This window comes from Lynx rufus, unplaced genomic scaffold, assembly GCF_022079265.1.
Source record: "Lynx rufus isolate CCGP_SWC_20201006 ecotype Redwood Valley unplaced genomic scaffold, mLynRuf1.p SCAF_9, whole genome shotgun sequence".
NCBI classification, from domain to species: domain Eukaryota; kingdom Metazoa; phylum Chordata; class Mammalia; order Carnivora; family Felidae; genus Lynx; species Lynx rufus.
The window spans coordinates 105,666,480-105,804,902 of NW_025814897.1; the positions used below are offsets into that span (position 1 = coordinate 105,666,480).

At 53.9% G+C, this 138,423-nt stretch overlaps 6 protein-coding genes across 9 annotated transcripts in view; 4 read left to right on the forward strand and 2 right to left on the reverse strand.

Moving 5' to 3' along the window:
* Positions 1–265: 265 nt before the first annotated feature.
* TMEM216 (transmembrane protein 216) lies at positions 266–4,930 on the forward strand. Its single transcript, XM_047070203.1, has 5 exons — positions 266–350; positions 934–1,035; positions 1,600–1,692; positions 3,866–4,067; positions 4,359–4,930. Exons 1-5 carry the CDS (start codon positions 338–340, stop codon positions 4,372–4,374), a joined length of 426 nt encoding a protein of 141 aa, XP_046926159.1. The 5' UTR covers positions 266–337; the 3' UTR covers positions 4,375–4,930.
* Positions 4,931–7,789: 2,859 nt separating this feature from the next.
* CPSF7 (cleavage and polyadenylation specific factor 7) lies at positions 7,790–31,431 on the reverse strand. 3 transcript variants are annotated; one of them, XM_047070202.1, is made up of 10 exons: positions 31,353–31,431; positions 30,623–30,741; positions 23,374–23,592; positions 22,446–22,549; positions 21,915–22,060; positions 18,654–19,068; positions 18,030–18,148; positions 15,487–15,655; positions 14,668–14,835; positions 7,790–9,877 (listed from the first exon to the last, which is right to left on the reverse strand). In XM_047070202.1, the coding sequence occupies exons 2-9, from the start codon at positions 30,674–30,676 to the stop codon at positions 14,673–14,675; spliced, it is 1,389 nt and encodes a 462-aa protein (XP_046926158.1). In that variant the 5' UTR covers positions 30,677–30,741; positions 31,353–31,431; the 3' UTR covers positions 7,790–9,877; positions 14,668–14,672. The 3 variants fall into 3 exon arrangements, with proteins under 3 accessions (XP_046926158.1, XP_046926156.1, XP_046926157.1); XM_047070200.1 differs by having other exon boundaries at positions 21,888–22,060; XM_047070201.1 differs by having other exon boundaries at positions 21,888–22,060; positions 31,280–31,361.
* Positions 31,432–31,522: 91 nt separating this feature from the next.
* Positions 31,523–45,477, forward strand: SDHAF2 (succinate dehydrogenase complex assembly factor 2). 2 transcript variants are annotated; one of them, XM_047071569.1, is made up of 4 exons: positions 31,523–31,609; positions 35,296–35,519; positions 35,604–35,713; positions 44,769–45,477. In XM_047071569.1, the coding sequence occupies exons 1-4, from the start codon at positions 31,574–31,576 to the stop codon at positions 44,897–44,899; spliced, it is 501 nt and encodes a 166-aa protein (XP_046927525.1). In that variant the 5' UTR covers positions 31,523–31,573; the 3' UTR covers positions 44,900–45,477. The 2 variants fall into 2 exon arrangements, with proteins under 2 accessions (XP_046927525.1, XP_046927526.1); XM_047071570.1 differs by lacking the exon at positions 31,523–31,609 and adding an exon at positions 34,865–34,959.
* A 21,211-nt stretch (positions 45,478–66,688) lies between these two features.
* PPP1R32 (protein phosphatase 1 regulatory subunit 32) lies at positions 66,689–73,083 on the forward strand. The gene is made up of 12 exons (XM_047070219.1): positions 66,689–66,797; positions 67,318–67,516; positions 67,722–67,875; positions 68,580–68,708; positions 69,348–69,411; positions 69,865–69,977; positions 70,344–70,403; positions 70,540–70,626; positions 71,181–71,294; positions 71,376–71,470; positions 72,380–72,544; positions 73,014–73,083. The coding sequence occupies exons 1-12, from the start codon at positions 66,689–66,691 to the stop codon at positions 73,081–73,083; spliced, it is 1,359 nt and encodes a 452-aa protein (XP_046926175.1).
* A 14,264-nt stretch (positions 73,084–87,347) lies between these two features.
* On the forward strand, positions 87,348–88,226 carry LRRC10B (leucine rich repeat containing 10B). The gene has a single exon (XM_047070432.1). The coding sequence runs from the start codon at positions 87,348–87,350 to the stop codon at positions 88,224–88,226; it is 879 nt and encodes a 292-aa protein (XP_046926388.1).
* A 7,282-nt stretch (positions 88,227–95,508) lies between these two features.
* Positions 95,509–138,423, reverse strand: part of SYT7 (synaptotagmin 7) — a 65,680-nt gene continuing 22,765 nt past the window's right edge. Inside the window, exons 8-19 of the mRNA XM_047072088.1 lie at positions 129,670–129,800; positions 125,276–125,355; positions 121,137–121,268; positions 120,007–120,231; positions 116,260–116,631; positions 112,177–112,299; positions 107,196–107,331; positions 102,808–103,078; positions 99,288–99,457; positions 98,737–98,851; positions 98,005–98,204; positions 95,509–95,613 (exon numbers count right to left, since the gene is read on the reverse strand). Of these exons, the coding sequence (XP_046928044.1) occupies positions 95,509–95,613; positions 98,005–98,204; positions 98,737–98,851; positions 99,288–99,457; positions 102,808–103,078; positions 107,196–107,331; positions 112,177–112,299; positions 116,260–116,631; positions 120,007–120,231; positions 121,137–121,268; positions 125,276–125,355; positions 129,670–129,800 (2,060 nt within the window). The remainder of the gene's footprint in view (positions 95,614–98,004; positions 98,205–98,736; positions 98,852–99,287; positions 99,458–102,807; positions 103,079–107,195; positions 107,332–112,176; positions 112,300–116,259; positions 116,632–120,006; positions 120,232–121,136; positions 121,269–125,275; positions 125,356–129,669; positions 129,801–138,423) is intronic.

A 138,423-nucleotide genomic window follows, 5' to 3' on the forward strand; every position in this document is an offset into this window, starting at 1 on the left:
CAACTGACCACTTCTGCCAATGCACTGGCACCTGGGGTTGGGGGGGGCCGAGAACTGTCCCTGCCCCGGAGCCCTGCGGCCGACGGCTTCGCGCGCAGCCGCTGACCCCCCCCAAGCCTCAGCGAGCCGAAATCCCTGCGCAAGCCTTTTGCGCCGGCAGTCCTCCCCGCGCACGCGCAGCCTGCCCCCTGTCGGGCCCCGGCCCTGGAAACCATAGAGTGCCGGGGGTAAGCAGAGGGGCCAGAAAGCCGGGGTCGCTCCATCTCCTGCTTCCGGCTGCGCCTCGCTGCTCTGGGAGCGGCTGTAGCGGCGTACGCAGTTTCCATGGGGACTGAAGATGGCGCCGCGAGGTGAGATTCCGGAGGTGTGTGAGTCGCTGGTCCTGATGCCTTCAGTGCCCCTCTCTCCCCTGCCAGAGCTCGACCTCAGCTCTTCTTCTCGGGTGTTAGGGACATCGCTCCTCACCTGTCCAGAGTGGGGTTTCGAGCCCCACCCACGCTGAGTGCGTGAAGGTCTTGAGGTGCAGATCTCAGAAACCCCCCAATCCTGGGCTCGGCCTGTTCTAGGCAGGATCGGTTACAGATTTGCTGTGTGACCTGGAACAGGCCATTGCTGGCCTCTGCGCACCAGTTTCTTCCCCCAAATAGTGACGGGGTTAGATCTTAGAGCGGCCTTGCCTTTCACCCCGAAGCCGAGTCGAGTTGGACGGCGATTCCCGGAGAAAGGGGGGATTGAAGGAAGCCCCCTACACACACACACGCACGCACGCACACACCTTCACCATCATCAATCGGAAGTGCCCCGAATGGCCTTTCCCACTACTGCGACCTCGTGTGTTCTTCAAGTTAGATACCGAACCGTTCGAAGAACAGAGATTGAACAGAGATTGAGCTGCCCCCCGCCCATACCTCTTTTTTGTGCTTATCTTTTCAGGTAAACGACTGTCCTCCACCCCGCTGGAAATCCTGTTCTTTCTGAACGGGTGGTATTATGCCACCTACTTCCTGCTGGAACTCTTCATATTTCTGTATAAAGGTAAGGCCTGGGGCTTGACTACCATTGGCCCCAACATCCCTTCCCCACTTCAGCCCAGAGCCAACTCCCATCAAGTGCCTTCTTATTTTTCATTCTTTCCTGTAGCTCCTCTTCGCTGCAAGGTAGAAGGCTCTTCATCATATGGCTTCTTTGAGAATGATTCAGTAGGAAGCCCCGCAGCAAGAATCTCCTGAGTTTGGGAAATGTGGGCTTCTCCATCCTTACTCTCCCTCATCGCCTCTTTGCAGAACTGCACGTTAAGCTCATTGGTGACCCTCAGGATCTATTCAGCGGCCAGTGTACCCTTGTAGATCCGATCATTTTGGAGAATGGGGTCCTCACAGACTTTGGCTTAGGAGTAAAATCTCCTAATAATGCGCATGCCTCCAACAGTCGCACTATGAGTTAACATATCCTGCAGCAGGTGAACAGATCCTGCCCATACCTCGTGAACTAGTTCATGGAAAGCTGAGAAGACTCGTGCCCTCATTATCCCCAGGAGTGTGGGTGTTCTTGTGGGTGCCGGTGTATGTTGTTTGCAAACTCTGGCTTTTGTGTTGGCAGCTCTCCTCCTACCATACCCAACAGCCAATCTAGTCCTGGATGTGGTGATGCTCCTCCTTTACCTTGGAATTGAAGTGATCCGACTGTTTTTTGGTGAGTGTTGGCCAGAGAATCCTTCCATTCCCTCTGAGAAGAACTGCTACCTGTAACTTGATTAACGAGAACGAGAACAAGTACATAACCTAGTCTCACAATAAGAGATTGGATCTAGTGGGATGTCTCATTATGCCCTCTCTGAAGTTTCAAGCGGCTTCCTATTTTGGGTCAGATCTGTTTGTGTGTTGCTCTGTAGGGGCAGGAGTGGGCAGTAGCAGGAGATTTTAGATTGTTCCTCCCGAACTGCATAACTGCCAGGAGAGCCTGGTTCCTCTCCCTGGTTTGCTTGGGAGAATAGATTTACCTGGAAGGAACTCCATGTTTAAGGCAGTGCATGTCACCCGAGTCAGCACTCAGGTCCCTTCCACTTCTCTGAACAGGGGTTTCTGTAGGACAAGTTTATCCTCAGGTCTAGAGCAAACCTCCTATTAGTTAGAATAGCTCATCCCATAAAACACAAAGAAGAAACAATACTTCCAACACATGTAATAAAGGATGAAGAAGGTCCACATAAATCAATAAGGAAAAGACAACCTAATTTTAAAAACTGTTAAGGGACACGAATAGGCAGTTCCCATAAGAATAATAAGAGGATCAATAATCATGATAAAATGCCCAAACTCACTAATAAAAAGCAAATTGAAACAACAAGGTAACAGTTTCATCCAGCAGATTAAAAGGATTTCCAAATACCTAGCATTAGATTGGGCGTGAGGACCAGGTCTCTATATTCCCACACTCTTTGGGAACGTAAATTACAGCAGTCATTTTGCTAATCGTTTTGCCATGTAAAACTGTATTCTTGGACCTAACAATTACACTTCTAAAACTGGGTGAAAAAAACAAACACTTCCACAGATATGTAAACATATCGATGTGTTTTGTAACCTGAAAACATTAGAGGGGAGGGGCGCCTGGGTGGCGCAGTCGGCTAAGCGTCCGACTTCAGCCAGGTCACGATCTCGCGATCCGTGAGTTCGAGCCCCGCGTCGGGCTCTGGGCTGATGGCTCAGAGCCTGGAGCCTGTTTCCGATTCTGTGTCTCCCTCTCTCTCTGCCCCTCCCCCGTTCATGCTCTGTCTCTCTCTGTCCCAAAAATAAATAAATGTTAAAAAAAAAAATTAAAAAAAAAAAAAAAAAAAAACATTAGAGGGGTGCCTGGCTGGGTCGGTCATGGAGTGAGCGACTCTTGACTTTGGGCTTGTGAGTTCAAGCCCCAAGTTGGGTGTAGAGATTACTTAAAATAATACATTCTTAAGAAAAAAAGAAATTAGAAACAACCTAAACATCTGTCAGTACAGGATTAAATTATGGAATTGCTTCAATGAAATCGTTCATAGCGATTAAGAAAAGAATAAGGTAGTTACATGTGGCAAGCTGTCTAACTCCTGTTAAATGGGAAAAAAAATGTAAGTTGAAAACAGTATGTAGAGTATGATTCCATTTTTATAATAATAGTAATATGTAAGTATACACACATAACAAAATCTGAAACAATATACATCGTTCCATAAGAATGGCTATCTCCAGTGAGGAATCATGGGGTCTTTTTAGTTTCTAGATTTTTTTTTTTTAATTTTTTTTTTCCAACGTTTTTATTTATTTTTTTGGGGGGGGACAGAGAGAGACAGAGCATGAACGGGGGAGGGGCAGAGAGAGAGGGAGACACAGAATCGGAAACAGGCTCCAGGCTCTGAGCCATCAGCCCAGAGCCCGACGCGGGGCTCGAACTCACGGACCGCGAGATCGTGACCTGGCTGAAGTCGGACACTTAACCGACTGCGCCACCCAGGCGCCCCAGTTTCTAGATTTTCTAAAATTATTTTCTGTATTTGTATTAGTTGGAAAGTTTTCAATGATTATATAATTAAAAAAAATATTTCCCCCCAAGTAAAGAACCCATTGTCCCGGAGTGGGAGCCAGACCTGAAGCAGGACCTTTGGAGTGAATGACTCCAACCCTAATGGCTCCTCCAAAGCCTCTCATTTTGAGCACAGAGGGACCCCACATATGATCCTGCCCATCTCCATTCAGGACCAGTTTTCTCTGCCTTGCCGGTCCATCCCATCCCATCCCATCCCATCCCATCCCATCCCATCCCATCCCCCCATTTTCTCTGAGCCCAGGGAAAGCAGACCACTGGAGGTGACCCCATGGGCTGTGTCTGACAGGTACCAAGGGAAACCTCTGCCAACGAAAGATGCCACTTGGTATTAGTGTGGCCTTGACCTTCCCATCTGCCATGATGGCCTCCTATTACCTGCTGCTACAGACCTACGTGCTCCGCCTGGAAGCCATTATGAACAGCATCTTGCTTTTCTTCTGTGGTTCCGAGCTGCTGCTTGAGGTGCTCACCCTGACTGCTTTTTCCAGGTACTGCTGCTGAGGGACCATTTCCTGTCACCTGAGGGTTGGGTTCCCATCCCGTCCTAGGGAGGGATTCATTGTTCTTCTGAAGCCTGACGGGTCTCTAAAGGATTGCTAAGGGGAAAGAGGTGTCTGTGAGATTGCTTTTCCTATTTAGGGTAGACCGTTACCCAGGGAAGACATTCTCCTTGTTCTTTGGGGCCAAGAGCCTTGGAATATAGAACAGTTCAGGCCAGTCGCTTTTGTTCACTGGTCTTTTAACATTTTCTTTCTTTCTTTCTTTCTTTCTGCCATCAGTATGGACAGGATTTGAAGTGCAAAAATTTCAGCCAGCAGTCCTCAGGGGCTGAGACCACAGATACTTCTGGTGTTTAGGCACACCAGTGAGAAGTGGTGGGTCACGTTGTCCCGGGAAAGTTGCAGCTTTTCCTCAACACAGATATTTGGGCAACAAACTGAGCATCAGGCCACTGGGCATCATCTTCTAAACCAGGACCATCAGCCTGAGAGACTGTTCTACACACCAGTGTAGGGAGGGGCAAGGCTGTCCCAAGCTGGCCCTTCTCAGAACCAGTTCCCTGCTGCCCTCAAGTCCTCTGTGGTCCTTGTGGCCAGAGCCTCTTGTGTGGACCACGGAGGCTCGTTGGGCTTCCAGCAGGACTGGAGCCCCACACTCCCCGTACGTGCCGTGCCACCCCTGTCACCCGAGCACAGAGAGCCTCAGGATGTCTGCCCCTAGAGTGACGCAAAAGCCTCTCACCTCATTCCTCAGAGACTGAGCTCCGGAACTTTTTTAGTAGCTCATAGTGTTATTTTTCTACTCTCATCATGAAACAAACATTATTTTATAATAAACGTGTATTTTCTGTCATGGGGGTTGCAGCCTTTTTCTTATGGCACCTGTCCCTAGAATTTCATCCACGACAAGGGAAGGGAGCGACTGTCCCGGCAGGTTTTTCTCAGGCTGTGCTCGGCGACCCAGCGTGAACGCAAAGGCAGCGATGACTTTCTTCCCCCAGCGGTAGCCCAGATTAATCCCTAAAGGCAGCAGTTTCCGTATCTTCTTCAGGCCTGTCATCCTGTAAAAGACTCTGCTTTATATTCTTCGCCTCTGCCCCCAATCCCGCATCCCCGCGTCTTTTCCCTCCTTCCTCTTACAGACAGCTGTCAGCTGCTTTCCAGAGTGAGGCATAAATAATTGGAAGAGGTGTAGTCAAAACTTGGCAGCATTTTTGTCATCTAGTTTAAAATTTCAATTTAATGTAAAAGGAAACCCCCCCTTTTTTAATAAGCTGGGGAAATATTGTCCTATCTTAGTACATCATTCCCTTCTCCAAGCAAGAGAAATATTGTCCTGAGTACATCATTCCCTTCTCCAAGCGACCAGCTTTAAACCTGTTTCTCATCTTACTTGGTAGGGGCTTTTTTTTGTTTGTTTTTCTAAGTCCCAGGACACATGACAGAATTCACTTTAGAAACCCTTGAGCCATATGGCTCTTTGCTATCAGATGAATCCTCTGATATCTACTCTTGCTCCCAGTAGAAAGTGAATTGGTCTTTAAGTGTTTTCATGCTGGTTTTTAATTCTGCTTATTTCCTGGGATTGAGCTCATTTTCATCCTGTGAAGGTCACCGCTGTCCAAAGCACTGAGACTTTTCTCGTTTTCTACCTCTTCTGTGTCCTTGCCTCCTAGCTGCCTTTGGGGTCTATCCAAAAGCTATAGTAGACAGGTGTAATCAACCACGAGAAACAGTAACAAAAAATCCAGTGGGAACCTCCCTGATATTTGTCACAAACCCTGCTAATCCCCTGACTTTTCTGCTGCTCACACTGCTTTCTCTATCTGTGCTTTGAAGAAGTTGCTGGCATCAAACTGGACAGGAACTTTTTCCATGGCCTCCCTGTTTCTTCGAGAGGTTCAGTGGTTAAGGTCACTCTCCTGGCAACACAGATAAAGGAATGAAAGACTCTGTTGAAGTTTAGAGTTGGCTTATAATTTAAAACGGACCTTAGAAATGAATCTAATCCCCCACCTTGCAGGCTTAGCGACGAGGAACAGCCAAGCCTCACACACCTGGTTAAACAGCTGGAAATAGAAACCCTGTCTGAGGAGTCTCCGTTTAGATCAAGCGAACTCTATTTCAACAGGTACCGCTTGAGGATGAGAAGGAGTGGTTGAAAATGGGGATAGGCTACAACAGGAAGTCCCCTCATTTTTTCATGCTTATCTGGGAGCTTCGTGCCTCTCGCTTCCTGTGTATGGCTCCACCCATGTTCAATCTTCCTGGTGCTTGTTGGAGCCACCTGTGCGGGTAGTCACACCAGAATAGAAAGAACATCATTCAACAGACACCGAGGCAGCAGAGGACAGGAATGAGGACAGCTAGCCTTTCAGGGTCAGTGTGGTACAGTGGAGAGGACCTGAGTGAAGGAGCAGGCCGTGGTCACAGGTGCTGGTAGAGACCTGCTCAGATATTCACACTCATGGCTAGAACTGTCAAGTGACTGCAGTGGCCATCTCTAGAGGCTGAGTTGTGGCCCAGTTCAGGAAGCACTTTGGACCCACAGATTCAGGTTTCTGGCTCTATACCGTGACAGCAATGTGTAGGAGACTACTGTCCCATCCAGGGCCTGGCAGAGTATATTTTAATCCATGCTGCGATCCTGAGGCAGAAAATCAACTTGAATGTGAAGTCAACTTGTGTCTGAGCGCATTTAGCTTAAAAAGTAAGAGTTGGGATTTGAACCTAGAGTAACCCAAAGGTCATCCCTTTCTGTACCACCATGGTAGCTCTCCGATGAAGGATGTGTTTCCTTCTCTAAGCCACCAGTCCTCACGCCTTACTTTACATAAAAGTCATCTGGGGCATAAAAAGCAGGTTTCTAGATTTCACGTAGAAGTGGATGCAGGCAGAGAAGAGGCACTTTTAGCAAGCACAGCACGTACCTGAGACGCAGGGGACCACGTTACTGGCCTGGACTAAGCACACTTCTTCCCTCACGCTGCTTCTGGTCATAGAGCTTCTGGGGCTCTCCGTCCCCCTGGAAGTGTTTTTTTATGCCAGTCTTGCCTGTGCTCGTCCCAATACTCATTCACTATCACCTGATCTCTGGTTCATCTTTTTATACATGTGACTCTCCTCTTGCTCACCTGGCTTTCTGGAATTCCAAGGAACTGACTCACAACACTTGGCTGAACTTTCCAAATGTGTACTTCCCGACGTTTAGACAGCAATCCAGTTTCCAAAACACGTTCACGTTATCTGATTCTTAAGACACCCCTGTGTGGAAGGCAGAATAGCTGTTCTCAGCTCAGAGGAGACAGGCTATGCTGCTGTCAAGGTAAACAGACGGTGGAAGCAGGCACTGCGAGCACACTTCCTAAGTCCGGGCAGAGGAATCTTCCCTTCCTGAGCGTGAGAACATCAGAACATTCTCCTTACTCTGAGCATGAATCTTAGGGATCTTAAAGGATAAAGGACTTGGAATGTTTCTTTCCCTAGGTTAGATGGCTAAGGAAGAAGGCTAAGCCTCAAGGGGGGCACTTCCAAAGGTTTGCACTTCCAAAGGTTTGCACTAGAGGCCTCCTCGGTGCACCACAGGCGCCCGGGTGCCCGCCAGGCGATTCCAGCCGAGGGCTCAGGGTTCCGCTACCGTCCCACAGACTCTCCATCAGCCCATGCCCACGTCCCAGACACCTCAACAAATCTATTCAATGCAGAATCCATAAAACAGCTCACACCCCATTTATTATTTAAAAATATTTTGTTACAAAAGGAAAAAAATACAATGCAGTATAAAAGATTGACAGCGTCATCAAGTTTATTACACAATTTTCAACCTATCAGAAAGACAAACAAATCACCGACAACAGGGGGACGGGGCCTTGGCTTTTTTGAGGGCTGGGTTGTTTTTTTTTTTTTTTTTTCCTTTTGCTATCAGGAAATAAAACTAAAATTTGTGTCATTGAGTAAAAACAAAACAAAAGTGGGGAGAAAAAAATTCTCCGGGTAAACGGCTTTTCTGGTATTCTATGTATTTTCTTCCTTAAACTGTCACCTTACTTGGTTTTCTCTACATTTTAAAAAGACACCCGGAGCTGCTCTTGAGGATAAGCACATCACTTAACACTTGGCCAGTTGGGCGGGGGGCCGTGTTCTGAAGTGGAGGTGGGGATGGGGTTGGGGGACAGGGGGAAAAAAGCTACAAACCTGTAGCCTCTGTCCCAAGGGAATGTGCCTCTCCAACCCTGGGGGGACCCCTCACTGACTGATTGAGGGCTATGTCAGAAACGTGCAGGGAACAGAGGAAGGGTTCAGTCCCACTCAGTCTCTCCCCTCTGAGCCAGAAGGGTCTCCAGTGACCCTACGTCTCACATGCCAAGTCTCATCTCACACGCCACGTCTCTTCTCGTGTCAGATGTCACATGCCCTGTAAATGCAGGCAGAAACAGCACCCATCGCCCCATGGGTACCGCAGGACCCCGTTGCCGCTTCTTCCTTCAGCAGCAACCACATCACAACTTAGATGTTATGGGAAAAGCAATTCCATTTGCCTGTGTAGAAAACGGCCCCCAGAGTGGTGGTCCTTAGAACTCTGAGCTGAACTCATTCAAGTCAGGCTCCACTTCTTCCTTGCTCCCCATTAGAGGCAGGAAGTGCCTCCACGTAGAGCGAGGGGAGCTATTAAGTCAACAGTCAAAAGGTGGAAAGACACCACATTTGTGACTTTACCTGCCTACTAGTGCCAGGTTATCCCACGATAAGTAAAGGTATGTACCTGGAGGATGTAAGCCCCTGCTCACATCGAACCTGAAAACAGAAAAGCCTATGGAAGTAGGCTCTCTCTTGCCCAGCTTGCCTCCTCTCCCACTCCTCCTGGTACTTCACAAGGGTTCTTCGTTGCTGAGGTCCGATGTCCCCATCTCCCAGTGGCAGTATCTTCCTCTAAAACAAGGAAGCAGCCTTCTTGGGGGAGGGGCTCCACGTGTGAAATGGAAAAGCCCCAGGAAAGGGAACACCTAGTATAGCTGGTTATTGCAAGAGGCGACCAAGCACGAAGCAGCAGAGGGTGGTAAGTGGCGCTGCCGGCTCCCCGGCAGAAAGCGACCTCAGGGGCCTTCTCTGCTCAGGAGGGGCAGGTCCACTGAGGCGGCTGGGCGGCAGGGGGCCGGAAAGGTTCGGCCCTCTGGGAGGTCAGGGAAACCAACCGTCAATATGTAAGAGGGAAACGCAAGAACAGGAGAGGCTTCTCATAAGGGAATTTCTGTTCTCAGGGTCCCTCTCAAAGGGCTGGGAGGGTAAAGGAGTTAAACAAAGAAGTGGTATGTTAGTAAGGGGTTGGACCCTCTTGGCCCCATCAAACCTAGTGCTGAGGGCAGGACCCCGGGCGTATTTTGGCACACCCAGTCCCTCTCCTAGATCCTGCAGGGAGGATCCATCTTCTTTGGGAAGAGAGCCTTCCCGCCAACCTCACCACTGAACCACTCCTGGAGAATCAGAAACTCCTACGTTTCCTCGGACAGAGCACCATTCTCTATGGAGACCAGGGGCCTGGACATGTTTTCTTCCTGTCTGCCACCCCTCCCAACCACACGAAGTCTTTAGGTTCGTTCCCCTGACAAACAGGAGGTGTGGGATTGGGAGGGCCGCCAGGCAACCTTCAATCCTGTAGGGCAGAGGGTATTCCCTGGGTGTCTGAAGGGGGTTAGGGGCTTGGAGGAAGGGGGAGGGGTGGAGTGGCCTCCGTCCTTTAGTCCTGATCAAGGTGAGGAGATGCAAGTCCATTAAAAAAACACTTGCTTCCAACCAGACTCCTGCAATGAGAACATCAGAAGAAAAGAAAGAAAACGCAAGTTAGAGGTTACTTTCCGAATGATGGGCTTCTATGAATGACACTGGCATTTTTCTCAAGTTACCACATACGAAGTAGCGCATATACACGGACCGCAAGCCTGGGAGGGTGAAAGCAAGCAGGCAAGACTGTCCGGGGGCGTCCGGCACTGTGAGCAGCGAGGGAGAGGCTGCAGGAGCTACGGTGAGCAGAAAGAGAAAGCAGGGGCATCTCACTTTGAGGTTAGGGGGAAACAGACAATGAAAAGAGCTCTCAAAGCAATTTGATTGGAAAGTAGGCTTTGGCTGGAAAAGTACGGAAACTCCAACATTTCAAGAAAAGCTGCTCTAAGGGAATACGGGGAGTTTAAAGCCTGTTTCAGAAAATCTATTTTGAGCAAGTCCTAGCTTACCTTAAGGGGAGGGGTAAACATCTGGAAACGGGAGGCACAAGGGTTAAGAAAACAAGCAGGTACACGACCAAATCTACTGACTCCAAACACCCAGGAGGCCCTGTCAGGGAGCTTGTACTTACACAGGAGACTCCTATACTTTTCTTTTAAAGAAGCCCTGTTTAAAACAGACTCCAGTGTCTACGAGAACACTTGTGGAGGCACACGTGCAAAGAGCCGGGGATGTTCTAAGCTGTACTAAAGGGATTTTAAGTCTTTACCCAGATGACAACTCTGAGTGCGAGACCAAGAAGCATCCTAATACCAAGTAAGAGTGATCTGGCCAGGCCCCAACAGAAAGCAAGGAATGGAAGTAAAAGAATCGGCAGTTACCATCCAAGAAACCCAAAAGCACAAGTAAGAACTTCTGCCCAACAGTAAGGTACTGCTAAGCTACTTGCCACATCGCTACCAAACTTATAAGGTCCCTAGTACGTTCAACTCTGTTCCAATGCTGCAGTACCAGTAAGCGGGGGGTGGGGGGGGGGGTGAGAGGTAGCTGGATCAATCTGACCATATAAGACAAAATTAATCACTAACAGGAAAAAGGGAGATTAAATTTGGGCTTAGGATGTCTACTAATGGCCAAACCAGCAACACAGCCTCCACACAAATGCTCACTCTTTATGTATGCACTTCTATGACCTAGAGGGGCTATCCGAGAAAAACACATCCACAAGCTACCTGATCCTTCTACGTTCTGAAATGGCACTATTTCGGCTTGGGATCTTCAGAATCTGTTACAGAAGCCTGTTTTCCGGTTTCTCTAAATACCTGTGCTGGCAGATGTCTGTCTCATTTTCTATATGGGAAAACTGAAGCCCTCACTGCCTTCTCCATTTCTCACCATTGGGGTTTCTGAATCTCTGCATCGGACCAAAACTGAACACAATGTTTAGTTTTCACTGGACCAGGAGGATGGGAACGAGGTGAGAATGACCATCTTAAATAGGATAATATCCCCAAATAATGAGCCAATAGCCAAGAACTACAGGAAGTTGAAGCCAAAGCCACAGATTACCTAAGAATATCCTCAAATTCCAAAGCATACACCTGTATACCCCAAAAGAGATGTAATTTGGGAACTGTCCCTACAAAGCAAAACATGAAGGATAACTAGTACATCAGGAGACGTAAACTGTAGCACCCAATTCTTAGAGGTTACGGTTACATCTGCTGGTAATGTTTGGATGCAGGCAGAAGCCAAAGTGGGCCAATCAGACTTCGTGCCCCAGTGCTGGTGTCCATCCTGAGGAAGGATGGAGAAAAAAGGTTGCTGTTCAATTGCTGCCTCTAGACAGAAGACACCTTTTGCTCTCAGGAAACACCTGTCTATACGATATAAACACTATTCTTTTCTAACTAAAAGGTGTTGTACATAGAACCTGCGAGGTTCTCCAGATATATGGGCCCATGTACATCTCCCCAGCATGAGATCTCCTACGTCACAACTTGGCGACTGCAGATAGAATGAAGAGTCCTTAGGATGAGGATGTGAGAAACTGACATTTTTGGGGTGTCTCAATCAGTTCTTTGGACTAGTTATTCGGAGGGAATAACCAACGTTATCTAAGGGGTAAAAAAATGGGGAACTGGAAAACCCGTCGCAGAGTTCCTTTTCCTTGTCTTGTCATAGGCCTGCACAGGCCAAATGACTTTTCTGGGTACTGGGTTAAGGGATTCTTCAGTTATCCAAATGGAATCACCCTCCTAATGGAAGAAACAGTCCCATTTTACAGGTGGGAGAAATGAAGCAAAAGTACAGCTAAAGTCTCAGGTTCAGATGTTCAGTCCCCAAAGTACTAATTATCAGTGGATCTCACAAGTTCTCTATCAAAAGGCTGTGAAAAGCAAAGCCACCAGGAATGGTGACATGCAGGGACATGTTCTAACTGCTGAACTGAATGTAGCCCCAGAGACTACAATCCGTGCTCTGCACTGACAAGTGCCTCCCTGGTCACTATTCTCCTAGTCCCCACTCTGAAGGACCTACACTGTGAGCAGCGGGATTGGGGAAGGGGGGACACTGGACCCACAGCAACACTAGCAACTGTGCTAGCTCAAACAAGAGAAGGGAGATGCTGCCGCTGCCACCGAAGGGTGAGACAGGGACAAAGGTCTACCCCAATGCCTAGCTCTCCTGCCCACTCTGAGGCCAAATTAGCCAAGGGCTATTAGCAGCTCCACCTTCCCTCAAGTCTGTTTTTCTGGAAGATATATGGGCACCTTCTCAAACTCAACCTGTTGCAAAATCCAGAAAGAAGTATCTGGAACCCACAGCCTAACTGTTGATTTTATGTGGACTACCTTAGATTTCAGTGATCTCAAGCACTCTAAAATTTTGTGGAATAAATAAGTGGTTTAAGAACAGAGAAGGAGGGGCGCCTGGGTGGCTCAGTAGGTTAACTGCCTGACTTTGGCTCAGGTCCTGATCTCATCGTTCATGAGTTCAAGCCCCACATCGGGCTCTCTGCTGTCAGTGCAGAGCCTGCTTCAGATCCTCTCTCTGCCCCTCTCCCACCTCTCAAAAATAAAACTAAAAAAGAAGGGAAGCAGTTAAAAAGTTTCACTTTTCATTTTCCCACTTATTCGCCTCCTACAAAAGACGACAGAAAAGAATTTCCAGCTCTAACTGCTTAAATTAATGGCAGATAATGCCAAACAACAAAGTAGAAGGCGGCACCACATAACAGAACTTTCTTGTTAGCAGGTTGTCAGCAGGCCTAACACCACAGTTTCTGTCTACAGTCCCACCATTGCGAGTGAAGCACAGGCACTCTCAGGTAGCGGGAGGCTTTCTTTCCCCTTCTTCATCCAGTCATCCATCCAGCCACCCCTCAGACACGACAGAACCATTCCTAAGCCTCACCCCTCCTCACCCTGTTACTTCAGACCAACCAAACTGGCAAAAAAAACCCGGGACACCTTCGTAACACACTTGACGTGAAACCACAATGTTGAAAAGAGCCCCCCCCCCCCGCCCGGTCACCTGGGTCACTCAGTAGCCTCCGGGAACCATGAACAGACCACCATCCCAGCCAGAGTCTAGACTACCGCTAAAGGTCTCCACGGAAACAGCATCAACAATCACTCCTGCTTGCTTATAGACTAGAAACAATCTTCACTGGAAGTATTCGTTCAGTTGGGATTACTAAGCTGGTAGGACATAACTGGGAACTATGGGGCCCCTGCCCCCATCCCCCAAGGTCTGTCTGAGAATGAAGACCGAGAAAAAGCAGGGTTGAGACATGCGGAGGGATTAAGTCCTGAGGGCACAGCTGGAACCCCTGGATCCAGCCTACCCTTACTCAACTTCTCCATTACCTGAGTTAAAAAGTCCCCCCCAACAACTCTTCTGCTTTTGCTTTGGAAAAAAAACAAAAAACAAAAAAAAACCACATAGGACTGTCAATGAGATTTTTTCCCCCCAAAACAAATGCATCCTTCCATTGAAGTATCCTCCACACTATTACATTAAATATGATTTTTTTTAGATCAGCCTTCTCCTCTGACTAAAGTATCCTGAGTTTCAAAATCTTTTTAATAGATATTAATTCTTAAAATCATTAATGCTATGCCTTTTGAAAACTAACAAGAAGGCAATGGTCTTACTTTTTGTCTTGGTCAGTTCTCCTGATTTCTTACTTGCAAGTTTGGTGGGGTGAAAACAGAAGTGGCTATCGTCTATTGAGAACTTGGTATGTGACAAGTCCTATGAGCGCTAAATGCTCTACATGGACTGTCTCACTGAATTCAACAATTCGGGGAGACAGCTGTTTTTATTATCTTCATTCCCAAATGAGGAAACTGAAGAACAAAGTAATAAGGCCCACAGGGGTGCCTAGGTGGCTCAATTGGTTAAGTGTCCTGTAAAACGTCCGACTCTTGGTTTCGGCTCGGGTCATGATCTCACAGTTCGGGAGATCTCAAGCCCCATGCGTGGCTCTCCACCAAGTGTGTAGCCTGTTTGGGATTCTCTCTCTCCCTCTCTCTCTCAAAATAAATAAATAAACTTAAAAACAACAACAACAAAGTAATACGGCCTGCAGACACTGTGCTCTCAGCCCAGACGCCATGCTGTCTCTCAGGTACGAGCCTAAGGCAGACAAGACACAGACAAAACCAGCACAATCTCAGGTCCATTTCAGGGTGAGTCTTCTCCAAACGAGCCCCAAATCTGCCCTCCTCAACTTCCGGTTACCTAAGTCAAAAGTCCTCCCTTCCCCTTTATTTGCTTTAAAGAGAGAGAGCAAAATCTTTGCCGTAAGTATTTTTCCTTTCACACAAGGTGTCCCGCAGCCAGGAACAGGGCCTCGTCCCACCTTTCTCAGTGGTGCCGGTCCCGCTCTCTATCCCGGTGCCGCTCATGCTCCCGGTTCCTTTCTTGGAAATAATCATCATGTCGATCTTCGTTATGAAGCAGGTCCCGATGCCTCCTGCTGCTCTCCCGGGACCGGCTAGGTGACCTCTCTCGGGATCGATGTCTTTTCCTATTAGAAAGATCCTTCAGCCTCACTCGGAGGACCTACCACACGCCTTCCAACAGTGTTGTGTTTCGGTGTCTTCTGGTATTTGTCTGAACCACTTTTCTAGTTTGGGCCCAATGTCTGAGGATTTAGCTCTTTGAGGACTCGTCTTTTTTTGGGGAAACAGTAACAGTCAAGTTTGTTGAGATCTTACTAATGTATCAGGCACAGTGCTAAGAGCTTTACGTGCTTCCCTCACCTCATCTTTACGACAGGTCGGTACGATAAGTACTACTGTTGTCCCCTTTTTAAAAATGAGAAACATGAGGTTTGGAAAGCCAAGTGACTTCCATACTCAAAGTCACACAGGTACTTAGAAGCAGAACTGAGATTCAAATCCAAGCACGTATGGCTTCAAAGCCCACGTTCTTAACTATGCCAGTCTATCTTTATTCCTAAATAGCCCACTGCCTCACCCAACACAGGTTCCAGACATCACGTCATTTGTCAACACAGGTGTTTGACTAACTCCTTCCCCTTAAAGACGTTACAGGGCTAGATCTGCTCTTTCAGCCAGGGCCTTTCCAGACCCCCTGGGCTCTTTTCCTCCCCCTGCCAATCCCTGGAAGAGTGCTACTCAGGGCTGGGAGGCCGCGGAAGCAACCAACAACTCACCTGGACGAGCTCCCGCTGGCACCCACACTGTAGGACTTGGCTTCAATGCCATGAAGACAGTCCTTAAGAGAGGAGATGAGGACACGGCAACGCTCATCATTGGCGACCCGGGACTGTTTGATAACAGCAATGGCTGTGAGCAGCGTCTCAATCGCGTCACTGTAATCCCCTGACAGGGGACGGATGGGAAAGGCCAACGATGAGCAGAGGCAGTAGACTATCGGGACCAAAAGGAGAACTCAGGAGGACACAAATCAAGAGTAACTAGCTGTCCCACAGAACCATGGTAAAATGGACGAGGCAGAAGTGGCAGGTATAAAGCTGGATGGCACCTATATTCCAATGGTCTGGAATCAGACTGACGTTCTCAGATGTTGCTAGTGGATGTACAAACTGGTGCGTGGTTGTCTGAGGGCGACTGGACGATATCCGTTAAGATAAACAACGTGCATACTTTTCGACCCAGCAATTCTAAAAATGTTCTACTTCTCTTCACAAGTATGTATGCTTAACAACGTATGTTTCGGCATTATTTTGTCAAAGAACTAGACATGACTTCAGTAGGGTCTGGCTATATGAATTATGGGACATTGGTTTTATAGAACACTACATAACCGTTAAAAAGCATAAGATAAATCTGTAGGTAAACAGAGTAATCCACATAAAGCGCTTAGCACAGTGCCAGGCACACAGTAAGGGCTCAATAAATGTTAGGTATTAGTACATATTGATAGATGTCCAGGATGTATTAATTTTTAAAAAGTTGCAAAACAGTATTCCATTTTTGTAAAAATAAAAATTACATGTATGCTGTCCTATACGCACAGAAAAAAAATCTGACACTAAATTGTAGATGGTCTTGGTGGTAGTCCTTGTATAGAGGACTTTCATTTATTAACAATGCACATTTCTAAGTCTGAATTATTTTAAATCTATAATCAGATGTGTGTACACATGCGTGTAACGTGTACCTAACACTTCTACACGTAGTGTGTGTGCGTATACATTTTTAAGTTACGCTGCCATCAAGAACCAGCCCCTTCATTCCCCAAATATGAGCAATGCCTGGCTCAGGGATAGTGGTCACGGGCTGGGTACTTGCACGATGCTTTCCCAAGCTAAGTCAAGTGCATTACAGACCGAAGACAATGCAAGGGAAGCATGAAACCAGACAGGGGTCCAATGAGGAGGACTGGTAGCTTCCTCTGTGCAAGGCAGTAAGAACAAAGCGGAAGCTGAGGAGGAACTGTGATTCTGTAGAGGTCCAGGCACACCAGGCTGTCCGCTCTACCGGGGTGGGGAATTTTTGCTTATTTTGTAGGCATTCAATAAGTATTTGTGGTTTGAATGACTGGAATGAGAACAACAAAAAGGGAGGGAGATAGAGATTCAGTTATTGATCATCTCAAAGTGAAGGAGTTGGTAAGGAAGAACAATGATTATATTTCCCTTATACTCCTCTGTATATATCTGACTTTAGTTACAATGAGCACTGATTACTTTCTAATTTAAAAATCATTCAGATGTCAATGAATGTTTTGGGGAGGAAAAAAAAAGGGAAATAAGAAATATAATATATAATATATAATATATATATATAACATATATAAGAAATAAGAAATATAATATATAATATATATATAATATATAATATATATATATATTTCCTGTCTTTAACCTACTCTGTGGATTATATATATAATATATATATAATGTATACAATATATAATATATATATATATTATATTATATTTCCTGTGTTTAACCTACTCTGTGGATTCAAATTTGGCAGCCAGAGATGAGAAATTACGGAAAACAGACAATATTTACTGTTAACCTATTTCTTAGGAGACCTGACGGCCTACATTTACGTCAACATGGGAAACTCACAAGAAGGAAGTGCATATGACTAATATCATAACGTGAAACTCAGACCAGAACTCTATAAAGAACCGAAGATTCCATGCCCGGGGCTCTCAGACTCACAGCTTCTGGTTCTGCCCACCGATTGCTGACAGCAGGGCCAAAGTCAGCCATTAGGGCATATCATGTCTTACGATGACACCCAACAGACCTCCTTATTTCTAGGATAGGCTACGTGGAGGCCACCAGTTCTGCCAACACCCCTGGATATAATGAGATTCCATAACAAACCACATCTAGTTGGGGCATCAGTCCTAAAAACCCAGGGTCTACACTTGGCACTGCAGACACTAGATCCCCTGATCAACCGCTGAGATCTCCACGAGGCCAGGAATTTCATTCTACAACAAATACTATGATGAGGTATTATTAGTCATTTATGACCTAGGCACGAAGTTTGTTTTCATGGGGCAGGTTTAGGTACAGGTTCAATAAATAACACCAGTGGAGCTTCTGCAAAGCCACAAAATCAGGTTATATATACTGCTTCTCAAAATGTGCCACTCTTGAGACTCTAACAGTGCTCCAACTTTATCTTATGGAACTTCCTGCCAATGGAAATGACAAAACCTGGGAAAACCAAAGGTAAGGAGAAGACAGCAAAGGTAAGGGTGAGTTACCTGCACTGGCTCCAGATACCGCTTTGGAAATGGCACTGCTGGAAATCGCTCTATTTCGCTTCATGATCTCTTCAAATTCTGCTTCGCTCACTGTGGAGGGCGGAGGGCCCGAATCTCGGCTGCACAGAAAGAACATTTCTGATTGCCCACACCCCTTATTATCTTTACCATACCCTACAGTACGATGTCACTTAATCATGCTCTCCTATATAACGTCTTAAGTGGTTCTCACCCTGTTCATATTTTATGTGTTCACATTCTCTTCAAGGACAGGACTGACATCGTGTTCTTTTGTAATTTTGGCATGACCCAATAGCACTAGGCATTCCCAGCATCCCTAATAGCCACTTATGGTGCTCAGTTTAATCAAGCTCCTTACAAAGGGATGTGAAAGGCATGGTTTGGGTCAAGAGACTAAGATGCAACCAAAACACCAAATAAAAAACGTTACCTAACAGACGGTTAACTACTTCCCAGGACTCAACACTGTGGCAACAGAGTTTCCACAAGGGAAAACACAAGAATTCACGCTCACTTACTTCCTCAGGGGAGAACAAAATGCTTAACACATGGTCTACCCTACTATACCTGGCTCAGATCAGAAAGGAACAAGATAGGCCTTACCTGCCATGGTGGTTATAGGGTGCTGAGGCCTTCATGTAAGTATCTGGTGGAGGCCCCACTGTAGCATTTGGTGGGGGGAAGAAGGCTGGATTGAGGTGAAGGGCAGGTGGGATGGCCCCAGGGGGAGGTACAGCCAGATGAGGAGGTAATCGAGGAGGAGGGGGCATGAGATGCTGGTAGTGGATGCCAGGAGGAGGAGGAGGGACCCCAAAGCTTGAGGAGAGAGGGGGTGGGGGTGGAATTGGGGGTGGGGGCAGACCCATCAGGGGGAGGGCTGAAGGAGGGCGATTGAAGTAGGGCAGCACACTGGGGGGCTTATCCACACGGGCAGATGAGGGTACAAGGTTCTCAGAGGGTGTGGCCCGTCCATCAGCAGAATCACTAGAATCCCGGGAATGGGCCCGTGGAGGTATTCCTATGAAGCAAAACAGAACTAACATTACTGCCCAGGCTTTACACGTACCCACGGGACCAGCTCATCCTTCAGCAAGAGTCCTCTGACACCACACTGAGGAAGGCGACAGGTAGCTGAGAAAGAAGATGAAATCATCGGCTCCCTTTTCTTTGGCCTCAGAAAAAAAGGCAAGCGAGTTAAGTCATAAACCCAGACAGCACTATCACTCTAATTCTGTTTGTCAGAGAATGCTCTTTATCCAGAACTCTCAGTGCTTTACACTTAATTTATCCTCAGATTTGCTTTCAATTTCTAAATGCAGGATCCTAATTAACCCCCAAGAAAATGACCTGTTCAAGTATGTTCATTACTGTTCAGCTGGATTCAAGCAGACGTGAAACCCCAGGGCCCTTCTCCTTCGACCAGTACTAGTTGATCTTAGACTAATATGCTAACATACACTTGAAATTCTCTTTGCCGTGGCACTATGGCCAGGGAATGTGGGAAAAGAGAAGGGAGGGCAGGGGACATATTTCTTCCAACCATATACTAAAACTAGTCACTGGGACGGGGAACAGACATATACCACAGAAGCCTTGGAGGTCAAGTTGAGAGGTAGGGAGAAAATGGGAGGTAAGCCAAGGTAAGATGTGCCCACAGAACGAGCAGAAGGCACACAGCCGAGAGCAGGGACTCCTAGTAAAAGCTTAGTGAAAAACAAGCCTCACACCTGGGGAACGCCCACTATATTTCAGTGGCCCAAACACTGTACCCCACAGGGCAGCCTACCAGGGAACATCACCATAGCACCTTGGTATGGTGTTGTGCACAACAGGGACTCAAACATGCTTGTATGCAGCTGGGAATGGGGTTGTAAACTGTCAAGTCACCCAGTTAAACTTGTTCACTCTCCCAATTTAACAGTCGACTCCAAGCCTGGTTAGTGTGGAATTGAACAGAAGAACACGATCACACGGCCTTAAAGGTCTTGCTGGGAGGCAGAGATGCCATTAGCAGTCAAATGTGGACAGAAAGGAGAGCGCTCCGTAAACTAACACTTGCTGGTAGACACAACTCCAGGTTCAAACACAGGGGGAGGGGGTCCATCACCCAGCAACCACCGAGCTTTCTTCACTGTAGTGTATCACCAGTGCCTGTCACGGCACACTTGTGCTTTTCGTGCCTCAAACACATGGCAACTTGTCTCTTCCCTGAGTTCTCTCAAATCCAAGAAAGAGGTATTAGCACGTGTGATCCTCTGAAAGTTCGCCATCTTCTCGGTTACTGTTCCCACTTCTGCACGGGTTCTGTTTTGTATCTATGGCTACAATCCCAAGAGCAGCAACCATTTTTATGCGGAGGAAGTCCACCAGCTGTACTCAGTGACTTAACAGAGCCCAAGTCTGTCAACATGACAGAGCAGACCACCACCACTCAGTCACTACCATTATTTCAGCAAAGAACAGGAACACTGAGTAAGCAGCCAGGTGGAGGTAGGAATGTTATCCCTAACGCGACTGTCAATTTATGCATCTTAGGAAAGTCAGAAGAGGGTTGAATTACATAAAGGCTCTGAAACAGAAACTTGAAAATTCAAGTTGTCAAGGAAGAAAAGTGTGTGCCTTTTAACCCAGAGCAATGGGAGCTCACACTACACCCATCTAGGCTCTCAAACTAGTTAAAAGAACAGTTTTTCCTGTGCAAGAGACAAGTGGCCAGATTTTCACCTTCAATCAGTCAATACAAGGCGCTATCTTGAGAGCAGGACCTAAGAAATGACAGAACGTAGGCGGTGAGTCTGTCCCCCTCCCCCGCCACCCCCGCTGTCAGAAAAGAAAAGTAAAGCCAGTTGGCGGCTTCAGGCAGGGCCTTGCAGGGTGGCTGCACCTTGTGAGGTCAGGACAATCCAAGGTCTGGTCCTCAGGTTTCGCAGGTTCAGAAACTCGATTTTAACAGTACATCCAGGGGTGATTGTACCCTAGGAAACTGATTCACGCTAACCAAACTCACAAGAGACTGATTCATAAACCAGAATGCCAATTTATTAATTTACAATGAGAAATATAACTGCCAAGCAGACCGGAATACTTGTGTCGGCTGGTCAGCGCATTCTCTTCCCAGTAGGAGAGCCTAGTTGGGAAACCAAATTAGTATCAGAAGATGGCTTGGTGAGTACAGAATCAGAACAAAGGGAGCAAGGTGAACTTAAGTGATACCATCATCAAGCTAAGGTAGTAAATATGATGCAGCTTTATTAGTGGGAAGGATCTGCCAAGCAGACTAAAATACCTGGTCACCGAAAGGGCACCCTCTCCCCCAGACAATGCTAGAAAAACACTGTGAAATTCTTATTTTCCAGCCCTCCTTTTGGTTGATTCCTTACAGAGCACCCTTCCAATATAGGTTTATGACAAGATATAGCCATCTTTTACACCTATTACCAACACATTAGGGTGGCTGCTGCTTGTTAATTAATAGAGGACACAGGTTACAATTAAGCGCATACACTGATTTTTTAGATAGAAACACGTAATTTAGAGTTGACAGGAACTTTAAACATCACGTATCTACTTCAGAGAAGGGAAGAGGTCCTAAGCAGTAAAGTGACTTGCCCAAGGTCACACAATGAGTTAGTGGCAGAACCAAACTATAACTTGAACCTACCTCTCAGCACAGTGTTCTTTCTTGTACACAGCCTCAAGTTTGGGTCTACTAACTGACCACGCCACCACCCATAACCCCCACCACCCACCCCCGCGCCCCACACTGTAGGCAGAGCCCACAACACAGCAAACAACCCCACAAACTTGCCCCCCTTCAGACAGATGGTCTCCACGTACCCCCTCTTGGGACTCGGACGCACTCACGTTTCCGAGCCTGTGCCTCAAACTGTGACAGGTTCTGCCGGGTGGCCGGCCTCACGTCCACTTTTTCTCCATTAAGAACTTTTCCTGGCAGGAGTTCCAACAATTTGTGGACAGAGTTTTCAGAGGCTACCACCACCTCAGCATACCTTGGGGAAGAAAAATTGAAAACGAGTGAGATCCACTAGCCGAACGAGAGAGGGACAAAGAAACACTCTTCCGCTTTTAGTGAAAATTGGTAAAGCAAAAGAAAGATTTCTTGCTAATATAACATATACAAAACCACCCTTGATAAAAAGGTGTCACCCTTTAATCTTCCTATTTATCTGGAATTAGAAATCAGCTTTCTTCGTCCCTCGATGGATGGACATTGTTACACTGCAGCTAGGTCCCCATTCTACAGCAGTGTGCCAAAACCAAGGAAATAATCCTGGCCAGGGGTAGGAGGGATTAAAATCCAGGGTCAAAATACAGTGTAGATCTGTTATCCTAACGGTGACAAGCTAAAAGGGGCTTCTCAAATCCAGACCTCACCCTTTGGACTGGCCATTTGCTCGATTCTCTGCAAATTTCAACTCCACCACATCATAGACTCCTATAGAGCGAATAACCTGGATCAGCTGCTGGTCTGTAGTCCACTGGGGCCGGCAAGATGGAAAAGGAAGAAATGTCAACAGCTACACCCCCGCCCCACCTAGAATGTCCCAAACCCCTTCACCAAACCTAGGATTCTAGTCACAACCACGACCTCCCAGAGAAACCCTAAAGTCCATCAACATTTCAATTAGTGCAGGCTTTTCTTATTATCCTCATCCATACAGAATCCCAAAACTTCCCACCCCCTCCCCAATCCCCGTCTTTTGAGATTAAGAAGATTAAAACCTATTTTAACTTTGACTGCCATTTGGGCTGGCTGGTCATCGGTTCAAACACTGATTATTAGCAGCTTTAATTACAGAGCTGACAGGCTACAGTTTGACCACTGTCAGGAGTATGTTCATTTTCTAATTTGGGCTCTCCCTCTACCAGTCCCAAAACATGTTATACAAGAACTTTTGCAGAACAACAATCAGCACCTACCCCAAGTATACTAGAACTATCAAGGTCTTTGATCCCTGTCACCCATCGTTATCAAAGGACCGTCTAATGACCACCAAGAGTTCAAGGTGCTCATTCTGAAATCTCATCCCACAGATGACCCTACTGGACATAAAGCCCCAGGGTCAGGGGCATTAACAAGATGGCAGAAAAAGCAACTACCCACTTAATCATTGCTTTCTTCGGCACCAGTACGTCCTCAGGATAGTTCTCTTTCAGAGATCAATCCAACCTGATCCCAGGAAAAAGAAATCCAACCCCATCAGAGCACAAAACAGTGCAACAGTGGTTTTTGAAAATGCCATCACCTCCCAGAGCTCTCCCTCCAGCCTACCCATGGGCCTTTTTGGTTCCCCATGCTCACCCAGGAGAAGCTGCCCACATAGACAGCAGCTCGCCTATTACGCAGGCCACTGTACGTGTACAGGATTGCAGGGCTCTTGTTATTGGGCTTGGGAGATGGCTCCTGGCGAACAGGAGGAGGTGGCTCAGTGCTGCTGCTTCTGTCATCTGAGGGCTGTGAGGTGGCTGTCAACACGTCATCATACAGGTCAATCTGATCTGTATTGTTGAACTCCGGGTCCTAAGAGATGAGGGGTTGACAAAGGTGGGTTTGCAGACCTTCCACTGGGTTCATTCTATTTCATTCTAGTTCACTTAGAATCCATGGTCAAATACTTCATAAAACAACGTGTAAAACTTCTTTGTCCTACTCCAGGAAACTAGGTAAGAATAATTTCCTTTTAAGAATAATATTTCACTTAAAACCATTTCATTGAATTATGCTTCTGTAGGTTTTTCTTCTAAGACCCTGTTAGTAGTCTCCGACGTTTCCAGCTTCAGCCAGCTGTGAGAATCAAAAAGTCATGGTGATTAAACAAGCAAACTAAGAATGCATAAAGATGCACCTGCTACCGCTACCAAAGAGGTCAGCTTCTAAAGGCCACATCTAAGACACAGCAATGAAAACTTACTTTCACCATCTCACGCTGCTTCCACAATCAAGAGTTACACAAAACTTACTACTCTAATCAGAAAGACAGTATATTCATTTAGAAGGAAAAAGCATATGAAAGTGGAAACTAGAATGCAAAAAAGAATTGGGAGTTACTGGTTTAAACTTTTACATTTACACAAATGATTTAGAGAGGCTCTGAAACTCAGTCAGTCCATAATCCCGTCTTTCTACTAACCACCAAAGAAACTTTAAAAAAAAAAGGGGTGGGGGGAGGAATAACTCTGGGAGATTTTCCCTTACTATTTCTCAAATGACAACGCAGGTCCAATACATTACTATGACACTTATATGAGAGACTTTTGGGAGGAACACCAAAGACATTCAATGATACACAAAAACAGTGAAGTTCTCTAAAATAGAAGGGCAGAGGGGCGCCTGGGTGGCTCAGTCGGTTAAGCGGCCGACTTCGGCTCAGGTCATGATCTCGCAGTCGGTGAGTTCGAGCCCCACGTCGGGCTCTGTGCTGACAGCTCAGAGCCTGGAGCCTGTTTCAGATTCTGTGTCTCCCTCTCTCTGACCCTTCCCCGTTCATGCTCTGTCTCTCTCTGTCTCAAAAATAAAATAAATGTTAAAAAAAAAAATTTTTTTTTAAAAAATAAAATAGAAGGGCAGAAAACAGGCCAAGCCCCCATGGCCCAAACTGTGTCACGGTTAGCATTTACAATGTGGACACGTACTCTGAAAGACACGTGAAATATACTTTGTGTGTATGTGATATATTGCTGTTATGGACTGAATGCCTGTGGCCCCTCCAAAGTGCGTATGCTGAAACCCTCTTCCCCGGTGTGATGGTATTAGAAGGAGGGACCTTTGGGAGATAACCGAAATTAAATGAGGTTTTGAGGGGGAACCCTCATGAAAAGGATTAGTACCCATATAAAAGCCCAGAAAAAGCATGCCTGCTTTGTATCTCTGCTCAGCCTGCTGGCATTCTGCACCCAGAAGAGGGCCCTCACCAGAACCCAAACCTGATTTTAGTCTTCCAGTTTCCAGAACAGGGAGATACATTTCTGTTGTTTTAAAGCACTGTTTGGTATTTTGTTACAGCAGCCTAAGTTAACACTATATACCCCCAATCCTAAAACCACAAGAACTACTGCCAAGTGACCTCAACGTTTCAGATTTTGCAATGTTATCTCAGAGAGCTCTTTTTAAGGATCAGTGTTTTCTCAGATAACGTTCTAAAACATCCCGACCATGCTAAAGATGCTGCTGCCAACGTTGACAGATAGAAGTTCAACGTGTTTTAGGGGAACTACAGCTCATCATGTCATTGCTGTGTTTTTAAAAAGGAAACAAAGAAGAACCTACGTTAGGTAACTTGTCTACTTCTCTGAAGGAGAGCACTTCCTATGATGTAACTCAGGATAGGAAGTTCCAGTAACTTTCTCTGTTCAATTCCATCACAACAACTGCAGATTCTAAAATGAGACTAGAGAGGAGACTCACTACAAGATTCCTTCCTAGACCTATATACCATCACAAAGTTCTGGAAACAATTTTCTAGTTCCCCAGTTCATCTGAAGAACAATGGAAGAACGTGCACACAAAAATAGCATTACTGGACTGTTCTGGTAGTGAAGGGGGAAAGGGTTCTACTCCCTGAGGCATGTAAATAATTCCAAATATTACAAATACCCTAAAAACCCCTGTAAGAGGAGCGTATACACTTGCTAAAACATCAGAAATAGGATGGCAAAAGAGAATAACCTTTTTATATTTTTTTTAAGTTTATTTATTCAGGGGCGCCTGGATGGCTCAGTCGGTTGAGCATCCGGCTTCGGCTCAGGTCATGATCTCACGGTTCGTGAGTTCGGGCCCCGCATCAGGCTCTGTGCTGACAGCTCAGAGCCTGGAGCCTGCTTCCGATTCTGTCTCTCCCTCTCTCTCTGCCCCTCCCCCACATGCGCTCTCTCTCTCTCTGCCTCTCAAAAATAAAGAATACTGAAAAAAAATTAGTTTATTCATTTTGAGAGAGAGAGAGCACACGCGAGCGGGAGAGGGGTAGAGAGAAAGAGAAAGAGAAAGAGAAAGAGAAAGAGAAAGAGAAAGAGAGAGAGAGAGAGAGAGAATTAAGCAGGCTCTGCACTGACAGAGCTGGGCTCTGGGCTTGATCTCATGAACTGTGAGATCATGACCTGAGCTGAAACCAAGAGTTGGATGCTTAACTGAGGCACCCCAAGACAGACCTTTTTGGAGGTGACTTGTAAGTAAGAAAAGGAATTAATGAGATAAATAAGCACAAAAAGACTGTTCTAGATAGTCAATTTATAAATAAGTAAGGATCTTCCATAAAGAGTATGTAAAGAACAGGAAGAGAAGCTAACACTGGAGAGCACGGGGGGGATAATAAGGGGAGTACAGCGAAGGGCTAAAAACTTGACAAACACAATGTGCGTAAAATACTTCACAGCTATTACGTCTCAGGAATTGCAACTCTAGACAAAATCATTTATGTCCTTATTCCTGTACTAAGTATGGTGATACGCCCTTGCGGTTCAAAGGAAGAAGATGGAAACCGCTTGAGCCTCTTCAACGTTCTAATCCTTAAAGAGCAATAGTCCACACCAGAAATAAAAAAATTCATTTCTTTATTTACTGAGTGTTTCTTTATTTTTGAGAAGGAGAGAGAGAGTGTGTGCAGGGGAGGGGCAGAGGATTCGAAGCGGGCTCCACTCTCACGGCAGACAGCCTGACGTGGGACCCCAACTCACGAACCGTGAGATCATGACCTGAGTCAAAGTTGGGAGCTTAACAGACTGAGCCACCCAAGCACCCCACTTCTTAAATTTAAATCGAGGATTTTGAAATGGAACTTAAAGGGAATAAAGAAACACACCATCTTGGATACTCAGTGGAACCAAATTAGGATTCCTTCCGGCACTATCTGTGATTCAGAGATGCGAATCTAAAAGTTGTAATACAAAAATCACCACTGATACTTGGGTAGTGAACTAGCGTGCAGATTTGGGCCAGCTCAGAGATCACATACGTGACCAGGAAACCTCCCATACCGCAAGCCTAGGCAAACAATCTACTCTTTTAGGGACCCTTAGAGAACACGTAAGACTCAAATCCTGAAAAACCTTGTACATGATTACCTTACCACTTTAAGAAGCACAAAAGGATTCAATGAATCCAAAACTGTCACAAGATTCAAATGGTTTCTCTGGGCCATAGAACCTGGGAACTGTTCTGATGCATAGAGCAGGCCTGTGGAGGAGTCTGTTGAAGAAACAACGTATCAAGTTGTGTCTGAATTTAAGTCTACTGGCAACACCAATTCATTTTAAGTTCCTGAGCTGGTAAGAGAAAAACAGATAAGGCCTTGAAGTTTTTCTGATTACCAAATGAGCTGGCGATTTACTCAGTGTTGAATTAGGTTACAGCAAAATCTAATTCTACAAATTAAGGGAAAAATACAATGTTTTATGTGCACTGATGCCAAAGGTTTAGTTCCAGGGAGATTAAAAAGTATGTATTCATATTTAAAACTGATTATATGAGGAAGAATTTTGTGTTTAATCGTATAGGAAGAACTGTGACGGTCTCAAGAAGCTCTTTAGATAAAAAACAACTTGCACGATTCTGAATTTAAGGAAGAACCTCTCCACCTATATGTTCAATGTTTCTACCCTCCAACCCCCTTTTCCTGATATCTGAGAGAAGAAAGGTTAGCATTTATTTTTCTCAAAGCAACCTACTCAATGTTCCTTTTAATTGTAACTAAAGCTCAAAGTTTTTGGCTTTATGACGACTGTCTCCCGTCCTCACCTCATGCCTGCCTTCCTTGCCACTATCCACTGCCCTCAACCGCCAGGAATGGAACGTCTTTTGAACACAGGGATCCATTTGTTCCCCATTCCCTCACTGGTCTTGACACAGTGCCTAGCAAACAGAAATTGCTCAATAAATACTTGATGGAAATAGCAAAGAGAACTGGGTAGTGTGCAAAGCACCTTGCTTAGCACAAGGAACAGAGAGAAACACTCAGCAAAGCGGCAGCTCTCACTCACTTTTCCAGAGTACCTCCCAGCACAAGAGAGCAGCTGTGAATTTCAAGACTCCCGATGTGACAGGAGTAAAGCAGTTCGGCAAAAAGAGGCTTTTATAGCACGTTACAGGGGATCAGGGAGTCAGCACCACAGGGTTCCATCTAGAAACTGTTCATTTTGCCTGGGGACCAGAGTACCATGTGACAAGGTTCTTGAGCATGGGTTCTTGAGCTTGGGATGAATCCTTAATATTCTTAAAACATTCTAAAACACAATCTGTACTGGCTGCCTTCAGTCTAACCTTGCTTTTTACAATGCTTGCCAAACAAAACCTTAATCATTTCTTTAGCAGTCTCCCAATTACACTAAAACCGGCTTTACCAAAAATTTACTCATGAGAGGAGCACTCCTCCCTGGACCTTCCATAAATGGACATGCTATTCAAAATCTGTACTTCTTCCAACTTGCCAAGCATTAATTATTGTCTATTTGATACAAACGTCTACTAGATTCCACACACCATCTTTGGCCTTACACCCATAAACAAGTCTTTTTTTTTTTTTTAAACGTTTATTTATTTTTGAGACAGAGACAGAGCATGAACGGGGGAGGGTCAGAGAGAGAGAGGGAGACACAGAATCGGAAACAGGCTCCAGGCTCTGAGCTGTCAGCACAGAGCCCGACGCGGGGCTTGAACTCACGAACCGCGAGATCATGACCTGATCTGAAGTCGGACGCTCAACCGACGGAGCCACCCAGGCACCCCAGGTCTTTTTTAACTAAAGACACAGGAGAACAAATTGTTGAGGCCAAAGACACGGCAGCGACCACTGGATAAGGTCTGTGCCTTGACTATACCCTATAAGTTATACTGCTTAACAAATTCTGAAATTCCATTTTCTAAGACCAAATGTGACTAGACCTATCCTGTTCTGCTCATTTCTCAAACTGATTCAGCAGCATGGTTATCTACCTATAGAGAAGAAAATTAAGGGGGGGAAAAAGGGTTTTCATTAATAACTATCCTTCCTATCATGTACTAAAAAACAAAACAAAAAAATGAAAACCACCCATAACTTGTAAAGAATAGTAAAGGTCTGATTCAGAGTAATATGGAAAACTCAGGAAAACAATGGCTGTAACTAAACTGATATACTGAACCTTTCTATTCATCCATAATTATTTGACTTGTTTGAGCTTAAAAATTTTTTTCATTGTATTTAGGTCAACATGTAGATGACTCCAGTATACCTGAGGAGACGTGGGAAAATGACTATTAAAGAGTATAACTGATGAAGCTGTATGATGGGTACAAGATCATTATACTATTCTCTCTACTTCTGTATTTTAACGTCTCCATGTTAAGATGGCATAACGTGTTAATTTTTTTTTTTTTTAACGCAAACTTTTGCCAAGTGTACAGAACCTCTTCTGTTGCCTTGTATAAAAGTCAGGGTCCAACCAGGGCACTCTCCTTCCCTAGTCTCTTCTTTTTACCCTCTTTCCAAGTTCTTGTGTGTATGCATTGAAAGACACCAGTGAAAGAACAAGTTTACTCAAGTAAAATGGTGCTGAAAACAATCCAGGCAAGATACTACTAAGTTTTAAAAAGAGACTTTGAGAGGTGCCTGGGTGGCTCAGTTGGTTGAGTGACTGACTCCTGATTTTGGCTCAGGTCATGATCCCACGGTCATGGGATCAAGCCCCACTTCAGGCTCTGCGTTGAATGGGGAGCCTGCTTAAGATTCTCTCTCTCTCTCACACTCTCTCCCTCCCTCTGCCCCTCTCCCCCACTAGCACGCCCTCTAAATAAATAAATGAATGAATGTTTGGTAAAATTTATCAAAAAAATAGAATAAAAAGAGACTTCAGAACGTTCTTGAGCTTGACCTCAATATATTACTGTTTCAAGGGAAATCACTATGTAATGTTCCTTGACGTAACATAAAGAGATCAACAAATCCACAGGTCTATACATGCTTTTTAACTGGTTTTCCCTCAAAACAATGAGATTCATCAATAAAATAAAATTTATTACACCAAAATGCCTACGCACCGCTGAAGACTGGAGCCAAACTACTTACAGGAAGAAGTAAAGCCCAGAACAGTCAGAATGGAGCTTCAACTAATTGTTCAAGTATCTTTTATAGTGTGCTTTTGCACGGCCTCATGGAGGAGGAGACTACGTTTCTCCAGCTGCCGTTTGAAAGAGTCACAAAGGAACGGGTATGAACACTGTCTTCACGAATACTACAGCAAACATAATTCTGGTTTTTAAGTGTGCTCAGTCTCTGAGCAGACTGGCACCCAACTCTGGCCTCCTGGGGGAGCAAGTTCCACAGGTTGATCCCCATTCTATTAAACCTGATTTTTATTTGCTCTTAAATCAAAGCTTGTAAAATTAAGCCTGGAGGCTTAAAATTAACATAAAGCGGACCGGTCAGAAGTCTCGAAAGTCTCTGATAGAGGAAACATTTTAGACCCTACAGACGGATGTTCAGGCCTAGCAAAGACTGCCATAGCCTGGAACCACCGCAAGTTTGGGGAAAGTGATTCCTCAGCTGATCCAGGAAAATCCAATGCTCCCGATGACCCCTCACCTGATTGAACTCCTCGTCAGCATATATATCAATCAAGTCCACTCCTTCTGACATGGCTCCGGAAGGAAGATCGCGAGCCCGGAGAACCGACCAAGTAAGAAAGATGCCACTGCGGTATCCTGGAAGAGGCAAGAGTTAGAAGGCGTGAGGGTCCCGGGCTGGGAGGAGAGCAATGGTTGCCAACCTCCCGTCTCCAGAGACGCAGCATCCCGGCAGCCCAAGCTCGGTCCCACCCGCTCCGCCCCGCCCCCGGCCTCGCGCCGCCCCTCGCTCTCCCAGGCCGCCGGGGCTCGCGGGGCTCGCTGCCCATCACCCTCGGGCCCGACCCGAGTTGCGCCGCAGCTGCCCGCGGCGCGACGGGAAAGTCCAGGCCTCTGCTCCTAGGGGCCCTGGGACGGCGCTGCGAAGAACGACCGCGGCGAAGCCCGCTGCCCCAGCCCGCCGCACCTGCCTAGGCCCCAGAGCGGCCCCAGCTTGCGTCCCTGCGGGTCGCGGAGCTCCAGCCGCCTTCGCTCCCCACCCAGGCCCAGTCCTCGCCCCCGGCTAGGCCCGCCCCGCTCCCTCCCCACAGACTCGGCCCGGCGCCCTCGGCCTCCTCCCTCAAAGGCCCGCGCCTCCCTCCGCCCGCCGACTCCGGCTGCCCCAAACTCAACCGACCCCCTCCCAGTTTCAGCGCTGGCCCCGAGCCCTCTTCCGGCCCAGCCGGCCCCCGGCCGCGCGCCCCCGTTACCGGGAATATGGCGGCGGCGGCGGCGAGTCCGGACTAGGCCCGAAGCGCGCGAACCGCTCTCGGTCCCAGGTCCCGCCCCCCCCCGCCGCTGGCGTCACACGCACAGCCACTTCCGCCACACGCAGGGACTCATCTTCCGGCTTAGGTCCTCAGAGCAGAAGTACACAGTCCAGGCGTCCGGAAGTGCCTGGGCCACAGGCTTCCGGTGAGGGTCGGGAAGGATGGCGGTGGCCACCATGTTCCCGGGTCTGGCACGGGTGAGGAGAGTGGAGGTTTTAGGGTCCTGGGCAGGCCGTAGTGGGGACTGAGTCTCGTCTTCCAACGCAGTCATGGAGACTGCGAGGAGCGTCCAGCTGCCTGATAGCCCAGGGCAAGGGCAGACCCAAGGAGAGATCCGTCTTGAAACATGGGAGATTCAGGTCACATCCACTCTTTTCTGAGCCCGCTGTGTGCCTGACTCGTGCGAGACCCAATTCAGATTTCACCTGTTCCCCAGGTGGAGCTGGCTGCACCGCCTCTGTGCGCCGCTTCTCTCTGTTCTTGAGTCTCTGTTCTTATGTGTCTAATACATGTTAGGATTTCACATCGTAGATTTTTTTTTCTTTTTTAATGCAGGCATTTCAGACTGTAAACTTCTCTCTACTTTTTTATTGCACCTCATAAGTTTTTGTATGTTGTGTTTTCGCTTGTCTCAGGATGTTTTGGAATTCCCCTTTTGATTCCTTCTTTGACCCGTTAGAACTATTGGTTTATTCATGACCTAGAGTGTGTTCATTTTCACATGTTTGTGAATTTTCCAGTTTTCCTTCTGCCGTGGATCTCTAGTTTTAGTTCATTGTGGTCAGAAAAGATACTTTGTGTGATGTTAACCTTTTTTAATTTGGTAAGACTTGTTTTGCAACCTAAGGTGATCTGTCTTGGAGAATATTCCCAGGGTGCTTGCAAAGAATGTGTTCTGCTGGAATGTTCTAGATGTGTCCGTTTTGGTCCACTTGATCTATAGTGTTGTTAAGGTCTTCTGTTTACTTATTGATCTTCTGTCCAGATGTTCTGTCCATTGATAGATATCCATTGATATCTATCCAATGATAGATATCCATTGAATGTGGAGTACTGAAATCTACTTTTATTGTTTTGCTGTTTCTTTCTTTCTTCAGTTCTGTCAATGTTTGCTTCGCGTGTTTGGGTGCTCTGATGTTGGCTGCATGTATGTTTATGATTGCATGTATGTTTATGATTGTTACGTATTCCTGGTGCATTGATCCTTTTATCATTCTATAATAATGTTACTTATCTCTTGTGACAGCTTTTGACCCAAAGCCTATTTTGGCTGACATAAGTAGTGCCATCTTTGCTCTTTGGTTACCATTTACACGGGTTATCTTTTTTTTTTCATCCTTTCGCTTTTCAGCCTGTGTAGTCTTACATCTAAAAGGAGTCTTTTGTAACAGCTTATAGTTGGATCCTGTTTTGTTTTGTGTTTTTAATTTTTTTTAATGTTTATTTTTGACAGAGACAGAGCATGAGTGGGGGAGGGGCAGAGAGCGAGGGAGACATAGAATCCAAAGCAGGCTCCAGGCCCCGAGCTGTCAGCACAGAGCCCAACGAGGGGCTCAGATGAGCCGGGAGATCATGACCTGAGCGGAAGTCGGACACTTGACCGACTGAGCCACCCAGGCGCCCCTGGATCCTGTTTTTTAATCCATCTAGCCACTCTAGTGTTTTGTTTGGAGAGTTTAGTTCATTTATGTGTAATTACTGATCGAGAAGAACTTACTATTGCCATTTTGTTTTCTATCCATCTTGTAGCTTTTGTGTCCCTTTTTTCCTCTCTTGTTATTATCCTTTGTGTTTCATTGTTTTGTTTCGTTTGTAGAGACCGGCTTTAATCCTTTTCTCATTTTCTGTATGTATCTTCTATGGGTATTTTCTTTTTGGTTACCATTGGGCTTACATAAAGTATAATCTATTTTAAGATGATAGCAATTTAACTCTACTGTCATTGCAAAAAAACTACTCTTTTACTCCTCCCGCTTTATGTTTTTGATGTCGCGACTGCATATTTTTATATTGCGTACCTATTAGTATATTTTGTTTTTTTTTGATGTTTTTCTCTTTTAACTTCTGCACTAGCATTAAAAGTGATTTACCTATCACTTGCAATATTACAGTATTCTGTATTTGTCATATATTTATCTTTACCAGTGATCTTTATGCTTTCATATGCTTTTGTATTGTTTTCTATTGTCCTTTGGGTCCTTTGGGCTTCTTGAATTTGGATGTCCAAACTTCCCCAAATTTGGCAAGTTTCTGGCCCTTTCTTTCTTTCTTTCTTTCTTTCTTTCTTTCTTTCTTTCTTTCTTTTTAATGTTTTATTTATTTTTAAGACAGAGAGAGACAGAGCACGAGTGGGGATGGGGCAGAGAGAGAGGGAGACACAGAATCTGAAGCAGGCTCCAGGCTCTCTGAGCTGTCGGCACAGAGCCTGACGTGGGGCTCGAACTCACAAACCGTGAGATCGTGACCTGAACTGAAGTCGGACGCTCAACCGACTGAGCCACCCAGGCGCCCCTCTGGTCATCTCTTTGTATTAATTTCTTTTTTTTTGGTAAGCTGTACGCCCGATGTGGGGCTCAAACTCACAATCCCAAGATCAATAGTCACCTGCTCCCACCGACCGAGCCAGCCAGCCACCCCTGGCCATTTCTTTAAATAAGCTTTCTGTCTCTTTTCTCCTTCTGGGACCCCCATAATATTTGTGTTGGCTTGCTTGTTGATGTCCCATAAGTCCCTTAGGCATATTTCACTCTTTTTCATTCTTTTTTTTTTTTCTTTCTCTGATTGGGAAATTTCAAATCAGCTGCCTTTAAGTTTACTGATTCTTTCTTCTGCTTGATCAAGTCTGCTAGTTAACCCCCATAGTGAATTTGTTTTCATTTGGTTATTGTATTCTTTAGCTCCAAAATTTCTGTTTGGTTCTTTTTAATATTTGTCTCTGTTTAAATTGTCATTCCGTTCATTCACTGTCTTCCAGAGCAAACTGAACATCTTGATGACAGTTGTTTTGAATTCTTTGTCAGGTAATTCATACGCCTCTGTTTCTTAAGGGTTGGCTTCTAGAGATTTATTTTGTTTCTTTGATTGGGCCATGTTTTTTCCTGTTTCTTCGTGTCCCTTGCAAATTTATGTTGAATCCAGGCTTTCAAAGAAACAGTCTGCTCTCCCAGTCTTTTTAGATTGGCTTTGTGCAAGGAAAGACCTTCAGCGGCCAGCCTGGCTAAAGATTCTGGGAGCCTCTCAAACATTTTTGTGTGGATATATCTTCTCTAGGCTGGTGCATATAAATTCTCTATTGGAAGGATTTGCTGACTTCTTATTTCAGGAGCTTCTTACCTGGTTTCTGGATTTCTCATAAAGGGATTCGGTCCATGTATTGTTGTAGAGTTGCTGTCTCCGTGGGAGGAGGGGAGTGGGGCTTCCTGTTCCACCATCTTGCTGGCATCACTGCCTTCTCGTTGCATCTTGATAGGTTTTACCCTTCTCTAGATTGGGAGTCTTCTGGGGATTAGGAACCATGCCGTCACTGTATACTCAGACTCTAACACAGGCAAGTAACTAAAATATATACAACACCATAAGAACTTTAAGGGAATGCAAAGGAAGGAGAAGATACTTCTGCTGGAGAATTTCTGGAAAGGTAGCAGTTAAGAACACATGTGCAGTTAGGGCCATGTTCTAGTCCTAACTGCAGTCACTATGTGGGTGACCTTGGTAATTGTTTAACCTCTTCTAGCCTCAGCTTCCTAAGCTATAAAGTGGGAACAGTATCAACATAACTTCTTAAGGACTAAAGGAGATTGAATGAGCTTAGTACTTAGGAAGTGTTGAGGGAATGACAGTGACGGTAGTTATTATAAAGATGTTTGTGCTTTGTTTATTTCAGATGCTTGCTCTGCCAAGGCGCCACCTAGTGTCACCCTCGCTCAGCACGACATCATTCAGCCGTTTCTACAGAGGTGACAGCCCAACAGATTCCCAAAAAGACATGATTGAAATCCCTTTGCCTCCGTGGCAGGAGCGAACTGATGAGTCCATAGAAACCAAAAGAGCCCGGCTGCTCTATGAGAGCAGAAAGAGGGGAATGTTGGAAAACTGTATTCTGCTTAGGTAGGGAAATACGAGTCTCGGCATCGCTTGTCTTGTACTGGAGACCGCCTTTTCAGCTTCCTTCTCTCTCTTTCTCGTTTTTAGCCTCTTTGCTAAAGAATATCTGCACCACATGACAGAGAAACAGCTGAACCTGTATGATCGTCTGATTAATGAGCCCAGTAACGACTGGGATATTTACTACTGGGCCACAGGTACTGGGCATGATAAACAAGCAGCATGATATGAGAAATAGGATGGCTTGCGGTGATTTGCGTCTGGAATTGTAGCCTAGGCAATTTTTTTGCCGTTCATTCACGTAATGGACACTCAACCCAAACACTCTTCACATTCTTCAGAGTGAAGAAACGGTTTTGCAAAACAAGTGCAAAATGGTTTTGTTACTTAGAGTTCGCTGAGGATCTGCCTGTCCCGTCCATGTTCCAGCCAGGAGTTGACGTATAGAAGCACACACCCGATTCTTTATGGATCCTTCTTGGGAAATTCCGCACTGCGCTTCTGCTTACTTTCCATTAGCCACAGTTTAGTCACATGACTACACCTCATCATAATGAGAAAATACTATAGTCTATGTGTCTAGGTAACTTGGGGGTTCCTTTATTATCAAGGAAAAATGAGAGAACAGGTATTAGGGGACATCGTGTCGTTTCTGTCACACTCTGGGTCTTCGGTTATTATGTTTCCACTCAATATCTGAGTCGTAAAATAGACACCATTCTGTAGGTTCCATGTGTAGGGTGTGATGGTACAGAGTCTAGAGGTTTATATAGCCATTAGAAAACCCACAAGGTGTAAACTCTTTACGCTCTGGGCTTTTAGTATTGTTGAGTAAAGCTGTATTGTGTGGGCCTACCACAGTTTGTCTATCCATTGACCAGTAGGGGGATATCATGGTATTTCCAGTTTTAGGTGATTATGAATAAAGCCACTATAAATGCATATAGCTTTTTGTGGAAGTAGGTTTTAGTTTTTCTTGGGTAGATACCCAGGAGAAGGGTTAATGAGTCCTGTTGTAAGTGTATGTTTATGGCAAACTTTTTCTATAATGGGACAGGTAGTAAGTATTTTAGGCTTTGCCGACCATATAGTCCCTGGCGTGATATTCACCTCCTGCCCTTAGAGCATGCAAACTGTCACGGACGATAGGTAAACAATTGAGTGTGACTGTGATATAATAAAATTATTGACAGGCACTGAACCTTGGATTTCATATAATTTTCACGTGTCATGAAATAACTTTTTTCCTCAACCATTTAAAAGTCATCCTTAGCTCACAGGCCATAGTTTGCCGACTCCTGTGCAAGTGAAAGGGGCCAGGATCAAAGACTGGCCATACAAACTGTATGATTCCATTTGTATGATATTCTGGGAAAGGCAAAAGTGTAGGGGCATAAAACAGACCAGTGATTGCCAGGGACTGGGTGTGAAGTTCCACATCCTTACCAGCACTTGCTATTATCAGGGTTTTGTTCTTGTTTTTAGCCACTCTAAGTAAGGAGTATGCAGTGGTATTTCACTGTAGTGAATTGGCATGGCTCTGATAATTAAGGATATTGAGGCTCTTTTTTCAGTGTTTATTTGCCATTCCTATATCTTTGCTGATATGTCTCTTCAAATCTTACCCCACCTTTGTTTTTTTTCTTAATTGGGCTTGTTTTCTAATTGAGTTTTGAGTGTTCTGTATGTTGGATTCAAGTCCTTTATCAGATGATGTGTCTTACAGATTTCTTTTTACTTGTCCATGGCTTATTTTTTCATTTTCTTAACATTATTTTTCAAAGAGCAGGTTTTTTTTTTTAATGTTTATTTATGTTTGATAAAGAGAGAGAGAGAGAGACAGTGTGAGTGGGGGAAGGACAGAGAGAGAGAGTCACAGAATCTGAAGCAGGCTCCAGGCTCTGAGCTGTCAGCACAGAGACCAACTTGGGGCTCAAACTCGTGACCCGTGAGATCACGACCCAAGCTGAAGTTGGAGGCTTAACCCACTGAGCCAACCAGGAGCCCCGCAAAGAGCAGTTTTTAATTTTGGTGATGTACCATGTTTTATTGGGTGATTTAGTGGATTGTGCGTTTGATACTGTATCTCAGAACTCTGCCTGATTAAAAGTCACGAAGATTTTTGCCGTTTTCTTCTAGAAATTGTATAGGTTTAGAATCACCTGTTCAGTTTCTCTAAAAAAACAAAAAAATCCTACTTGGATTTTGATTGGAGTTGTGTTAAATCAACAGATCAATTTGGAAAAAATTTTTTTAGCAATTTAGAATTGTCTGATCTATGAACATGCTGTATTTCCATTTATTTAGGCCTTTGATTTCTTTAGTCAGCAAGTTCTCTATCGTTGCATAACAGAGTACCCCAAAACTTACTGACTTAAAACAAACCCACCTTTATTATCTCATCGTTGCTGTGGGTCTGGAATCCAGGCATGGCTTAGCTGGGTCCTGTGCATTATTCTGTCACGAGGTTACAGTCAAGGTGTCAGCCTGGGTTCGGGAGTCTCATATGCAGGCTCAGCTAGGGAAGGAGCTGCTTCAAGTTCTCTCTGCTGTTGGCAGAATGAAGTGCCTCACAGGTTCCCCACCTGCAGGCCTGAGTTCCTTGCTGGCTGTTGCCTGGAGGCTGCCTTCTGTTCGTTGTCACCAGCGCCTCTCCCACTTGGCAGCTTGCTTCTTTGGAGCCTGCCAGCTGAGAAGGCGACAAGAGGAGTCCGCTAGTATGACGGAAGTCTCAGTGTTTTGTAACATAATCCCAGAAATGACATTCTGTTATCCTCACCACGTTCTGTTGGTTAGAATTAAAGAGTTCGGTCCAGCGCAGGGTGGGGATGGGGATCACACAAGGGCTTGATACCAAGAGGGGGACCTCAGTGGGGGCCATCCTAGAAGTCTGACTGCTACAATCCGTGTGGTGGAGTTTTCAGCGTTATTTTGGACATCTTTTGCTGGATTTATACCTAGGTAGTTCATGTATTTTGGCGCTGTTATAAATGGTACTTTAAGAAAAGCTTCCAATCTCCCATTGTTGGTGGAATGTCAGAGTATAATTGATTTTTGTATCCTGTGACCTTGCTAAGCTCACTCAGTTCTAGAAGCTATTTTGTAGATTCTTCGGGATTTTCCATGCAGACAGTTGTGTCATTTGTGAAGAGAGATGTTTTTTTTTCTTCTTTTCCAGTCTGTATTGTACCCCCTTTATATCTTTAATTTGCTTTATTGAACTATCTGGGATGTCTCGTATGCTGAATAGCAGCAGTGAGAGCAGGCATCCTTGCTTTGTTCCCACTGTTGGGGGGAAGTATTCAGTCTTTCACCGTTAAATATAACGTTAGCTGGGCGCCTGGGTGGCTCAGTCGGTGAAGTGTCCGACTTCGGCTCAGGTCGTGATCTCATTGCTCGTGAGTTTGAGCCCCGCATCAGGCTCTCTGCTGTTAGCACAGAGCCCGCTTCACATCCTCTGTCCTCCTCTTTCTCTGCCCTCCCCCCGCTTGTGTGTGCATGCGTGTGTGCGTGCTCTCAAAAATGAACATTTAAAAAAATAAATAAATAAGTTAGCTGTAGGTTAGTTGTAAATTCCTTTTATCAGATTATTTCCTTCTGGTTCTAGTATATTGAGTGTTTTTCCATAGATACTGAATTTTGTCAGGTGCTTTCTAGGCATTTCTGTAGAAATGATCCTTTTTTGGTCATATGATTTTTTTCCCTTTAGTTTATTGATATGATGAATTTTTGACTGATTGGTTTTCAAATATTGAACCAACCTTGCATTACCGTGCTAAACCCCACCTGGGCTTGATAGGTATTTGATTTGCTAATATTTTGAAGATCTTTGTATCTGTCTTCATGAGGGTTTTGGCGGGTAGTTATCTTGTAACGTCATCTGGTTTTGATGGGGGTCGTGCTGTCTTCATAAAATGAGTTGTGAAGTGGTCTCCTTTGTCGTTTCCTGGAAAAGTATATAGAATTGGTATTATTTCTTCCTTAAATGTTTGGTAGAATGTGCTAGGGAAGCCATCTGGATCTGAGCTTTTCCCCGTTGGAAGTTTTTAACTGTGAAGTCTGATGTTTTATTTTTTACTAGCTGTGGAACAATTCCTGTTACCTGTTTCTTCTTGGACAAGATTTGTTAGTTTGTGTGTCTTTAATAAGTGCCCATTATCATAAGCTGTTAAATCTAAGTTGTGGTAGTATTCCCTTTCTCTTTGAATGTCTGAAGAGCCGTAGTGAGGTCCCTCCTTTATTTTTGATGATTTATGGGTTTTTCTTTTTTTCTTGATCAGTCTGGCTAAAAGTTTATCAATTTTATTTATTTTTTCAGAGAACCAGCGTTTGATTTCATTGATTTTTCTCTATTTTTCTTTTTCTAATTCCATTGATTGCTGCTCATTATTTCCTTTTTTCTGCTTGTGTTTGGCTTAATTTGCTCTTATTTTTTTAGTTTTTTAAGGGGGAGGTTGAGCTCAATGATTTGAGACCACCTTTTCTACTATACACATTTAATGCTGTGAATTTCCCTCTAAGCACTGCTTTAGCTGCATGTTGCCACTTTGGATATGTTAATGTTTTCATTTGCATTCAGTTCAGATTATTTTCTAATTTCCTTTCTGACTTCCTCTTTGATCTGTGAGTTATTTAGAAGTTTCCAGATATTTCTCTGTTATTGATTCCATTGTGACCACAGAACGTATGTTGTATAGTTTGGGTTAAGTTTCTTGAAATTTGTTTTATGGCCTGAACTGTGGTCATGATACTTGATAAATGTTTCACGTGCACTTATTTGAACACAACAGGTCTTTTGCACCTGCGGGTGAAGTGTGTTGTAAATGTCAACTAGGTCAGCTTGGTTGATACTATTCTTCATGTCCTCCTATTCTGACTGGAGAAAACCATATCCTGTACATATCCTGTCAGCTAATCAGAGAAGAGTGTCAGAATCTCCAGTTGTCATTGTGGATTTGTCTGTTACTCCTTTCAATTCTCTCAGTTTTTCCTTCATGTATCTTGTAGCTCTGTGGTGTGTGAAAACATATTTAGGATTATTGTATTGATGAATTGATTCTTTTACCATTATATAATGGCTCTTTCTGTCTTTTTTTTTTTTTTTTAAGTTTATTCATTTTCAAGAGAGAGCACGAAAAAAACCACACGTGCTTATGTTAGAACCACCTAGATAATTTTCCTGTCCTGAGGTTAGCCGTGCCGTGTATACAGCCTGATCACGATAGTGAAGACCATTGTGCCCACAATCCTGAAGATCATGCAGGCCCTGTACACCAGGGGAGTGGGAAATACTGAGGGCCAACTTAGAAATCTGCCTCCCACACCATTCTTTTCCTTTGAACCTGTATTTGTCTTTATATGTATTTTTTAAATTAATTTATTTAAGTAGTCTCTACACCCAGAGTGGGGCTCAGACTCACAAACCTGAGATCCAAGAGTCGCATGCTCTGCCAACCGAGTCAGCCGGGTGGCCCATATCTTTGTCTTTATGTTTAGTTTGAGCTTCTTATCGATAGCATACGTAGTCTCTTTTTCATTCAATCTTACGGTCTCTCTCTTTCCACTGGTGTGTTACATATCATTAAGGAGCAATGTGGTTGAACTAAAATCTCCCATCTTTGTTTCCTGTTTTTTCCATCTGTTCTTTTTCCTTTCCCCCTCTATTTCCATGTTTGTTTGGTTTTTAGCATTTTAAATTTCATACGACCTCTGTTGTTGGTTTATTATTTATACCTCTCGTTATATTTTTTCTAGTGATTGCCGTAGGGTTTACAACCTACATCCTTAATCACAGTGTCTCCTCAAGTGATCTTATACTGAATTGTGTATGATGTAAGAACTTCACAGTAATATACTCCCAAATCCTCCCTCCCATCTTTTGTGACGCTCTTGACATACTTTTTACCTCTACTTACGCTGTAAGTCTACACTACATTTCTCCTGCTTCACTTTAGACAGTTATCTTTAGAGCAGTTTAAAATAAGGAAAAGAGTACATTATATTTTACATTTGTGTATAGATAATTATAACTCTTATATGTGTTGTGTATATGACAACAATATGTAACACAATGTGTCACATATATTTTATGTTTACCTTTGTGTTATCTCTGGAGATCTTCATTTCTTTGCGTAGATCCATGTTTCTATCTGATATCATATTCCTTCTGCCTAAAGAACTTCCTTTAATATTTCTTGCAGTGCAGGTCTACTATTATGAATTTTCTCTGCTTTTGTCATTTTTAAGGGATACTTTCTTTCACTGGGTATAGAATTATAGGTTCACGGTATTTTCTTTCAGCACTTTGCAGGGGCACATTTCATTTGCCAGGCTGTTAGTGTGCAGGGTTGAGTCGGTCTGGTCAGGAGTTGAGCTGGGTTTGGGTTTGTTTTGATTACCTTCATCACAGCATTAACTTCAAATTCTGGGTACTGTTTTCTGGTTTGCATGGTTTCTGACAAGAGGTCTGCTGTGTCTTTCTTTATTCCTTTGTATGCAGTGTGTCATTTGTTTCTGAATGTTTTCAGCGTTTCATCTTTGGTTGTTAGCTGCTTGGACATGATGTGTCTTGATGTCTGTTTTTGGGATTTTTCTGCTTGGGTTCTCTGGGAATGTTGGATCCCATTACTCCATTTAATATTACCCCACAGCTTTTGGATTCTGTTTTGTGTCTTTAACTCTTTTTTTCTTTGTTTTCTTTTTTTTTTCTTTTTAAAATATTTATTTATTTAAGTAATCCCTACACCGACATGGGGCTTGAACTCACACCACAGAGATCGAGTCGCTTGTTCTTCCCACTGAGCCAGCCAGGCACCCCAACTCTTTTCTTTTTATGTATCAGTTTGAGGAATTTTTATTGGGTAATATTGATTGATCTGTCTTCCAGTTCCCCAAATGTTGAATCTCTTGATGAGCCTGTTGAGGTCAATCTGCTTTTTTGCTACTGTATTTTTATTTTTAACATTAACGTTTAACTTTTATAGTTTCTAACTCTCTGCTGAAGTTGCTTATCTCTTCCTACATTTTTGTCTACTTTTTCTACTAGAGCCTTTAACATATTAGTTACTTGAAATTCCCTAATAGTTCTAAAATCTGGGTCATCCATGAGTGTTTTTCTGTTGATTGCTTTGTCCCTTCACAGTGTGTTGTGTTTTTCCTCTTTTGTGTGCATGTGTATCATAATTTTCGATAGAATGTTGGACATTATGCGGAAAACACTAAAGACTAAAGTAGATAGTATTTATATATGCCTAGAAATGGGCACACTTCTACTAGGCTATTAGATGGGGATCAAATCAGTCTAGTTAGGAGTAAAGCTCCCTTAGATTCTGTTTTGGTTTTGGTTTTTTAAATAGGCTCCATGTCAAGCGTGGAGCCCAGTGCAGGGCTTGAACTCACAACCCTGAGATCAAGACCTGAGCTGAAATCAAGAGTCCGACACTTAACCGACTGAACCATGCAGGTACCCCTAAATTCTGTTACTACTTTGGTTCCCTTCACTGCACCACAAGCCTCTGTTGCTACCATGTCCTTAGAGTAGGGGCTGAGTTTCCAGAGGCATATCTCAGTGTTCCCCTTCTATGCTCAGCATTGTGCCTTCCTTGTATTTCTGTGCCTCAAAAGGGATCTCTTCATGCTCTGTCCTTCCCCAGCCGTAGATTCCTGTCGCGCCCACTTGGTGCTTCCCTCCCTTGGGGCAAGGAAAGTTGGGAGGGCATTCTCTGTTATCCTGGTTCACATGCAGTCCCTGTGGCCCTGGGCTCCCAGGGGTGGACTTCTCTGGCTCTGCCTGTCCCACAGGAATAGAATTTTTTTCCTTTTCCCTTTTTACCCCTGTAGGAGACTGGATTTGGAGACCTAGTCTCATTCTCTTAAGGCTTTTATTCTTGAGAGGAGAAGGGTTGGGCTGGGCTTTATGCTTTTTTTTTTTGCACTGTTGGCCGCTCCCCTCCTCCTGGCCTGCCTCACTGAGGCAGGCATTCTCCAGTTTCCTGCTCTGAACCTAGTCTTTGTCAGGAGCGCATTCTGGAGGTCTGTTGACAACAGCCTGTAGGGTGTGAACTCCCCTGGTGTCTGTGGCCCACACTTGGCTCGGAGCAGTTTGTTCAAAATTGTAGCCAAACTCTTCTTACCTGTTCATGGGGTATCCAATGTCTCTTCTTCCCACACCTGTCTCGGGCGAGCAGGTGCCCATGTGCAGTTTCTCCTTTGAGGGGCTTCTCTTCCCTTACATTTTATTCTACTTGGTTGCCCCGCGACCTCCGTTCTCTGACGACTTCACAGAAAGTCGTGCTCTTTGTATTTTATCTGGCTTTTGTTGTCAGGATGAGTGCAGTGTTCTCTTGAACTTTCACTGTCTTTGGGGGAAGCCTGAATCTCCTGGACTTTATTTTCATCGCCATAGAAAACAGATGCCAGGTCCATTGGACGCCGGGCTCTGTGCTGAGTGAGGGGGAATCAGGCATTGTTTTGAGGAATTCCTTCTCCCAGCATTGTGGTCTTGATAGGAGGGTCATTCTCCAGCACGATATTACCCAAGCTTTCCCAGCGGGAGGCTTTGCTTGTAATTTGAACCTTAGGTGAGTGTCTCAAGTTGGAGAGAGAGGTTGGAGGTAAAGGTGCTTACTGGGATTCCCTCGTGTGCTCCCAAGATGACGCTCTTTTGTTTCTGCCTTCGATGCTGTTCCGTTGTCTGTCCATTCAAGTCTGGTTCTCCGGGTTTATGTCCATTTTGCGTGCATAGCCTTGCAATGCATTCCTTTTTGCTTAAGTCAGTAGAGCTACTAGTTTGTCATGTACAACTGAGGATTTTTGCCTCGGGAAGTCCATAGGCTGGAAGGGGAAACACAACACCCAGAAAACCAGAGAATACCAAGTGCAGAGCAAAACAGTGCAGCTGAGCTGGGACAGTCCAGGGGTCGGCAAACTTGTCCCTAAAAGACCAGACGGTGAATACTTTTTGTCTTGTGGCCATACGGTCTCTGTTGCGGCTACTCAACCCTGCCGTGGTAGTGCCACAACAGCCACAGACAGTGTGTCAACAGATGGGAGCGGCTGTTCCGATAGGACTGGTTACAAATACGGGCTGCCGTAGTTTGCCGACTCCCGGTGGAGGCTGCCATGTATACTTAGAGGGAGGATGGAGACAGTCTATGTATCTACTGGTTCTTTGCCAAGGCTAGAGTTTCAGGTTTCAAGGTCCTTGTGCCTGAGTATTGACTGACATTCTTTCTGTCTATCCTTCTCTTGCAGAAGCAAAACCAGCCCCAGAAATCTTTGAAAACGAAGTCATGACGATGCTCAGAGACTTCGCTAAAAACAAAAACAAAGAGCAGAGACTGCGTGCCCCGGATCTTGAATACCTCTTTGAAAAGCCTTGTTGAGCTGTGCACCGCTGCCTGCCACGGGGGCTCAGTCCACAGGCCCTAACATGATAGGCAATGGCCTTGACTTCCTGCCTCTCCTTAGACAGCCCACCCAGACCATTCGGCTTGCCTCCAATGATGGACCCATCTCTCAGGCCGTGTAAATGTTCAGTTTGACTCATTCTGGCAATTTTGTGCAGTTTTTACGCCTCAGAAGTGGTTGTCAGGGTTGCTGGCACTCAGGTCCGTTTCTGTGGCTGCTGTCTCCGGAGGCAGGCCTCTGCCACAGGAGGGCACTGTAGGTTAGCGATGGGCCTGGCTCACTGCTTCAGCCACGAGGGGTGTGTGCTCAGTGGAAAGAGGCAGCCAGCGGCCGGTCCCTGAGCAGCCCAGGGCCTTATTCAAGTGAAATTCCCCCTTCCCGCCCCCAGTGTGGTCCTTTCTACCAAGGGAAGTGGATCCAAGCCCCCTGAGCTGAATCGTTCAAAGGCACCGCAGGCAGAATGAGGGCAGCAAGCAGGAATGTGTGGGCCGAAAGGTAATTAAACCGAAACGTAATTAAATATTAAAGAATATTTCACAAAGGAAAATCACAATGCCCCAGCCCTCGCACCATGGTTTTAATGTTGTCTATTCTCACATCATCCGTAGTCCTTTGTCTCTAGAGCGTTACAGAGTCCCAACCACAGGTTTTATTTCCATGTAGCACGGTGGCAAACTTTTTCTGCATTTCTACGGTCTTGCCAATTACTTTGGCAAGTAATTTGTCAATTTGTAGTTGACAAAGTAACAACACATGAGAAATAGCATCTTCGAGTGAATTAGTGGGAAGTGTTGAGCCCTGGAGCCCGGGAGACTCCTGTGTGGCCAGCAGTGGTGTCGCTGGAGGGGTTTTGCCCTCAGAACTGTAATCCAGTCAGAGCAGTAGTGACCCAGACTGCGCCGGGACCTTCTGAAGGTGTGGACCTCACGAAGGCAGGCCAGGATTGACGAGCACGCGTTGGGTGATCACAGGAGATGCCTGCAGAGAGGAAGTGTGGGCTTCCAGTTTTGGGGAGCCGTAGGGTTCCCGTAGAGCCTCCTCATGGTCCCTCCTGCCCTTCAGTGCCTCCAGCTGAGGAGAGAAGAGAACCAGTCTTTACTTATAGGACTTCGTGAAAGCCTCACAGCCTCACAGCGCCCCTATGGAAAAGTGGTGTCATGCTAATTTTGTAGATGAGAAAGTGGGCTCAGAGTCATTTGTCCAAGGTCAAGTAGCTATTCATTCATAATTCACGGTCTCCTTTAGGGGCACCTAAAGTTAAGCATCCAGTTTCAGCTCAGGGAATGATCTCACGGTTCATGAGTCCAAGCCCCACGTCGGGCTCTTTGCTGACAGTGCAGAGCCTGCTTGGGATCCTGTCTGTCTGTCTGTCTCTCCCTCTCTCTCTGCCCCTCCCCCACTCACACTTTCTGTCTCAAAAATAAAAAAGCAAGAGAAAAAGCTCGTAAAGCCCTTATATGCCCCCCCCCCCCCAGCACACTAGTTCTCAGTAGATATTAGGTGTCAGTGCTTGGTCATGGGCCCCTGAGGCCTGAGAGTTCAAGCTGTCTCCTAACACAGATTGCCTGGCATGTCCGTGAGGTCGCCGGAGCTCGTGCAGGGCTGTCTCCTGCGCAGGTGGTAGGAAAGCGCAACCTGTTAAAGACCCGCACGCTATCTTCCCAGCCAGTGAAGACAGAAACCCCCCTGGGGGTGAGAAGCACTCTCCCCGAAGCAAGGAGTAGGAGTGACCGTTGGGAGGCAGCAGCAGGGCCAATGAGAAGGCGTCCCCTGGCCACCCTTGGGCCTCCTGGTGAACCGTGGGGAGGGCGTTAGATGGAGGTTTGTATAGAGATCAAAGTGGATGTAAGAAGCACACACGAACCGGGCAGTGACTGACTCGTCTGTTCTGGGCGCTTGTGCAACCCACCCCACCAGCCTGGTGTGCAGCGTGAGCTCATTTCCCCTGGGGTCTGATCTCTCCTCACCCTGGTTGTGTCTCATTTAATGTAATGTTAAGCTCAGGCCGCCTCCACCTGGGAATGGCATGCTTCTAAAAGGGATTGTTTTCCTCCCAGGCTGCTGGCTTGTGTCATCTCTGAGAGCGAAGGATCTTGCTCACTTCAGCTGCCCAGTGTCAGACTCAGGGGTGCTATGTCAACAGTTTTTCCCTTTATTAGGCATTAACTGAAACTAGGCCGGCACAGTGCACTTTTTAAAAATTAATAAACGTCTAGCAAGGGCCTGCAGCCCCCCAAGGATCTGTGGTGAACAGGAGCTTGACCCATAGCTCTCAGTCTGACCCCTCAGTGCTCAGTGGCCTCATTGCGGGCCAGAGCCGGGCAGATGAGCGTCTGGCCCGTGAGTCCTGACATTGCAGGCTGCCAGGTGACGCATCACGTTGGGTCATAAAGGCTTTTCTCTTCCATTCGTTCTCTCCATCATCTTAAGCCTTCAGAAGGCACAAGCCAAACACCTTTGCCCCAGCTCTGTTGCCTTGGGGTACATCTGTTGGGGTCACTGTGGACGTGCCTCTCGCTGGCTTTGAGCCACATCTGTAGATGATCTGGTCCGACTCGTAGCTCTAGCCAGGGTGGCACAGACAGGCACCTGCTTCATACTTTGAAACGTCCCCAGGGGAAGAGATTGCACCGGCAGAATTAAGAGTCCCGTCTGCCCATCTGCCGCCACTGCTATGGCGAGATGGAGAGGAAGGGTCCACGGGATGGAAGCTGGGCAGCCTTACGTGGCGAGCAGGTCTGGGAGACTTCTGAGCTGTCAGGTCCCCGTCGGCAGAGCCTAGTGTGTCTGACGGGGTGGCTCGCCATCCTGCAGCCGTCGGGGGGCGATGCCTATCAGCTTCCAAACAGCTTCCAGGTAAGCCACCTGTCGGCAGGCACTTCCGTTTGCCGGGGAGCCCTCTGGGAGGGAGGTCGCGTGCGGAATCTTCCCCAGTCGGTCGGGTAGAACGGCGCCGGTGGGACAGGTGGCCTGACGCGAGGGCTGCTCTTTCAGTTTCGAGAACCACATGTCTGTGAGCGGTCTGACATTTTTTAAGGTGGCTTATAGAAAAGTGGAAGCTTTCCGAGATAACAGGCTCAAAGCGGAAGAGCTGCAGCGAAGAAATGTACCACCTGGTAACCTGTAACCACAGAAGCGTCCAGGTCTTTTGCTGGGTCCCAGGTCTTGCCTGAATCCAGATACCCCTGCCGAGCGGAGAACGTTCTCTCTAAAAAGGGCACTGTGAACACATCTTACGTAACTACACATCACAGCAGGTAGTTTTAAAGCACATGGTGACATTAAGGTGTGTGGGGTTTTTTTGCCAGTGGATTTTCGGGTTGGTGGGTATTGAATGGAATGTTCACATTTGGCGATGCCCTGGAACGCATGTTTAGGGCAAATAGAGCAGGGCAGATGTTTGGGAGTCAGACCTAAGTAAACATCCTGGATCCCATTGGCGAGCCAAGTGGGCACAGCATTTAACCTGTGTGTGTGTGTGTGTGTGTGTGTGTGTGTGTGTGTGTGAAACGGAAAGGAAAGGAACCTCCCCGCACGTGTGGGGGGAAGGACCAAAAGGGTCACGCACGTCAGGCGCTCAGCGCAGTACCCCGCGCGTTGGCGGCACTCAGTAGTCATGGCAACAGCGCCGTGTGCCAACGGCGGCCCCAGTGCTGCTAAGAGGACCACGTGGGCTCTATCACGGGATGCTCCCAATGGTAACGTGAGACGGGTACAGTTAGCATTCCCCTTCCACGGATGAGGAGAGTGAGGCGTGCTGAGACGAAGCTACGTGCAGGAGGTCACAGATGGGAAGGGGCGGAACAAGCATCTGAAGGCCGGCCTTGGTCACCATATGCTCCAGTGCCTCGAAACAGGAACGCCATCACCAGTACCCCTCTGCTACTGACTTCTCGTCCTGGGCCTCGTCTTGGTCCGTGGAGGACTGACTGCTGGGCACACTTGGCAGAGATCCTCCCTTGGTTCCCGGGCCCCGGCTCTTGCAGAAATGACGTCATGGCCTCAGCAGCTCCAGCCTCAACCACCCGAGCCTTGCAAGCATGACAGGCGCAGTCTCCAGAGGATGGTTTGGAGAGACCCTTCTTTTGGACTTGGGGGACGGCCAGAGAGCGAGGCTCCAACTCTGCCCTGGTTTCGAGGGTTTTGCCCTTACCTCAAGCAGCGGGGAAGAGGTCTGAAGCTTTCCGGAGCTTCCTGTCACTGTCTGTCCTCTTCCTCCAAGTTGGAGGCTGGCTCTGAGAGCAGGATGTGGCTGGTGGGGAAGGCCACGAGAATCCCGTTCTAGGGGCCGAGACGAGCTGCCCACCCACACTGGCTCCAGGGCTTTTGCTAGGAAGACAGTGCTGGCTCCTAGTCAGGGGCTCGGACGCCAGGCCCCTGGTGAGCGGGACCCTCACCCTGTTCCCCTTGCCTCCCACCCCCCTCAGCAGGGGCCCGCAGAGGTGAGAAGTTCTTGTAGATGCTGCACTAGATGATGTGTCTCCGGCTCAAGTAGAAAGAAGCAGCTGGTTTGGTCCAAAAAGGAAGCGATGCCCAGAAATTAATTTGAAAGATACACTGTAATGGTCTTCAGCACGGTGTGCATTAGCAAAACGTTCGGTAAAGCTACTGCCTGCTCTAACTTTAGAGGAAGCCCGCGTGCTTTCCAAGCTGACGACCCACGGAAAAGAGGTTGCAGAGCCAAAAACTAGTCATCTCTGTTGGCCGCTTTTGTGTGCGTTTGGTGAGGATTTACAAAGAAGAGATGAGCTCAGGAAAGAATTACCTTGTGTTCAAGAAGTAAGGAACAGAAGTGGAATCCGGAGATCCAGGGCCTTCCAGGGCTGATACATCTTCTATACTCTAAGTAGAAAAAGATGAGATGTAAGAAAAATCGGGGGCAACAAAAGCCCAGTAAAACTTCTCCCTTGGATAAAGTGACTCAGGACAGGACCGGACAAGGCCATGCCTCCTGTTATTATTCTGAAGAGCTTCAAGATAGCCATTGAGGGGAGAAGGAATAGTAGGGAGAGTGAACCAGCAAAACAAGTTAGGTTCTAGAATTGTCTAGGAAAGGAGGAGCCAAGATAGCGGAACAGCATGGAAGTATTTTGTGTGTCTCACGTCCGTGAAATAGAATTGTCTAGGAAAAGACTTTGGGGAGTGTGGCTACTGGCACACAGAACTGACTAGAAGCAAATGGGGTGGAAGCCAGCTAAGTCTGTGAGGGATTGTATTGCCCTTGGAACCATGAGCCGGGGCTCCCCTCCCCTCAAAAAATAAAAGTCCTTGAGACGCCTCAGTGGCTCAGTCAGTTAAGTGTCTGACTTCAGCTCGGGTCATGGTCTCACAGTTCATGAGTTTAAGCCCCGCATCGGGCTCTGCGCTACCCTGCTGACCTGCCTGCTTGGGATTCTCTCTCTCTCCCTCTCTCTCCGCCCCTCCCCCCTGCTCTCTCTCTCTCTCTCTTTGAAAATAAATAAACATTTAAAAAAATGTTCTTTAAAAAAGTCCTTGGGTCGCCTGGGTGGCTCAGTTGGTTACGCATCCAGCTTCGGCTCAGGTCATGATCTCGTGGTTCGTGGGTTCGAGCCCCCCAGTCGGGCTCTGGGCCAACAGCTCAGAGCCTGGGGCCCGTTTCGGATTCCGTGTCTCCTCTCTCTGCCCTTCCCCCACTCGCCCGCTATCTCTCTCTCAAAAATAGATAAACATTAAAAACAGATTTTTTTTTTTAATAATTAAAAAAAAGTCCTTGACAGTTTTCAGCTGGACGTCCAACCATCCATGGGCAGGAGGAAGAATGTGCAGCCCCCAAGGAGGACAGGCCTATGTCAGAGGTGGCCAGGGAGGATGGTGGCCAAGGAGGAAGTTCCCAGTGGAAGGAGCTGGGCCAATGTGAGCAGTGGGTGGAGAGCCAGTCCGGGAAGGAGTTTCCCTGCAGTGCCGTCTCTGCCCCACTGCTGTGCAGGGCAGGGCAAGGGGACAGCGGACCTGGCTTTTCAGTGCCAGGGGTCGTTGGCCCAGGAAGAGAAGAGGTTGCTGCACTGACGTCACCAGGGACGCTGGGCTTCGAGCCAGATGCAGGGACTGGGCGAGGCTCTGGGTGGTGTCCCTCGAGGAGAGCGTGCGTGGGGGCCACGTGGGAGCAGACACACCTTGCTGGTTTGGCGAACGGAAGGGCGGCTGGGGCAGGGACTACAGGATCTGCCCATCGCCCCGTTTCTTCCTCCTGAGCGCCTAGAAGACCGCCAGCTCCCGGCCTCCCTTACGTAAGGGCGGTGCTGGGTGATCCGCACGGGCAGGTGGGACGTGGGCAAACATAACGAAGGCCACCTTCAGGCCTGGGCCCTTACGAACACCCCGAGTGACCTCAGGCCGCCGCCACCCCGGCTGCAGACGTCCAAGACGCACGTTCGCGATGGGTTGCCCACGCCAAGGGGGAAGGCCACCGAAACGCTCCCATACTGCACGGATGAGATACGAGCCTTTACGGTGTCGAGTCAGGGCGGTTTTGTGCTTTATTGATTTCCTTGTCGCAGCCTTTTCTACTCTGACCAGCACGTCTTGTTGTATCAGATACACAGCACAGCAGACCCCTGAACCACACGGGGGTGGAGATCCACGCACAGCTTTGACTCCCCGAAAACTCAGCTACGAATGGCCTACTGTGGACTGGAAGCCTTACCGATAACATGAACAGTCAATCAACACATCTTTTGGGTTGTGTATTATAGACTATGTTCTTACACAAAAGTAAGCTAGAAAGAATATGTTATTTTTTTAAAATGTTTATTTTTGAAGGAGAGAGAGACAGAGCCTGAGCAGGGGAGGGGCAGAGGGAGTGGGAGACAAGAATCCGAAGCAGGCTCCAGGCTCCGAGCTGCCAACACAGAGCCTGACGCGGGGCTCGAACTGACAGACCGCGAGATCGTGACCTGAGCCGGAAGTCAGACGCTTAACCCGCTTAACCAACCGACTGAGCCACCCAGGCGCCCCAGCATGTGACTTTTTAACTGTTTATTTATTTTGAGAGAGAGAGCATGAGTGGGGAGGGGGACAGAAAGAGAGAGAGAGGGAGAGAAAGAATCCCAAGCAGGCTCTGCACTGTCAGTGCAGGGCCCGACTTGGGGTTTGAACTCACGAACTGTGAGACCATGACCTGAGCCAAAATCAAGAGTCGGATGCTTAATTGACTGAGCCACCCATGTGCCCCAGGAGCATGTGACTCTTAATCTCGGGGTCGTGAGTTGGAGCGCCACGTTGGGTGTAGAAGTTATTTTTTAAAAAAGAATACCATAAGGAAGAGAGAATACATTTACAGTACTGCAGTGTATTTATGGGGGAAAAACCCACGTATAAGTAGACCCACGTGGTTCAAACCTGTGCTGTTCAAGGATCCACTGTATATCACTGCCATTTCTTGTATATCAGACCTCATCTTGGCCAGGCCCTCTCTGTTTTGGTGCTCCAGGCTTTAAGATGCTCCTTTAGCCTGTGCTCTCCACAGTCCCTCCCACCACAGGGCCTTTGCACATGCTATGTACGTTTGGCCAATCGGCCGTCTCACTCTCCACAATGACTGCGTCAAACCTACCCATCCTCAAACCTGTGACCTTTCACGTCCCTCCGTTCTCAGGAGACAACCTCACCGACTTCCTTCAGGGAAAACTGGAACCATCAGACGGGTACCCCCATACCTTTCCATAGCTGCACACGCTGTTCTCCTGTTATAACACAAGAGCTGTCCCTCCTCCCACGTGCAGGTTCAGAGCCCATCCCAACCGTGTTCCATATCATCCAGCAGCAGCCCTTATACGCTCACATCTCTCTCTCTGCTGCATCCATCTCGCAAGCCGGATCCTTTCCCTTTCCTCCCTTTGACGGCCCACCTTCCCCGAAGGGTTGACTGCACTCGTCTCCATTCCGTTCCTTATCTTCACCCGACTAGCTCTCCACTTTGCTGTGCTATGAGAGCGTCTCTCACCGGGGTCCCCTAGGACCTCCATGCTGCAGTGGACATTATGCACCCATGCCCAACAAGGGAAACCTCTTTGTCCCGTTTTCATGACCCAACGTTTCCTTGAGCCTCTCTAGCCACACCCCTGCCTCCGTAGAGGCGCATTTACCCTCTCTCCGGTCATCAGATTGGAAGGTCCTCATCGTGTTGTCCTGGGAGCACTCCTCTTTTCTCTTGATATGTCCTCTAGTGATCTCACCCACGCTGGGCTGTCCGGTACCAACTGCGTGCGGGCAGTTGGCAAATCTGTGTCTCACACCTGTGCTTTCCTTTGAGCTCCAGCCTGAATATCTAACTGCCAGCTTGACTCCTCCAGTGAGTCTCAAAGGTCCTTCAAACGCAGCACGTCCAAAAGGGAACCAGGCTATTCCCCATCCCTGGTCCACCCCCCTGCCAACCTCCCTAGCTTTCCTCTGTAGTCTCTCAGTGAATGGAGTCAGCATCCGTCCAGTTGCTCGAGCTAGAAATTGTCCCAATACCCCCCCCACCCCCCATGACATCATCAAGGCCTATTGACTTACTTCCGAAATAGCTCTTGAATCCATCCACTTCTTTCCATCTCCAGAGCCATCACCAGGGTCAAAGCTGCTCACACCCTGCAGCTGGACGACTAGTATGGCCGCTTGACACCCCCTTGAATCTGTTCTCCACCTGCGGCCCTGTATTCCGATACACTGTTCTGATCATGACTTCCACCTCCTTAAAACTCTTCCATGGCTGCCCACTGCTCTTCAAAAAAAGGGAGACCCTTAACAGGGTCCTCTACGACAACCCCTCCCACCACAGGGCCTTTGCACATGTAGTTCCTTCTGCCTAGAATGCTCTGGCCTCCGTTTCCTTCTTCACCCCTATCCTCTTTCAGATCTCAGCTCAGGTGCCACTTTCTCAGAGAAGCTTCCCTAGCCTCTCCATTTTAAATCTGTCTGGTGATTTCTCTGATCAAGGACTGTCTCCTCACCAGATTGTAAGTTCCATGAGGACAAGGATTAGATCCATTTGTGCTCATCTTCTTATCCCTAGCGCCTGGCATATCGCTTGGCACATACAAGGCATTTCTAATTATTTTTTTAAATGTTTATTTATTTTTGAGAGAGACAGACTGCGAGTAGGGGAGGGGCAGAGAGAGGGGGAAACACAGAATTCGAAGCAGGCTCCAGGCTCTGAGCTGTCGGCACAGAACCGGACGCGGGGCTCGAACTCCTGAACCGTGAGATCATGACCGGAGCCGAAGTTAGATGCTTAACCAACTGAGCCACCCGGGTGCCCCAAGATGTTTCTAATTATTTAAGAAATAAAAAAAAAAAATCTATGCGTCAATCACATTGCAGAGCTCAAAACAAACCTTCCCAGCAGGGAGAGCTGGAGTCCCGCAGGGATCGCAGCCCTCTTGGGTGCACTGCAGTGATGACGTATTTTTTCCTCTCTCTAGTTCCAGTGGTTTTGTGTGCTTGAAGGATGGGTCCCCAGCTTCCTAGGTGGCTGGATGCCCTTGGACTGAGGAGAAGGGTTTCCATGAGTTAGATGGGTCTGTCTCCCGGTGGAAAGCAGAAAGTTCTTGGTTCTCTGCCCAGGTCTCTGGAAGGAAGCACACTCCCAAACCCAGACGTGCTTCAGGAAGTAGATGCTGCACGGAGGGGTGCTGAAACCTGGGGCGCAGTGTGTGTGTGTGTGTGGGGGAGGGGGTCCGTCCACCACCCGCTGAGGTGTGGGCGTTATTCCCGATACTTTTGCCAGATGGCGATGTTCTTTGCCTTTCTCGGCAGCAGGGAGGTCACTCAGCTGGGAAGCAGCAAGACAAGAGTTAAAGCCAGGTTTCCCTAGATCTTGGTGTGAACTTGTCCCGGACTTGCCCTGTTCACTCCTTGCCTTCACGAGCCTTGCCAAACCCATGCACCATCTACACTAATACTTACGGTCTTCCTTAAGTCAAATACCTTCTTTATTTAAACAAATTAATTTTCGGGGGTGCCTGGGCGGCTCAGTCGGTTAAGCGTCTGACTTCGGCTCAGGACATGATCTCACGGTTCGTGGGTTCAAACCCTGCGTCAGGCTCTGTGCTGACAGCTCAGAGCCTGGAGCCTGCTTCGGATTCTGTGTCTCCGTCTCTCTCTGCCCCTCCCCCCCAAAAAAAACTAAACGTTAAAAAAATTAAAAAAAAACAAATGAACTTTTAAAAGGAAACTTTACATCATAACCGTGAATGGGAAAAACCGTATCAATGGCGACACTGGCCAAAACGAACAAGGTACCTATAAAAAATGCATACAAGTTACGGATTTTTTCTAACATTTTATTCTAAAAAATTTCATATACACAGCAATGTTGAAAGAAGTCTTTTTTTTTTAAATGTTTATTTTTGAGGCAGTGGGGCGGGGGGTGGCACAGAGAAGGGCACAGGGAGAGGGAGACAGAGGATCCCAAGCAGGTTCTGCGCCGACAGCCGATGCGGGGCTCGAACTCATGAAAGTGAGATCATGACCTGAGCCAAAGTCGGACGCTTAGCCGACTGAGCCACCCAGGTGCCCCGCGATGTCGAGAGAGTTTTACAGCGAACGCCTGTATATCCGCCACTTAGATTCTAGCATTAACTTTTTACGTACTCGGTTCATTGCCTATCTGCCCATTTTCCCATCCCTCTCTGTCCGTTAATCCATCTACGTTCTGATTCACTTCAAAGAAAGTCACAGCTATCAGAATGCTGCCCCTAAATACTGCAGGACGCACATCATGAACTAGACATATATTTACTTGAAGTTGTTTCCTTTTGTTGTAGAATTTGCATCCAACGGAATGCCCTCCCCTTAGGCGTCCACGCGCTGCATTTTGGCGGGTGCTTATGCCAAACTCCTACCAAGAGACAGGAATCACCATCACCCTAGAAAGTTCCCTCATGCTCTACCCCGGTCAGTCCCCAGGACACACCTCCCCACACCCCAGGCCACCATATCTGTTTTTTTTTTTTTTTTATTGTTGAGCCGAATGTGTCCCATGGGACAACTCGACCGCACTCGATCTGTCCGTTGAGTTCTTTCCAGGATTGGGCTACAGACAATTCCTTTTGTCAACAAATGCTTTTATTTCGCTTGGTGAGTATCTAGAGGTAGAATTGCTGGGCCAGAGGTGGGCGAATGTCTAGCTGAAAAGCAAGTGCCAGAACGTTCTCCAGAGCAGAAGTGCCATTCTACACTCTCACGAACAGCGTACGAGAGATCCAGCTGCCCCGTGTAAACTTGCCAGGATTTGGTGTCAGTCCTTCAAGATTTAGCCATTCTTCTGGCTAAGTACTGGTGCCTCACTGTGGGGTTTTATTATTATTATTGTTATTTTAAAAATATTTATTTTTGTTTCTTCCTGGGAGGGCAAAAACTGGGGAAAGGCAGAGAGAGAGGGGGGCAGAGGATCCGAAACGGGCTCCGCACTGACAGGCTGACAGCAGCGAGCCTGACGTGGGGCTCGAACCCATGAACCGTGAGATCCTGACCTGAGCCAAAGTCAGACGTTCAGCCCACTGAGCTACCCAGGTGCTCCTCACTGTGGGGTTTTTTAAAATTTCTTTTTAATGTTTATTTGTTTTTGAGAGAGAGCATGCAACAGGGGAGGGGCAGAGAGAGAGGGAGACACAGAATCTGAAGTGGGCTTCACGCTCCGAGCTGTCAGCACAGAGCCGGATGCATTTTTTTGGTTTTATAAACTGTGGGGTTTTAATTTGCATTTCCCTGATGATTAATGGTGTTGAATTTTTTTTTCACGTGCTCCTTGGCCCTCCATATATCTTCTTTTGTGGGGGGCCAGTTCAAGTCTTTCGCCCACATTTAAATTTGGCTGTTGTCAATTTGTTATCGACTTGTAGGTATTCGTGATGCCTGCTCACCAGTCCTTTGTCGATATATGTTTGCAAATATTTTTTACCCAGTCTGTGAGTTGCCTGTTCATTTCCTTAAGTGTCTTTTGAAGAACCAAAGTTTTAAATTGTGATGGAGTCCAATTTGTCAGCTTCTCCTTTCATGGTTATTGCTTTTTGTGACCTGTTTCAGAAGCTTGCTTATCCCCGAGCCATGAAGGTGTATCTGTGTATCTTGAATGAATTTTTACGTGTGGTGTGAGGTAAGGTTTGAGGTCCTTTTTTTTTTACATATTGATACCCAGTTATTCCAACATCGTTTATTAAAAAGGCTTCTTGGGGCGCCTGGGTGGCGCAGTCGGTTAAGCGTCCGACTTCAGCCAGGTCACGATCTCGCGGTCCGTGAGTTCGAGCCCCGCGTCAGGCTCTGGGCTGATGGCTCGGAGCCTGGAGCCTGTTTCCGATTCTGTGTCTCCCTCTCTCTCTGCCCCTCCCCCGTTCATGCTGTGTCTCTCTCTGTCCCAAAAATAAATAAACGTTGAAAAAAAAAATTTTAAAAAGGCTTCTTTTTTCAGCCTTTTTAAGCCTTTTTAAAAGGCTTTTTGTCGTATCTTTGTCCAAAACCACATCTGTAACTGTGAAAACAAACAAAACTATTTGTACATTATTTTAAACATTTTTTTTAATGTTTTTATTTATTTTTGGGACAGAGAGAGACACAACACAAGCAGGGGAAGGTCAGAGAGAGAGGGAGACACAGAATCCGAAGCAGGTTCCAGGATCTGAGCTGTTAGCACAGAGCCCGATGCGGGGCTCGAACTCACGGAGCACGAGATCGTGACCTGAGCTGAAGTCGGACGCTTAACTGACTGAGCCACCCAGGTGCCCCTGTACATTATTGAATGTACACACTTAAAAAAATTTTTTTAATGTTTATTGACTTTTGAGAGAGAGACAGAATGCAAGGGGGGAGGGGCAGAGAGAGAGAGAAACAGAATTCGAAGCAGGGTCCAGGCTCTGAGCTGTCAGCACAGAGCCCGACGCGGGGCTCGAACTCACAGACCGTGAGATCATGACCTGAGCCGAAGTCGGACGCTTAACCAGCTGAGCCACCCAGGTGCCCCTGAATATACACACTTTTTAAAAAAATTTTTTTTTTTAAAGTTTTTTTTTTCAACGTTTTTATTTATTTTTGGGACAGAGAGAGACAGAGCATGAACGGGGGAAGGGCAGAGAGAGAGGGAGACACAGAATCCGAAACAGGCTCCAGGCTCCGAGCCATCAGCCCAGAGCCTGACGCGGGGCTCAAACTCACGGACCGCGAGATCGTGACCTGGCTGAAGTCGGACGCTTAACCGACTGCGCCACCCAGGCGCCCCTAAAAATTTTTTTTTAACGTTTATTTATTTTTGAGACACAGAGAGACAGAGCATGAACGGGGGAGGGGCAGAGAGAGAGGGAGACACAGAATTGGAAGCAGGCTCCAGGCTCTGAGCCATCAGCCCAGAGCCCGACGCGGGGCTCGAACTCACGGACCGCGAGATCGTGACCTGAGCTGAAGTCGGACGCCCAACTGACTGAGCCACCCAGGCGCCCCCACACTTTTTAAATAAAATGTTTACATGAAAAATAAATGTAGCTAAAAGTAGTCTCATTGAGTTACAAAAATTCATATTTGAAAATAAGCTCCTCACTGAGAAAAATGGGACCTGGTGAGGACTGGTCTATCGTAAAAGATTGCTTGGTTTAGTAGTATCATTTATATCTAAAATGAAAATAAAGTTCTCCATCAAAAGCAATTCTCCTTTCAAATCTTTTTATTTATTTTTGAGTGAGAGAGGGAGACAGAATCTGAAGGAGGCTCCGGACCGTCAGCCCAGAGCCTAATGCACGGCTCGAACTCACGGACCGTGAGATCATGACCTGAGCCAAAGTTGGACGCTCAACCGACCGAGCCACCCAGGCGCCTCAGTAATTCTCCTTTTAAACCATGATATTAACCAGCTTCGAGAATGCCAACAGCCCATATGTATGTAGGTGGAGAGAGCAGAAGCTTTTAACTGTCTTTTGTGATACACTTGTTTCTTGGTTTGTCGCATAAAAAATGGCTGTCCACGTCCAGGAGCGTTTGCTGTGGTGACACGTGTGTAAATCCAGCACCGGAAAGCCCACACCGGTGATTGCCATCGCCTACGAGGCCCGTTGACCACGTGGCAGGAGGGGCACGTGGCTGCGTGGTCGGTGTCCCGGCCAGTGTCACGGGGACAGCCAAGACCACACGTCTTGTAGCTTTCTCCTGAGACTAATGACAGCGAGATGTAACCGTGTGAGGCGCGCCTCTGGGGCAGCTCACTTCTAGAGAGAGGTGGAGGCTCTCGGGCCATCCCGCTCTACCTGGGGATCAGAGGTGCAGAAAAGCCGAGCCGCTTGGCCAGGGCGGCTCCGCCGGGGACCGGGAGATGTGGCGCGTAAAGCCGGGCAGCCCGGTTCCACGCCGGCCCTCCTCACCCCTCTGCGGTTTTGCCCTCTCGTAAGAACAGGGCTTGGCGTGCTGCCTGTATTGGCCGTTCCTGTCCCTCGGTCACTTCGGTTTATAAATTGTTAAAACCCTGTGTGCGCCATCGGGGAGTGTCCCCTCTGGGAACTCTGCACTGTCCCTTGGGTGCCCGCCGCCTGGATCTTGCTAAGCACCTCCCGGAAGCCGCTGTGGGGGGCGCAGCGGCCACAGCACCCCGGTGTCTCTGCCGCCAGGCGACAGCCCCCGCCTGTACCACCCTAGCCTCGCTCTCCAGTTGTGACACCCGACACCGCTTAGTGAGATGGCCTTCCTCGCTGCCAGCAAAGCCCTCTCGTTTAGCTTGAGGATGACCTCCCTGAAAGGTCTCCGAGAGCTATCTGAGAGATATAAACAGAGAAGGGACCTGTTCAGATCTGTGCTTTAGGTAGAGCACTGTGGCAGGGAAAAGCATTCCAGGCAGAGGGAACTGCATGGGCGAAGGAAGGAGCTGGCAGAGGGCGGGGCATGTTTGGAGAGTCTGGAAACGGCTCTTGTTTGAGGCTGGAAGCACGGGGCACCCGGGCGGTTAGAGTATGATAATAAATAAACCTCCAAATCGCAGCAGCTTTAACAAAGCGAGGTTTATTTCTCACTTGGGCCAAGTCCAGCGTGAATGGGGCAGTGTCTTCAGGGGGTGACTGGGTGATCCAGGCTCTGCCCTGTGGTCTCCACACATTGCTGGGGTTACTGATGAGGCCTGGAAAGGAGGAAGGCAGATTTAAAAAAAAATATATATATATATATTTATTTATGAGAGAGAGAGAGAGAGCGGGGGAGGAGCAGAGAGAGAGAGAGAATCCCAAGCAGGGACATGGGGCTCTATCTCACGAACCAGGAGATCATGACCTGAGCCAAAACCAAGTATTGGACCCTTTTTATTGTTTTAATTTTTTAAACATTTATTTACTTTTGAGAGACAGAGAGAGACAGAACGTGAGCGGGGGAGGGGCAGAGAGAGAGAGGGAGACACAGAATCCGAAGCAGGCTCCAGGCTCCGAGCTGTCAGCACAGAGCTCCTCGTGGGGCTCGAACTCACGAACACGAGATCATGACCTGAGCCGAAGTCAGACGCTTAATGGACTGAGCCACCCAGGCGCCCCAACTGTGGTCTCTTCTGAATCCTCAGCCTCGCTGTATGACTTCTGCTGTGTGACCTCACCACCATGACCTCATCACTCCAGCTAAGGAAACTTCCGCCCTTCGAGAAGTTAAGGGCATCTGACAGCACAGCCCTCGTAAAGACAGGGCTGCAGATTTGAAGCCGGATCTCCGTGTATCCAGACCCCCTGCCCTCGACCCCTGCCCCGAGTCTCTTGCTGATCTCGCTGCCGAGAATATCTTCATCTCATTGGACGACTGGGACTGGGTTCTTATTTTCTGCTCCGTCTCATTTCATCTTTCCCGGGAGTCATGAATTTTTAAATTTTGTGCAAGATCAACCAGTGCACCCAGAGGAGACAGTAAAAGAACAGAACAGGCAGAACCAGAACAGCCATCAAATGAGCACGAGCTGGAGAGAGAATGCTCAGGTCGCCAAGGGAATTGTTGCCTTTTAGGAAAGACAGAGACAGAGAGAGAGAGAGAGAGAGCAGACTTAGGCCATCAGACTCTGGCCATTTCAGTTCCTGGTGGTGACTGCGTAGTGAGCAGAATACTCTAGAGCACTTCTTTTTTTTTTTTTTTTTTTTTTTTTAAACGTTTATTTATTTTTGGGATAGAGAGAGAGCATGAACGGGGGAGGGGCAGAGAGAGAGGGAGACACAGAATCGGAAACAGGCTCCAGGCTCTGAGCCATCAGCCCAGAGCCCGACGCGGGGCTCGAACTCACGGACCGCGAGATCGTGACCTGGCTGAAGTCGGACGCTTAACCGACTGCGCCACCCAGGCGCCCCTACTCTAGAGCACTTCTTAAAGGGGAGGGTTTCAGGACCCCATCCCCGGCAGCCCTCCCGTGTCCCCAGGGCAGTTCTCCTTCCTCGAGGCCCCAGTCACAGCGCAGAGAAGCTGGAAACGGGCAAATAGTGGAAACTGGGGCCCCCTGGCCTGCCCGCTGGCTCTCTGCCTGAACCCAGTCTTTGTACCCACGATCATCACAGCCCCATCTCTCGCTGTGCCCACTGTGTGGGTGCCACGCTGTGCCCCCTTCTTACTGCCCTCGGGTCATTCTCAAAATGGCCCAGGGAACAGCTAGCATCCTGCTGTCACAGAGGGGAAAGTGAGGCCCAAGGACACTGACCTTGACTGAGCTAGGATCTGAGTGCAGGTGGGTGAGGCCCCAAAGTCAGACCTAGTAGCCTCTGACCCCCAGCCTGGGCCATCCTCGGGGCTGCGGAGCCCTTGAGCGGGACGGCCCCCACCAGCCACCCTGCTACCCCCATCCTGTGGACAAGCGGGCCCTGTGGGCTTGGCCATTGCCCCCATCAGCCCTTCCTGCCATGATCCTCTTTATGCTGTGTCTCCAGCTTCAAATTACTCTACCCCAGGTCACTGAGATCCCAGTGATCCCACAGTGGGGGACACCTGGCCTGGGTGGGGTGTGTCAGGTGGGCTCAGAAGCATCCTGACTCAGAAGCAGCGTTCCTGTCAGCAGAATGAGGGCTTTGGGGAGCTCGGTGCCAAAGGCCCATGGCCTCTGTGACCACATCTCAGGGTCTGGGCCAGGAGAGATGGCCAGTAGGGGGTCCAGCTGGTCCCAAAGCGGGAGTGTGGGCGGAGCCGAGGCGGAGCCCCCACCGCCCTCCCCTGGAACAAGCGGAAGGACCTTGAAAGAGAATGGGCTGGGGGGCTGCTATCACACAGGGGAGGGCCTGGAGGAGGAGGTGCGGAGGTAGCTGTCATTTCCACGTCTGTTTGAAGAACGAGTTCTGAGGCCCTGAGGCCAAAGAAACAACACACCTCAAACTTAAGCGAATCTGTTTTGGCCCAGCACCCTTCGATTCACAGGCAAGACCAGAGAGGGTGATGAACTAAGGAAAGTCACACAGCACTATTTGTGCCACAGCTGGGCATCAAACCCAAGTTCTGGCAGAGGCTCAGAAAGGAGCAGGGATACGACCTGGTCTCACCCAAGACATCAGCCTTCCTGCCCCGTCCTCTCCCACCTGAAGGGCTCAGCCCAGGCCTTCCCCGGGGGCAACACTGATCCAATCCCTCCTCCCCCACCACCCCCTGGTTTTAGTGCCAGCCCGAAGCCAGGCAACATTCCCTTTGGGGCCGCCCCAGCCTCTAGCACATTGGGAGATCACAGAGCTCAGCCAAATGGTGTGAGAGCCCACTGCTATAGTCCCAGCACCTGACAGAGAATTTCCAGCACATTCTAGCCGGCTTGGTGCGGATTCTGGGATCAAAGCTGGCTCTACCCCTTCCTGCCTATACAGTGGGGATAATAATAACAGTTCCTGTCTTCTGGGGCCGGACTGAAGAGTGAAGAGACAACCCAGCTCTGCACCTGCACAGAAAATGCTCGATAAATGGGAACAGCATTGGAAAGATGGGCTGAGGCGGGCCCTGGATTTTTCCCACTTTAAATCTGGAAGGATCCTTTAGTCCGTTGCTTCCTCTTACAGATAGGAAGATGAAGGCGCGGGGTGCCTGAGTGCCTCAGTTACTTAAGCGGTGAACACTCGATTTCGGCTGTGGTCGTGATCTCGTGGTTGGTGGGATCGAGCGCTGCGTGGGGCTCTGCGCTGAAAGAGGGGAGCCTCCTTGGGACGCTCTCTCTCTTTCTCTCTCTGCCCCTCCCCTGCGCATGCTCTCTCTCTGTCTCTCAAAATAAATAAATAAACTTAAAAAAGAAAAGAAAAGAAATACGGAGGACGCCCGCTGAGAGGTCCAAAAGTCGCACAGCAATTCGGTTACCACTGGGCAGCAGCACCTGGTAAACTGCCCGGAGGTTCCTGCTCCTTCTAGCCTCCGGCCCTTGCCCTCCCCGAGCGCTCCTTGCCAGGTCGGCCCCGTCTGTTCTGGAGGGCAGGGGAGGCAGGGTGGTGTTGTGGCCGGGGCGATGGGGGCCCTGCACCCTCCTCAGGGCGCTCCAGGAGCCCCCCCAGCCCTATGAGGGCGGCACCTGCTGCACATCTTGCAGTTCCCTCTGGAGGCCGCTGGGTGTCGCCACACAGCAAAGAAACAAAAACAAAAACAAAAAAACAGGTCGCGGGCGCCCAGACCTAAGGGGAGTTGAGTCTGGGAGCAGACACCTCCCTGAATTCCTCCGCATCCTCTGTGGGCTCCAGCCCGGGCTGTCTCCGGCAGCTCTAGAGTTTCCCTCGCAGCGCTCCCGACTATTTCAAACCTCTCGCCACCTCCTCTGCCCCCGCCAGCTGCTAAAAGGAAAACCTGGCACAGCCTCTCCCGGCCGAGCGCTTCCTCCCCACACAGTGCTCCGGCCACCAGGGACCCATCGCGGCTCCGAACATGCCAGTGCTACCCACCCTCGCCCTCGCGGGGCCATCCGGGTGGCGAGCCCTCCCTCCCCTCCACCTATGGCCTGCTAGACACTGCGCCTCGAGTATCTCAAGTGCTTCACAATGTACCACAACCCCATAGGCAGGTACCATTTTCCAGAAGGGGAAACTGAGGCACAAGTAACACGCACGGAATCTTAGTTATTATGTGGTAGAGCCAAGGGCTTATGCCATCAGGCTTCAGGGTCCGAGCTCTTCCTTGTAACCACTTTTCTTTCTTTCTTTTTTTTTTTTTTCAACGTTTATTTATTTTTGGGACAGAGAGAGAGACAGAGCATGAACGGGGGAGGGCCAGAGAGAGAGGGAGACACAGAATCGGAAACAGGCTCCAGGCTCTGAGCCATTAGCCCAGAGCCCGACGCGGGGCTCGAACTCACGGACCGCGAGATCGTGACCTGGCTGAAGTCGGACGCTTAACCGACTGCGCCACCCAGGCGCCCCTGTAACCACTTTTCTATGCACACTTTGGGGAGGGCCACTGCATCCCTCCGTCCTGACGACGCATGGTGGTCTTACTCTCCTCTGTGGTTCATGGGTGGAGCTCACCCGAGCCTCCGTCATCAGACTGGGAGAGCAGGGCTGTGCGCTTTTGCTTCTGGCCTCGCAGCTTCTGATCCCTGAACAGAGTTGTTCCTCTGGTGGGTCTCCCCTTGGCCCCGGGGCACCTCTGGGTCCAGGGCCTCTCTGTGGGGGTCAGGTGTGGTCACAAGCAGGCAGGTCCAGTCACTTGAGGCTGAGGGCAGCCAGGGCACCTCCCGGGTGGGGCGGCCCCCTTTCCCTCGGCATTGTCTTCATTCACGCCTCGCTTTCCCCTAGCTGTCGGGGTGTTCTAGAGCCAACGCACCCCAGCTCGTGAGAGAGCAGAAGGCAAAACCTCCAGGAAATTTGTGAGCTGATTGCCGAACTCGGCCACTGTTAAAAATCCAATGATAGAAACTTACAATCGAATCAATTACATTAAAAACGAAGCAATACATATTCGACGTCATCACCTCCTTATTACGTTCCTACATTTGTCTGCCATTCGTGGTCTGGAGGCTGCTTCGGTCTACTGGCTCTGGATGTGCAAGGCCTGAATAGTGGGGGCTGTGAAGGGAATGAGTATGACTTCCCATTTCCCTGCTTAGTGACATTGCCCTGGCAGTTGGAAAGCAGAAATGGGCAAATGCTACACATCAGGGCTCCCCACCCCCAGCACACCCCCAGAAATCAAGTTGTTAAACATTTGCAAGCCTGAAAGCACCTGTGGGGCAGATGGGCCGGCCCAGAGGGAGCAGGGTTGGCTGACGCCCGTCTTAATCCTTCACCAACTCTGAGGCCTGGGCAATGTCCCTGGGCCTCACCTTTCTCATCTGCAAAACAGGCTGAGGGGCGCCTGGGTGGCTCAGTCGGTTAAGCGTCCAACTTCAGCTCAGGTCATGATCTCACAGTTTGTGATTTCGAGCCCCGCGTTGGGCTCTGTGCTGATGGCTCAGAGCCTGGAGCCTGCTTCGGATTCTGTGTCTCCCTCCCTCTCCTCCGCTCATTCTCTCTCTCTCTCTCTCTCTCTCTGTGTCTCTCAAAAAATAAACATTTAAAAATAGGCTGAGAATAGCAGCTTTGAAAAATTGAGCATCAACTGTCTTCCGGGAGCTGAATACATTAAGAGGATGGGCACCTCACTAAAGGTGACACGTCCGGTTTGAGCTCCACTCTCAGGGGCTATGGCCTATTGGCCCTGTGATCGTGGTACCCAGTTCACAGGGTGGTTTGGGGGGGATTATCTGAGGTGACGTGTGTAAAAGAGCTTGGCACCGATCTGGCTCAAGTAATTCACCGAGAGGCTTACGGGTGGGATCTGGACCCGCCCACGTTCGAGTCTCAATTCTTGGGTTCCCGAGATCTCTGGCCAGTCCAGGCACTGCTGTCTAGGCCTCATATTCCCCACGTGAAAAGAGGGATAATAATAGCTACCTTGAAGAGCCACTCAGAGCACTGGAGATAAAGGATGTAAAGCATCTGCCGAGGAGTGCATACCCAATAAGCGTGAGTGGTTGTTTGAGATTATCTTTAATTTCTTGTCACTCAGACAGCAACTCTGCCCAGCTCTGCCCAGGGAAGCTGGTGGTGGGGGTGGGGACCAAAGGAGGCAGGACCTTGCCTGGGCAGCGCCCCCCACCCCCCATCCTGGCCAGGTCAGCCTCTCAGTGGGCCCGGGGCCCTAGAAGGGCTTCCGAGGCGTGGGGACGCTGTTGCTAGGCACCGGTTGCTAGGCAACACACTGTTTCTCCTGGCCTGGCCACCTCCCAGAGGGCCTGGGCTTCTCTGGAGCAGCTCCTGCCTCCCGAAGCCTCTCTCGCCAGACCTCAGAGCCACAGCAGAGGGCAGGTGAGGGTGGGGCCAGCTGCGGTTGGGCCCCAGGAGGGCTGAGCCAACTTCCTCCAGCAAGGCCCGGGAGCTGGGGGAGAGACAAGGAGCCCGGGGCTGGGAGTGAGCTCTGGAGCCCGGGTGGCCAGGAATCCCCAGGTGGGAGGGTGTCTGTCCATTCAGTCCGCAGAGGAGGCCATGAGGGGATTGAGATCAGGAGCTGGCAGTCGGCCACCTATTATGAACGAATTCTTCATCTTCTGGAAGCTCGGTTTCCCGGCTATACCCTGGGGAGATGACAACAAGGTGTGGGGAAGGCGAAACGAGTGCATATGAGTGAAGGGTTGACAACGAGGACTCTTTTCTTTGGGGTGCGGGTGTCGGTGGAGAGGGACAGGCCGAAGGGGAAGGCACTGGCTGGGTGGGGTTCGAGCTTCACCTCCATGGTCTCCGCAGCCCGGGGCCTGAGCCAGGCTCGGGGCCTTTGGGCTGCTGACCTGATGGGGCTCCTTGTGTGTCCTTCCTAGGTGCCCCCCCCTCGGGGCCCTGCCCCACAGCATCATGATGGGGAAACTCCCCTTGGGGGTTGTGTCCCCTTACGTAAAGATGAGTTCAGGAGGCTGCACGGATCCCCTGAAATTCTACGCCACCACCTACTGCACAGCCTATGGTGAGGACCCCTTTGGGCAGGACCCCCCCCACCCCCCCTTCCCGGACCCGAGGCAGGATAGGAGGAGGCCCTCCCACTGGGAGAGGAGCAGCCTGTCCGGCCTGTCACCACACGGAGCGACCCCAGCACGCTGAGGTTCCCCAAGGAACCTTCCCAAGGACCGTGAGCCTCCCAAGGACTGTGTCCACACCTGTACTGTTGGGCTGGCTTTGCCCTGCTGCCCCGTCCTCCTCTCCCCCCCCCCATTCCATCCTGTGATTCTGCCACACTGACCTTGTCCCCACCTCGTCGTTTCTATTTCCTGCTGCCACGGTCTCGAAGGGCCAAGCTTTCATGGCTCCTGTCACACTTGTTCCAGCCCCTGGCTCTATGCCTTCTCCATCCCAAGGGGCCTGGGCCCCTGTGTGTGTGTGTGTGTGTGTGTGTGTGTGTGTGGAGGGGGGGGTTGCTGGGAGGCCCTGCTCACTGCTTTTCCACTCCGCTGACCCTTGGTCCTGTCTTCTCGCTCCCCCTCTGACAGGTCAGGAGGAGTTCAGGCCCCGCATGGGCAGTCACGAAGGCACAGGCTACAAATCAAATTACTGTCCTGTGGTCTCATACCAGGCCAATCTCGATGCCCTGGACAACCCGGCCATGGGGCACGGTCCGTACAATCCCTTCTCACCCCCTGCTCCGCTGAGCCTTAGCTCTCGGGGCCATCGAAGCTCATCAGACCCACTGTAAGCTCCGTGCGCGGAGGCCCTGACCCTTGCCCGGCCTAGGTCTGGGACCCTGGGGCACTCGGGGCGCAGTGCCCAGCCTGGGGCCCAAAGGCAGGCGGACTCCTGCGGGAGGTTCGAGGGGAGTGGGAAGCTTCTAGAGATAAGCACAGCAGCCTCCACGTGGCCCTGGTGGTAATCGCTCCCGCTCCTGCCCCACCCTCAGGGAACAAGTCCGCCCCAATTTCCAGTCAGTGACCAGTCAGAGTTACCGCCCCCTGGAGGTGCCTGATGGCACATACCCGCTGCCCTGGAACATGCACCAGACCAGCTCTGGCTATTCTCGGGAGAAGCCCAGCGCGGCGACCCCCACTAAAGAGGTCAGTGCTGGGGGGGAGAGGGGGAGCCCAAGGCTGGGGTAGAGGAAGAGGCGAAGGGAAGAAAGGGTGAGGATCCCTCCGGCAGGGCGAACTGCACCACCAAGCGTTGGTCAAGGCTGAGATGACTGGGCACAGGGGAGCCACATGGGGGCTGGGAGTCGAATCACCTTTACCACCTTCATTCATTCAACCAGTGTGTTCTGAACGTCTCTTCTATATATGAAGGCGCAAGTGCTGGGGGAAAAAAAAGGCAGGGGGTGCAGCAGAAGTGAAGGGGTTGCAACGGCAAAGCAGGAGGGTCGGAAAAGAGCTTGCTATGGGGACGTGAGTCAAAGAGTCGAGGGAGGTTAGTGTGCCTCTAAATGCAGCGCTGTGAGAGATAGAGAGTTCCAGGCAGCGCAGACAGCACGTGCAAAGGCCCTGCGGTGCGAGTGTGTGATGTGACAAAGAACAGCAGGGAGGCAGATGGCTGCAGCCAAGTGAGGAGCCGAGGTCCTCGCGGGTGGCTGTCAGGCCATGGGATTCTACTCCCAGTGCAGCGGGAAGATTGCAGGGCTCTGAGCAAAGGAGGGACGTGACCCAACTTCATTATAAAGGGGCCCCTCGGGCTACAGATACTCCATAGGGGTCAAGGGCAGAATCAGAGTCGAGAGGTGACTGCCATCGCCTCACCTGGAGAGTGACTGGCCGCTTCTCCCTCCCAGGTCAGGAAGGTCCATTTCGACACCCAGGACTATGGGCCGCAGGCCATCATAGGGCTGGAACCCAGGGACATGCCCCTGCTCCACCAGCAGCAGGGCAAGGGCTCGCTGGAGTGGGAGAACTCCCGGCATGTGAGTGGGCAGCCCCCAGTAAGGGCTGTGCCCTGGGCAGAGGGGCCAGACCCACCCCCTTCCCCTCCCGGAGACATGTACCTGTTCTGACTCACCCTGAAAGCCAGCTAAATAAAGGTGGACTAAGCATATCTAGAAACAGTGGGGAGAGCCAAGGTCATTTGTTATTTCCAAGACAGCATCAGAGCGGTCCTCCCAGGCTTCCTTACTCGTGTCTTGGGATTTAACCCCAGGGGCCCCTTCCCTCCCCTCTCCCATGCAGACCTGTTCAGCCTTGGGCGGTGAATTGTGAAGTAAGCACCCAGTTTTCTTCCCTCAGCCTCTCTCCTTGCTTTGAGCCCCCTCCTAGTCTGGGTCCCAGGGCTCTGGGCCCCCTGTTCATTCCTGGGAGTCCGGTGTGGGATGTGACAGCTGGCGCTGCCACAGGGGAACCGTGTTCTCATGGTGGAATTTATGGGGCTCGGATGCCCCGTCAGAGACAGGTTTGGGTCAGGAGCGCTGTGCTGGCCCTCCCCGCTCAGAACAGGCCACACAGGTCTACTCAGAGCACAGATAACTGAAGAGCCACCACTGCCACCAGCCGCCTCGTGGGCCCTGTTCTCTCTTACGTCCCCCCCCGGCTCACCTTCTGTGTTCCAGGGCCCGCGCTTCTTGACTTCTGAGTACAATTCCAAGTATCTCAAGGAGACTTCAAACCAGCCAGGTAGGCACACGTCTGAGCTCACGCCTCTCTCCCACTATATTACCCTACACCTGAGCCCTAGGGGAGACGCCAGGGGACCCGGATGAGCTGGCACAGGACAATGAAGGCACCAGAGGGAGAAAAAAGGACACACAGGCAGCTTGGGGGAGACGTGCCTTAGTGCCAATCCCCCAAGGACACCTCACTCGCTTAGGAGGGCTGTTGAACCTGACCATAGCCGCCTCCCAGCCCATCATCCCTGCCCTTCCTTCTCCTCTTCTCCTCTCCCCTCTCGCTGTCTATCTTGGACTCTGAAGTCTTCCAGATGCCCACGATCCTGTAGCTTGGGCCTCCAGACCCTTGGAGCCAGCTCTGTGCCCGCTGGCTGGGACACTGAGCCTCTGGAGGCCATGTGGGCAGGGCCAGGTGGCTGGGGTGGGGCTGGGGGCAGCACAGGGGGGATGTCTTTTGCAGATCTCTTGCAGAAGATATCAATTGGCTCCAAGGAGGAGACTGGCTTCACCGAAGAGTCCACCAAGAACCCCATTGGCTTCCAGCCACCCTCCCAGACCGTCCCTGGGGACCCGGTAAGTCAGGCTGGTGCCCACTAGGACCTCAGGGTGACTTCTAGCTTCTTTAAAAGTGTGAGCTGCGGAACCCTTTGTTCAAACACAAGATGAACGAGTGTGGGTAAAAACCACCGCTTTGGTCCAGCCCCCCCACGGCCCCATGTTATAGATGAGGAGACTGAGGTCCAAAGAGGAGAAGGGGCAGAGAGCCAATGTTCGGACAAGAGTTCAGACCAGAGTCCTGGCCTGCTGATTCCCGTCCAGCATTGTTCTCCCCAACCTCTTCCCTTTCCTCAGTTGCCCCAATGATACCCACTTGTGAGCCCTCCCCTGCACGCAGGACAAAGGGTCGCTGCTTACGTTCCTCTGGGGGCCTCTTTCCAGGTCCTCCACCCTGGCCGGAGTGTCACCAGGTCCGACTTTCTCCCCATGACCCACATTCGTGTAAGCTGAGCTGGTGGGGGTGAGGGCTGTCTGACCCACAGCCTGGGGTCCTTCTGTGGGGCCCTTAGGACACTACCTGGAAGGGTGTGGGGGGAGCAGGCACGCTGTGGTGCCAGGGGCTGCATTCCTGCCACAGGGGGATGAGTTCCTGCCTGTGCTGGCCAGAGGCTCCGAGCGGGAAACAGGCTATAGCCGAGTGAATGAGAGGTTGCTGAACCCCAGAGTGAGTGGCCTTCTGCGGGGGTGGGGGGGGTGGTGGTGCTCCCTCAGAGCAGGAGCACTCTACGGGAGGAGACAGGGAGGCCTCTTGGGCGCAGTGGCATTTGGGCACTAAAGAATGGGAAGAATCGGGATGTTTTGGACGTCCTGGTGGAGGAGTAAAGGCCTAGGAAGCCGGAAAGTGAGGCGTGTCTTTGTTTTTGCTTTTGCTTATTTTGAAAGAGAGAGAGAGAGAGGAACAGAGAGGGGGAGAGAGGGAGAGCATGAGCAGGGGAGAAGCAGAGACAGAGAGAGAGAGAATCCCAAGCAGGCTCCGCACTACCAGTGCAGAGCCCAACGCAAGGCTCGAACTCATGGCTCGTGAGCCGAAACCAAGAGTCAGACGTTCAACCGACTGAGCCACCCAGGCATCCCGAGGGGTGTCTTTCAAACCAGGAATTTGGTTTGTCTGGAGGGGGAAGGGCGAGGCCCCAGGGCCACATCTGCCTACGCTCCCTCTATCCTTGCTGCCTCGCCCTGGCCACCCGGCCACCTTTCTTGTGGCTCTGTCCTCTGCAGGTGCCCCCACCCAGCCCACGGCCTAGCAGCGTGAGCCACGGGCAATTCCAGCCCCCCCAGCGGGTGCAACAGACCAACGTTGCCCTGCTTGGCAGGGAGACTGTGGGAAACAAGGTGAGGCCGGGGTGCCCAGCCCCACTCCCGAATCTCCACCCCGTCCCGGCCTGACACGTCCCCTCTATACCTCTTGTGCAGGAGCCCACAGGGTTCAGCTTTAACCACCCCAGCTACATCCGGAGCCCCTATGACCCAGACATGGATAATCAGTACCTGACCACCTACAACCAAGGGTAAGCCCCCCTTCCCTGTGCAAACTGACGGCCGTGACCCCGACGTGCGGTTTGTAGACAGACACTGGGACAAGTCACGAGCTCACAAGTCTGTGAGGTAGACCAACACTGAATCAATGTGGGTTCCCCCAGAAGCAGCCCCGGAGCCAAGGATTTGAGTGCAAGCCTCTTACTGGGGAGTGTGGGGGAGTGGGAAAGTGGTATGGGGAGAGGAAGGCAGCCCCGAGCGGGTGTGGTATCAGCGAGATATCCCGCGGGAAGACTCCAGAAAACGGTGCAAACACACAACCCGGGATCATCCCAGCCAAGCGGGGAGAGAGCTAGGGGGCTGATACCTCCACACCCATCGGTCGTTAGTTAAGGGCTGTCCCCAGGGACCATACTAAGAATCCCCGGTACCTCCTTGCTCAGGCAAAGCGAGCTGTAGCAGCCTCTGGGACGCCTTCCTCTGCACTTCTCCATGATGCAGTGCAGGCCATCGATGCCCAGGCTGGTGGGCGGGGGGAGAACAAGGGGGCTCAAGGGGGCCCGGGTGGGACAATATCCCATCTGCTAAGATCCTACATCCGGTCCGTGGCAGGCGGGCTCTGTGCTCCCCAGAAAGTAAGCTCTGTGCCGAGCATCAGGGAGGGCTTCCAGGAGGAAGTGGCCCTAGAGCCGTTGGGAAGGGCTCCTCCTTTGTGCACAAAGGAGGGCCATCCAGCTCACGGCAGAGCCAGCGTCCCCCATGCGGGCAGGGGCTCAGGGAGTGCCCGGCAGAGGGCACAGCGTGGGCGAAGGTAAAGAAGCTGGAGGGATCGGAGGCAGTCTGCCCTGCTGGATTCAAGATTCCCGTCCCGGAAGCGCAGAGAGGCCGCAGAGGTGGGCAGAGGCCGACTTATAGCCAAGAACCCCCTCCCTGTGCTGCAGGTACTTTGAGAACATCCCTAAGGGTCTGGACCGAGAAGGCTGGACCCGAGGTGGCATCCAGCCCCAGAAGCCTGGAGGCTACGCCCTCAGCCAGCCGGTCACCCGCATGGAGGCCACCCCCACCCCCACCGAGAGCCTACGGCGCCTGCACCCCCACGTGGGAAGGTAGCTGGCCCTCTCTCCCCCGGCTTTGCCCTTTGCTGAATCCAGGCCTTTCCCCAGCTTCTGCCCTCCTTCCCGCCCTCCCTCCATCCGTCTGTCTGTCTGAGAGGCCCCTTTCCTCTCTCAGGTTTGTTCACTGCTTTTCCTGCTACCCCCCTCTCCCCAGCGACCCCTCCCTCTGTGGGGGCTGCCCTCCACCCTCCTTGTTCCCATCCCCATCCCGGAGGCCAGCACCTGCTCCCTGCCTGGCTGCGTGGGGGGTGGGGACAGAGCCGAATGGACTGTGGTTCAGCCTCACTCTGACTCCTTTCGGCTCAGTTCAGTTTCCCCCAAATTACATTTGTAAGACAGTGGCCCAGAGTTGGCGGGCAAAGAGCGTTTGTGGCTTGGCCAACCGGGCTGAAGGCTGCCCCGGGGGAGGGGCAGGCAGAGCAGAAGGTCCCACCCGGCACCGCTCCCCCCTCCCCTGCAGAACCCTGATCGCGGAGGACCCCTTCTACCGAGCTGTGCCTCCCAGCGGCCACTTTGCCACATCCAGCTGAGCCTGAGTCTGGGTAAGGGGCTCCCCTGCGGGGCCGGCCCCACTTCCCCAGCCCTGGGACAAGCAAGCCCTGATGGAGACCCTGTCCCAGAGTGGGGGGGGGTGGGAGACTGGGGACCTCTCAGGGTGGAGGAGTGCCCAGAGCCACCCTGCAGCCCCTCAGGGGGCATCTCCGCTCCCCACAGGTTTGCCAACCCAGCTGGACAGGAGCGGATTCCCATCCCTTCCCCTGCTGGGACTCCCCTGGCTACTTTCCTAATGAAATAAAGAGGCTTGAAGCGGGCCAGCACGTCTAGTCCCTGCCAGGGGAGCTGGGGAAGGATTGGGGAGGGCGCGGCCAGAGTGCTGCAGTTGGGTGGCCGGGGTGGGGGGGGGGCGGGTTGCAGGGCCAACTCTGGAGTCAGGGAGGTCGTGTTGGACTCACTGTGATGCTATGGACCCGAACACAGTTTCCTCTTCGGTCAAGGGGTCTCCTACAGCCTGTGCTGAGGGCTCAGTCAGTGTGTGTGTGTGTGGGGGGGGAGGAAGCCCCAGGAGGGAGCAGGTGGGACAGAGTAGGGGGAGGCAGAGGGGGGACAGAGACGGGTCTAGGAAGAATATGTTTATAAAATGGGGCAGTGGGACCATAGTGGGGCAGGGGAATCTGAGCAGTTCTTCCAGGGTCCTTCTGAGTCCCACACTGGATGGTTTAAAAGAGAAGGGAGGACCGAGGGGAAGGCAGTCATAGAGATCTCTCCCCAGAGACGGATGGAGAGAGGTCTGCAACTGGATGGACACCTGGACACTGACACAGGAAGGAGTGGAGGCTGGTTGAAAAACCTGGTGCCTCAGGGCAGCCCTTTGTGAGAATTAAAATGAGTGTCCCCCCCCCCACCCCCCCCACTCCGCCCACCACTCCTCAAGAGGGAACTTCTCTTGGGAAGTAAACGCCTTCCTTCCTCCAGAAGCTGTAGCCTAACACCGGGGCCGGCAAGGCAGAACCTGGGCTGCCTCTCAGTGCCTGTCCCCTCCGCCAGGTGCATTTGCACAGTGCACAACTATACAACTGTATGCTGTGGCCCCGCCAGCGCCATCTCCTCCTTATACAAAGGGGACTCTGGCCCCAGAAAGAGTGCACGAGTGGCTTGAGGTCCCCAGGGTAGAGAGGCAGCAGCAGCCCCAGGCTTGGCTGTCCCCTGCACCTTTCAGGCTGGCCTGTGTGCAGAGGGGCAGACTCAGTGGTCTAGCAGCTGCCCCCTCCCCCACCCCTCAGTGGGTATCTGTGGAGCCTCACTGCTGGCCCCCCCAGGCCTGGGTGTACCAGCAGTCTTGAGTGGCAGGCCCCGGGGGGCTGTCCTCACTCGGCCTGGCTGGGCCACTCCATGTGGGATGTGGGTGGCTCCAGCTGGCTCCAGCACTGGAGGAGGGGACTGGGGACACAGAGTCTCTCAGCTACAAACCCAGCCAGACTCAGGACCCAGTGACAGCCGCCCAGACTGTGGGTGCGTCCTGCGGGTCCATGGCCTCCGGTACCGGGGGCAAGTTACCAAATCAGGGGTTTGCCAACTGGGCTGGGTGTCCGTTGTGGCCTGGCCACGGTGAGGTCGGGGGTGGGAAAGAGATCAAGCAGCCCCTCCAGCCCACGGTCTCACACACACACACACACACACACACACACACACACTGCGTCACATCTCCATTTCTTTCTTCCCCGCCAGTGTCCTTTTACAGCTCAGGTTTCCTGCTCACCCCTCCTCTGTCTGACTCAGTAAGGGATATGGTGTCGGGGACATTGGAGACTGATGACGCGCTCTCTCCATGGCCTCCCTCTCCCATTGTCCGGCACCCAGTTTCCAGGCCGTGTGAGCTGGGGCCACCCCACACTGTTTCCTGAGCTGGGAGCTAAGGACTCCACCCCAGAGAGGGGGCTGAGCAGCGCCCCTCTGCTCCCCTTAGCTCCTGCCTTCGCCCCCTGTGGCTTCTCTCCAGGAGCCCCATCCTGACCTCTCCGTTTGGATCCTGGACCCCAGCCCAAGAGGCTGTGTGAGGGTGGGGTGACCCAGGGCATGCGGTGGCAGAAAGCGGGTGCAAGAGGACCCAACGCCTAGCCTAGATGTTTCTGGAAGTCCTGCCCGGTACAGGGCACGGATGTCCCCATCTTCTAGATGAGGAGACAGACACAGAGGCGGCGCCATCGGCCACGGGTCACGCAGCAGCAAGATCTGTGGGCGGGGGCCTGCTGGTAAGGGCGGGAGGGGGGAGCCCGGACTGGCAGCAGCCTGGTGGGGGTGCGAGTTGCCTCCAAATCACACCCGCCTTCCCGGCCTCTGCCCACCCCGCTAGGTTTCTCAAAGCGGGCCCCGTGGGGGAGGGTGTGTGAGCCGGACCGTGAATTAAACGGGCGGCACGGCCAGTTGTGGGCGCTGTAAGGGGCAAGGCCGTGGGCAAGGACACAGTGCAGGGGCCAGCTCAAGGCTAGGGAGCCCTTCTTTGTCCTCCTCCTCAATGATGGGGCTCAACAAAGCCACAGAGGACGTCTGTCTTGTTCACAGTGGAGACTCCAAAGCCCAGGACAGTGCCTGGCACATTTGCAGGTGTTCAGGAAGTATTAGGGAATGAATGAATGAATGGACGACCGAGTGAATGAACACTGCCCGTCAGCGGAGCACCAGATTTGAGCTTCTGGGTGTCACTTGCCCTAGTCCCAGGATGTCAGTCATCCAGGCTTCCTGTGTATGTACAGGCCAGCAGCTGAGACCCTGCTGTGCCTACCCCGCACCCTTTGCACGGGTGCCACAGCTGTGACCTCGCAGGACCTCTGAGTTTTAAGGCTCCGGGCCTCCTCTTCTCTTTGTATGTGCCCCTTGCCCTCCCCTCAACCGTGCCCACCCTCTGACCGACCCCAACCAAACTCCCCTGTCCTGTCTTGAGAGCCTCACATTCTAATCTTGACGCCCTCCGCCCCCCCCCCCCCCCCGCCACCACTGGCCCCAAGACCAGGATCGGGTCGGTGCAAACCTCTCTGTGTCCCCAGGGGAGGAGGGGTAGATACTTTCCCCGCCGTGGCCACTCAGGTTACTGAAACCCCATGAAGTGCCGGCCTTTGCCACAGCACACCTGCTCCGTGCTGTCAGGTGACTGCGGGCGCGGATAACGTGGCTTCGTTTGGGGAGGCCCCGTCCCCTTGCCCCTCCGAGACGTGAGTCTTTGGCCTGGCCGCAGCCGGCCTCAGCCCAGAGCCCTTTCTTCTCCCCGGGCCCAGGCAGGCAGTGGAGCAAAGCTGTCCTGACATGAGCTCTGGAGTCAGACGGCCCGGGTTCGTACCCAGCTCTCCGCAGCCTGCCACCCACCGGGGAGGCCACTTGACCATTCTCAGCTGCAGTTAATAGCATTACCCACGCCGTAGGCTAAACAAAACGACAGGTATCGAGTGCTTGGCTGGCGAACAGTAGCTGGCTTGATGCTGGAGCAGAGGAACCAGAGGCCCACATAGGAGTGGGGACTTGGGACACTCACGGGGTCTGGCCGTCGTCTCGTCCCGCTTGGCCCGGGACAGGCGCCCTCAGGACCCTTGTCCGGGAGCAGCCCCCTCTCGGGTGCGTAATCCACCGGCACAGCCGGGAGGCCTAGGCCGCTCCTGTCGTGTCCCCAAGGCCAACTCCTGCCAGGCTCTCTGGCAAGCGGCCTGCCTCTTCCCTCACCTGGAAACCAGGGCTTGGGTGTTGAGGTGAGTCACTCTTAGTGGGTGCTGATTGTAGCTGCTACCAGAAGGTTCCTTCCCCTCCCCGCGGATATTCTAGAAGCCGTTCTGAGGTGTACAATGACGATGATTAACTTTATTAAGCCCCCACAGCCTGCTGGGTGCTGGGAATATTCCGTGGGCCTTCATTTTCTCAGCAAGAACACGGAGGGGCCTCCCTCGGGGGGGGGTAGTTTGGGGGTGCAGGTGGGTGCTGTGCTGACAGCTGCGGTGTGGGGGTGTGGAGGCCCGAGGGCTGATGGGACGGCAGGATTGGGAGGAACGCTGGATGTCACGCCATCGGGCCCCACTCCTGACGCACGGGGACGTGTGTGAGGCCGCTGCCCGTCATGGCACTGTGGCAGCTGATGTTGACAGGTACCATCTGGCCGGGTCACGTGGTGACAGGAAGAGCCACCAGCTCACAAGCTTGACAGCTGGCCAGCTGGGAAAAGGCACCTGTCTGTGGGAACTGGAGGCCCCCCCGGGGGGGGGGGGAGGGGGTTAGGAGGAAGCCTGCGTGGGAAGGACCGTGGGTTCGCTAAACCCAGACAGATGGAGGGCCCGAAACTCAGAATCCGATCCCCACTTTCCTCTCGGACCATCTGGAGGGCCACCCATTCTCGAGGAAATTTTCCCAACTGTCAAATACACAAGGGCAGAGGAAGAGCGGGACCCAGGAACCCACCCCCCCCTTCCCCCACCTGGGGGCCTCCGTTCAAGGTCAGAGGAGAGCCTGCCGGCCTTTCGGGCCTTTGGACACTCCTTGCTTCTCACGAGGCTGCTCTGCCAAGAACGTTCTTGGAATCGTAAAGCTTCACTCCTGGAAGGACCTTTGTCATAACAGTTAACCTGGGCCAGACAGACGAGACAGCCTCCCAAGCCACGCAGCTTGGTGAGCACATACTCGGGTCTCTGCGCTCTGAACACAAGGCCTTCCCCATGGTATCACTGACCTGGGGCCCTTAAGTGGGCTGAAGTCGGGGCCTGGAAGCTTCCTAGGAGAACCAGGCATCTCCTTGGCAGCCAGCAAGGCGTGGGGCTTGGTTTTCTTCGGCTGAAGGGGGAACGTGTGAGTACGAGTGTGTGTTAACGTGCGTATGTCCTCAGAGGTCCCCAGCTTAAAGGGACAGGTCAGAAGGACATCGGCCTAGCCCACCTATCCTCAGAGAGACACTGGGTGATGCTGAAGGAGCTGTGTCCAGGCAAGACTTTATGGGACTCTGGGCCCCAGCATGCCTACTGTGGCCCCAGTGACAAGGGGTGGTCCCTATGGCAAGAGCCTTGCCGCAGAAACACGTTCTCCTGGAGGGCTCTGGCACCAGGGGCAGGAGGCTTTAAAGAACACGGGCAGGGGCGCCTGGGTGGCGCAGTCGGCTAAGCGTCCGACTTCAGCCAGGTCACGATCTCGCGGTCCGGGGGTTCGAGCCCCGCGTCGGGCTCTGGGCTGATGGCTCAGAGCCTGGAGCCTGTTTCCGATTCTGTGTCTCCCTCTCTCTCTGCCCCTCCCCCGTTCATGCTCTGTCTCTCTCTGTCCCAAAAATAAATAAACGTTGAAAAAAAAAATTAAAAAAAAAAAAAAAAAAGAACACGGGCAAACGGACTCCCGAGCGTATCCAAGGCACCTGGCAGTGTGGGCACTCCTGGGTACCGCAGTGAAAACCCTGGAGTGTGGGACAGCGGACCCTCCACTGTGACCATGTGGTCCCCTTAGTGCCCCACACTGCAAGTAACAGAAACCGACTTCAGCTAATGGAAACAGAAGACGAGCTTACTACAAGGATTTCCGAGCTCACGGAATCTTTAGGTAGACTGGAGAACAAAGCGTGGACGCTACCCAGCCAAGAACAGGGGTCAAAATCGTCCCATGAGCCCGGGCGCCCGGTGACAGCCTGCCTCCCCCATTGCCGATGCCCCCGCCCAGCCTCAGAAGGGATTCTGCTCTGCAGCTCAGATTTCCGATTCCAGATCAAGGGTGGGCGCTTTTCTGCTGGGTGGCTCCGAGGTCCCATGCCCACACCCAGCTTGCCGAGGAAGCTGGGACAGTGAGTTCGTTTCCGGCATTTTCACCTTCCACAGGAGGAAACGGGTTCTGTTTTCTAAGTCGGTTGGGATTGTCCAACGAAGAAGGCTGAGGGGTCCGGGGATTTCAAATATCCTTCACATCCGGGTTACCAACGAGAAGGAAGCGAGCGTTTGTGCAATGCCTTAGGCACTGGGCAGGGATGCTGCTTGCCTTCAAGGACACTCTGGGAGACGTGGGGAACAGACAGATCCCCTCCCTCAACTTCCCTAATAGTCTACCAACCTGCGAGGTCGCTGATGCAAAGGCGCCCCCTGGGCCGGGGTTCCACTGTACCCGGCGCCATCTGCACAGCGGGTGTGGACCTCACAGACACCTAGTCAGGAGCTCGGAAACGCACCGTGGTGTGTCTGTAACTGAACTTAGCGAAGACGTCGATCGGTGGCCTCCAGGCCAGCTTCCTCAACCCCTCTGAATTTAAACTCTGTCCATACGGGACTCAAATCCAATCTGCCCCTCCTCCCTTTCCTGTCCTCTTTAGCAGCGTGTGGAGCTTGTTCTTGGGGGGCAGGCAGCCACCTATGTGGACTCCGCCGGAGATGTGGACCCTCCACTGTGATCTTTGTGGGTTTTGGTCAATCCACACGTGTCCTCCCCGCACCTGCCCCGAAGCAGCTGGGACCTTCTGAGCTCTGGTCGCCAGGGTTCTGCGAACCAGCCTCCAGCGGGGCCACACATGCAGCCCCTCGAGGTCTATCAGCTGCTGTCAGCACGCCAAGTCTATCTCAGAGGTGCAGAAACTTCTAGATGCTCTCTCTCATGAGAGAGCAGTTCAAGGGTAGAGGGTTCAGGGATGGGGCTAGCTCACCTCAATTTTGACTCTCCTGAGCCTTCTTCATCCAGACAGGGGCACTTGTGGGAAGCCTGATACATTCTTAGGCCACACTTGGTAAGGAAATTGTGGATTCCCTCTGCCCTGGTGTCCCCTAAGTGTTCCTGGGATGGTTTCCATGCCACCCTCTGCCTCAGCCCAGAGCAAGTGAAGCCTGAGCACTTTTGCGCGATGTACCCATCCATCTGTAGGGGTGCAGCTCTGCCCTTCTCTCCCACATACTGGTGAGCCCTTCTCTCTTTTTGGGTGGGATCTAGGCCCCTGTGATGACACATGCTGGCCCACTCCAGGGCTTCCGGCATCAACTCCCTGCTCTCCAAGTTCAAAGCCAAGCTTTTGGACCTACACAAAAGATTTCTGTCTCAAAACCCAGCTCCCGCAAGGCTATAGTCTGAACTCGGGTTTCAAAGCGTCTTTTGCAACTCAAAGGCAAGGATTTGATTCTTTGTTCTGAGTTTCCCTCTGAGAGCGCGAGAGCAGGGAATATAGGAAGCCAATTTAGTATCTGACAGATGGGAATGGGTGTGTGCAAATTGTCTACAGGGGAGCATTGGTTAATATCTCAGAATGACGAACCCCAGGTCTCATATTACTCACCGATGCTTCATGATAATTCTTCAAGAGGGGGTGACTGCGCCCATTCCAAGGCCGGGACTAGGGTGAGGTGAGGGAGACGTCCTCCCAGGCACAGAATTTAGAGAAGTGTCAAAAAAAAAAAAAACCAAAAAAAAAAAACCTCTGCAATCCAGGTAAACAATAGTGTCGTGCAATCGCTGAAAAAATAAAAGTGAATGCAAAAAAAATCACAGTGAACAAAATACCAACACTTTAAGACAGGACAAGACCTACGGATTTCTCCTCTTGCCAAAGGCTCCAATGGGGTTCATCACAGCACTGATACTGATCCTATCTTCATTTGAAACTGTAAGGTTTTGTTCATCGTAGATTTTCTGCATTAATTTCAGATCAAGAACCATCGCATTGAACTGTTATTTATGTTGATTACTGAGGGGTTTTTTTTTGGCACCCCCTTAAATTTTGTGCCTTGCTCACCTCGCCCTAGCCCTGGGCTTCCTCCTCCAGATGTGAACATCGAGGTTCAGAGGTGGTGAGTGGCTCAGGCAGAAGAGAGGGTCTCACACGTGCTGGCCGTGCAGGCACAATGCCGCAGGCACCGGGCTGAGTGTGTGGCGTATCAGTGGATAGGGTCCCTGTCCTCACAGAGTTTGTATCTGGTAACAGGGGAAACACTTTCCAATCAAGTAACCTGCAGCTGATTATTTAATTACAATCGGGACAAGTACTTTGAAGGAGACACGTAGGAGCTCAAGAATCTACAGGATGGAAGTTTGACGGGCTCTGGAGGGTCCTGGAAGTACTCTCCGAGCAAGGAAAGTTGGAGCTGAAACCTTAAAGATGAGGAACGTGAGCCAAGTAGAGAAGGAAGAAGAGAAACCAGCATGTGTAAAGATCCTGGGGTAGAAAGAAGCCGGCGTGCGTGGGACACTGAGAGGGAGTATGCAAGTCAGTTCGGGCTGATTCTGTAACAAACAGCCCCTAAGTCCAAATGGCTACACATATTAAAAATGCGTTTCTCAGGGCGCCCGGCTGGCTCAGTTGGCTAAGCGTCTGACTCCGGATTGCGGCTCAGGTCATGATCTCACGGTTCGTGGGTTCGAGCCCCGTGTTGGACTCGGTGCTGACAGCACTGAGCCTGCTTGGGATGCTCTGTCTCCCTCTCTCTCTGCCCCCCTCTACTCGTGTGCATGCCCCGTCTCTTTCTCTCTCTAAGTAAATAAACTTAAAGAAACCGTATTTCTCATTTGCCTCACAGTTTAACATGGGTCACTCATCTCCAAGTGGCCGGTTGGGGATCCGGGTCTTTCCACCTTTAATACTGCAGAAACCCAAAGAATAGAGGGTTGTGTCTGGATGTGGCGTGTATCACTTCTGCCCATTTCCATGGGCCCGGTGCTCCATCCAGGGCCCCACCCCATCAGCCTGGGAGAAGTAGCGGGCTAGCCGCTCAGCAAGAAGAGGAGGAAAACAGAAGTCGTGACCCTCAGCAGCCTCTGCCACAGGGAAGGGGGCCAGGCCGGGCAAGTATTTGGCAGTCATGGTCGAGACTGGCATCTATAGTCTTAGAGCAGAAGACCCAGCTTGCCCTTGATCACGGATCCAGAAATGCATTTTTAAAAATGTTTATTTATTTATTTTTTTGAGGGGGTGGAGAGGCAGAGAGAGAGAGAGAGAGAGAGAATCCCTAGCAGGCTCTGCATTTGTTAGCACAGGGCCTGATGCGGGGCTCGAACTCACAAACTGTGAGATCATGACTTGAGCCGAAGTTGGAAGCTTAACCGACTGAGTCATCCAGGCGCCCCATAGGAATGTATTAATGCAAGGGCAGCTGCTAGCCATGACCACTGTGGCCTCTTCCTGGAGAAGAAGCTGTCATGCCCAGAACCCCTTAGGATGGTCAGGTTCCCGTCCATGGCATGGAGGTGTGGCCTTCACTCTCTTGGCCTCTTTTGCTCCAGCTCTGGTGTCCCTGGAAGGGAAAGGAGAGAACTCTCACCTTTCAACAGACCAGGCAGCTCACTGTCAGAGCTCAAGTTCTAGGGGAATGTGATCCTCAGATCATGTCTAGCCTCTAGTTTCTAGAAGGTCTGGGGAGCAGGCTGAGTTAGCCTCATGTGTTTGGCTACCCAGTGAAGGGCTCTGGTCTAATGGGTCAGAGACTACCTGGAATTCGCTAATAGGCAAATCCTGAGCCCAGATCACCACCCCTGCACTTGAGGACTTCTTTGCTCTGCCCTCTTGAACTTGGTTGAGGTTCCTAGGTTTGCCCTGTGGCTTCCAGGGTGCCCCTGGCTGCTCAAACACACGGAACCCTGGGGCCATGGATCAAAGTCTCCAAGTAGGGCAGTCCCAGCAGCTGTTTTGCTGTTTGGAGGATGGGAGCAGTCATTTGGGCAACGCTGGGGGGTTTCTCTAATTTCCCCCAACCGAGGGAGACCATGAGACACAGCAGGAGACGCCCAGACTTTGCAATAGGATGGACTGGCTTTGCCCCTTCCCGGCTGCATAACCTTGATCAAGTTACCTCGCTGAATGCATTTCCTCAGCAGTCAAAGAAGGGGTGCTTGCCTGGCAAAAATTGCAGTGAAAGATCAATGAGATAGGCTACAGGTGCCAGTAAGTGATAACCACCATTCTCTTGTGGAAGAGAACCCAGGGGAGAGGTGCATCAGTTGCACAAACTCCTTCCCTCCCCCCTCCCCACACCTTCCTTGCAGCTGCAGCCAAAGGGATCCTGTTAAAATATGTCAGATTGAGCCACTTCTCTGCTCAAAGAAACCCCCCAGTGACCTCCCATCCAGAGTCAAAGCCTTCACAAAGGCCACGGACCCAGTGAGGTCCGCCCCCTCCTCACTAGCTGTCTCTGGACTCATCTGTAACCACGGTCCCCCTTGCTCCCCCTCCCCGGGCTCCCTGCTGCTCCAGAATGCCCCAGCGCACTCCTGCCCCAGGGTCTTGGCACAGCCACGCCCTCTGCCCAGCATGCATTTCCCCTTGACGTCTGTCTGCCTGGTCTACTTCCTCTCCTTCCCATCTTTTCTCCAAGACCATCCGGTCAATGAGGTCTCCCTGGCCACTCTATTTAAAATGGGGCCCTCGGTCCTCCTTCTGTCTCTTTCTGGCTTTATCTCCTCCACGGCCTGACCATGGCCTGCCACACCGTGAATGCAGCTTGTTGACTATCTCCACTTACAGGGATATAAGTTCTACGACGTCAGGGTTGTGTTGGTTTTTTTTTTTTTAATTTTTAAAAAAATGTTTATTTTTCAGAGAGAGAGGGAGCGAGCAGGGGAGGGAGACCGAGGGTCTGTCAGCTCACAGCCCGTTGCAGGGCTCGATCCCACCAACTGTGAGATCATGACTTGAGTCGAAGTTGGACATGTTAACTGACTGAGCCACCCAGGTGCCCCCAAAGTCGGGGGTTTTTGTCTATAATGTTCACATTCACAGTCATCCCCAGTGCCTAGACATACACATAGGGGCTTCATGTTTGTTGAATGAATACCTGAGTGGAGGCAAGGACTCAAGTTGGGGAGGGGTGCAGACCAGAGGAGTGAGCCTGGCATGAAGGACGTCGTCAATTTCCTTTTTCTCCAAATGACGGAGTTGGACCAGAGCCCAGGAGACCATGAGCCCGTGGGAATTGTGCACATCAATGGTGAGTTCCTGCCTCCACACATTTTTCTAGGGTAAGGATCACTAACTTCCTGCAGACATTTAACAGAGCTAAGCACCGTCCCTGCTCCACTGTTTCATGGTTTGGATTCAATAGGCTCAAATCCTTGCTTTCTAAGAACCCACGATACCTACACTCCGTGATCTTATTCTAGTCTCAGCAGCCACAGGGGTTCTGGCCCCAAAGAGGGGGCCTTGGCAGGGTCAGCCTGGTGGGGAAGGGGTGCCCGTGGGTGGGAACACGGGAGGGAGACTTCTGGGTTACATATACTGCTTTTCTTCTCTTTATATGAAAGAAAATAGATGTATAGCAAGTGTGACAAAATGTGAACAATTGTCAATGCTGGATACTGGGCACAGGCGTGTTTATCACAGAGAGCTTTGTACTTTTTCTGCGTTTCAAAAATTTATTTAAAACAACCCCACAGATTTGGAGGTTGGCAGGGCAGTTATAGCTTGTGATTAGGCATAGAGAGGCCGTGTGTGTGTGTGTGTGTGTGTGTGCGCGCGTGTGCGCGCGTGCACGCGTGCAGAGGGGACAGCCAGGGTCTGAGCCCTCTCTCCCGCCCTCCCTGCTCCCCCTTCCCAGGTCTCAGTTTCCTGCCTTCCTGGGGAGCAGGGACAGGCTGAGAGGCCCCGTGCTGGGGGTGAAGCTAATTCATTAGTGACGCTCTCGACAAGGACTGGGCGCCTGCAGTGCCAGCGTGATTCATCAACATGATTGCCCCGCTGCCAGCCTGCGTGGGCCTGGAACGCCAGCACATTTTACCTTTACCCACTGAGAAGGGCCCGGTGGGAGGCGAAGGTACATGATCTACTCAGAGCAAGAAAAAGACTCGGAGCAAAAAGAGGGCTGGTGCCCTGTGCCCTTGAACCCAGGAAGCTCTGCCAGGCTGGGGCTGGGGTGCGGGAGCTCCTGTGACTCCTGCCCATGCCGGCAGAGCCCACGAGGGCTGCCTGGTGCTGGAGTGCCAGCTCTGAGCCATGTGCGGAGGGGTGGGGGCTGGCTGGGCTTCCTCCTCCACATCGAATGTTCCCGGGTTGGGGGGGGACTGCTTGGGGGGCGGGGGAGGGGGGAGGTGCTCAGCCTCTTCCCCTGCATCTTGGCTGGGTTCTTTTTCCTCAGCTTTCTAGCCTCTGAGGTGTCACCTCTTCCACAGAGATCTCCCAAAGGACAAGAGAGAGAGTTGGTGATAAAGGTCGGACTCATGGTGGCCTCTGGGTGGGGGGGGGGATTGACTGAGAGAGGCACAGGGGAACTCGGAGTGATGGGAATGTTACATGGGTGTTTACATTTGTCAGAACTCATCAGACTGGACACTCACCATCGACGCATTTCACTCTCCGTAAATTTTGTCTCCACTAAAAAAAAAAAATGTTAAAAAGTTTGGGGCAACTGGGTGGCTCAGTCGGCTAAGCGTCTGATGCTTGATTTTGGCTCAGGTCATGATCTCACGGTTCATGAGTTCAAGCCCTGTGTCGGGCTCTGTGCTGAAAGTACGGAGCCTGCTTGGGATTCTCTGTCTCCCTCTCTCGCTCTCTCTCAAAAATAAATAAACGTTTTTGAAAAGTTAAAAGTTTTCATTGAATACTTATTATGTGCCAGGCACCTGTGCACTTGTCTGCCACCGGGGAAGCTTACATTGCAGCTTACAAGTGGTTCTTATCCTTGCCTTGCATTGGCCACTGCTCTCTGGCCCTGGGCTGGCCTCCCCCACTGCTTGCAGTGGGGATGGGAACCCCGGTGGGTCGAAGGAGAGGTTGCTGCCTGGACATAGTCACTTACATAGTCCCACCAGCCAGGTTCAAGGGAAGAGTTAGAGGCTCCCTTGTGAGAAAACTCATTGCCAGAGGTGGGGATCATCATTGTTTCTATTTTTTTTTCATGTTTATTTATTTGTGAGAGAGAGACGGAGCGTGAGCAGGGGAGGGGCAGAGAGAAAGGGAGGCACAGAATCTGATGCAGGTTCCAGGCTCAAAGCTGTGAGCACAGAGCCCAAGGCAGGGTTCGAACTCACAGACCGTGAAATCATGACCTGAGCGGAAGTCGGACACTCAACCGACTGAGCCACTCAGGCGCTCCGTCATTCTTTTCTATTTATTGGTGTGATACATGATTAAGAGCACAAATCCCAGCCACTCAGGAGCGGGGTGACCTTGGGCAAGTCCCCCAGCTCAAGTCAAATTCTCAGAGCCTCAGTTTCTCTCCTTTGCAACTGGGGTATTGAGGGTACCTACCACCTCAGACGTGTTGCAAGGATTCGGTACAATGCCCTCAGTACAGCGCAGGGCACATGGCAGGCTCGCAGTAAATGGGAGCTGGTGTTTCTGCCAGGATCTGAACCGGAGGGAAGAAGGCAGGGGCGCACCGCTGTTGGTGGGAGCATGCGCAAGAGAGTTACAGGAGTGGTCATCCTTGGTGGCGCTCGGAGGGGCTCACGTGTCCCAGTCCTCTGCCCACCGCAGCCACGCACAGACCTTGAACACAGCTGGAGGGATGCGGCAGGAGACTGGAGTGAGAGTACACGAGTACGCGAACAAGGAACCTGTTGGGCAACGAGGGCGGGGAACGGGGGCGGAGCCAAGTCCCCACAAATCCTCAGCTGTGACCCACCCCGAAAAGGGCCAGAAAGTGACACTGTTGCGAGTTACTATCCTAAAGTGACCCCAGCGGGGAGAATGGGAGCAAGCCGGCATGACCGGGCCCCTCAGTCCCTCCCCGAGAGCCACTTGGCCAGAGTCCTGGTCGCGGGCCGGGTTTCCTAGGTCCTCGGTTCCTTCTTACTTGCCGCTCTGGGTTCCACACCACCGCACGCCCAAAGGCTCGCCGGGCCGAAGGTGTAGACAGCGTCGGACGTCGGGTCTGTGTTAGCACAGCGCCAGGCTTTCGCTGCGCGGACCTCGGGTTCCCTGGGCGTGCGCCGGATTCCGGGCGGGTCTCCAGGGCCGGCGCGGGGGGCGGGCCCGGGCGCCCGGACCCCACTTAGGCGGCACCTTGGCCCCGCCCGGCCCCGCCCCCTCGCCGCCTCATTGGCAGCCGCACACGCGTCGGGGGTTGCCAGGGCGACGGGTCGCGGAGCCGCGAGGAAGCGCGAACGCGAGCCAGTCGGCCTCCGGCGGAGGGAGCGGGGGAGGCCCGAGGGCGGGCGGCGGGGCGCGGCGCGCGGCGGCGGGGGCCCCGAGCGGGCGCCTCCTCCCGGCCCGGCCCGGCCCCCCCTCCCGGCGCAGAGGCAGGCCGGGGCGGGGGGCCCCCCCGGAGCCCGCGCGGCCTCGGCCCCGTCGGGGAGGCCCGGGAGCGGCCGGGGCGGGGGCGATGCCGGGAGGCGGCGGCGGCGGCGGCGGCGGCGGCGGAGGCGGCCCCGGCCGGGGCCCGTGACCATGGGCATCGCCGAGTCCACGCCGGACGAGCTGCCGTCGGACGCGGAGGAGCAGCTGCGCAGCGGCGAGCAGCAGCTGGAGCTGAGCGGGAGGCGGCTGCGGCGGCTGCCCGGCGCCGTGTGCGCGCTGAGCCGCCTGCAGAAGCTGTACGTGAGCGGCACGGGGCTGCGCGAGCTGCCCGAGGAGATCGAGGAGCTGCGCGAGCTGCGCATCCTGGCGCTCGACTTCAACAAACTCGAGCGCTTGCCCGACGGCCTGTGTCGCCTGCCGCGCCTCACGCGCCTCTACCTGGGCGGCAACCGGCTGCTGGCGCTGCCCGCCGACTTCGCGCAGCTGCAGAGCCTGCGCTGCCTCTGGATCGAGGGCAACTTCCTGCGGCGCTTCCCGCGGCCGCTGCTGCGCCTGGTGGCGCTGCAGTCGCTGCAGATGGGCGACAACCGGCTGCGCGCGCTGCCCGCCGAGCTGCCGCGCATGACGGGCCTGCGCGGCCTCTGGCTCTACGGCAACCGCTTCGAGGAGTTCCCGCCCGCGCTGCTGCGCATGGGCCGCCTGCACATCCTCGACCTGGACCGCAACCGCCTGGGCGGCTTCCCCGACCTGCACCCGCTGCGCGCCCTGCGCGTCTTCTCCTACGACCACAACCCGGTCACTGGGCCCCCGCGCGTCGCCGACACCGTCTTCCTCGTGGGCGAGGGCGCGGTCGAGCGCATGGCCGAGCGTGACGAGCCCACGCCCCGGCCGCCGCCCCGGCGCCCAGCTCGGGCTTTTGAGGATGAGGAGGAAGAAGACCTACTCATAGGGGGCGGGAGCTCCCGGGCTCTGGGGCCCCCCGGGGGCAGCCTCCCCGCCCTGGAAGCCGCCCCAGGACTGGGCACCTGAGCCTGTGCTCTGGGTGATGGACTTCGGCCGTTCTGGGAGGAGGGGCTCCGGGAAGGACTGTGGGAACGGTGGTCCCCTACCTTGGGGCAGCGGAGGGACCGCTTTGGGCAATCTGTAGGGGACGGGCAGGCCTGGGGGCCATCTTCAAGTATTCCCGTTTGGTCAGGAGACTGCCGCCTGGCTGATCTCTGGGCAGTCCTCGGACGAAGTCCCGACTCAGTCAAGTTCCCTATGGCTCTGTCGGGTCTCTGACATCAGAGTCACTGACAGCACAGTAGAGATGCTGGCTTCCTCCTGGAACCAGGGTCACCGCTCGCTGCTGGCTGAGTCTGGATGCCCAGGCTGCCGCTCCAACCCCCCTCCTCCTGGAGTTTGGATCTCCTAGACCCTACCCTTTCTGGTGCAGGAGCCGCTACCTCTGGGGTGGACCACACGCCTGTGTGAGACATAACGGCCCTGGGAGAAGGGCCTGGGCCACGGGCGGGGGCTTGGGATTGGGGCGGGGGCCCAGGACAGAAGTCCTGGAAACTGGGATGGGGGCCCTAACACCGGAGCTGCCCTTACCCCTCCGCTGGGCGTCTTCTGCACATCCCTCCCTCCCAAGCCCTCTTAAATTTGCATGGGGGAAGGGGGGCGCTTAGAGGGCAGGGTCTCCACCCCCACCTTTGATTCTGTTCTGTTCTCTAGGCATGGGCCCGGAATCTTGCTGGGAGAAGAGAGCTCTCTCTCCTTTCCCCACAGCCTGAGCCTGCCAGCTGTCAAGTTTGAAAAGAAGCCACTGTGCCTCTAGGGCCTCCTGCGCGGAAGAGAGAGGTCGTCTGCCCTGGGAGGCTGCTCCAGAACCTCTCCGACTGCCTGTACTCTCCATTCCCTTAAATGGGCACAGACAGGGTAGCTGGCACGGTGTGGGGCAAGGGACAGGCACTGTGTGCCTCCGCTCCGTCACCAGGGACAGCCTCGGGGTGAGGAGTGGGGTATCGCTCTGCAATTCCCAGGGCCGGATCTTTCCCATCCAAGCAATAAAGGGAGGAGGGGGCCAGGGTCAGGGACACTCAGGGACACTGTCAGGGGCAGTGGCCCCATGTGGTAGTGTTTTCTTTAGGAAGAAGAAAAAACTGGCTGTAAACATAAATTATATTTCTTGGAGAAAGAATGTGCGTTTCCCACATGCCTGTTTATTTATAAGCCCTGGGAGGGAGCACCGGGTCCCATCGCTGTGGGGAACCTGGGCTCCCTCCGGCACTGCCCTCTTGTCCATGTGCCCCAGCTCTGCGTCAGATTGGCTCTGGCCAACAGTTGTGTCCTGTCTGGGGAACAAGTGCTTGTCCTCGGTTACAAATAGCTCTGACTGCTCAAGGCTGGTCTCTTGTCTCGCTCTAACTTACTCTGCCTGCCAGGCACCGTTCTCTGCCCTCTCCAGCTTCATTCTTAGGTTCCTGACTCTCAATATAATTTGAATCTCCCTCAAGCTGGGCTGACCTTTCATCTCCCGCTGGTACTAACCCCCGCCCCCGCCCCGCCGTGGTTCTATTCTTCTCTCTCCCTCGCTCCATTTTCCTTTTTCTCAGTCTCCCCCTCTGTATCTTTTTTTTTTTTTTTTTTTTGACTCAGTCACGGTATTTCTTTCTCCCCTCATTGTTCAGGGGGAAAAAGAAGATTTAGAGAAAAAAAAATCCTAAAACCTCAAGCCTAGAGGCTCATCTCCCGTGAGAAGCCAGGTCACCATCACCATGGCAACGGGGCTGATGTCATACAAGGCCCAAAGGTCAGGTCCGGCCCAGCAGCTCTGTAAGGTCACTGGACTGGGCCCGGGTTAGGAGGAGGCTTGGGGTGAAAGAGAAGGGCCTTGAAAGGCCGGGGGTGGGGGTGGGCCATGTCTACAGTGCCCCACGGGGTCCGAGGCGGTCAGCGGCGGGTGGGCCTTGGGGGAGCATGGCAGGGAAGCTGTGCAGGAGCTGTCTGTGTATCAGGGAGACGGGGATAAGAGCAAGAAGGCAGGCAGTGGGGACAGTAACGACAAAGGAGCAGAGGCAGTGGCAGGGCTAGGAACAGGCCCAGCCAGGGAAGGGACTTGTTCATCCGTGAGTTTCAGGCCTCCTACCCCAGGGCTCAATCCACGCCACGGGAGATCCCCTCTGTCCTCGGCTGATGGTCAAGGTCTCGGTGTGGAATGGGTGGGACGTGCTCTTGCTCTCTCCCAGAGCCTCCCCACGGCCAGACCTCGTCGGCAGAGCAGCAAAGGGTGGGGTGTGTGTGCACGTGAACCCTTTTCTTAACTTTGCTACAGTCATGCCCTGCTTCCCACCCATCCTCAGGGGCTCAGGAAAGCAGAACACGGTGTTTGGGAACAGGGAACCCTGCCCAGGAGCCCCTCCCTGCTTCCAATGCCACCACATTGGCTTGTTCAGCCACCTGTCCCAAAGTTTCCTTAAGACACCCGGCACTCTTGTTCTGAGGATGGACATTTATTAGCACACCTGGGTGCACCACACAGAACATGTATTCAGACAGGGATCTCTGCCCGGGGTGGGGGGGCTTACAATCTAAACAAAACACAACACACACACATACACACACACACACGCAGGACACAGACACAGGGACCGGGGCATCTTCAAGGGACACGGATGGTCAGGGGAGCCACAGGCTGGGGCATACAGCATGTTCAAGCGTTGTCCTTCCGTTGTCTTTGGTGGGGGAGGGAGAGGAGAGCAGGACGTGGCCCAGGATGGCCTTCCAGAAAGCAGTAGCATCCAGGAGGGACTTGCATGAGGAAGAGAACACCAGAGGACAGTGGTCCCAGGCCCAGGGAGGGAGGGGCAAATTTCTTGGTGAAGGCATGGATGAAGAGAGAGCCAACAGAGTGAAGGCAGGAGAAGGCAAAAAGTCCAGGAGGAGCCCCTGATCCCAGGGCGAGGGGCTGTCCCGTCTGCCAGGCTGAGCTGTCCCTGCTTCCCGGCCCAGCTTTCCAGAGCCATTGTTCCAGAGAGATCCTGAACAGAAGTTCTGGCAAGGGGTGCTCTTGAAGCTACTTACCTGACCCTAGGGCTCCCTCTAATCTCTGGGACAGAGATCAGAAGCCAAAAGGAAAAAAAAAAACCCACCTTTTAATGGGACACTTAAGCCAGGTTGTAAGAAATCGACGGGGCGGAAGGGGAGAAGGTGGGCAGCTTCAGGTGGGGGTACTCAGTGCCACGAAAGGAAGCAGCCAGCTGCCCACCCCAGGTGCTGGGGAGCAGGGGCGCGACGGCCAGCAGGTGGACACGTGTAACAGGTGCACTTGCCCCTTTTGTGTCTGCGACACATGTAGCACCTTCCTTCTAAAGTACCCTGAGAGCTGCCAGGCCTCAGCTTCCCCCAGGCTGTGTGTGGGGAGGAGAGGGAAGGGGTGGGGATGGTTATTGCTTTTTTTGTGAACTAAAGACCCTGGCCTTGGGGAAGGAAATAACTTGCCTGGGACCACAGTGACTGGAGAAAGAAGACACTGGGGCCCAGTGTCCTCAGACCGGGACTGGCCATGGCCTCTTTTGGGTGGGAGAGACTTTTCTAATCCTAAAGGATTAAACCAGAAAAGGATGGGGAGAAGACAAAGATCCGGCCAACACAGACCTGGATCCCTTTCCTTGTCCCAGCGAGGACTGGGAAGGAGACACTGGTCTGAAACCACAATGGCCCAGCCGGCATCAGGGGACAGTAGGGAAGGTGGAGGGACCTGCCTTGGAGGGTGGTGATGGTCCCCTGGGGACTGAGGGAGGCCGGGTGCTCTAGAGGACCTCAGGGAGACTCTACTCCCGACAAGCCTTGCTTCAGGCCTGACTGGGAAATATGGCTGCTCTCCTGCTTGCTGGGCAGCTGGTGGGTTCAGATTCTAGATCCGAGGACGAGCTGGAAGCTCAGGGAGGACCTCATCACCAGTGAAGCCAAATCCCGAAGGTGACAAGGGGAGACTCAGTCCCAGGCTCCCCATCCCCCTCACCCCGCTGCCTCTTCCCCTGGGAGGTGAGGTAGGGCTGGGACCCACGGAGGAAAGAGCCGAGGCCCTACTTTGTCACGATCCTTTATTAATCAGAACGGGCCCCGCCACAAAAAGCAGGGCCCATTCCCACAAAAATATGATTTTGTAAAGAGGAAATCTTGCTGGCTTAGAGGGTGCGTGTGGTGGAAAATTTTTTGTATGGTTCTTTTTTCCTTTTTTTTCTTCAGGTTTTCTTCATTTTCTCTTCACTGCAATTTTTTTTTTTTTTTTGTGATAGTGGGTTTTGTCTTTTTTTTTTTTTTTTTTAAATAAAACACTTGCACTCAAGGACTCAAACACAATACAAACAGCGGCCACCAACCCCACCCCTGGGGTCCCAGCCGGGCTGGGGGCTCTGGCCCCCCCCTTGGCTTTTATTGTGGCTGTTTTCCTTGTCCCTTCCCCGGCGTCTGGCGCCAGTGGGCAGGTGCGGGGTCCTGTGGCAGGTGGAATTTGTACAGCAGTTACGTAGGGAGATGGTCACAAGAAAGGACACCTGAACAAGATAACAACCAAATCTAGGGTGCCCACAAAGACGGCAGATGACGCTCATGAAGGGACCTGGGACACAGTGGAGAAGAGATAGATGGGCCCAGGCCAGCCTCGGCTATCCCTGGAGACTCTGCAGGGGGAGGGGCAGGGGGGCCTCGCTCTCAGGCTACAGTAATAATACTTTGCTCCCGGGTAGCACCTTCACAGTCCTCCTGCCTCAACCCCCAGGTCAGGTGACGGCGGCCTCACAACCTCCCCTATGAGGTAGGTGAAGTATTATGACCATCGTTTTACAGATGGGGAAACTGAGGCCCCGGGAGTGTGGGTGATCTGCCCAAGGTCCTGGGATGGTGGCAGGGCTCCAGTGCCCTCCACCCATCCTCAAGTTCCCCCATTCCCTGTTCTCCTATAGGCCTAGCCCACCCCGTCCTCACCCCATACCACCCGCCTCCTCCTGTGCCAGCCCACCGGCCCCTGGGCCCACCACTTGCCACCCCTCCCCTGCCTCTGGGCTGCGTGTCTTGGGGGTAGGGGAAACCCAGGTGGGTCAGATTGGGAACAGACTCCGCCCAAAGATGCTCTCTGCATGTGATTGGTTAATAGCTCCATGGGTGGGGCTGGGGAAAAAAGGGATGCAGTTGCCCCGCCCACTCATTGCAGGTTGGTTCAATCCCTGAAGGCTCCAACAGGCCAGGGGACATGGGGCGGGGGCTGGCACCGAGAGGTGGAGGGGCACGGGATCTGAGGGAGGGGTGGAGGATGACAGACCCCTCGCCTCTCAAGGCTTTCCACAGCACCCTCGGATCACGTCCACACAGCCCTCGGAGTTGCTGCCCTCCCAGCGGGGGGGCTGGTCCCCAGCCCGCCCAAAAAGGACCCTGCAGTTGGGGCCGGCCCTCATTCTAAGCAAAGCTACAACACAGGAAAATTGGGATTTACAAGAAATGTGGGTGACTATTTGCTTCACATAAGTACTCCTCAATCTACAAAATGATTCACTTACTCTGTGTGATATTCCTCCAGATCCTAGTGGGAGGGGAATGGGGCCAGGGTGTGAGATTCAGTGTAATATATGTGGGCAGCTCAAGGGGAAGCCTACTGAAGGAAAATGGTTCCCCAATTCCCATGCTTTTGCCGTGCTCCGCAGGTGGGGACCCTAACCGTATCCAGAGACTCCCCTGGGGTCAGGACCAGCTCAGGGGAGGGGGGGGCAGGGGAGAGGGGGTGTAGAACTGTGGTCCCAGATAGCAGCCACAGATGTGGTGTCCGGGCGCCACCTGGTGGCGTGTGTTAGAAATGTCAGGCCCAGGCTCGCGGACCCCTGGACTTGAGACAGTCACCAGCTGCCTTGTATCAGTATCAGGACTCTCGTGGGGATGAGCAGGCTTAGGCAGGGATCATCTCGGAATCTGCTGTCTCCAAGGGGAAGCCAGTTTTAGTCTCTGCAGCCGCTGAGGCAGAGAAACCACAGCTTGTGTGGGGCAGCCTCAGAACCTGCGGCATCCTGGACTTTTCCTGGTTTCCTGCCTGACCTGAGGGGCAGAAGCGGCTGCTGGGGAAAGAAGGTGGGGCCAGAGACTCCTGACTGCGAATGGAAGGGAGGGTCTGTGAACACGGGGGAGGGGGAGGATGCAGAGGTTCCAACAGCGTGGCGGGGGGGGGGGGGGGCACCGGGGTAGAGATAGGGAAGGAGAAGGAAACTGGGAAGCATGGAGAATATTGCCAGCTTGGCTGGGATATGAGATCCCGGAAGGCTGAGGGTGTCAGCATGATGGTGCTGGAGAAGAGAGCTAGTGGGGGGGCTTGGGCCCTGAGAAGGAAGGGAGGTGAGTCCTGGTGGAATGTGATGCATACAGTAGGTGCCTAAAAGGTGTGAAATGATGTGCAAGAGATGAAATCGCTAGGCAGGGAGCTGCTGGAGAACACTGAGCAGAGAGGGGCTCGGGGTGGAGGCGGCAGGAGGCAGCCACGTTCTCAGCCCGGCTCCACTGTCTGCCCCTCTCCCCCCCCCCCCACCTTTCCCCAGTCCCCCCTTCACCTGCCTCTCCTAGCCCACCCCCTGGCTCTGTGCGTAGACCTCTCTCAGCCTCCTGCCCTGCCTCACTTTATGAAACCCTGCCCTCTCTGCACTGCCGGCCCCAGGGGCGGGGACAGGGTAAGAGTGCCCCCACCCCCGTACACACACACACACACACACACACACGCACACAGTGGACACGACGCAAGGACACAGGCTGCGGCTCCAGGACCCCGGAGCGGGCTATATACTATCCTTGGCATTCAGGGCCCAGTCGGCACCTGAAACTGCCCGGGGAACGGGCCTTTCCCGGCCAGGCCGGGGCCAAACGCCCCGGCCTCCCCTCTCCTGGGCCCGCATCGGGAGCTGGGGAGGAGGCAGCTTCTCTCCACTCCAGGCACTGCCTTAAAGAAAACGGGGGACCGTGCCCACCTGGCGGGCCTCTGGAGGGATCTGCCCGTCTGCCTGTCTGGCCTTCGCACTCTCCCTCACTTCTTTAGTATCAGCAAGTCAGGAAGGAAAGGGGCAAAGCAGGAAAATGGCTCCCAGAGCCCCTCCCCCAGAGCTGGACAAGTGGAGGATGAGGCTGGTACTTCCTAGAAACGGGGCCCAACTGACTCCTGGGACCCCTCCATGGCCAAGCCCTCGGGGTCCTCCCCTCACCTATGGCGGGGGGCCAGGCCGGGCATTGTGCATAATGTGGTGAGGGCATGATGGGGACCCGGGCCCTTGGCCCCCCGGGCCTCCCTCGGCCCCACTTAGGCCTTCAGCTGGTGCCACTGGGCCACCGGCTGCCGGGGACGGGCAATCATGTCTTTCCAGTGCTTCACCTCCCCGGGCCCGCTCTTCCAGGACAGGTAGATCTGGGGAGAAAGGGAAGAGCACGGTCTCAGTGACACTCTCGGAGGAGGCATCGGCCCCTGCCCCCACCGGGGCTGACACTCCATCTCCTCAATGACACCCTGCGATCATGATCTTGGGGACCAAGGGACCTCCGCCCACAGAGACAACCTCCCCTCAGAGGCTCCCTCCGGCCTCCTCCCCGCCAGCAATGACCTACTTTCCTAGTGGCACTTCCCTCCGGGAGCCTGGGCATGCCTGGCCCTTCCCAGTTAAGACTCCTGACCTGCTTTGCAGTGGGGGGATGGGGGTCGAAGGTGGGGGTGGAGACGGTCTGTTCCCACGCCCTTCCCTGCCCTACCTGTTGGCTGCTGTCGATCTCTCCTGCCTTACGAGTCCTCCTACCTCCTCACCACTTACTGCACACTGAGCCCCGGGTTCGGGGCTTTCTACACACAGATCATCCTATCCTTACCGGTGCGGCAGGTATAGGATCCCCATTTTACAGATGGAGAAACAAAGGCGTGGAGAGTTAAGAAACTCACCCACAGTCACGGGATTTGTAAGTGGTGCGGAGGAATTTAAATCTAGGTCCTTCTGGCTCTGTACTATCAGCCCAATCCTGCAGCCTTCTGCGTTAGGGGCGGCCTTGTGACTGGTGGCCGGTTAGAAGCATAGGGCTCCCTGAGCTACCCAGGCCAAAGTGAGAACCAATCCTCCTTCACCTTGGTTCGGTCAACAGAAGATAGGATGGTTTCTAAAGCAGCTATAATTGGTATCTAAAGGACACCCAACTCGAAAAGGCTAAGCTTCAGAAAAGCTTAGAAGTAGATGTGGCCATGTGGCCCTTGGCCCCAGCTGGTCAAGGAGGGGGCTTAGCAGGCCTCAGGCCTGCTCGGAACACACGGTCCTGCTGGGGTATGGGTGACGCCACCCTGAGAAACTGTCCCACCTGTGACCACAGGCCGGCCAGTCATGCTCCCTGGGCCATACTAGGTGGGGGGCAGGGCTCAGGTATCCTCTTGGAGGCCCCCTGCTTCCCTTAGCCCCAGGAGCTAAGTTCTTCAACCCCATCTGTCTGAGGCTTGCCTCCACCTTGGCCCCCTTCCCTGCGGGGGCCCAGGCCATCCTTTCCCATTTACCCCCATTTACCCCTGGGTCGCGCCAGGGGTAAGACCAGGTGATCCATAGTCTCTCCTCACGGGCTTCTGTCCTTCACCTGGCCTGCCCTGATCACTGGCTTCCTGCACTGCTCCTGGTCAAAGCTCCGCGCCCAGATGCACAAACATGCCCTTAGTAGGAATGTTTCAAAAATAACTTTTATTATAATGGCAGCTAACACATACCTTCTAAGCACTGTACTAGGGGTTTCGCCTGTGAGGTTAGGACTGTCTTACTCTCATCGTGAGAGGAGGAGATGGGGCGCAGAAAGGTCATGGCTGTCGAGAGGGGGGGCTGGGCCCAGGAGGTCTGATTCCCAAGCCCAACCTCTCAACACTAAAACCATAAATGAACACAGGGACAGACATTTCAAAGTAGAGAAACAGAAGGGTTTGTGTCACAGAATCACATCCTGGAAAAACCGAAGGCCTGGCATGGATTTTTTGGTTAGTAGATGATGAGCAGAGGTCACTTTCTACAAGGAGGATACCCACATATTTCAGGCAATTCTCACACCATTGGGTGAAGTGCTATAGGGTTGGTACTATTAGCTCCATTTTACAAATGAGGACACTTCGGGCGCCTGGGTGGCTCAGTCCTGTTGAGCGTCTGACTCTTGGTTTTAGCTCAGGTCATGATCTCATGTTTTTTTTGAGTTCGAGCCCCACATCGGGCACTGCTCTACCAGCCCGGAGTCCTCTCCCACCCCCCCCTCTCTGTCTGCTCCTCCCCCACTTGCACTGTCTCTGTCTCTCTCCAAATAAATCAATAAACTTTTTTTAAAAAATGAGGACACCGCAGGTAAAGAGAGACAAGTGACTCGCCCAAGGTCACACAGCTTTTAGTAGCAGATGAGGTGGCAACTGAAGCCAGGTATTTGGAGTCTCGCTGCAGCTCTTGACATTGGCCCGCATAGCTTGCCCTCTGAAGATGGGACCTGGGTGACATTGCTCGGAGGTCCTTACCTTGCCCGAGGGTCCTGTCCAGCAAATCCTCTTTTGGGGATCCAGGGTGCTTCTTTCTCCCACTTCCTCCTTTCCCTGCCCTCCCAGCGATCTGTCCTGAGCTGATGAACCCACAGTAGGACCCTTAAGGGAGATTTTGTCCTAGCCTCTCATTTTCAGATGAAATGGAGGCCCAGAGAGGGGAAGAGACTGGCCCTTCTCTCTCCTGCTTCTCAGCCCTGAGCTCACCTACTACCCCTGCTCCTTCTTGTGAGGACAGGTGTGTTACCCCTCCCACGAGGCCCCTACCTTGCCAATAACGTCATTGCGGCTAAGCTTGTCCTTGTCCATGACAGTGATGATGATGGTTGTCTCCCTCAGTTTCTCAGTGGGGATATCAAAGGCAAAAGACTCATTGAAGATGGGGTTCAGGTTCCTCTTCATCGTCACTGTCTTCTTCTTCTCTACCCGCTTGTCCTTGTACATCAGCCACACCTTCACGTAGGGGTCTGGCAGATGGGTAGGAGAAAGGTCAGATGGGCAGTGTGGGGGGCCCCCCAGGGTCCCCCTCCTTCTCCAAGTGTGGAAACTGGGGCAGGAGGGGCTGTAAGCTTTCCACAGAAGGTGAGGAAAGCCCTAAGCAACAAGGAGAGGGATGCGGGGACCAGCGGATGGGTGAACTGGAAGGGACCTCAGCCATCACCCAGGGCCCTATTGTGAACACAAAGGAGGAAACGCAACCCCACAGAGGCCGAGCCCCACAGTAGTGTCCGAGCTGAGGCTGGAGCCCAGGTCTCCCACCACAGTGCTCCCCTTCTCTCTGATTCTGGTTAAGGGGAGAGTCCAAGATGATGCTGACCCCAGGGGTGTTCCAGAGGGGGCCACCTAGGGCTCTAGGGTAGAGGAGTTGAGACCAGAGGTGGGGTAGGACGGTCAGGGGTGAGTGCCACAGCTCAGACCCTGCTTTCCACATCCAGCATGACCCTCACGTCCCCACAACTCCCCAGTCCATCCACCCTCTATGATGAGAGGCCCCAGCACCTGATGTGCCCCCGATGTCCATGGCTTTGAGGTTCCGGGCTTTGATGATGTTCACGATGATGGAGTTGGCAGAGGGGTTGTAGCAGAGAGACAAGAGCAGCTCCCCTCGGCTCCCCTGGGAGGGATAAGGTGGGGGGGGTGAGCCTGGGCTTTGGAGAGGGTTGTCCCCCAGCCTTGCCTCAGCTCCTCTGCGAGGGAGAACAGGAGGGCTTGGGGACTAGGGGAGAGGGGACAGTTAGAGAACTCTGGCTGGCTGGGGTGCTTACCCACCCCCATCTGTCACGTCTGTCACACCTGGTGTCCCCTCATCTGGCAGTTCTGGGCGCCGCCCCCCCCCCCGCCATGAGCCCCCACTCCCTGAGCAGAGTCCAGGTTCTTTGTCACAGCTCAGGCAATTCCCCCCAGCGCGGTGCACCAGCTCTGAGACCGCTGCCCTGCGCACTGGCTGCACCTCCCCCACCGCCCTCCTGACATGCCAGGGGACCAGGACCAGATCTGCCAGCCCTGACCTGCCAGGCCCCCAAGCCAGGGACCCACAAGTGGGGCCTTACACTCCCATCGCTGCATGGCTTCAGATCCTTCCAGAAGGTCTGCATCTGGGTCAGGTCCACCTTGTTGAGAGGGATGGACACCTCTCCAATGGGGTCATTGCGGCTAAAGCGGTCGTAGTCCAGGACCTGGAGGTAGAGGACCCTCTGCACCACCTTCTCGTAGGGAAAACCTGGGGGACAGACAGCCTGGGTGAAGAGTGAGACAGAGGGGCCACACAGGGCCTGGGCAGGGTGGTGCTCCAGGGCAGGGAGGCCCCGGGAGGAAGAGGGCCGGCCCCGTGCGGTCCCGCTGCCGCCCCACTGAGGCACAGCAGGCAGCAGCCGAATTCAGACCTTCCCGCAGCATTAGCAAGAACTGTCCCCGCCACATCTGTCTCTCTTGACAGTTCTCCAAGGTGGATGGCATCTCGTACGTTTCACAGAAGAGGAGACTGAGCCGCGGATGGCTTAAATTACTTGCCCCAAGTCTCCCAGCTGATAGAGAGCAGAACGGGGACCACTGACCCACTCGTTTGTCACATGGCTGTCTTGGTGGCCGGGCAGCGGCCCCTTTCTCTCTGGGAAGCCCTGCCACTGCCGATCATCCCGAGACAAGCCTGGGCAGGTGGCCCTGTCGGAGGTGGCCACGGCCACCAGAAGCCAAGCCCCAGGAGGACTCGAGGTGGAGGAAGCGGCAAAGACACAGAGACAGGAGTGGATGCTTGTCCTAGGACTCGCGCTTCCCCCCTGCTTCCTTCCAGGGCATCGGCCTGTCCTTCACTGTTCCTCAACAGATCCTGCGGCTGTCCCCTTCTCCTCCCTCATCCCAGCCGCTGGCACATTTTGCCTAGAGAGCCGCGAGAGTTTCCAAACCGCCCTCCCCACTTGCACGCCTTCTCCTGCCGTCCATTGTCAACACAGCAGAGCGATCCCTTAAAAATAGAAATCACATCATGACACTCTCTCGCTTAAAGCCTTTCAGTGGCTCCCAGGGCACTTAGAGTAAAAGCTGCGTGCCCTGCCTTGGCTTCAAGTCCTTCTGTACAGCCTGGCCCGCTGACCTCTCTCTGCCCCTCTTGTGAGCACTCTTGGCCAGCGATGGGCTCTCACCGCACCAGCCTCCTTCCCAGCTTTTCAGCACCCGGCTTCTCCTGCCTGGTGGCGCCTCCATGACCCACCCTGGCCTTTCCTCTTCCTGAACAGGTCACCGCTTTCCTTCCTGACATCCCAGACGGGGTCGGATCCCCTGCTCTACGTTCTAGCAATTTCTTTTCACGTCACACACCCCGGGGCTGTCACAGAGATGTATCTGTTTCCTTGAGTCTGACTCCCACTGGGCGAGGATTTCCAGGAAGGCATCGCTGCCCTCAACCACTGGATCCCAGCATCTAGCGCTGTTTCTGGCACGTAGTAGGCACTCGATAAGTATTTGTTTAAGTGGATCAATAATTGGAAGAATGAATGAATGCCAGCGAAATGGCCTGACCGAGCTGCCGGAGTGTGCCGGGGTGCAGGGGGAGATAAGACCAGAGGGAGAGCCAGGGGAGGGAGCCTGAGTGGGATGGAAAGGGATGGTAAGAGGCCTTGGGGAAGGGCTGAAGCCGGAGTCATTGGACCGGGGAGGCTTGGTCAGAGGAGGGGCCGGCCTGGGAGGCGCAGGGGGTCTAGGTCAGCCTGGAGGCCTGAGGTGGTGAGGGCCTGAACTAGGGTGTGAGCAGGAAGGAGAGAGGACACTTAACACCTCAGCCCGACTGGTGGAGAAGATGAAGGGAAAGAGCGAGCTCTGGAGGATTCTGGCATGTTCGGCCAGACGCTAGAAGCAGAAATGCCTCTGAGAGGAGCGGTGTGCTGGAAGGGGAAATCCTATGTTCCCCAAATCCCCAGCCTCTGAATTTCTTCAGGGCTTCCTCCTCAGACCGAAGGGGGCTCTGTCTTGCTCATCTGGGAGTCCCCCCTACGTACTTCCCCCCGCCAGGGACCTGCCCAGGGGACCTTTGGCATCTATCCAGGTGAAACGCATGAGGACAAGTGTTCTAGAAACGGTGGCGGCTCCAGGAGGTCGCCGTACCAGAGTCAGCCTCTTCAACAGCAGAGGAGGAAGACTCTTATTGGGCAAACTCCTATTCATCCATCAAAACCCATCCTGAATGGCCCCCACTCTGGGGAATGTCTTCCAACACTACCAAGGGGAGCTCTCAGTGGGTTCCTACAGCATCTGCCCTGCAGCGTATGCCTTCATTATCTACACGTCTGTGTCTTCCACTAGATCAGGAACGCCTTGAGGGCCAATGGTGCCTTGCCCTTTTCTGCACCCCCCAGCGCCGAGAACAGCGCCCAGCCCATCGCTGAGTCTAGATAAATGTTGCAGAAGAGACCAGTGGGTCGAAGATATGCTCATAAACCTCGCCCCGTCAGCTGGCTACACGCACCTGCAGAGTGGAGCCTCTCCCCGGCCCCCACACCGCACTGGGGAGGAGAAGGGTCCAGAAACACACAAGCACCCACTAGCTCACCCTCAACGATTTATCTGAGGCGAGCTGGCTGCCACCTTGCGGAACGGGTGGGGCGTCAAATGGCTGGGACACCAGGCAGGGAAGATTCCTCGGGGCACACACTGAAAATTCCAGAGCACCAAGGCACCTGGCAGTTGGAGTTGTAGGGATCTATTCTCACTGGTTGAGCCGTGTCAGGAAAGGGCAATGGCTTCTCTAAGTGGAGTCCAGGCACCAAAAAAGGGCTGGGACGGAAATCACTCCCTGATCTCGCACCCAGCTTCCTGGTTACCTCGCATCCTCAGAGATGAGAGATAAAGACGGCCTTCAGAGAGAGTCTGCAGGAGAGACATTTGTCTCCGTGCTCTCTAGGAGCCAGGGGCATGGCTCAGAGCTGTTGTTCCTGTGTATCTGGATGTGGTGGGAGCGGGAGGAAGTACAGGGGAAGGGCTCGGAGAAGGGGAGCGGACAGAGGGTATTTAACAAACTGCGCTCATGGGTTCTCTGGATATCGTGCCTGCCTTCGCAATTCACTGATTTGTCTCCAACCCTCACTGGGATTAGCTTTGTCTTAGAGACGAAGAAACCACGACACAGAGACGTTCAGGAACGTGCCCCCCGTCACAGGGCTAGGAAGTGGCGGGCCGGGTTTGGAACAAACCGGGGGGGGGGGGCACAGCCCGTGCTCTCAACCGCTAACCTATGACTGCTCCCGGTGCTCCGCCCCTGGGTCCTGTGGACGCCTCCCTGCCTGCCTGCCCTCCTCACTCGGGATGAGCCCTGTGTCTGAGCTGAAAGCCCAGGAGGTGGTCTAGTTCGGTTCCGGGCCTCTGGCCGTGGTGCGGCTCCCACGGGCCCTGTAACCTGATCCCAGCTAGACGCGAAAGGCGGCGGGTTCCCTGGGCTCAAACACGTGCCTGCGTGGGCGGGTGCACGCAGGTGTGGATGCGCGCGTGGGTGCCCCCGTCTGTACCCGTGCAGCTGAGCGGGGCCGTGGTGGAGGGGAAGAGGGGACTCTGGGTGGGGGTGGGGTGCGGCCCCAGCCTCACCTTCAAAGAGGAAGGTCTCATTCCAGTGGGGGTTCAGGTTCTTCCGCTTCACCTTGGTCTCCAGCTTGTGCTTCTTGTCCGGCAGCAGGTAGATCTTGACAAAGGGGTCGCTGGTGCCGCTGAAGTCCTTGGCTGGCAGCTCCTGGGCCTTCATGATCTTCACAGTGAGTGTGGACTCCTGGAAGTTGTAGCCGACACTGAACTGGATCCGGCCCAGGTTCTCCCGGCTGCAGCCCTCGTGGGCCTCGTCCTCCTCGGAGCCTGGGGACAGCTGGGGGTGGGGGAGGGGCCGGCGGGGTTAGGAAGTCTCCCGGTGCCTGAGGCCACGTCCCCGCCGCCGAGAGCTGGCTCTCCCTCTGGGCACAACGTGGGGCTGGTGGTGATCTACCTCACGTTCACATCTGGGCCAGGACGCTCCGGTCCCGCAGCGGGGGGTGGGGGGGGGGGGCAGAGCCGGGACAGCCCCCGTCCCCCGGAACCCCAGAGCAGTGCGCACCCCACCCCCTGGCCTCCCCTGGAAGCCCTGGGTCCCCCGAGCGTCCCCTTCCTGCCTTCCGCCCTTCCACAGCTCTGCGGGGCCCACAGAACAGATCAGGGAGACCGCTCCCATCTCAAAAGAGTTGGCCAAGCTGTTTCTTTGGAAGGTGACTCCCTGGGGTTCTGAGAGTGACGTGCTTTACACAATGAGAGAGGCGAGTTGTCAGGAGCCACATCTAATCTGTGTAAGGCATAAATTCATGTAGAGATGCTAAAAATACAGGTTCCCAGGCCCCGTCCCCAGAGAGCCCGATTTGATGGGGCTGGCGAGGGCCCGGGCGGCAGAATTGTTTTAAAAGCTCCTCAGCTGTCTGTACCGCACCCCGGGGGCTGAGGGCCACTGGAAGGAAGGGCTCCACCTGCATTCGGTCCCACTCTGGGGGTGGGGCCCGCAACAGACATACACGTGGAGGGTGGCGTGGGTGTCCCCTTCCCACGCTGATGTTGAAAACCGAGGAAGTAATTTGGGGGAGGGTCTCCCAGCCAAGTCTTCTCGGTTGTGGCTGCTCACTGGGAATACGTGGGGAGGTTTCCCAGCTCCCCGGGTCTCACTCCAGACCCAGGGGTCCAAGGGGCCCAGGCATCCCTCTCTCTGAAAGCTCTTCCGGTGACTGGAGGAGAGCCAGAGTCGGTGCTCATGGTACCACATTTTAGGCCAAAACTGCTGGCCCATTTTCTCTCCCCACTTCCCCTGCAGAAGTCTTCCGTGTGCCCTGTCCTTCCTCCAGGCTCTGAGATACCAAATAATACAGATAATAAGAATATATATATAGTGTGTACCTACCATGGCAGAAGACTCTTACATCACCTTCTTACTGAATCCTGCCAACAGTCGGGCGAGGCACTTATCACCACTCTCTAGCTGAGGAGACCGGCTCAGAGAGGTTAAGTCACACGGCCAAGATTGCACAGCAGTATGGACCCTCTCTGACCTCAAAGCCCACTCTTTCCACCAAGGCAGCCTCACGTCCCAGGGCAATTTCGAGAACCTCCCCTCCCCCTTCAAGCCCGTGAGGACTCACCCGCCCCAGGTGAGAAGATTTGAATCACACGAAGAACAGTAACTCGCCCTGTGCTCCCTGCCCTGTACTCATTTACTCCCTACGACCTCTGAGTGAGGCAGGCACTACCATCACCAGCTCGGTTTGGAGCGCAGAGAGGTGATCAGCGTGCCTCAAGTCACCCCTGAGTCAACAGGGAGTTGAAACTCAAAGCCAGGTCAGCACCCAGCCATCACGGGTGTCCTTCTGACTCCCCTCACTCTGACACTCAGATCCAGCATCCGGGGCCTCATCGGCCGCACCCTGGTCCCGTCTGGAGCTGGAAGGCGGGCTGAGCGGCCTTCCCTGCTCCTCCTCGCCGTGGAAGAGGGTCCCTCCAGCTCCTACCCGTTGGCCGGATCCAGGGCCCCCGCAGGCCCACTGAGAACGTGGCTTCCCTCCCCAGGTCCGGTGTGCCCCTGCACTCCCTCCCTGTGCCGGTACCAGCCTCACTGCCCGTGAACCTTAGATTCTGCATCTGCAGAATGGGACCATAGCATGTATCCCGCGGGGCTCCTGGGAGGGTTCGGTGGGTTCCCGTCCTACTCTGCAGTCCGGCCCTGGCCGCTGCCAGCCCTGGGGCCGAGAGCCCGGGGCCTCACGTGAGTAGGCGGGGCCAGCAAAGACCTCTTGCCCCTCCTGTTCCTTCTGTAGTTTGGGTGGAGTCCCTGGTGACCGGAGCCCAGATGGCCCCAGCCCCAACTGAGGTCCCTCTGGTCACTTGGCTCTTGGTTCCCAAACAGGGGGTGGGAGGCCCAGGCTGGGCCTCACTCCGTGCCCACTCCCGGCTTTCCAAAACTACAGTCCTAAGCCCTAATTAACCAGCCGGGGCAGCCCGAGGAGCTGTTTCCACGGCAACCAGACCGGCCACCCCTGCCGTGGCCCTAGGGGAGATGTTGCCTGAGCCCCTGCCCCAGTAGAAACAAGCATCAAAAAGCATGCCAGAGCCGGGGTGACTCAGACAGGGGTGTGGCCTGGCGTGCCCTCTAACCCCTTGCCCTCAGTCCCTTCCTTGGGCCAGCAGTGGGGGCCTAACTCCTGACCCCAAGCTTCTGCCAGCCAGGGGCCTGCTTATCTTCATCATTAATGACCATGACCCTGCTTTGGGCTAGGGTTGGGCAATTAGACCTTGCCTGCCCACCTCTGAGCTCAGGGCTCAGCCGGAGCCTGCCCCGTGAGAGGGCCCTCGGGCCTGCACTGTCTTCCTCGGCCTGATGCTGTCAGCTCCTCCCTGGGGGCAGCAAGCAGCAGGCAGCGAGCTGGCTGGGAACGGGCCGTCCCTTCTGGGATCCTGACTGCCAGGAAGCTGTAACCCATTAGGGGGCTGTGCAGGGAGGCAGGATGGGCCGGGGCAGGGCCCATCCAGGGCTCAGGACGGCTGGGCCCATCCATGTGGGTGGGGAAGACGGACAAGAGGGCAGAGGAGGGCCAGGCGTGCAGGGGCCTAGGTGTCGAGGCCCAAGGGAGACCAGATCTGGAGCAGAGAAAATCTGATGCCCTAATCTAGATCCAAGAGAAACACAGACTCCAGGCTCCACCTCAGGCCTGCTGACCGGGAGTCGGTATCGTTTTAAGTTTTGTTCATCGAAGTAATCTCTACACCCAACACGGGGCTCGAACTCATGACCCTGAGATCAAGAGTCGCACGCTCTTCTGCCTGAGCCAGCGAGGCGCACCTGTGGGAATCCGCATTTTAGCAAGATCTCCCAGCGATTCGTGTGCATGTTACAACGTGAGAAGCTCCCGGGCTAGAAAGGGGCACTGGGGGTGGATGGTTAGAGCTGGCCGGAGTGCTACGGGGGCGAAGGGTGGGGCCTGGGGCTCTGGGGGCTCAGGCAGGTGGCAGCTGTGGCACCAGGCCACGGGCAAGGGAACTCTGAACTGGATGGTGTCAGCACTGGCAAGGGCTTGAGAGCCCGCACACCCGCTTCTCTCTGTCTACAGGAGGGACCGGGGAGGGGACTCAGGTCTGGGGAACGGGAATGACTTGTCCCAGGTCAAGTCCAGTAGGAACACAGGAGGCACCGGCTTCCCAACTTGATGCCCTAAGCCTCCTTGGGATTTCGGAGCTGCCAAACTCGACTGCCACCTGCAAACCTCTGGCTGCCGTATCACAGTGTCCCGGCCCTGTGGCGGCCCTCCTGGGGCGCTTTGGGGAGCACAGTAGGGCCGATGGCTGTGCCTTGCTGCTGCCGCCACCAGGGGGCGCAACGTGGAGCTGCAACCTCCGTCTTGGTGAAAATGCCCTGGAACCACGGGGCTGGGATCCCGGTGGAGTGGGGTGTGCACAGAAGGCCCTCACCACAGTTGTTCCTTCGTAGGAATCATGATCAGGGGGGCTCCTACTCTCCTGTTATCTTGGGGCCTCAGCTGGCCCCCAGCAATGGGGGCGGGGCGGGGGGAGGGTCCCAAGAATGGGGATATGAGACCCACCCCATTGGAAGCTCTGCCTCACACCTCCACTCAGTGGGGCGCCAGTCCAAGAGAGGGGACGCATTCTGCCCCAAGCCTTTCCTCGGACGATCATAAAAATATCTCACATGAGTAGGTTTTCTTAGGCCCCCACTCAACCCAGAAAGAGACTGGAGAAAGACGGGCGTTCTTATTCTCATTTGACCAATGAGTAAACTGAGGCACAGAGAGCCTGTTTCGATGAAAGAGCTCAGAAAAGAACCCAAGCCTCACTCACTCAGTCACCATGCCGTCAGACAACTCCCATGCCATCACCAATTGTCACACGCGTCCCCTCCCCTGCCCCGCCCCCCCCCAATCCAGCTTCTGCCTGGAGCCCAGGCCTCCTGCCCTTCTCACCATGAGCATCTCACTGGTGAGGGAGTTGACGAGGTCCGAGACGGAGGAGCGTGGCTCGGTCCGGCGATCAGACTCATCGTGGGGTGTCTGGCCGGGCACTGGGGCTGTGTTCACTGCCTTCCCTCCTGCAGGCAACCTGGGGGTGGGGGGAATCCGAATGAGCACGGGTCGGGAGGTGGGCTGGGCTGGGCACCTTGGCCTGGGTGGCGGCGGGACCTTCTCTGAGACCCAAGCAGCTGCCACTCCTGTGGGTCAGCAAGAGTTAGGCTCTTGTCCATGGGGAGGCCTGGTTTCCCCCTAAACCAGCGCTCAGGGCCCATTCCCCTCACCTCAGCGTAATTCGGCGTGGCTGGCCCCGTGGGTGCTGTTTTGGTGGGTATTCCCACTCTTCCCGCTCCCCCCGAAAATCCCCCCCATCCGGGCACTGCTTGCATGGTGGTATCTGAGCGTGCCCCCCTCCCCAGAGGCCCCTGTCGTCCCTGCTGGCTCCAACCCAGCAGGGGAGGCTCCCGTGGCGGCACATCCATGTTACCCCTCTGCGTCACTACCCTCTGCAAACACGCCCAGAGTGCTGGCTCCCAGAGGCCCCACCTGTGTTTGTTCGGGCTGAGAACACAGGTGCCCTTCAGACTGACCAGGTGAGGTCAGGCCCACTGTCCACACAGCTCTGGCCAACAGAACCTTCTACGATGACAGCAGTGTTCTATTTCTGCACTGTCCATATGTGGCTACCGAGCATTGGAAGTGGCCAGTGCGACTGCGAACAGAATGTTCAGCTTTGTTCGGCTCAAACTAATTTAGATTTAAACAGCCACCTGGTGGATAGGGCGAGTCTCCACCCCCTTGCTCCCCAGTCCCCACTCCTCTCTCGCTCTGAGGACTGTGCAGGGGAGAAGGCTCTCACCCAGGGTCAGAGAGAGACGGGGCACCACCGGGAAGCCCCGGATCGGACCACTCCGCGGGAGGCCCTGTGTGCAACCCCGACTCCATGCTGATCCCGGAAAGCTGGGTAGTGAGCCCAGGCCCCATCCAGCGGGGGGCTCAGAAAGGGGACACTAAAAGCCTGCCCAGGGACCAGGCTGGAACACCTCATGAGGAGGAGAGGTGGGGCAGGCAGCGAGGGAAAGACGGAAAGACTGGCGGCGTAGGGCTCAGGACAGGCTACAATAGAACAGCTCGGAGAGTCCCAGAGCCACAGACACACGGGCTAGACACGGACACCCTTGGTATGAACCAGCTGTCAGCACGTAGTTGGCCACGACGGGCAGACAGACATGCACAGAATATGCCAGGCCCCGGAGGGAAGATACCCGGACCCAACAGCAAGGTGCGCACGTGCGTGCACACACACACACACACACACACACACGAGCGCACACAAGCCCCACAGACACCCAGGGGACCAGGGAGAGAATGGCACAGCAACAAGGCAGGTCAACCAGAGCCGTGAGATGCCACACACAGCAGCAATGTGCACACTTAGATCCCGAGAGGAAACATTCGGGGAGACCAAGGCATGCCAAGGTGTGCATGTGAATTGGGACAAACTGAAACAGAAAAAGCAGGGAGCCGTTTCGGGGACAGACACCCCGAGGATCAGACGCACACGCACCAGCTGGGAGAACCCGGCCTCGCCTCGACGGCATGAAACAACCCCCCCTCCCCCCGCCACGCCCGGGGCCGCACCCCGGGGTCCCTCCCAGAGGTGCGGCCGTAGCCACGCACGTGCGCGCGTGCACACAGGGACACACACTCGCGGACACGTGCGCACGCAGACAGGCGCGGGGAGGAAGAGGACACTGAAATAGCTGGAGAGGTAAAGTCAGGTTAAAAATAGAGTGGGACAGGAGGAGAGCGCCAGATTGACTGCTGAAGGTATGAGAAAGTCGGAGTTATTCTGGCCACACCACAGCATCAGCACAGCTGCAAAGCAGCCTGGGTAGATGGTCAGCGCCACGGAAGCTCTCGGAGGTCACAGGACAGAGAGAGACAGAGAGACAAGTGCACAGAGAGGCAGAGGGAGAGGCGGAGGGGCCCGTCACCGGCCCAGGGACATCCCTGTGAGGAGCAGATGGGAGGAAGGAGAGGAGAGAGAGAGAGAGAGAGAGACAGAGAGGCCAAGAAAGGTTAGTCGGAGACTAGTGAAGGAGGCTGCAGGGTGGACAAGGGGACGAGCGAGGCGGCCGAGAGGAGAGGCAGAGAGGAGGCGGGGGACACACACCGGGACAGAGGAAACATGGTGGTTCGGGGGCGAGGAGAGCGATGGGGGTGGCCCAGTCCCCGCCCAGCCCCGCGCCCCACTCAGGTGGGGGTGGGGCCACGGTGGAAACCATTTGGATCCCGAGGAGCAGTGGAAGGGATGGCAGAGAGCATGATGGGATGGATGCAGGGAAGGATGGGTGAAGGCAGCAGGGCATGGGAGCCTGGGGTGGTCCTGGCCTCCTTCCTTCCCTCCCTCCGGGCTTCCAAGAGCATTCTGTTCTTGGGACCCACGGTGCGGAGGCCCGGAGACTGGGAGATCCTGAATGGGGGCTTCCAGGCCACCAAGGATCCTGGGAGGGAGGTAGTGACCAACCTTCCCATCTCCGTGTCGCTTGCTAGATGCACCCCTACCTCGCTTCAAGGGACTTGGAATGGCTGCGCCTCCTGCCGGGGCCCCTCTGCCTCCCAGGAACCCACTGCCGACAGACCCACCCTTCACCCCAGACATCCAGCCAAGGGGTCAGCCGAGTGGGGAAGGGAAGGGTCGGGGGCGGAGGGGCAGACTCTGGGTCTGGAGGCAGAAGCTGAGGAGGAAGAGGCAGCTGACCTGAGCCTCCCATTCCAAGGTCCAAAGGGCCAGGAATCCAGACGAGTGGAGCCCTAAGGCGCTGGGTGGCCCGTGGGTGGTGCCAATGCCAATGCCAAGCTTGGGGACGGGGAGAGTGCCGGGAAGGAAGCGCTCCGTTCTGGATACCCTGGCGGGGCCCAATCACCCGGGAAACGCCCCCCCCCCCCTGAGGCCGTGAGATGGGAGGGGTGGGTGTGACCAGGCTGGAATGGCCCGTGTCCACCCGGAAAGTCAGGCAGGGTGGGGGCGAGGGCCCAGGGCCTCCACCTCTACACGCACCTTTCCCAGGAAGGCAGGGACAGCTGATGCAATGATCAGAAGGGATGGGCGTGTTAGACCTACATGGCAAAGAGGTAAAAATAGGCTGTGGGTGGAAATGGAGGCAGCTAATGAACGCATGGGTGATGTGAAATCTCGTTTCCAGCCTGCGTCTGCTCCCTCACGCTTTACACCTTTCCCCAGCAAGGAGCTCGGTTCGCCGCAGGCTTCCAGCCCCCTCCTGCGGCCTCTCCTCCGTGCCCCCTGGCCCTCTCCCCTTGGCACTCTGGCCTGCCCGCGGCCCAGCCCAGGACTTCTGTGGCGCCAGGTGGCAGGCTCTGTTCCTCCCGCTCCCCAGGACATGGGCTCGAGGGTTGACACCATCTGTGCCACTGAGGGAAAGAACCGGTCCCGCTCTCCCCTCCCACTCTCTGGGGGTTTCTGGCTGTGTCCACCATAGACATGCGACAGGAAAAAATGAAACGAGAGGGCTGGTCTCCAGAAGTCACCGGAGGGACAGGCAGTCAGCTGTCTAACACTTGGCCTACGCTTCTGTAACCCACAGGCCCCCTGGTGGCAGCCGGGGACAGGTCCTTCCTGCCCTAAGGGCCTCCAGGACCGTCGGGATCCCTGTCCGGTTGACAGGATCAGACGGGTGCCCTCCCCCCACCCCCAGTCCGAAGGTCTGCTCCCTTGTTAGAAGCTTAGCATGTCCAAGCTGGAAGGGGTCACCCTATCCGCTGCTTTATTCAACGGACGAGGAAGCAGAGGCTCAGACAGGGGCAGCGACTTGCCCAAGTTTGCAGAGCAAGGCTCTGGCACCACCAGAGCCAGAAGGGCCGGCATGCCGGCGGTCAGCCCGCACACTGTCCTGCAGGCCTTTGGTCTGACGAGAAGCGGACCTGACCAAGGTGATGAGCCCTCCCTTCACGACTGCAGGGGTGGGGCTGGCCCAGCCCAAGGCCAGGTGATAGGAGGCAGCCAGACCAGGTGCGGGATCACCCCGCCGTTGTGACGCTGCCCGAGCCCCGGGACCTCTGAACCCCGTCTCCTTCCCCACGAGTGCCCCGTGAGACAGCAGGCACCACGAGATGCTTCCCTGAGCTCCTGACGGCCAAGACTGCGGACGGCTAGAGGCCCAGCCCTCTGCTCGGCCTGTGCGGTGGCCATACGGGCAACTCCTGGGGACCAGCGGCAGGGCGCCTGGTATCAGGGAGCCTGACCGGCGCCTGCTGGCTGCCCTCGGCCCCTCAGCCCATTCCCTCCTCCTGCTCCCTCAGGTTCAGGGCTGCCTTTCCAGTTCTTTCTGGTCACCAGGCCTCTCCCATGCCCCAGACCCTGCCCACCAGGGGCTTCTCTTCATTCAGCCAAGCGGCTCGGCCACACCTCTGTAGCACCCCTGCGGCAGGGCGGGGGGTGGGGTGCTACCGTCACCCCAGCGGGATCTCCAGGCAAGAGGGGGGTTGGGGTGGCGGGGATGAGGGAGAACAGGCTGGTGCCCCTTCCCTGCATCCCCCCCGCCCCCCAACCACCAGAGAAACGGGGATTTCGGGGTGGGGGGTAGGGCAGAGATGAAGGATGAGGGGAGGCAAGCAGGGAGATGGGGCAGAAAGGCTGGCTTGCTCCGGGCGAGGGCAAGCGTGCCCAGGGAGCAGGCTTGATCCAGAATGGTCCCAGGACAGCCACACTGGCCTTGGACCCAAGGGACACCCGGGGGTGGGGGGGTGGCGCGTGTGAGGGCACCAGCTGGGGAGGGGGCAGTCCTCCCGCTCCAGGATCGCTGAGGGTGCCACCGCCTCGTCCAGCAGCCGGGCCAGGGCTGGTGGAGGCAGGTGGCCTCTCCACGCCTCCGTCTTTGCCGCTGCCGCCGCAGGCCCTTGCCTGTGCTCGTACCTCTTGTCCCCCTGAGCGTTCTGGTTCTGCTGGGTTCCTGGGTTTTGCAGGTCAGGGATATTGGCAAAGTCATCCTGTTCCGAAAGCCCTAAGACCAAGGATAGCACCACCATCCTGCCTTCCCTGCCCGAGGTGGGCAGCCCACCGGCCGGGAGGAAACGAGGAGGCCCCGTGGGTGGGGGCGGGGAGGGGGAAAGAGAGAGACAGAGACAGAGACAGAGACAAAGAGAGAGAAGAAAAAAGCGTAAGAAACTGGCCCTGCAGGAGAGAAACCACACTTTAGCACTGTCAACAGTTGTAGAGCAGAGTCGGGGGGAGTCAGGGAGGGAGGGAGGGGATGAGGGGAGGTGTCCGCAGCCCCCAGACCCAGCCTGCCTTGGGAGCGTAGCAAGGTTCTCTGGAGAGAATTGGGGAAGGGGCCGGGCAGAGGCCTGCTGGAAGGCTAGGGGAGGAGAGCACAGGCCCTGGGGGCACGCAGAGGGCCAAGGCCAAGGTTAATTCATCGCCAGCGCCAGCGGAACAAAGGTCAGAGGCTACTTGCTCTGACCGTCTGGGCCCCTGGGAGAAGAGGGAGGGGCTCCATTTCCATCTTGCTTTGAGACTGTGCAGGCAGGCTCCCAGGTGAGAGGTTCTTAGAAAGCTTGGAAATCCAATGGGCACTGCACCCTGTACTTAGGGAAGCCCCTCGTAAAGACATCTCTGGGTCATGGTCAGCCAGATGTCCTTGATACTGGGAAGGGTCCCTGGACACACGGCCCATCAGAGGAGAATGGAGGTCCCTTCTGGCATACGGTGCACTGGCCATCACGGGCCTTCTCTTGAGTACCCCCCTTCCTGGAGATCCGGGGAATAACCGCCAAGTCTTTTGGGTCCGGTTCTGGGGCCTTTCCCTGGAGAAGCAGTCCAGAAGTCACCAAAAAACAAAGGTGGAGACAGAGAACGTGCAGGAACCTGGCAAGGTCTGGAGAAGTCCTGCAGACTCGTGTGTGTCGGGAGGAAGGTCTGGAAGAGGCTGTGACCATCCTGCTTTGAGGGAGGCTCAGTCCAGGCAGACAAGGAGCTGCTATGCGGACAGCAGCACGGGGCCAGCGGTCAAGGTGTGACAAGTTTTGTATGGGGCACTCTCAGAGAACCCCTGGGTAACTAACTGTGGGGTAACCCTGCAATTTCCAGGGCCAAAAAAATGACCTGTTGCCCCTCAAAGCCATCGGAGTTCACGGGCATTTTCTGTAGTTCATCCAGCGCTGGGTCTCTCATCCAAACAAAGAAAGAGGGGAATCTCGGATGGGGCAGGCAGGAAAGCATGTCTCAGGAAGGGCCAAGGGGAAGCTGGTAAACCTGATGGAATGTTCTGGAAGGGGGAGGGGGATCCTGGGTCAGGAAGTCTGCCCCTTCAGCCACAGTCGGAGAGGGCAAGGTTTAGATAAGAAGGGCCAGCTGTGGTTATTTCCCAGAGGGTGGTCAGAAAGGGAACTGGAGTAGGAGAGGGGTGGCCCTTCAGGGTGGGGGGGGCGGCGGTGGGGGGGTGGGTGGGAGATGGCCGTGAGGGCCGAGGGAGGGAGGGGAGCTACGTGGTTGCACTGTCCTTCCAAAGATGTCCAGGCATCTTTGTCCTGGGCCTGTCACTCCAAGGCTGACCCTCGTGCCGGCATCTAACTTTCGGGGAACAACTCCACTTCCCTCAGGACAAATCCTCCTTTTCTTCTCTGCCCACCGGTACTGTTTCAGAGTTGGTAAAATTCCATTTGGCTGCTCGGGAGCTGGTGGAGCTGGGGGAAGGAGAACCCAGCGAAAACAACATGTTTTTCCCTCGGTTAATGCATTTTTCAGATACTCCTTGTCGCTCTTCTTAAAAACAAAACGGCTCCTCTGCATAAATTCCCAATTTGTCATTCTCTCCAGCAACACAGGCTGCAAGGGTGAGAACGAGGGACAAGAGGAGGGTCTGGGGAGAAGCTGGTGGTACTGGGTGAGGGGGGAGTTCACACCCATTAAGCAGGAGGAACGGCCACCCTCCCCGCGAGAGGGGGTGGGGTCCTGGGAGGCCTGGCCGGCCCTCCCGCCCTGACTCTCTACCTGGAAGGCAGCATCTGGGGCAAGAAAAGGGCCTCAGAAGCACACCAGCGAAACTGGAAGGCAGGGGTCAGAGGTGGGCAAAGTACAGCTGGTGGCCTGTCTTCCTACAGCCCACAAGCTAAGAATGGCTTGTGCGTGTTTAAAGTGTTGCTTTAAAAAATGTGATCGAGACCACGTGTCCCACAAAGCCTAAAATATTTATAATCTGGCCCTTTACAGAAAAAAATTTGCCGACCCCTGCTGTGAGGAATGACAAGAGGCGGAGGTGGGGAGCTGGGTGAGCTCCAGAGGTGGCAGGAGAGGGGCCCATAAAGCCAGAGGCGGGCAGAGGAGTGTGGACAAAGGATGCTGGTGTCTGAGCTCCGGCTCCTCAAATCCCAGTTGGCCGGGGGCTCAGAGGGCAGGGAAGAGTTGGTACACAGAGGCTTTCCTGCAGCCGCGTCCTTTCTTCCCAGGGCCTGGGGACGGCCCCTGCCCCGGTGTGGTGGCTGCTAGAACAGGAGGCAGGGTAATGGCTATGCCAAGAGCAGTCTGAGCTCAGGAGGAGCCGAGGGGTGCGGGGCCCGCGGGCTCCCGGTTCTGTTCAAGCCGCAGCAGAACCAGTTCCCTCCACTCTCCTCATTCGCACCAGTGCCACCGCATCCGTCCGGAAACAAACCACCACCTGGAAGCCAGGAGGCTCTGCTGGGCATCTTGTCGCCTGCAGGCACCAGCTGGATCCCCAAGGGTCCTCGGATGGGGGAGAGCCCCAGCAGAGGCACTGCCTGGATTTGCCGAGTAGAGTCACAGGCAGCACGCGCTCCCGGGCCGGGGCCACAGGCCACTTGCACGGGTATGGGAAGCTGGCGAGGCGGGGCCTCTTCTGTGGGGGTGCCTCTGCCGCGGCCAGTACTCCTGTCTGCCCTGGAGGCCTGGAGTCTCAGCTGGAGAGGCAGGATGCTTGGAGGGACCTGCCCTGCTTGTCTTCAGAATCCCCACATCTTGCCAATGAGCTGGGCTTTGACCTTGGCCTTCCCTTTCCTCCTCCCTTTCTCCTCTCCCAGGCTTAGTGCTGGTCTCTTGCTCCATGAAAAGTGCTCCCAGGAAGACCTGGGTGATGGGAATAATCCCCAGAGCCTGGAAGGAAGGTCATGTTAGGCCGGAGGAGGCGACTGATACCAGGGACAAAAGCCCAGGTCTGCCCTGGGCTCTGAGAGTCCAGATGCCCAGAGTGATGGCAGAGAGAGGGAGCCCTGGGTGGGGGCCCTACCTGTGAGGGGGGTTCAGGGCAGCGCGTGGTTGGGGGGAATGAGGGATGGCTAAGATACCCACGGTGTGTGGTTACTTCCCAGACCCGTACACTTGAAAGGCTCTGATTGAGAAAGTACGGTTTCCAAAGCTTTGGGGGGAACATCTGAGGTTTGTCCTCAGGGGATGGGTCACTCTGGGAGCTGGAGGACAGGTGGCTGTAGAAGGTCAGAGAGGCAGAGGACAGGGCTGATGGCAGGGACAGAGGAAGTGAGAGGGAGGGAGGAAGTGTGGGGCGGGAAGGTGAGCGGAGTCGGAGTCGGGTTACAGGGAGGAGGTGATCTGGAGGGTTGGAGGCAGGGCCGGTGCCCAGGTTTGGGGGGAGGGGAGGAGGCTGGCAGGGAGGCCAGGAGCAGCCTGGGACTAGCGGGAAGAGGAGGCCGACCTGGTGGCATTGTCTAGTGTCCCCACTGACTTTTAGTGGGGGTGGGGGGACCTTCTCCAAGCCCCGGGAAGGGAATGAAGTCGTGGGGGGAGCTGCGGTCTCCAGAGGGGTCGCTCAGATAAGAATCCTTCCACGGGGATGGGGGACGGTGGGGGGCCGGGGGTGGGGTGGGGGTGGTTCGGGCAGGAGCCTCCAGCCACAAGAGGCTGGGGAGGGGTCGGCCGAGTCTGCTCCCGCAACCCTGGCCACGGAGGGCCAGGGAGGCTCCCAAGGAGACGAGGGGAAAGAGGCTGGGTCGGGAGGTGGGGGCCGGCCCGCTCAGGGGGGGCACTTACAGGAAGGATTTCATGTCCAAGCCTCGGTTTCGAATCTGCCCCACCACGTGGTCCCAGCTGCCCGGGTTGGAGCGGCTGCGGCCGCCGCCGGCCGCCCGGTACTTGGAGCCGGCCGAGGCGCCCTGCCGGGCCTGGCCCCTGCCGTAGGCCCGGGGGTTGGGGCCCGGCGCCGAGCCCGTGTGGGCCTGCAGCTGGCCCAGGCTCTGGCTGGTGGTGGGCTGGCTGGGCTGCCGGCCCCGCTGGTGCTGGCTTAGCGGCTGTTGTAGGCTCTGCTGCCGCATCAGGGTGCGGGGTCGCTGGCATTTCGGCTCTCCCGCGGAGCTGGGGATAGACTCAAGGGTAGTGGCCGTGGACAGGGTGGAGTCCTCGAAACTTGGGGCGGGCGGAGGAGAGGAGAGAAAGGAGAAGCAGGTGAAGGGATCACAGTGGAGGAGAGAGAAGCCGAGGGTCAGGACTAGGAGGCCCCGGTGCGGGGCGCGCGCGCTGCCGGACCTCGCCAGGCCTCCGTCACGGTGGTCGCCGCTGCCGTTGCCGCCGCCGCCTCACCCGGGGGGGGGGGGCACCAAACCCCGAGCCCGCCCTGAGGTGCCCAGGTCGGCCCGGCCCAGCCCACCCTCCGGCCTCGGCTCAGCTGGCGCCCCGAACACCTCCTTGTCTGAGTGGCCGCGGGAGCTGTGGAGGCTGGAGGCCGCGTGGTGAAGGCGGCCCCAGGGCCCTGTGCCTGCCGTGTAGGAGGGAGCTGCTGCGGTCTCGCTGGGGGACCCCAGGAAAGTCTGCCTCTGTGATCTAAGCAAGGCTGGCCTTTGGAGGCATGAGGAAACCCAGGCCGGCGCAGGGCTGGCCTAGTAAAGTGGGGCGAGTCTGGGAGAGCCAGCGATTTGTATGTTTGGTCCATGGAGGCTGGGGATTGTCCCCGGACTCCCAGACCTCCGCGTTACGGCCAGGGCCGTCGGTGCAGATCTTTGCCCTCCTTCCAGACCTCCTCGTTTCTAGGTTCAGCATCCTTTCCTGATATCTTGGGAATGCCTCCCAGTCAGAGGAGGGGACCCAGGAAAGGAGCAGATGAGCCGGGAGCCCCGGGAACCACTTCTCCGGCCACTGTTCTGATGGAAAACTGGGTGACCGTGCATTTGCAAGAGGCCACCCTCCTAACGGGCCCACCGGCATCCCTGAAAAGTGCCAGTAAGGGGGCGAGGACAGACAGGGAACAGGACCCGGCTGATTAGAGGTAGTATGAGGTCAGAGTGACCCGGGTTCAAGCCCCATCTCCGCTGCTTCCTGACCGTGGGACTTTGGAAAAGTGAGCCCACCTCTCAGATTCTTCATAAAACCCAGGTGAAAAGTAATCCTTGAGCTGCCTCTGCCCCAGGGTTGCCACGAGGACCTGATGAGGTCTGGCCCAGGGACATGCGTATTAGCTAATGCTCCCCGTGCCAGTGGCACCCACAAACATCGCAGGAGATGGGGGTAGGAAGGGTTAGAGACACACACCCCCACCAGCCTCCCCAGGCAACCTGTCTCCTTGGTCCCCAGGCCAGAGATTTCAGCACCTCCGACCGGCAGGGCCAGAGCTCAGAGGTGCCAACCTCCTTCTCTGTCCTCTCCCTCCATTTCCCAAACCAGTGGTCTAGGGCAGGGGTTGGCAAACTATAGCCTGGGGGCCGCATCCGGTCCACCACCTGTCTTTGTAAATAAAGTTTTACTGGAACACGCTGTCATTAATTCACATCCTGTCTATGGCTGTGACAGGCTTGAGTAGTCCTAAAAGGCACTATGTGACTTGCAAAGCCTAAGTATTTCCTATCTGGCCCTTTACAGAGAAAGCTTGCCGACTCCTGGTCTAGGACCACAGGGCAGCTGTGTCCCCTTGGGGGAGGCGGGGGTGGGGGGGGCTGCCTGAGGGAGGGGCCCCAGGGCCTTGGAACCACTTTCACCACTGCAGCCAGACCTCAGCTTTGCTCATCCCGAGCCTACCCTGGGAACCAAAGCACAATAGTTAGGCTGCCCCTGTGGGCTGAGAGAGAGAACGAGAGAGAAAGAGAAAGAGAGAGAGAGAAAGAGAGAGAGAGAGAAAGAGAGAAAGAGAGAGAGAGAGAGGCAAAACATAGCTTTGGCTGGGGTCCTGGAGAGGGCAGCAGTCTTGCCTGGCTCAGGTCTGGAGTGGGGGCCACCACCAGGGACAGGCCCAGGCCTGGCCGGCCAGGTAGGCCCACAGATCCCTGGGGTCAGGCTGAGGCAGGGGAGGACGATCCTCGGACGGCCTCCTCCTCCTCCTTGCTGGCCTCATTTTGATTTCCTATCACATCCAAAATTAGTCCAATTTACAACCTCTCAGTCACAGGAAGCTAAACTTGGTGCCTCCAGGCCCGGAGCCAGCGGATGGCACGAAGGCTTCAGCCGGCCTGGAGTCTGTGGCCGGAGCAGGCTGGGGAGGGCGGGGTGCTGGGCCCGGATCTCTGAGGGGGGGTGTGGGGCCTCCCTCGGAGACCTTCCCGAGGCTCCACGTCAGGGCAGAAATCCACCTGTGTCCCCTCAGGCCGACAAGCAAATATGGTCTCAACACGGGGGCCGTCAGTGGTCCCAAAGGCGGGAATCACAGGCCTTCTGAAGAGAACCAGGAGGAGGCTGATTGGAGGGAACAGGACAGCCCACAGCTACGGAAGGGTCAGGGCTGCTGGTCTTCTAAGTGAGAGGCTGCTCCCTTTAGCTGGGAAGGAGGCAATTGTAACAGCCGAAAAGGGAACCTGAGTCCCAGTGGACGAGAAGGGTCACAGTTCAAAGGATTTAGAGCCTGAAAGGGCTCAGCTCTGGGGAAATGGAAGGTTCTACAAGCCCAGATGAGAATAAGGCTGCCCCATGGTGGAGGAGGAGAGACCACCCTCTGCTGAGAACGGGGTGGTGGGGGGGGGGTGGCCAGCCCTACATCCATGGCCCACGAGAGGCACTGTCTCGTTCGGCAAGCTCAGAGAGCTCTTAAAAAGGAAACGGCCCTCTGTCCGACGTCCAGACCACCCTCGTGAGAAAAGAGAAGCTCGCTGGGGCTCAGCAACCCAACCGCCAGGAACACACAACCCAACCGCTGACAGTGGGACGGCTCGCTGCCCAAGACTGGGACAGCCAGTGGGGATGGCCGAGGTGAGGATGAACTGATAGCGACGGCCCAGCTGCTCGCGGTGGCCTCGCAGGACGGATGGTGTCATGGTGCAAGCAAGAGTGGGGCAAGCCGATGGAGGCGCCGGATGGTCAAAAATGGAATGGCTCAGCCGCTGGGTCTAGAGCCATCTGCTGGCTGCAAGAGGGAAGGCGCGGTGGCAGGTGAGCGGCATACACAGGCTGAGAGTGGGCCAGCTCCCCGGGGGATGGGATGGTCCGATGGCTGAGCAACCGCGGTGGCCCGCAGAGGGATGAACTGACGGCTGAGATGGGGCGGCCAGTCAAAGAGGATGGGATGACCCCAGGATTGAAATGAAGCTGCCGTGGGGGCAGGAAATGGAATGACTTGGTCACTGGCAAGGAAAGAGACCGATGAGGGCGGCAGCAGCCGGAGGCCGAGATGCGACACCGTGCGGCTGTTAGTTGCGCCCGATGGCAAGGATGACGGGAGTCTCATGAAGGGATGGAATGAGCCAGGGGCCGAGGACGGCACCTCTGGGGGCAGCAGCGGGCGTGCCAGGGGGTCCCGCTGTCCACCCTGGACGGGGGCAGGCCCGAGCTCACGGCTCCGGCGGCCATGGGGCCATCACTCACTTGGACAAGTTGAGCTTCCCTGCGGCCAGGTGGCTCTGCACCGTCCGCCAGCGGCCTCTCCCCGCCTTGCCGCCGCTGCCCGGCTCGCTGGGGGCGGCCCCGCCGCTTCTCAAGGCGTCCTCTCCGGGTGGCGGCGCCGGTGCCGGCTTCTCCCCCAGCCGGCCTTCCCGCTCCACCGCCAGCCCCGCCGCAGCGGCCACTTTGGCGCCCGACAGGAGGGTGCCACTGGAGGCACGCAGGAGGCAGCCGGGCCAGAGGGGCACCGGGGGTGGCGGTGGGAGAGAGAGGGCGGGCCACACGTGGGGGTGGGGGGTGGGGTGGAAGAGGAAGAAAAACAACGACAGATAAAAGGAAGAGAGAGACAGCGAGAGAGGAGGAGAGAGAGACAGACGGACAAGAGACAGACAGAGAGAGAGAGAGAGACATCAGCACTGCAAATGGGTTAACGGCAGAGCCTGCAGAGAGGAGAGAGGGGACCGGGCGGGCGGGGGGTCGGAGAACAACGCACCACGACAACGGAGGGGGGGCCCCTCCCCACCGCCTGGGGCAGGGGCGGCGGGGGTGGGGGGAGGGCAGCCACCTCCAAGTCTATCCCACAGGACAACGAAGGGTTAACGACGGAGGAAGAGCGGGCTGTCCAGGCCAGGAGGCCCCAAGGCAGGGAGAAAGAGAAAGCCGTGTTAGTCAGAGTTCATCACCACCACCACCGTCACCGCCATCACCGCCACCGCCACCACGACCACGACCACCGACCACCGACCACCGACCACCGACCACCGAGCAGCCAGGGCAGCAGCACACAGCGGGGAGGAGAAAGCGAGCCACACCGAGAGGGAGGGACCGAACGGGCAACCCCATCCTGACTGCACAGAGGGGTGGGGTGGGGGGCCCCGGGGGGGGGGCTGCGGAGGGGCTCTCCTGCGTGGCTGGCCCTGGGGGAGGGGACGGGAGAGGGGCAGGCGGGCGAGGGGAGGCAGGAGGGGTTGCTCGTCTCCATGGTCAGCCTGCCCATGGGTGCGTGGGTGGGGAAGTCCGGGGAGAGGAGCAGGAGGGGCGGTGAGGGCCGGGAGGGGGAGGAGGGCGTGCGCGGATACTCGGTACATATGATCAAACCAGGTAAAGTCACTCACTTGAGGGACAGTCGTGGGTCGCCATAAGGGGCGTAGGGTGAAATGTTTAGAATAAACTCCTTGGGAGGATAGGAGCTCCATTTCTGCTGCACTGTGCTCTCATTGTTATTCCAAAAGTCTCTGTCTAGATCGCTGGAGGGGCAGAGAGAGAGGGGAGAAAACAGGGAGATACAAGAAGAAACAAGAGCTGCAAGTCCTGCGGGGGCAGAGGGGGGACCGGGGCCCCGGGGGCCGGGCGCACACAGAGTGGAGGGGGCCAGGGTCTGCTCCTGCGGGAGGAAGAGAGGCGGCCGGCACACACACGCACGCGCCCGCACACGCGCACACACTCGAGGGCCGGGAGAAGCGGCGCAGAAAGGAGGCGAGCTGCAGGCAGGCGCCACTGGAGCCTCGCACCCGGGAAGCTGGTGGGAGAGAGAAAGATGTTGAGAGAGGAGGGGAGGAGAGCGGGCGGGGGACGGGCCTGGGGCGGGATGGCGAGGGCAGCGGGAGAAGGAGAGGGTACCGGTTTCTGGCTGGAAAGAGCGGAAAGGTAGATCAGACCCTGCCGCCAACTGGCTGGGTGGCCCCCCTCCCTGCCCCCCACCTGGCCTCGGCCTCCCTGCCTGCCAAACCCAGAAGGCTGGCTGTAACCGCTGGGCTGTCGGCTCTCCCAGGGGAGACCTGAGGTTCTCCCCTCTTCCATCCACCTCCACTGAGCCACTCCTGGGGCAGGCCGGGCGCCCGGCCCCGTCTTTCTCCTCCTCCCATTGGCCTGAGGTCCCCCAGCCTCCTCTGCTCTCTCCCCTCCTAGGACACGGTCTTTCCGTGACATTGGTGGGGTCTCGGTGGAGCTGCACTTTGCACTCACTGCAGACGTGGTGGTTGGGTCGCCCCTTCCACCCCCAGAAATGAGAAGCACCTCCAGGCCCCTGACCTTGCTGAGGGTGTGACCAAAGTCACCAGGAGCCCTTCAGGTCCAATGTTTTGGGGCCCGTGGTGGCGGGGAGCCTGCCCTTCTCTGTGGGGGCTGATGGGCACGCTCGACCTCGGGCCCTTGACACGTACCTGACCTGCCAGCCACGGCAGCCTCTCCCTGTGCCCCTGTCCCTTTCCAAGGTGGAGTCTGGAAGGGACCCTCGGCCCCAGTCTTCCCACCCCCTCCTGCTCTGAGACAAGTCATACCAACGAAGCAGATATGCTGGAAGCACAGAGAATGTGGGGACTTCCGTTGGGGGCGGGCTGCAGAAACCTCAGCCGTCAGAAGGCACAGCCTGGAGATCCCAGGAGCCAAGGACAAGGGGCTCCATCAGCTTGTCTGTCAGGCTCCTGGGGCCCCGAGGAGCAGGCCTGGGAGCACAGGGAGAGGAAAGGCAGAAGAAACAGGCCAGAGGAACATTCCGGAAGGGAGCCATGCCTGAGACCTCAGAAGTGCATCTAGGGAAAGGGGCCCCAGGGAGGGCTGTGGGGCATGGGCCCGGCTTGTGTCGGGGCTGTGCCATTGCTCAAGGCCAAGGCAAGGGCCCTGCTGGGGGCGAGGGAGGGCACTGCGGGGGAGGCACACCCCCTGGGGATGGAGCAAACTTGTTCTTGGGGGGCCTGCTTCTCCCCCCCCCCCTCAACGCTGGAGCTTCACCTTGACCTTGACCTTGGTTCTCAGCCTTAGACTTGGGAACAAAGGAGAGAAGCTGAGCTGCCACCACAGGCCCAGAGGAGATGGTGGTCCCGGCCCAAGGGGGTGTGGACAGCACATGTCTGTCCAGAGTGCACCCTGGAAATGTCTCACAAGGACTGCCTACACGGGGTTCAAAGCCAAAGTCCTGAGCCAGTCTGTGAGTAGGGCAGTGGAGGCTAGGGTGGGAGAGGCAGGACAGGACCTCAGCACTGGGAGGCCCCTCCCTGGGGAGGATCCCTCAGCAGAAGACCCTTTCCCTGCCAGAGACATCCTTTGGTCCCCGTCCTCCAGCATAACAGAGATGGAACAGTTGGAAGGCCTCCCTCCCCCTGCCCCCTCCAGATCTCCAAAATCGAGGGCCATCCAATCCTAGGTCCTGGAGAGAAAGAGCCACCAGGGTCATCACTGCAAGGCTGGTCTCCCACCCTCTGTTCCAAGGAGCTTCAGGGTCCCTCATGTTGTCTGTTGCGATACTGGAAAAGAGGATCTTTAATTTTAAAAGTTTGGGAAACACAGGTTCCTCTACTGCAGGACTTCTCAGAGCCTTTAATGTGTCAATGAATACCAGTATCTCCAAGAGGGAGATACAGTGTGCAGTGTTTCCCAAACTTAGTTGGTCATGGAACCCATGAAACCTCAATGATTCATAGGGTGACTATTAATCATTGACGGAGTGCTTTGAGGAACACAGTTTGGGAAGCACTGCTGAAGAATGCAACTTCCCGGGATCCTTGACAAAAGATCCCTTCGGAAGAGGTCCTAAGCCCAGGAGGAGATCGTGCAGTGGGTGAGCCTTACTTCCTGCCACCGTACTGGCTTTGGGCCCTGGCAAGAGGTAAAGGCCTAGGAACCTAAGGGCATGTAGACATGAACGGGTGGTGGTTTCGTTCCTCTGAGGCAGACGCTGTGACAGCTCAGCAGGGTGGGAGGGGGCAGGGGCTGCAGGGCTACAGAGAAGTGGGGGACCCACTGCTGCCCCCGCTTGGTCTTAGAGCACTCATGGATGCTGTCCCAGCCTGCGGAGCCTGCTGTCTGCCCTCCTCCTTGCTGGGCATCCCGTCTCCTCTCACAGGCCCTTTCCACGACTATCCAGAACACATACAACCCCAGGTTACGGTCACCTGGCAGAGACAGGCCCCCTGGCCCAGCTGCAAACTGGGTTAGGGGCCTGGTCTGGAGGCGGCGGAGGTGCTGGGCTGGCCCCACGTGGTACCTCTCTGCCTTCGGGAAGCCTGGGGCCTGGGCTCTGCCACAGCCCTTGAGACCTGCTAGCTCTTGGCTTTGAAGACTGGAGAGTGCACAACCAGACCCAGCTTCAAAGGCTCCCCGAGGCCTCCTCCTGAGCCTCCTCCCACCCCCAACCTCGGCAGACCCACCCCGCCACTTGCCCACCTCCCCCGCCCCCCCCCCAACCGCCAGACACACACCCACCGGAAGCTTCTGTGAAGGCCCCAAACAGGGTCAGAGCTAGAGATGAAAACAGAGGAGGAACAGGGAGGGAGCCCTCAGGAGCAGGGGAGAGGGAGAAGGGAGTGGGAAGAGAAGAAGGGAGAAGGATGGACAGGAAGGGGGACAGACTAGGCAGTGGGAAGGGGGCAGGAGAGAAGGTGTGGGGCAGGGCTGGTGGGGGCTCTGAGTTAAAGGGAGGCGGGGTGGGGCGGCTCTCCTTCAGGCCAAGCCCCTTGCTGGCAGGCTCGGCCCTCGCCAGGCTAGAATGGAGGGGCACCCAGCCCTCCCTCGGCCCGACAGCCCCCCCAGTGAAGGCCTGCGTTCAGCAGAGAAGGCTCTCCTCCCGCTCCGAGCCTCTGGCCAGGTGGGGAGGTTGGCGGGGGGCTTCCCTTTGTGTGTCCCAGCAACCCTGGCCAAGGCGGTCCGGGGAAGGCAAGCCTGCCTACTTGAAGAGGGATCTCAGAGCGGGAAGTCTGGGTGCTTGAGAGGCAGCAAGACAGGCCTTGGGGGCCAGGAGTGACAGAGAAGGGAAGAGTCCCCATTGCTCTGCTTCCCCAAGTGGCCCAGCACTGAGGTCTGCCCACCTTCCAAGTCACCCTCAGGGTACTGCTGAGGTCTTCAATGAGAGCCTGAGCACCCCAGGAGAGGGGATCCCAGCCCAGGGGCTGCGGGAGGAGCTCGGATATGCAGGGGAGCTAGGAGGGGGGTGGGGATGGTGTGTGATGTGGAGGAACCAGCAACCAGGGTTGAGGGAAGAGGCAGACAGTGCTGGGAGTGAGCAGCCGGAAGATGGGGCTGGGGTCCTTGGAACGCTGTGAGGGTCTGAGGGACACAGGCAGAAAGGGTGGAGCCCTGGGGCCACCCTGAGGTGCTAGAAGTGTGTGGGGGCCGGCGGGGGGGGGGGGCAGGGAGAGAGAATGGCCCCAACGCGTGAGGGGGAAACTGAATGCGTGTGGCCAGCTCTGGGGAGGGGGGAGGCTCCTCCCACTTGGGCTGCCTGGGTGCTCCCACCCCAAACTCGAAGCCTGGCACCTACTTGATGGCCTTCTTCTCACTGCGCCCACGCCCTGAGTCTGGCGTGCCCACGGTCTCCAAGGAGTTCTTGTAGCGTTTGCCCTGTGGAGACAGCACCAGGGTCACTCCTGGGAGACAGGACTGCACCCTCCCTGCCTCCCCAGAACGGGCCTGGGTAGGGGAGTGGGCCGTGGCAACAAGATCTGAGGCCAAGGTGTGAAGGCGTCACCACGGTATGTGCTCCCCGGTTGGTAACTCCTTGGCCCCATAAGGCTCTAGGACCGACTCCGCTCCTTGACTGGCACCCCATCCCTGACCCCCAGGGATGGGGCCCCTCCTGTCTGCCTGTCTCCTGGGGCTCTGGCCCGGCTCCCAGAAACACATCTCCCTCTGCCACGGACAGACGGCTCTCAGGCGCCTGGCCACGTCACCGCTCCCAGATGGTGGGGGTGGCATCCTGCAGGGCAAGGTTGGCAGTGGCCAGTGACGTGAACGGCGGGGGCGGGGAGAGGGCCTCGTGCCCAGTCGTGCCCAGGACAGTGCCCAGCACTGTCTGGGGGCTCCCTGGGGTCCTCCTGCCTCAGGCAGTAAGGCAGAGTGGGGCTGGAGCGCTCTCCTTTATAGGAAGGCAGCTTTGGGAAGAAAGGCTGCCCCCCAGCTCTGAGGCTGGGGCAGCCGACCAGCACCCCAGAGTTCCTCACGCCTGCCTGAGCCGGGGGGAAGGGCACGGCCTGCCGTCCAGGCGCTCTGGGTCCCCTGGCTCCAGGAAGGGCCATGGCTGAGCTGGGGACTGGGCCTGCTGCCGGGAAGGTGAGTGCCATTCACCTTCTCGGTTTGGGTTTCTAAATTTAGCTCATGCAGCGCCCAGCACCATTAACATTCCTGACTGTCACCAAGCGTCCTCACGTGCACCAATTGGCCATGGGCCTGGGGCGGGCCCAGGGCCGATGCGGGCAGTGGGGTGGCAGCACACACACACACACACACACACACACACACACTGACACGTGCACACACGTTTCCCCAACATCCCACATGTGCACCGACACCACAGCCACAACACTCGATGACTCTGCCCGCCCTAAAGCAAAATGAAAGCCGCACCACGGTGCTCCCCGTGCTCCCCCGGCACTCCTGCCAGCCGCAGCCCCTGCCAGGGCACGGGAGCCGCCCATTTGGGGAGCTGGGCAGAGGTAGCAGAACCCCCCAGAATGGTGTGGGGAAGGGGGTGGGTCCTCATTCCATCTCCAGCGCCCCCAGGTCTCAGGGGCGACTGGGTCCTGGTCCCAGCAATGCCACACCTTCCCCACGTCACCCCGGTTGAAGCTCCTTGCCCTCTCTGACCTCCTTTTCCTCCTTTCTGAAAAGGTGTGCTGTCTCCAGATGAGCCCCGGGTCCCTCATCCTTCCAGGTTCTCATCGCAGAAATTACTACTTCTCTCCTGGCTTTACTTTAGCTCCCACCCCGGGGGAACACAGCCCAAAATGGCAGGGACTGTTTGGTCTCTAGTACTCGGTATGGAAGCTGGCACCCCAGCAGTTCTCAAAAAATGATCACATGGGAGCACCCCCCCACCCCCGCAGTGCCCCACCTGCCCTGGGAACTCAGCCCCAGCTGTTGCCTCTGAGCCCAAACTTTAAGAGTTAAAAAAAGCAGAGGTATTGGATCCTCTGAGTCTACAAAAGCTGCCCTCTCTCAGCTCCAGCTCTGCTCTGTCCCATCATTACCCAGAAGTTCAAATCCTGAACAATGCCCAGTCTGGACTGGGAAGATCAGGGCCTGGCGTCGTTCCATGCTGGCCAAGGGCCCTTCTCTGGGCAGGACACAGGGAAGAGCCCCATCCCCAGCATTCCCCCACACTTCAGGCAGTGTGGCCCAGGGAGGACCCTCCAACCCCACCCCTCACTCCCTCTCCTGTCTCTCCCTGGCCTCGGCTGGAGAACCTGCCTCAGTTAGCACCTGCTTCTAAGGCCGGTCAGCTGCCCCTCCCCCAGGCCAGGCCTGGCTGGGGTGGGCTGTCCCCAGTTCATCCAGGGCCTGCCCCTCTTTCTCCCACAGCTCAGAGAAGTTTCCCCTCTGGCTGCAATGATCACTCTGCAGCAGGAGCCGTGGGACTATGGGGGACAGGAACGTGGGCAGGACTTGACTTGGGGGGCAAGGGGATGTTAATGGGGCAACGATAGGAAACCCAGGCAGCGTCCAGGAGACACTGGGTGGCTCCAGAGGAACCCAATACCATCACCCTGCTTCTCAGGGAGGGGGTTGGCCAGGCTGATCTGGAAAAAGCCAGCTGGAGATTAAGGAAGTTATTAATGTTTGGAAATGGGATCTGGGCTGTCAGGGTATCACATCACTGCTGCTGGGGGGACAGGCGGGCAAGGAGAGCCCAGTAACTGTGCAGGGAGCGTTTTAAAGCCCCTTCCATAAAGCACAGAGACAGTCCAGGCAGAAAGCTCCCAGGGCCCTCTGATGTGGGGGGCCGGGGGAGGGGTTGTGGCAGGGTTGGGGGCTGGGCAGCTCGGGGGAGAAAGTCAAAAGGGACAGACAGACTGTGGCTTGGACCCCTGGAGAAGTTCCTGGCTGGAGGCTGGGAGGAGGGGCTGGGGCTCTAAGATGCCTGAGGGGCTTCCCGCACTGACAGCCCCCCACCTGCTACAAAAAGCTGTCATCTTCGGATGCTGGTCCCCAGGTGAGTGGGGTGGGGGTGAGGCTCTCACCACAGCACACACACACACACACACACACACACACACACACACACTGCAGCACTTACCACAAGAGGCCGGGACAGTGGGGACGAAGCAAGCTTCAGCTCACTCCGGTGGGGATCTGATGAGAAGCACATCCCATCATGCAGAGGTGAACACACACATACACACACACACTGCACCAATACCCTCAAAGTCGACGCACTCAGCACAAAGCCCCCCACTCAAGGTCACCCGCAGGGCCTGCTCATACACTTTCCTCTGCCTTCAAACACATACAGACGGATGGACAGCCCGACAGGCCGACAGGCCCCGCAACAAGACGCACAGGGCTGCAGTGTGTGCGTGCTCAGCCACTCCCACGGCCTCTGAGGACACTCGCATACGTAGGCACGTGGCCAAGCCCCCTCCTCCACCTCCCCAGATGCAGACACGGGAGATCCAGGGACAATGCAGGCAGCCAGCCTATCTCCACATACCTGCGCTCCCACACCCGGAGTGGGCCCAGGTTACGCATACGCTCATACTTGGGGCACAAGGGGGCCTTCTCCATGGCTCCTCCCCAGAGGAAGGAGCCACCTGAAGCTGAATATCCCGGGATGGAGAGCCGTGTTCCCAGTTCCTGAGTGTGCCTTTCCTGAAGGAGACCTGCTGGGTTATGGGCCTCTTGGGTCCTTCCCAGAGGTATCTGCCCCCTTTCCTTCCATAGGATTGGGGCTTGAAGCCCCTACCTACACAGTGCCCACGGCCACAGCCCTCCTCGCCTCGTCCTTAAGGCCCCTCTGTGACCAGGCAGTGACACCTGGCCCCCACTCCCACCGTGCACAATCTAGGAAATGGAGGTACCTGCCAGGGACCCTTCTTCACCTAAGCCCAGGAAAGTCCCCACATCTGGGACACCTCTGGGTCCACCTTTAGGAGTGCCCCACCGCACCCCCCCAAAGTCCCCACTGCACTTCTGGGTTGGGACAGCAGGACTGGGGTAGGGGAGGAGGAGGGGAAGCGGGGTGGTGGTGAGGGGGGGTCTAGCCTTGCAGCCACTTCTGGGGAACTGGTGGCTGCAGGCGGGTAGATGGCTCAGCCCGGCTCCCCCTCCCGGGGCCTTCGGGTGATGAATGTCCCTCCTGATGGTCTCGTTACTTATTGATGGCCTAATCCTGCTCGTTAATTCCCCAGCCCTCGTTAAAAATGAAAAGAAGCCGTTTGTGCTTGTACAAACCCCAAGAACCAGGATGGATGTGCGGGAGCTGGGGGTGGGGCGGGGCGGGAAGCGCCTCCTCATTGGCCAGGAGACAGGGCTCGGCCACGCCCAGCCCTGGGGAGGTGGGGCAGTGGGCGGCAGGGAGTGGGGCGGGAGGCGCTGGGGTTGGAGGGAGCCTAGATTCTCCGTCTGCGCGGAAGCATACGGTTCTTTATGCCGCAGGTGGGGCGTGTGTGCGTGTAGTTGCCAGCGTGTGGAACGCCTGAGACCCACGTCTGTCCACAAACGTGTCCCTAGGTGTGTGGTTCTGGGTGTACACCCAGACAGATGGGGCCAACATCCAGGCAAACGCAGTGCGTGCATGCGTGTGAAATTCTGCGGAAACGTGCCTGACGACGTGGGCAAGTGGATCATCTGCGCGCGCCCTTGGGCGGGTTCACGAGCCAGTAGTTGTGGGGGGTGGGGTGCAGGGCCAGGCCCCAACCCCCGGGCCCTCAGGAGCCTCACCAGTTTGCGCTGACACCAGTGGCAGAGGCCGCAGAGGACGACAGTGACGCTAAGGCTGACGGTGATGATGGCAGAGACCAGCAGGACATCGCGGGTGGGCGCCCCTGGGGAGGACACACACAGGTCAGACCCTCATTGGCCAGGGCCAGCCACCCTCCCTTGGCTCAGGGCCCCCCAGAACAATCACCCGGTCCTTCCATTTGGCCCCCCACTGGGAGTTCTGAGTCTCAAGTTCTATTCCCAGCGAGATCTTGCTGGCTGACCTTAGGAAGTTCCTTCTTTTCTCTGTGCCTCAGTTTCCTCATCTGTAAAATGGGGGAATTGTGCAGGTTGAAGTTCCTCCCAGGCCCTCCCTGCATGGGCTCTGCTGAGTCCAGAGGGTCCACACCATACCCCAAACTTGACATCTCAAAGGGAGAGGCCGTGTGTGTCCCCCAGCGCAGCCAGGCCTCAGTGGACACTTCCAACCCCCCTAAAAAAGCCACTGCCTCTGCACAACCTTCCTGCCCAGCACCCTTCCATCCCCTCCAACACTGAGCCACAATGCCAGCCGACTTTGCCCAAAGGACGATGACTAGTTCCTACAGTCTCTCTCAGGCCACCTGCCCCACGGGCACTAACAGACCCTCAGAAGTATCTGGCCCAAACTCAACAGCGACATGTGTAGTCAAAGAGGGAATTTCTGGAACTCTCAGACCAGCCCTCACTCCCTTTAGCTCAGCTTTCCTTGGGCTGGAAGCCCACCCAAGTGGCCTCTGTACACATTGACCAAGCCTCAGCCTCAGGTCCCACCCTGTAGGTTCCAGTCCCACCTGAGACAGGCTCCTGTCTTTTTTTTTTTTTTTTTAATTTTTTTTTTCAACGTTTATTTATTTTTGGGACAGAGAGAGACAGAGCATGAACGGGGGAGGGGCAGAGAGAGAGGGAGACACAGAATCGGAAACAGGCTCCAGGCTCTGAGCCATCAGCCCAGAGCCCGACGCGGGGCTCGAACTCACGGACCGCGAGATCGTGACCTGGCTGAAGTCGGACACTTAACCGACTGCGCCACCCAGGCGCCCCAACAGGCTCCTGTCTTAAATGCTCACAGGGGCCACCCGGCAGCTTCCATTCCAAGAGCTCCGGGGTCTCATACTTCAGGAGTGGCAATGGTGATACACCTGCCCTGGGAGGAAGATCCCAGGTTTCTGTGCAAATTCCACCACTTGCTAGCTGTGGCTTTGGACGAGTCGCATAACCACTGAGTTTTCTCCCGTGGAAATGTGGATTAAACCTCCTCCCTGCCTTCTCCCAGGTGGTTGCAAACACGAGCCCAAACCAAATGCAAGGAAAGCAAAATTTCACCAGAAATTCTCATGTGGGGGAGTGAGTCGAAAGAGAGCAGCATAGATCACACGTGCACTGTAAATATGTGTGCACTAGGATGCGTCCTAAAGACAAGTAGACACTGTTTATTTACAGAGGAGCCTGCGTGGGCTTTTCGGTGCCAGCGATGGTGGTAATTAAGAGTTGACGGTATCTGTCTGGTCCTGCTTCCTGCGGTTTTAACTTCCGGGCTCCCAGTCTCTCTTGCTTGGCTGTGGGGCCTCGTGGAGAAGGGCCCAGCGGTTCCCCCGGGCTCTCAGGGGCCTCGGGGCTCCCTCCTGCCACCACTCTAGTGCTCTAGGCAGCCAGTTTAGCACTTGGTCTCCCTAGAATCCTGCTTGGGCCCTGCCTCTCCCTTCTCAACTTCCTGAGCCTCCCAGCTGTGGGAAAAGGCCACCTTGATCTGGTCCCCACCTGTCCACCTGCCGGGCCAACTAAGCTTCCTCCTGTCCGGGGGGTCCACAGGCTCGGCCCCCAGGAAGTCCCTGCACCCAGTTCACTGTCAACCTCAGGGCACACAGTACCCAGGAGCTCTGACCTGGACAACCAGCAGGCACCAAGGAACTGGTCCTGCCCTTCCCAGCCCGGGGTGGAGGAACACAGCTCTGCCAGACTGGAGGGGTCACATCTGCCAAAGTTCTCAGGCCAAATGGCAGGCCTCCGTCTTTAACCTCCAGGCTTCTGAGGGAAGGGGGGCAAGACAAGTGGGGACAGTGGTAGCCATAGTAACCATAGGTCTTGCCACCAAAGTCCCAGGAAAGGGGCCTGCGCTTTCCCCAGCTCCATAGGAACTTCTCCTGCCCTGCTGGAAGGGTCTGGGAAAGCAGGTGACCTTATACCTTCCTCTGCTGAACTTGCTTTTATTTTTATTGAAAAAAAATTTTTTTTAACGTTGATTCATCTTTGAGAGACAGAGAGAGACAGAGCATGAGCGGGGAAGGGGCAGAGAGAGGGAGACCCAAAGCAGGCTCCAGGCTCCGAGCTGTCAGCACAGAGCCCGACGTGGGCTCGAACTCACGAACTGCGAGATCATGACCTGAGCCGGAGTCGGACGCTCAACTGACTGAGCCACCCAGGTGCCCCTGAACTCGCTTTTAAATAAAATAAATTCCATTCTTGGACTGAGCGTTCTTCAGCCACTATCCATTAAGAATCTATCATGAGGGGCGGGGCGCCTGGGTGGCTCAATCAGTTGAGCATCAGACTCTTGGTTTTGGCTCAGGTCATGATCTCACAGATCATGAGTTCCAGCCCTGAATCGGGCTCTGTGCTGACAGTGCAGAGCCTGCTTGGGTTTCTCCCTCTTTCTCTCTCTCTCTCTCTCTGCCCTTCCCCACCCCTCTCAAAATAAATAAACTTAAAAAAAAAAAAAAGAATTCAGCTAATTATTTCTTAGCATGTCAGGTGCCCCAGAACCAGTGAGTGGCAGAACAGACAGCCTGGGGCTCCAGACTCCAAAGTACCCAAGAAAAGACCCAAGTGTGAGTGAAGCTTCTGCCTCTTAATAGCTGAGTGGCCTTGGACAAGGGTCTTAAGCACTCAGTGTCTTCAAGTAAAGATCGAATGGTGCCCACCCGTGGGGTTAGTGTTAGCACTCAACAGATAGGTATTATTTTTAAGGTTGATGGTGTTTGTTTTGTCTCCGGTGTAAACAGAGGGCTCTGGGAGCACAAATGAGGAAGTGACCGCTGGACTAGGGAGCTATCCGGGGAGGCTTCCCCGAGAAGGGGTATTCGGTGTGGTCTGGCGGATGGCTGTGAGGTGAGGTAGGATATTCCAGGCATAGGAGGCAGCAAGAGCCAAGGGGGGAAGGGATAAAGAGGAGTCAAGCACGTTGTATGAGGAACTGGACTAGGTCAGTGGGGCCTGATGGGGAAGGGGCTTGTCTGTCAGGCTGAGGGGCCTGCTGTGTTTCGCAGGCCATGGGAGCCATGGAAGGTTTTTGAGCAGGATCAGAGGGGGTGTTAGCAAGCTCTTGCTGTGGCAGCTGTGGTGCTGTGGTAGGAGGCCCGTTCCAGCTGGGCTCCTCTGCTCTAACACGCTCTTCATGCACCCCGCCCCCCCTCCATACATCTTGGCCATGGGGCGATTCTCAAAGGCGCCTACCTCCTCTCTCTGCCAAAAAAGGGCTGTCTCAAAACTGTTTCTCAACCCCTACTGTAGGAAGAGGGCGCCTGAGGACAAAGCCTATCAATCCCAGGAGCCAGGGGGCACACACTTGGAAAGGTCCCCAGAGACCCAGGGAGGGCCCATCTTAAACAATTAGCATTCTGGGGGCATGCAGAAGGAGCACTGGGCTTGGAGTCTAGGAAAACGAGTCTGAGGCCGTTCTGGCCACTAACCAGATGTGGCCATGAGCAAGGCGATCAACCTCTCGGATGTCAATGCCTTCATCCATGAAAGAGCTGCCCCTTCCTCTGATGACGAGACAGGTGTCCTAGGTGCTCCCCGCGGGGTAACAGCTCAGCCCTTCAAACAACTTTAGTAAACATTACGGTTGTCCCCATTTTGCAGATGGGGAAACTGAGACACAAGAGGGTCAAGAACCTTGTCCGAGGTCATTCTGGTAGCAGGTCGGGGACCCAGGATTCAAACCCAGGCAGCCCAGTTCAAAGGCTACTCTCTTTGCTTTGGGTGCCCCTTGGAACTCTTAGGGTTCCCAGGAATTTCTCTGGGGCTACGGAGGCGGATGCTGAGCCGATGAGGCCATGGTCTCTCAAGCCCTCTTCAACAAGGCAGCACCATCTCCCTGGTTCACATCTTGGCTTTTGTAGAAAGTTCCATTTGAAGAAAGAGATGGGTTGCTAAGGAAAAGCTGACCCCCCTAGATCGGGGAGCCTAGGATCCTCGACAGCACAGGGTAGATGCTGTCATCTTACAGGCAACGAGTCTGACCCCTCCCCTGCCCAGGCCCCCAGTTTCCCCCAGAGAGCCCTCGGAGCCGGGGTGGAACAAATGCATGTCACTGCAAATTGCATTGATGCTGTGACCGAAAGTGACATGGTGTCCTCAGCCAGCAAGTGACATTGCCATCAAGGGGTGCTGGCGTGGGCTCTTGCCTGCCAGCCGGAGCGAACCCATTCCCACAGCATGGAGCCACTCTGTTGGGGGCTGGAAGGGGCCTCTGCCATCATGGAGTCTGGCCCCCCGCAATGCGCAAACCCTCCGGGCAGCCCTGTGGGTGACAGGAAGGAGGCAGGCCCTCCACCAACAGGCATCATTAGGGAGGGTTGCTGTGTCTCGTGCTGAGCAGAATCTGTCTCCCCAGAACTCCCCCTCCCAGGCCCCCCTCGCTCCCCAGCTTGCCCTCCAGAGCTGCTGGGAACCAGCCGGCTCCCTCTGCCACATGACAGGCCTCCAAATCCTTGCCGACAGCTCTCATGTCCCCTTCCGGTCTTCTCCAGGCAAAGCCGCTCTGGCCCTTCTAACCCTTCCTCCGATGACATACATGGTTTCAAGTCCCCTTAGCGTCAGCATATTAACATTTGGGGAAAGAAAATATTGCAGCCCTCGTCAGCCTTTGACAGGGCCGGGTTCCACAACCTACCCTTGGACAGAGGAGACATCCTGGGTCCCGGGGCTGAGACACAGACAAGGGCAGACAGATGACATCAGGAGGCCCGGGCGGCAGGGTGAGCCAGGCTTCCCGGGTCCGATCCCCGAGGTGTCTTGGGAGTGAGGTGTAAGCTCAGGTTTGTTGCTGCCTCTCTGCCCAGGCCTGTGGCGGGCACGTCAGCTGACTAGAGCTCAGAACTAAAGATGATCCGGCGGGGTCCTGTGGATGGGGCCTGTGTTCCTGGCCACACCATCAGCCAAGGAGCTCTCAGGGTAAAGCCTGTGTGCTCGAGAAGGCAGCTCGCCTCTGAGCGTGGATGAGACGCTCATGCGCGGTCTTCCCCTCTAGAATGTCAGCTCCTTGAGGGTAGGGCTTGCTCTCTGTTCGCTACTGTCTTCCCAGAACCAAGGAGGGAGCCGGGCCTACAGCAGGTGCTTGGCAAATGCTTGTTCAAAGAATGGGTGAGTAAGAACCTCAGGCCTCTAAGAATAATAATTACAGAGGCTACCACTTATTAAGCACCCACTCTGTCCCGGACTACAGGGTCCACAAAGGCAAGGGCTGTATCTGCTCTGCTCATTCCGGATATTCTGTGACAGGCTGACATATGGGAAGTACTCAGTAAATATTGTTAAATGTTCAGTGCTTGCATGGTATCCCGCTCGTCACCCACACAAGATGGGAAGGAAGAGATGGGAGAGACTGCAGGACAGAGTTTGAGCCTCTCTCTTTTACACACACACACACACACACACACACACACACACACACACACACACCAGGACCTCCTTCATTCTTCCTCCATGCCACCTTTGCCTGACAGTTCCTGCTTTTTCTATACCCAGATGAAAAGCACCTCTTCCAGGAAGCCTTCCATAATATCCCCAGTGGGAATTAATTTCTCCTGCCTCTGAGCTCCCATCACCCTGCGCCTGCGCCCTTCTTTTCGGGTGCAGTGATTAAGGGCCAGCGCTCTGGAGCCAGACTCTCTGGGTTCAACTCCTGGCTCTTATTCTTCCGTGACGTGTGACCTAAACTTTGCGTGCCTTTGTGTCCCCATCTGTAAATGGGGGCTAATAACAGTACGGGCCTCATAGGACAATTGTGAGGTTTAAAGGAATTAGCACATATGATGCACTTAGCACAGTGCCGGACACAAAATAAGTAGGCAATAAATGCTAGCTATTATCATAGCATTACCACGTCAGCCCTATATTAGAGACGTCTGGGCCACGGAGCTGGCGCTCAACGAGTGTTGAATAAAATACTGAAGTAGATACACATCTAGTTTTTCCCCACGGACAGCAGAGGCCAGGGGTCACGTCTTACTCAATTCTGGGCACCCCAATCCCTGCCCCAGGGCTCGACCACGACCAAGAGCATCAGTGAATCCCTATGGCAGGAAGGGGGAGGGCGGAGGCCAGTGGGGGGTGGGGGGAGGCAACAGCTGGAGCCAGGCTGGGTTTCAGGTATGAACTGCAGACCTGAGCCCGTCTCTTGCCAGAGCTCTGCCCCCACTCCCAACTCCTTCTCATCTCCTCAGTAAGCCATAATTTATGGATGAACAGAATCAAACAGGACTGCTGGCTGCTGGGATGCCCTGGGGAGCTGCCGGAGAGGGAATGGACTTCTGAGGGCACGCTCACCAGCTGCCCGGGGGGTGGGGAGAACAGGAGGGGACCCAGAGGGGGAGGAGGTACACACACACACAGGTCACAGACATGGACACCCACAGCTCGTACACACACATGCACACGCCTCAGAGACACTCTTGACACAGACAGCCGTGCAGCCCACACCCCACACATGTGCATGCAGGTGCGCGCGCGTGCACACACACACACGCACACACACAGAAGCCACAGAGGCTCACCCCTTGCACAGATACCCGTGCTCATTCACACACGTGCAAAAATACACACCTGTGCACGGATACCCATGTACACACAAATACACACACATGCACTAGCCGTGGAGACTCACCCCTTGCATGGACACCTGTGCTCGCGCTCACACACACCGATGGCCTGGCCACAAGCAGATGTCCAGCCCACTCTGCCATCATGTGGCCTAGGTGTCCACGCACTTCCTCTGGCCTGCGATTCTCTCCCCTGCCCATTATTCGTCTACTCAAATTCTGTCTGTCCTTTTGTTTTTTTAAATTTTTTTTTAATGTTTATTTTTGAGAGAGAGAGAGAGAGAGACAGAGCATGAGCAGGGGAGGGGCAGACAGAGGGAGAGACACAGAATCTGAAGCAGGCTCCAGGCTCCGAGCTGTCAGCACAGAGCCCGACACAGGGCTCCAGTTCATGGACCATGAGATCGTGACCTGAGCTGAAGTCGGAGGCTTCACTGACCGAGCCATCCCCCCGGGTCTGTCCTGAGGCAGAGCAGCAGGACAGGGAATAGACCTGGAGGCAGATGACCTGGATTCAAGTCACACCTTTGCCCCTGGCTGGTGACCCCAGGTAAAGCCCATTTTGGGACCTCAGAGGTTCACCTTCAAGCGATGAGAACAGCCCCTGCCTTCCCATGCTGGGGTCCCGTCGACATAAAATAACAGCTCACGTGAATTGGGCATGCACCTTTTGTGGCGGACAGGAAGCTTACACATGCCATCCCACGTCATCTCCACAACCTGGTACCATTGTTGGCCCCATGTCACAGAGGAAGGAACAGGTATGGAGAACTAAGGCAATGTGAGCCTGCCCTTTACCGCAGCTGCAGAGACTGCCCTCTGAGCGCAAGGGTGTGACAGCCTCCCACAAGGGGCTACAGCGTGACCTAGCCACACCTAACTTTTCTGCTTCCTTCCAGAAGGCTAACCTCTTTCACTCTTGAGGCTTTGTGGCACGAGCTCTTTGCTCTGCCTAGAATACCTTCCTTCCATCTTCTACCATTAGTATCCCCAGACCAAGATGGTCTTCGTTCCCTCCCACATGCCTTTCTGCCTCCCCTGTAACTATGACAATTCATCATTGTGGGTTAATAATTAGCACTTGGTCTCCACCCCGCCCCCAACCCCAACTGGAACACCTGGAGGGCTGAGACCCCCCCCCACCCCCACCCCCACCACTCATCTCTGTAGCCCGAGGTTTGGTACCTGGGAGAGGCTGGGTAAGTAAGTGACAAACAGATGCATGAAGTTATTCAAGGCCCCAGGTAAGCCAGCCTCTTCCGGGAAGCCCTTCCTTATGGCCAGGGATTCATAGCAGTCTCGTCATTTTCCAAGCTTGAATTAACTGATCTTCTGTCCAATGCTCTTTCCTTGGGGGTTGGAGCCAATGGGGTAAGATCGTGTCTCCCCATCGCTTGGGGTCTCCCACAGCCCTCAGGCCAGGATATGACACAGGGAAGCTGCTGGACATGCTGAAATCTGTGCACACAGACTCTTTCCCCCACACTTTGCTTGCTCTTGCATTCTCGGCTGGTGACACGCACACTCTCCATATCCAGGCCTTCCGGCATTGTCCCCACGCCCTCCCAACCTAGACTGCTTCCCCCTTTGGGGATCCCCAGATCCCAGGCCCTTGCTCTCCTGACCAAATACCTTTCATCACAGCACCGATGCGTGCTCCACACTGAATCATGTTTACAGTCTTTAGCACCCCTCTGGAGGTAAATACTCTCATGCTCGCCTCACAAAGAGAGAAACTGAGGCTCAGAAGGGTTAAATACTTGCCCAAGGGCACAGAGCAGCAGAGAGGTAAAGCCAGGGATGCACCTAGAGTCTGTAAACCTCAAACCCTACAGCTCGTTCTCTCTCTTGTTCCAACCGAGGGGAGCTGAGCCTTGAACCTAGTCACTCTGAGGACAGAGCCAAGAGAAGAAAG

Coding starts and splice junctions, on each gene's coding strand:
- TMEM216 (XM_047070203.1), top strand. Junction 1,036..1,599: donor CTTCATATTTCTGTATAAAG/GTAAGGCCTGGG, acceptor TTGTGTTGGCAG/CTCTCCTCCTACCATACCCA. Junction 1,693..3,865: donor AGTGATCCGACTGTTTTTTG/GTGAGTGTTGGC, acceptor TGTGTCTGACAG/GTACCAAGGGAAACCTCTGC.
- CPSF7 (XM_047070200.1), bottom strand. CDS start 30,676: ATGTCAGAAGGAGTGGACTTGATTGATATATATGCTGACGAGGAGTTC. Junction 23,593..30,622: donor CTGACGAGGAGTTCAATCAG/GTGAGGGGTCAT, acceptor CTCATCTCTTAG/GACCCGGAGTTCAACAATAC. Junction 18,149..18,653: donor CCCTATAACCACCATGGCAG/GTAAGGCCTATC, acceptor CTTTCTGTGCAG/CCGAGATTCGGGCCCTCCGC.
- SDHAF2 (XM_047071569.1), top strand. CDS start 31,574: ATGGCGGTGGCCACCATGTTCCCGGGTCTGGCACGG. Junction 31,610..35,295: donor TGTTCCCGGGTCTGGCACGG/GTGAGGAGAGTG, acceptor TGTTTATTTCAG/ATGCTTGCTCTGCCAAGGCG. Junction 35,520..35,603: donor GAAAACTGTATTCTGCTTAG/GTAGGGAAATAC, acceptor TCTCGTTTTTAG/CCTCTTTGCTAAAGAATATC.
- PPP1R32 (XM_047070219.1), top strand. CDS start 66,689: ATGATGGGGAAACTCCCCTTGGGGGTTGTGTCCCCTTACGTAAAGATG. Junction 66,798..67,317: donor CACCTACTGCACAGCCTATG/GTGAGGACCCCT, acceptor CCCCTCTGACAG/GTCAGGAGGAGTTCAGGCCC. Junction 67,517..67,721: donor CGAAGCTCATCAGACCCACT/GTAAGCTCCGTG, acceptor CCCCACCCTCAG/GGAACAAGTCCGCCCCAATT.
- LRRC10B (XM_047070432.1), top strand. CDS start 87,348: ATGGGCATCGCCGAGTCCACGCCGGACGAGCTGCCGTCGGACGCGGAG.